The following is a 142,754-nucleotide window of genomic DNA, read 5'->3' as shown; positions in this document are numbered from 1 at the left end:
TGCAGGAATGACCCGTAAGCCTAGGGTTAGACGAGGTATGCGGACTTCAAAACCTAAACTCCAGCGCCATATAGACACCGGGATTGATTCTCACAGTGGGTTATAGGTCCCCCAAAGAAACTTAAAAGCACCAAACCAACAACAACAGCCAAACAAACAGGCGGGGGAGGAAAAGAAACTTGCAGGCAACTCGATCCAATTAATAAATGCTTAATTGAATTAGTGTCACCTCTGTCAGCCAATAGCAAAGTCCCCTAGCCGTGGGGCTGCGAAGCCCCTCCCTGGCAGCACGCATATAAGCAGCCAACGACAGCTTGTAAGTTTCCAAGCAGTCAAGTAGCCCTAGGGTTTAGCACCGCAGAGCCAACAGAGAGAAGCGGGCTGGTTGTTTAATAGGAACTCAGAGCTGAGTCCTCTTCCTTGGTGTGAGTGTAGGGGTCCTGGAAGCTAGACAAGGAAAGACGGAAGGAAAGGGAAACGCTGCTTGCTCAGTTTCCATCACCCACCTACAAGCCGGGGTTTGTTCCCTTGCAGAAAGGACGCTGGATTCGGGGCGCGCGCTGAAGCCGCCCCGCAGGTCCCCAGGTGGGTAGCCCGGGCGAGGGAGGAAGGGGACGTTACCTTCCCCTCGGAAGAGGGCGCTGGCTCCCCCAGCCGGCCTTTATAACCAGGCCGCGGGAGGCGAGGAGGCAGCCGGCTGCCGTCTGCGAATCGCAAAAGCATGCAGTTAGGAGAGCAGCTCCTGGTGAGCTCCGTGAACCTGCCTGGCGCGCACTTCTACTCGCTGGAGAGTGCGCGAGGTGGCGGAGGAGGCGGAGGAGGGGGAGGTGGCGGGAGCGTCAGCCTCCTCCCCGGTGCTGCTCCCTCGCCCCAGAGACTGGATTTAGACAAAGCGTCCAAGAAGTTTCCGGGCAATCTCCCGTGCCAGGCGGGGAGTGCAGAACCCACAGGCGCCGGCACGGGGGCCCCCGCGGCCATGCTCAGTGACGCAGACGCCGGGGACACCTTTGGCAGCACCTCGGCGGTGGTCAAGCCCGGTCCCCCGGACGGCCGCAAGGGCTCCCCGTGCGCCGAGGAGGAGCTGCCCTCCGCCGCCAGCGCGGCCGCCAGCGCGCGCTACTCCATGGACAGCCTGAGCTCCGAGCGCTACTACCTCCCGTCGCCGGGACCGCAGGGCTCCGAGCTCGCCGCGCCCTGCTCGCTCTTCCAGTACCAGGCGGCGGCCGGAGCAGCCCACGGATCCGTGTACCCCGCGTCCAATGGCGCGCGCTACCCCTACGGCTCCATGCTGCCCCCCGGTGGATTCCCCGCCTCCGTGTGCCCGCCTGCGAGGGCGCAGTTCGGCCCCGCCGCGGGCTCGGGGAGCAGCGCCAGTGGCAGCGGCGGCGGGGCTGGCGGTCCTGGCGCCTATCCCTATGGCCAGGGCTCTCCTCTTTACGGGCCGTACGCCGGAGCCGCAGCGGCCGGATCTTGCGGAGGATTGGGAGGCCTCGGGATGCCCGGTTCCGGCTTCCGCGCCCACGTCTACCTGTGCAACCGGCCCCTATGGCTCAAATTCCACCGTCACCAAACTGAGATGATCATCACCAAACAGGGCAGGTGAGCACAGTGTAGAGAGGCCCCTGGGCGCCGGGTTGAGGAAGTTATGCCCGCTCTCTGCGTTCTATGCTTGGAGTGTTTAAATGCACGCCGTAAAGGGGACACCGCATCTCCAAAGTCGCGCCCCTTTCCATTCGCACGCACACCTGTGGCTTGGGCCGGGTGCCAAAGTTACTCTCCCCTCTAATCACCCTCCGGGATTGACAGGGAGGAGGCGGAGATGGAAATTTGGGAATGGACCCTTGAGGGACCTACAGGAACCACTGGCTCCTGGGTTTGCAGTTTGCAGTTTCCAACTTGCGGGTGAGGACCCGAGGGTGGGGGGAGAGGGTTGGAGCTGAGCTGCGGCCTGAGCGCAAGTATTTGAAATGCAGTTGTTTCAAACTCCATGCTCTTTGTTGGGCGCTTCTGTGAGAAGAACAGAAGAAAGAAGTTGAGTTTGAGCTGGGTAGAATTTTTTGACGCCAGATGATTGGGGGGTTTGCGGGGAAGGTACAAGAAAATTCTGGTACACCTTCGAACTGCCAACAGCTACTTTTGGAGGAACGGAGGAATGGGTGCTGGGAGACAGGAACTCAAAACTCTGTGTGTGTGTGTGTGTGTGTGTGTGTGTGTGTGTGTGTGTGTGTGCGTGTGTGTGTGTGTTGTTGTGTAAATGGACAAGCGCCTGCTTAATGTTTTGTGTTACCTGTGTCTTTAAAAATAATTTTTTTGATATCCCAGTGAGAAAACGAGTAAGATACTGAAAGACCGGGGAGTTTGAGTAGATGGAGGTCTCAGAAGCATATGAATTAGGGAAAATACTAATTTGGAGGCTGTTTCAAAAATTGTTAATTCAAAACCCTTTTCGTAGTTTCCGGCCATAGCACCTATTCGTTGTTGTTGTTGTTGTTTTGTTTATTGCAGTCTTCTATTGTGTGTCCAGGGGTGGCAGGGCGTGTCCTGAACGTTCCTACTTAAATCATTTCCTCTGGTTCTGTTCTTGGCACACAGGCGCATGTTTCCTTTCTTGAGCTTCAACATAAACGGACTCAATCCCACCGCCCACTACAACGTGTTCGTGGAGGTGGTTCTGGCCGACCCTAACCACTGGCGCTTCCAAGGGGGCAAGTGGGTGACCTGTGGCAAAGCCGACAATAACATGCAGGGTGAGGAGAGAGGAGGCCTGGGCCGGGAAGGAATCAGAGCCCCAGTCCTGGACCAGTCACATTTCAATAACCAAGCACCTTACCCCGAGCCTGGGGCCTGGAGATGTTAGCATGAGTCGCCTTGTGTTGACGAAGAGAAATTTGCTGCGTCGTTTTTCTTGCTTCCTATTATACATCAAACCTTGACCCTACCGGGCTGTGTTTGAGAAATGACTAGTCCAATGAGGTTCTGAGTTTGGGGGGAAAGCTCCTGGTGTTTTCGTATTCTCTTGAGAAAGCCGAGGCCTCCTTTAACTTAACCTATGAAAGTAAATATTCAATGAGGCACATCCCCTCCGCTTTTGAAGACTTTGGATTAACATTCGGGAGCCATCTCTGTTTTCAATTTGGAGAGGCCGGTAATAGCAGTGCCTTGATTAAGAAAGGCTGGAAGCACCCTGGCCCTGGAGGGGGTGCCTGGAGTCCCGCTGTGATCCAGTGATTTCTGGAAGCAGGTCTCAGACCTGCTGCTGCAAACCCAGGCCTAACTAACAAACAGACTCCTGTTTGTGTACCTGCTTATGTTTCCTTTCGTTTTTCCTCTTAGGCAACAAAATGTACGTTCACCCGGAATCTCCTAACACTGGTTCCCACTGGATGAGGCAGGAGATTTCCTTTGGAAAGTTAAAACTCACTAATAACAAAGGAGCAAGCAGCAACAATACACAGGTAGAGACAGGAAGAGTGGGAGTCTTCCGCCTGGGGCCCCTTGAAGAGAGCCATACTTTTGTTACTGTGCTTAATTAAGTGTTTGCAGTTGTGGCTCCGGCTCATTTTTAATAAATTTATTTGCCTTTGTTACTTTATACTTTCTTACTAGTAGGCATAGAAAAATAATTTGGGGGGGGTCTTGGAACCAAGAGGAAAGAGTGTTTATTAAATACACATAAAGTCAGTTTTTGTTTCGAGTGGGTTTTTTGTTTGTTTGTTTTTTGTTTATTTTGGGGAGTGGGACCTGTATATGTAGCCCAGGCTAGCCTTGAACTACTGATCCTCCTACCTCCCAGGTCAGGTGTTGGGATTATCAGTGTATCCCATCACTCCAGTTTCAGAATTGGAACTTGAAGTTGCAAAAGTGTTAATGCCAAGAATCTTAAAAATGATAACAAAAAAACTCAGCTCTATTTCAAAAAGCAGAGGAGGACCTTGCTATTCACTGTTGTGAAAAAACACGTCCTTTGAGGTTTTCCCGCATATAACAAAAAAGGGGGGTGGGGAGTCTGCTAATGACGATTTCGGTAGAGGGCAAGCAGAAGTCCCATTTCACAATACACAGTTTGTTAAAATCGGCTTTTTAGACCTTTGAAAGTCTCTTTGGCTCCGTTTCCAGATGATAGTGCTGCAGTCTTTGCACAAATACCAACCACGACTGCACATTGTGGAGGTGACGGAGGATGGCGTAGAAGATCTGAATGAGCCTTCCAAGACCCAGACCTTCACCTTCTCAGAAACACAGTTCATTGCCGTGACTGCCTACCAAAACACCGATGTGAGTGTCCCGGGCTTGGCAGGAGCCTCTCCAGCCAGGGCTAGGCAGATAAAGCCCTCGGTTACTACCTTCCTTCTCCTCTCTCTAGATTACGCAGCTAAAGATTGACCACAACCCCTTCGCCAAAGGCTTCCGGGACAACTACGATTCGTAAGTACTGCTCTCCCCTGTGCTCACAAGGTCATCGCCTTTTAAAAGACAGACAGTCTCACATCCCAGGCTGCCTGCAACTTGCTGAGGAGTTAAGATGAATTTGAACCTATGATGGTCTTGCCTCCATCTCCCTGGTGCCGAGCTCACAAGCACAGGCTACCACGCCCAGGCTCCGAGTGCGCTAGACACCATTCTCTCAATCGAGCTTCATCTTCAGGCCCATTTCCTGCGTCATCTGTGAGCAGGAAATGACTCATCATTTTCCTGAGGACATATTTAGTGCGAAATTTTATAGTTGGAATTTTTTTTTTTTACCTATTTTCATGTGTGTTTTTGCTGATATACACAAACACACACACAGCACATACTGGGTATTAAACTCAGGTCTTTGTACATGCAAGGTAAGCATTCTACCATTGAGCTATATCCCCAGACCTATTTTTGCATATATTGGCCTTAAGCAATCTTGCTTTACTTATTTGTGTCCATTTTTTAATTTGATCCAACTATTTTTTTAAAGCATTATTTCTAATGAAGTGTGTTTGTGTCTGTGTGTGAGCATGTACTCATGAATTGGGGGCCAGCAGGCCAAAAGTGTCAGATCCCATAGAGCTGGAGTTACAGGTGGTTGTCAGCCCCTTGATGTGTGTGCTTCCAACCAAACTCAGCCTTCTGAAGAAGCCGTTCTTGACCCTTCAATTCCTGATCCAACTTCGAAAATCCTCCCTAGCAGAATTCCCCCCTCTTGTGTTCTATGAGGAAAAGTCTGGAAGGTCGCGGTTTTCACCACACAGAATAGCAAGGCCCTGCATTTGAAATAGCATTGAGTCGTGGGTCATTGCCTCATGGCTTCCTGTCCATCACATTGACAAGAGGGGGTGTACGATCGAGCACTTGTAAAACTAGATTTCCTCTATTTGTTTATCTGGCGGTAGAGACTCATGTAGCTCAGGCTGGCCTCAAACCCAAATTTGCTGTGTAGCTTCCATAGCCTTTTACTTCGGACTTCCTGTGCTGGGACTGCAGGCCTGGCACTAGCCCTGGAGTGTGTAGATCTGGCGCCGGAGCCCAGGCCTTCCTGTTGGCAAGGCCAGCCCTCTACAAGAGGATCTCTAGCCACACATCTTAATTTCCCATAGCAAACACCTGACCCCGAGGAGGAAATTTCCTGTTAGGGAGTGGGAGATCCACTGTAGTCTCTTGTGGAACACACCAGCCCGCTCAGCTCATGCAGCTGAGAGAGCCAGGCTCTAGTTTCTGGGAGATTGTTTGGGGATAACACGAGGGCTGTTTTTTTTTTTTTAAGTGTCTCTCTTTGTATTGTAGCATGTACACCGCTTCAGAAAATGACAGGTTAACTCCATCTCCCACGGATTCTCCTAGATCCCATCAGATTGTCCCTGGAGGTCGGTACGGCGTTCAAAACTTCTTCCCGGAGCCCTTTGTCAACACGTTACCTCAAGCCCGATATTATAACGGTGAGAGAACCGTTCCACAGACCAACGGCCTCCTTTCACCCCAACAGAGCGAAGAGGTGACCAACCCTCCCCAGCGGTGGCTTGTCACACCTGTCCAGCAACCTGTGACCAACAAGCTAGACATCAGTTCCTATGAGTCTGAATACACTTCCAGTACCTTGCTCCCATATGGTATTAAGTCCTTGCCTCTCCAGACATCTCATGCCCTGGGGTATTACCCTGACCCAACCTTCCCTGCAATGGCAGGGTGGGGAGGCCGAGGCGCTTATCAGAGGAAGATGGCAGCTGGCCTACCATGGACATCCAGAATGAGCCCCCCTGTGTTCCCAGAAGACCCGCTAGCCAAGGAAAAAGTCAAAGAAGAAATTGGCTCCTCCTGGATAGAAACCCCCCCTTCCATCAAGTCTCTGGATTCCAACGATTCGGGGGTGTACAGCAGCGCTTGCAAGAGGAAGCGCTTGTCTCCTACCACTTCCAGCAATGGAAACTCGCCCCCTGTAAAGTGTGAGGACGTGAACCCTGAAGAGTACAGTAAAGACGCCTCCAAAGGCATGGGGGCATATTACGCTTTCTACACAACTCCCTAAAGAGCGATTTTAACCCCCAGTGTTTCCCAGGGGGACCTGGTGGAGTTTCTGTTGTCCTTTTCTTTACCTAGGTTACCAAAAAGGCTTTTCCCCTCCACCTTTGCCGTCTCCTGTTTTGTGCAATTCTCTGAGAGAAGGTGCCAAAGCTTTGTCATGACTGCAGGTAACAAACTGAAGCAAACCTAGCATTTCTTTTTTTTTCTTAACCCTTTGTAAAATAAAGTTAATGGAGGACTCGAAAGTGTTTTAAAATTCAGAGGTTGTTCAAAGTGCTGGATTTATTTATGGGAAACAAACATCCAAGAAAAGGCTGTGAAATGCAGTGCCAGGTGCTATCCAGTGAGTCTCAAAAGCAAAAGGCAAGCAAAAGTCTTTAGCTCTCATTTCTACTTGTAAATCTTTAAGCAAACAGCAGCCCAGAGTGTTAAGGTATTTTTGCTTCAGGAAGAGAAGGGCTGAGCCTTGAGTTTCAAGTGGGCTCTTCATGACTGTCTTCTGCCAGTGGCTGGAGAGTCTGGGCTTGAGAGTCAAGGGAGAAAAAACAAAGAGCAAAACTAACAGGAAAGTGGCTAACTAGTCTTGGCTACCTGTAGTTCCTTACAGGATTTCGGGATAAACCATTTGCCATAGGGATGGCCCTGTGTTGCTGGGATGACCCGTAGAAACCAGAGGGATCAGAGAGAAAGGGAGAATTTAATTGTACAGTTGTGTGTTTAGGCACCGTAGAGTACTCTGGAATATATTGTACAAATTCAGCTGCCTAGGTATCAAAGATAAACTAATGTAAAACTGGTGCTTAGGCTTTGTAAAGAATTTGTAGAAACACAGCTGCAGGGTTGAGCGGAGCCTCGGTAGCTTGGCTATTCCGTCCACTTAGTTATGTACTTACTCAGCAGCCTCTGTACTCACTTCAACCACACTTTAGAAAAAAAAAACCTGTTTAATCCTCTTTCCTTGGTCATCCCTACTTTGCCCTTCAGTAAATGTGAAGAAATTACAGTCTGATGCCACAGTTCCTATAGGCTTTTTAGAGACTCTGAATTTTTATGTACAGTTGTAAGTCATTTTTAATAAATGTGGTTCAATGAGGGAACGGATACAGCTCTGTCTTCTGTGCTATGGATTTTATGTATCTAATTTTGTTTCCTTCTGCCCTTTTTCAGAGTGAACAGTCTCTTACACATTACACATACACACAAAACTAGTGTCTTTTAACTAGATACTGTGGTCCTGAGGAGTGGGCAGGAGGGGTGCTTCTTTGTATCCCCCCCCACACACACACTCCAAAGATAAATGGGATTTACTTCCTCGCCCCACTAGGAAGTGTGGACAATGGGTGTTGGCTGGGGAGGGGGTGGATCGGGGAGGGAGTGTTTGCCCTGGAAATGTAAGATTGCACTCTGCTGGCTTAATCCTAACTCCCCACCCTCCGCCCCTGACCTTAGTCATTTAGTTCTTTCCTGGGTTTACTTTAGGCTACGGGTTCCTAGACCCACACAAGCTCCCTGGGAACCCCCGCGGCCATTCGAGCGACTACGACTTCCGGGTCCTTTAGCACCGCAGGGCGCAATGTTCGCTCACCCCAAGCCTTGCGCCCATCTGCGGTTTTCCGCGGCTGGTGCAGCTGTTGTCCTCGGTTGCCTTACCCTCAGCTAAATTTCATCCTCAACTCAGGGCTGTACGCAGGCTAGCATTGGGTGCGGCGAACACAGAGTGTTCCACTTGTCTCGTGCTCTGCGGTTCTGCAAACAGCATCTGGACAGCGGCGCATCTCCTCGCTCGTAGCTCCGCTTTAGTTAGGAACTCCGGATGACCAAGCCCCCCCCCCCCATCCCCAGGCCCTCGCTGAACCCTAGATGTGCAGCAGACCAGGCCGTTAGGAAGAGAGGGCCCTCCCCGCCCCCTGCCAGACGTCCCACCGGGTTATCTGCAGACGGCTTAAAACCCAGCTTGCAAACCCTTGGAGCCCCCTTCTCACCCTGGGGTAAAGGTCTGGCTGGGAGGGTCATTCTAACTGCAGAGCGCGGAAATGCAGCTGCTAAGAGGATTAGCTGTGAGGAGGCAAGCAATCAGTCGGACCCTCCTCCCCTTCTGCGCCCAATTAAGGCGGCAAGAAGATGTACCTGACCTGTGGGTCTCTCATGTCCTCCCAACTTCTGGGGCCAGAGCCCTCCCTGCACCGCCATGAACTTGGGGACCTGCTAGCTCCGCATTCCCAAGACTGCCTGCTCAAGACTCTTTACCAGTGTCGCCCCGACTGTTACCGGAGTGTCAGGTGTGTGTATGTGTGTACTTTCTGGAGATTTTTTCTTAAATGTATCTCTATGGGCAGCAGATATGAGAGAGAGAGAGAGAGAGAGAGAGAGAGAGAGTCTCATAGTTGGCCCAACTTAGTCAGAACCAACGTCCAAGGGTTGGGTATCCGGAAGAATATCAAACGATGCTCTGCCGTTTCTGTCCTCTAGAAAAACCCGAAAATGCTAATCACACGCCGGGATAAAGAGACCTCTGGCCCTAGTCTATTTCAAGTCTTGTATATTTTCGCACCGTACAGTAAAAAGAATCTAGTACTTGTGAAAAGTCCCTCACAGTGTTTAATAGAAACGTAAATGGCTGAGTGGCCCCAATTAACACCTTGTGATAAGGCATTCCTAAGATGGAGTGTCAGACACCAAATTGTGAAGAGATGTATCTAATTAATCCTCCTAGGATGACACCGATAAACAAGACTCCATTTAAATAAAGATCAAGGGCTAGGAGCAGGGTCGGTTTGTTTACATTCCCAACCCGGGCCCTGCGCACCTTTGCGCTGGCGCAGACCGTTCCCCTCGCAAGGCGGAGACATAGGCGTAGAGGGGTCTGCTGACTCGCCCAAGTTCTCTTGACCTCAGCTCTTGCCCCAAACAAAACCGCTTAAACAAACTACAACGAAAGAGGAAAAATCGTCACAAAAGCAAAAAACGATTCGTGGTTGGAAATATCTCTTCATCACCAAACAGTCTGGTTTTCGAGATTAAAAAGGATAAAAAGCAAGCCAACAATCCCCGTATTAAATAGCTTTTTGCTTTGGAGGAAATTTGGAACAGGACCTCCCTCCGTCCAGGTGCGGGTTCCTTCTCAGTGGGTGCAGTTTTTCTCTACTGTGGTGCGAAAGCCAAGAATTGCTGGGATGGGGGGGGGGGGGGGAGCTGCCCTGAGCGTGGTAGGGAACTCCAATGCCTGGAAGGAAAACTGGGAAAGGCAGCAAAAACCCGAAAAGAATTTAGGGGCCGAGGGGAAAGCTGTTCCTTAGTTGGTCTTCGTCTTGACTGGTGTTAAGGCTGCGGTTAAAGCCGGGTTACTGCTGTAATTTATGCCTCAAATCCCAAGGGATGCCGAGGCCCCGAATTTCCTGTTCGTCCCCAGTTTCCCTCCTTTCTAATTAAGCTTAAAGCCCAAATAAAGAAGGCAAGCTCTCGGGCTTTCTCAAATTGGGGTGGGGGTGGGGTTTGAGAGAAGAGATCAGAGACAGAAGAGATGGAATTGTGGGGGGGGGGGCGGGGGGGAGATGAGTCCCTGCATGTGTCATGGAAATGCTGGCGAATGAAAACATTCCCGATATTCTGCCACCGGTAGGGACAAGAAAGCCCTGGCATTTTACGCGTTTGCACGTTTTCTTCCTGCTACTCCCCGGGACGAGTCACCAACTGTCCTCCACTCCGGCTGCGCCCGGATTTCAAAAATTACGCTTTCATACGGTAAAAATTTCTGAACAACCAGGGGACTTTTAAAATAGCAATTTAAAGAGGAGGAAGGGAAGGAGGGAGAGAAGAAGGGAAAGAAGGAAGAAGAAAAAGAAGAGGAGGAGGAGGAAGAGAAAGAAACGGGGAAAAAAATCCAACCTGTGTTGTTTGCATCCTAAGGCACCCTTCCGTAAGCCCATGACCACCCCCACCCCGAGGCCTCAAGTTTGGATTTTCAGACAAATTCGGCAGGTCAGCCTTGGGAGGATTCCAAGTCAAGAGACCGTTCCACCTGCTGCGGTCTGTGCGGGTAGCCGGATCCCTTCCCGCCTGCGCAGAGGCCTGCACCGCGCTCTCCGGGCTTGCACCTCGGCTCGCCTAAGCGAACCTCGGATGGGCTTCATTTCCCCACCGCTGAAGCTGGGGCGATTCCAGTCGGCAAGTGTGAAGTGGCGGGAACAGTCTCTTCACTTTGCTCTCTCCTTTTCTTTCTTTCGTTTTTTTCTTTCTTTCTATCTTTCTTTTTATTTTATTTTATTTTATTTTGGGGTCTTATTTTTTTGTGTTTGAGACAGGGCCTCAAGCAGCCCAGGTTACTCTTTAACTCAGCTGTGTAGCTGAGGATGACTTTGAACTCCTGATCGTCCTGCTTCTCCTGTCTCTCAGGTTTGGAGACAGGGTCTCACACTAGAAAACCGGCTGGCCTCAAACTCAGGGTAATCCTCCTGCCTCATTTCTCGAATGCTGGTGAGCCACAGGACTGAGCAATCTGGCGGGACACAACCCTTCGTCCTGGTCATCCTATGCATAGAGCGCGCACATGCAGCATTCAAAGGGAAGGAGTTGTCTCCCAGAGTGTTCCGCGTCAGATGGTGCTCTGCCGCGGTGTCCGCCCAGATCTCTCCTTATTTTAGGCAGAACCCTCACCTCCACGCCTTTCAATCACTCGTGCGTTTACAAAACCGGGTGTCCGGGTGTGGCTGACTTTGCCAAGCGCGCGGCCTGGGCTGCTCGGCTTCCAGCCGCGGGTGCCCTCCGCCATCTGGTGGCCGTCGCGAGTAACGCTCTCCCCGTGGAACAGGACTTCTTCCTGCTGGCCCAGGTCTGGGTCTGCTTCTCTCTCTATGTCATTAAGCAGCACGAGTGTAAGGTGTCTTTGTTCATCTCCACCTTTCAGTAGCTGCTTGGTGTAGAAGGAGCACAGGACTTTGACTCTGAGACCGGCTTTCCTGGCTGCACTCTCCGTTTCCTCACCTACAGACCCAAGTGAGGAGAAAAAAGAAGAGATTATAAAACTGTTTTATAAAATGGTATTGTTAATTATTAGCCTTTTGGGATTTTTTTTAGTTAGTTTTTTTTTTGTTATGATTTTTTTGAGACAGGGCTTCTTGTGTAGTCCTGGCTCTCCTGGAACTCCTCTGTAGACCAGGCTGACCTTGAACTCAGTGATTGCCCCTGCCTCTGCTTCCTGAATGCTGGGATCAAAGGCCAGGATTCATGCCCGGCTTTAATGACTAGTTTTATTTATAGCAGAAGTCATTACTGCAGGTTAACTGTAATGGGTTTCACTGTGACATTTCCATACATACGTCATATTCTAGGCTTTGGTCATACCCATGCTCCCACCCACACTTCCGTCCTCTCTCCTGCTCACACACAGTTCTTTCCCAAAGAACCCCTGGCCTGTCTTCAAGTCATTTTGCTTTGTTTTTATTCCTAGCTTCTGCATGTGAGAAAAAAACGAAAGAACATGTACCGTTTGTCTTTCTGTTTCTGGTTTATTTTCTTTCTTACAGCGACCTCTAGGCCCACCACATTCCTGTAAAGGGCATGCATGCTTCCTTCTTCATGACTGAACAGTTCCTCACCGTGTGAACACACCTGTCCAGGGGCACCCAGGCTGACACCAGGACGCGACCACTGTGAAGAGAGCAGCAACAGATGGAGATAGATAGACGGGTGTCTCTATTTTGAAAGAACAGATTATTTTTAGTTTTGTGTTTATATGTGTTTGCCTACATATACATACATGTACTGTGCATGCCCGTTGGCAACAGAGGCCAGAAGATGGTGTCAGATCCCTGGGAGCTGGAGTGACAAGTTGGTTGTGAGCCACCTGATGTGGCTTCTGGGAACTGTCACTGAGTAGTTAGTTGCTCCAGCTCCCCAGCCAATGTAACTTTTTATGAATGTAAGAGCACACACCATCAGGGGCCTTCAGGGTCTCCCTGCTTCAGAACTACTGTGATGGACATTAGAGAAGAATCCCATCCCGGTGCTTGAAAGCCTTGCTACCTCTCCACCCCCCACTTTAATGCATGCCTGTCACCAGAGGAGTCTCCACCTGCCTATGTTTCAGAATTGCTGTAAGAAGCGTTTTCATAATAGAGTGTATTTACAATTTAGGAGCACAGCGTCGGGAGTGATTGACAGAAACTGCATGGTAATTGGAAACCTTATCGTCCCAATGTTTTCCTTGAAAGCAATCTTCTCCCAGACTATGAATCCTTTGGGTGGCTGTGTTTAATAATTGTTCCCGTAAGCTTTCTTACAATTGCATGTATTTGGATCTCATGCTTATACAACAGGTAGTGGGAAATGAGACCGTGAGCCTGGTCCTTCGGAGCTTTAGCAATCCCGATTACTCTTACAGACTTGTATCTAACTCTGAGCATTGGTTCCACACAAGCAATATGGAGAACGTGGCAATGATGGCTGGCTTTCGTTATCAACTTGATCCAACCCAGAATTACCTGGGCAAAGAGTCTCCGTGAAGGCAAGAGGTGAGCTCTCTAGGAGGAAGGATGCACCATTTGCAAATGCTTTGAGGAAGGAAGGTTTATGTCACATTCATAGCCTTCTGCATAACTGCCGTTAAGGAGTGCACTCAAGGAGCTGGAGAGATGGCTCAGTAGTTAAAAGCACTGGCTGCTCTTCCAGAAGACCCAAGTTGGATTCCCAGCACCCACGTGGCAGCTCACAGCCATCTGTAACTCCAGTGTCAGGGGATCTGACAGCCTCTTTTGGCTTCCCCAGGCTCTAAGCAAGTACATGGCATGCATAGTCAAAGCACATGGAAAAATAAAAACACAACTCAACACAGGCATGGTAGGTCACACCTTTAATCCCAGCGCTCAGGAGACAGAAGCAGGTGGATCTCTGTGACTTGGACCAGCCTGGTGTACAGATCAGTTCCTGGATAGCCAGAAACACGCAGCGAGACCCTCTCTGGGTCGGGGGAGGGGAAATAAGCTCACTGTCTGGTGAGGTGGCCCTGTGGGTAAAGGCACCTGCTGTGCAAGCCTGGAAACCTGAGTCCTTAGTCTGTGGCTATTTTACTTTCAGGGTATGAAATCTAGGATTCCAGCTTGTCGCCTTTCATGGTTTATGCTGGGGGGGGGGGCAATGTTATTCTGGCAGGTTTGGCTTTAAGTAGGTTGGCTTTCTCCTCTTGCAGCTTTGGTACTGGTTCTGTTTGTTTGTTTGTTTTGTTTTTGTTTTTGTTTTTCGAGACAGGGTTTCTCTGTAGCTTTGGAGCCTGTCCTGGAACTAGCTCTGTAGACCAGGCTGGCCTCGAACTCACAGAGATCCACCTGCTTCTGCCTCCCAAGTGCTGGAATTAAAGGCGTGCGCCACCGCTGCCTGGCAGTACTGTTTTCTTTTCTTTGGGGGGGGGCTAGGTGATTTTGGCATTTTAAACTATAATATCAATTTCTTCTTCATTTTTTTAAAAGGCAGCGTCTCACTATGTAGACAAGTGTGGCGGTTTGAATGAAAATGGTCCCCAATGCACTATTAGGAGGTGTGGCCTTGTTGAAGTCACTAGGGGTGGGCTTTGAGTTTCAAAAGTTCAAGCTAGGCCCAGTGCAGCTCTTCCTGCTCTGCAGGGATCCAGATGAAGAACTCTCAGCTGCCTCACCAGCACCTGGTCCCTTTCCTCCCTTTAGGCATGGTAATGCATATCCTGTGCCATTACTGCTGAAGAATGCATCTGCTTTTTCACGTCATCTTTACAGGAGGTTACAGTTAAAAGACTGCATGAGTCTCAGAAGAGACTTGGGGCTTTTAAATGGTGCCGAGGCTATGGTAGATTATGGGGGCTTTTGAAGTTGGGCTATGATATGGCTACAAACCATGGGGGCCAGGGAGTAGACTGCAGTAGTTTGAATGCAAATGACCCTCTTAGGCCCATAGGGAGTGGCGCTATTAGGTGTGTGTGTGACCCTGTTAGAAGCAGTGTGGCCTTGTTGGAGGAAGTGTGTCACTGGGGGTGGGCTTTGAGGTTTCAGATGCTCAAGCCAGATCCAGTGTCTCTCTTGCTACTGCTTGCTGATCCGGATGTGAAACTTAGCTACCTCTCCAGCACTATGTCTGCCTGCAAGCGGCCATGTCCCGCCGTGCTGACATGGACTGAACCTCTGGCACTGTAAAACAGCTCCAATAAAATGCTTTCCTTTATAAGAAATGTTTTTCTTTTTTTATATAAAAAATGTTTTTCTTTTTCTATAATAAATGTTTTTCTTTTTTAAAAAAAATTTTTAAATGTTTTTTGAAGATGTTTTTCTTTTTAAAAAAATGTTTTTCTTATAAAAGAGTGGCCTTGGTCATGGTGTCTCTTTTTTTTAAAATATTTATTTTATTTATTATGTGTACAGTATTCTGTCTGTGTGTATGCCTGAAGGCCAGAAGAGGGCACCAGACCTCATTACAGATGGTTGTGAGCCTCCATGTGGTTGCTGAGAATTGAACTCAGGACCTCTGGAAGAGCAGGCAATGCTCTTAACCTCTGAGCCATCTCTCCAGCCCTCATGGTGTCTCTTCACAGCAGTAGAAGCCAACTGGGCTAGCCTGGATATTGCTGAGATCTACTGCCTCTGAGTGCTGGAACTAAAGGTGTGTACCAACACACCCAGTCAAACAGGCAGTTACAACATATCAAAGAGAAGCTCTTCTCTGATGTGTTTGTCTGAAGTTCTAAGTGTTTCTCTGCGTCTTTCCCTCAATATGGGAAATGTGTATTGAATCTCACTGAACAGTTTCTGACTTTAGCTTTTGTTCTTCTGCCCTGTTCATTTGTTTTTAAAGATTTATTTATTTATTCTGTATACAGTGTTCTGTCTGCATGTATGCCTGCACTCCAGAAGATCTCTTTCAAAATAGATGTGAACCACCAAGTGGTTGCTGGGAATCAAACTCGGGACCTCTTAAAAAGCAGTCAATGCTCCTAACCTCTGTTGGACTCTAGTGTCCAAACCGAGAAGGAGTCGCCCCCAGAGACCACCTCATATACCACAGCTGATGCAAAAGCATGAGGATTTTATTAATTCTGTCATGACAGGGTCCCTCAGCATTCGGGAAGCCGAGAGACCCCGACTAGCTGGTACAGTCTACTTTTAAAGGAGAAGGCCCCATAGAAACAAGAGGGGTTGTTCCTTGACCATTATGATTGGCTTATTCAAAAAGGGCTAATACCAATAATTGACTGGAAAACTATTGTCAGATCAGATGAGGTAAGAGGTTATTTTGACCCCGTTTCCCAGGGGACTGAGTCAAAACATACGTGGGTGGGTAATGAGTATGTGCATGTGTAGCTGTTAGGTCGTTGGTTCCCAGGGGAGGAGGGGAAGCACTAAGGCACAGAGGCTGAGAGGCAAAAATGGCTTCAGAATTGTTTTAAAGTCTTACATTCCCTCTTATTTGATCAAATATCTCAATCTTGAGATATTAGTAAATTTGGGGACTAATTGGATCTGTACACAGAAATTAACAAATCAGTGTTGTAGGTCCTCATAGATCAATAGAGGGCATCAGGTCATGTCATCCTAGGACTTGGGAGAGTTAGATTTGTCCCCAATTGCAGGACATATGAGAGCTGATATGGTTGAAACTGCCAGATGAGGCTATTTCCTCATAATAGGGAGATCCTGCTGACAGGCATAGCCAGCAAGATTGTATAAAGCTGGGGTCAGGACTATTTAGCAAAGAAAAAGGCTCCCATTATCAGACTAAACAGTCGCTGGCCTGTATTAGAGGTTGCCAGCAATGAAGCAGGGGTTGCAGAAGGGTTCTTAGCACTAGGAGTGGGGCCCAGGGTCCTGGCAAAGGGGGCTACCTCAGCAGGGGCTAGCTGGCCCTGGTCAGGTAATACTGGGTTGGGCCCTAGTACCATGGCCATGGGAGGTGTTACAACAATTCGCAGGGTGAGCAGAATTCCTATGTCTTTCCTTCCTGGATCATACAACTGTAAACCCCAAGTATTGCCTGTTAACCATTTCGTACTTTTTGCTAACCCCCAACCAGGAGACATTGACATTGGTTTTACATCATCAGACAGCATAACAAAATATTTTAGGCTCCCTGTACTACAGAGTTTGCTTTTTTCCCCAGACAAATATATCATTTAGAATATTTGCATGTAGGACAAGAGTTTCCAGGGGTTTGCTCAGTATCCTCCCAAGAGCCTTTTGCCAAAACACATAGGTCAAAAGTTAGCTGGGGGAACCAGGTATTCAGGGGATGAACTCCAGTGGCTAGCCTTAAGGCTTGCCCAGTCTCAAAGTTAGTCAGGATCCAGGTTAAGTCCTAAGGTATAAACATCAGGGCAAAGATCAGCAAGCCTGGCAGAATCAGGCCTTCTTGAGAGGATTTTGGGTACGCTGAAGCTTTCATTTGGAAGGTTCTGGGTCGTCCTGTGGAGGTGCAGGCTTGATGTGAGACACGTGGATTCAGGCTGCAATACCGTCCACTTTTGAGGGCAGTAGATGTCTTAAGCATGGTGTAGGGTCCCTTCCAGCGAGGTTCAAGGTTCTGGAACTGGTGTTTCCAAACGTACTTAGAATCACCAACCTGGAATGGATGTGAGATTTCCGGGTGCCCAGGCTGGATTTGGGAGGTTCCGACAGAGAAGCAGGGAGAGTAGCTTAGTCCAGCGGGCAACAGCAGGACTAATTAGGGCCCCTTTAGGAGGGGTCTAATCTGTCTGGCAGCAGCAGGCTCTGGTCAGATAGTACTTGGTTTTAAATATCATCTCATGCCCCAAGTCCTTCCCAATACCCATGGAGACAGTCCCATTGCTGGCCCCTGGGAGACAAGTTGGGGAGATGTCACATGTCCCTGTGCTCCACATGGAGCATTGTAATTTTATATTTTCAGGCATCATAGTATAAAAATCTAGCTTTCCCAAGTGGCATCTGTGTTCTGGACTCCTGCACCCAAATATTTCCTCCAGGGGAAAATCTTCTGCCAGCCTCCAGGGGCAGCTGTGGGGGATATGCATCTTGGATATTCCAGGAGGCTAGCCCTGCTACTAATTGACAGACATCAGGGGTGAGGGCAGGGGTATCAAAACAAGGGCTTGAGGAGACATGGATTGCAGGTATGAGCAGGCAGCTGCTGTTCTGACTGTGGGGTGCTGTGCTTTTTTCATGTCCCTCTGGATATACCCCAGGCATCAATTCTGGAACGAATGCGAGATTTCTGGGTGTCAGGGTGGCCAGGGGTCTTTATGCCTGGGCTTGGAGATCTGGAGAGCCTTCAGCCGTGCCTGCAGAATGGATTTGTGAGCAGATGGGTCATGAGGGGTCTTAGGAAGCCAAAGGGGGAGGTCCCCCATACTGGATCTACATAGAGCAGGGCTAGGGGGAGGAGCTGTGCTCAGTCTCCAATGCCAGTTCTAAGGCTTAGGGTCTTTATTATTCTTTTTACCTGTCTGAACTCTGGGGTCTGTATGCATAATGTAATTTTCCCCAGTCTTACCCATGTCCTGACTTTTCTGGGCAACAAGGCAGTTTTATCATAAATTCTGATTACCTTGAGCAGGCCAAACCTCGGGAAGATTTCTTCTTTGATCTTCTTAGTCATGGTGAGAAAAAGTTTCTCTGCCAGCCGTAGTTCATATCAAAAGGCCGATGTACCTTTAAGAAGACTGTTAGTTCCGTGTCCCCCGCCCCTCCTCACAGGGTTGGCACCAGTTGCTGCCTCTCGGAAGCCCACCTCCATTGACCAGGAGGCTTTCACTTATTTGGGCCGTGCAGGACTCCTACTGCTCAGTCCGGCGACAGAGGGGTCATTGCCCGCAGTGACAGTGGCAGCGCTGGGTGTGGGCTCCTCGGCCTTCTCCTGGCCAGGAACTCTGGCTGCTATTCCCTGCTCCTCTTTGCTGTGCGGCTCTGGTTAGCTCGCAGGCTCTGCTCCTTGCGGTTCCGCCTCATCGGCCACTGAATTTGCGCTGCTGGCCTTGGATCTGTTCCAAACTCTGGTGAGGGGGGCATCCGCCAGCCTGCCTGAGCCTCTCCTGCCTGCAGCGCCCTCAGCTCCCACTCTGCCTGCCTGCTTCCTTGGGGCTGCTCCCACCTGGCTCATTGCTGTCTGCAGGGGCCTTGCCCGAGGTGGCAAAGTCTGAGAGCAGCCTGCTTTTCCTGCAGGGGAAACAGCAGGGGGAGTAAAAACAAAAAGGTTTTTGATTCCAGATCTACAGTTCATAAGGTGGTTCATTGATAACATAGAGTACTCAGTCCTTGTGTCCATAGTCAAATGTTTTAGACGTAGCGAAGGGGAATCCCTCCCCTTCTCCCCCCACCCCCCGTACACCCCAGAATCAGACACCTGGGTGAACAGCGTAAGCAAGGGGGGGAATTTCAGTACTGTCATGGTGGCCGCTGCACAGGCCTCTCAGGTGGGCAGAGCACCCACTGCTTCAGTAGCTGGCTGCATTCGGCACTGTTCTCCGACTGCTTCTACTCAGCAGCTGCTTTGGGAAGTGTCTCGAGCCCAAAGCCCTGTACATTCCTCCTCATTTTTTTTTCTTTCATTTGACCCAGGTGGTGGCAGCTTAAGTCCGTATTCGGCCATTCAGGGGCTGCTCTGTCTGAGGTGCACAGTCTCTGCAGCTGCCGCCTTCTGTTGCCTCCCTATCTGTCTAATTTTTTTTCCTTTATTAAGTCCTGGAGGGAGCTTCTCTGCAATCCCTTCATTCTCTGCAACTTGCTACAAATGTCTGATGCTGACTGGCCTATAAAAGGAATCATTACATTGGCTTGGCGATCTGCCTGTAGGAGTACTATCAGACCTTTGTACTATTGCTCTTACCTTAGCCAAATTAGCAAATTAGCAAGGTGCTTTGCAAACCCCCCTTTTTTAGACCCGCCAATCAGAATCTGGCATTAAAGACGAAGCTGCTCCCTACCAGCTGGAGTATTGAAGTCCCATTTGGGTCAAGTCAGAGGGCAGGCGTCCCGTCCTCTATCATTCCGTGATTGGGTTGGTCTGCTGTCAGCTCCTGGGACATTCTTTTAAACTTCAAAGAGAACTCACTGTTTTTCCTCTGTGGTTAGGAGCACCTGTAAGAGCTGCTGGCAATCATCCAAGTGGGCTGATGATAACCAGAACAGGTTCTATAAGCCCAGTCATGGTCTGAGGGTCCCAAGAAAAGGAAGGGTTATACTGAGCGAAAGGGAAATGCTTGGGAGGACACTCTTTCCCTAGTGGACGTCCCTCCCCTGTCCCAGCGTAGATGCTGAGTGCTGAAGTTTTCAGGGCTAGGACCCGACCAGCGGGGCTCCTCAGGAATGAAGCGTTTCCTCCGGGGGGGAGGAAGAGGGAGAAGTCTGCCATGCTTGGCTGGATAACAGGAAGAACTGGAGGTGCCTGGATTCTGGGTTTCTTTTGCTCCTGTACAGGAAAGAGAGAAGACAAAGGGCTCAGGGAGGGGCAGTCACTGCATTGCCTCCGCTGGCCTCCTCCAGCAGCGGGGCTGTTTTCGGAATCAGGGGAACTGATGATGGCCAGGGGGCTGGTACCAGGTTCTGAATTCCTGCAGGTGGATTTTAACAAAGACAAACTGACATACAAAAACAAAAATACAAAGAGACAGACACAAACTCATAACCAGAAGCTGGTGCTCTCACCACCATTCTGGTGCAGAACTGAAAATACATAAGAACAAAAAGACAGACAAAGACTCAAAAACAGAAGCCGCGCGGCAGCAGATCCAAAAATACAGATGGAGGATCATGTCTCCCCTGGAGACTAGGGCGACCTGGTCATCCTTCCCTCCAGTAAATGCCCATGAAACGTCTTTCAGGGCTAGGGCAAGGGATCTCAGGACACGTCTGCCTCCTCCCTTTACCCCGTTTCAATACAGACCCTGCGCAAGTACAATTCTCACATTACTTATTCATAATTACACAGAAACAGAAACACAATACATAAACAGACAGACATAAAGATGAGCTCGTTTCTTTATACCTCCAACTGGGTCCAGAGTGTGTCTCTTAGCGACTCAATTCCCGGTCAGGGAACCATATGTTGGACTCTAGTGTCCAAACCGAGAAGGAGTCACCCCCAGACACCACCTCATATACCACAGCCAATGCAAAAGCATGAGGATTTTATTAATTCTGTCATGACAGGGTCCCTCAGCATTCGGGAAGCCGAGAGACCTCGACTAGCTGGTACAGTCTACTTTTAAAGGAGAAGGCCGCATAGAAACAAGAGGGGTTGTTCCTTGACCATTATGATTGGCTTATTTGAAAAGGGCTAATACCAATAATTGACTGGAAAACTATTGTCAGATCAGATGAGGTAAGAGGTCATTTTGACCCTGTTTCTCAGGGGACTGAGTCAAAACATATGTGTATGGGTAATTGTTCAGGAACTGAGTACGTGCATGTGTAGCTGTTAGGTCGTTGGTTCCCAGGGGAGGAGGGGAAGCACTAAGGCACAGAGGCTGAGAGGCAAAAATGGCTTCAGAATTGTCTTAAAGTCTTACAACCTCCAGCCCTACCCTGTTCATTTTTAGATTTGATTTCTTGATAAATATCAGAAGTCTTTAAAGTTGTGATCACACTTGATTTTTTTTTATTTTATTGTTACCATATCTGGTTATTCTGGTCTTTCAGAAATTTGTTATTTTATATATTTTTTTTAAGATTTATTTTCAAGCCAGGCAGTGGTAGCGCACGCCTTTAATCCCAGCACTCAGAAAGCAGAGACAGGCAGATCTCTGTGAGTTAGAGGCCAGAGTGAGCTCCAGGACAACCAGAGCTACACAGAGAAACCCTGTCTCAAAAAAAAAAAAAGATTTACCTTTATTTGATGTGTATTAATTGGTCTGCCTGTGGGTATGTGTGCCATTTTCATGCAGTACCTACAGAGGCCAGAAGAGGGTGTCATTCCCCCAGAACTGAAGTTACAGGCAATTGTGAACCACCATGTGCATGCTGGGAACTGGACTCAGGCCTCGGGAAGAGCAGCCCATGTTATTAACTGAGCCATCTCTCCAGCTCTCCGGCCAGTCTTTCTTTTGCTTGCTCTAGTCTGTCAGTAACAGTCCACTGTGGCTTTGACTGACTGACTTCCAGTTTCTGGTTTTGTTGTTTAGCTCCAAGCGATTTCCTCTGCACTGTCATCTATCACTCATTCTGCTCACGTTTTCTTGTGATTTCCTTACCGCAGCCGTAGTACGCTTGTTTGAACCGTCTTTGAAAACTGCTTGCTTTTTTTTTTTTTTTTTTTTGAGACAGGGTCTCTGTGTAGCCATGGCTGTCCTGGAATTCACTGTAGACAGACCAGGCTGGCCTCTCACTCGGCTGGGATCAAAGGTGTGTGCTGCCATGCCTAGCAACTGGTTCACAGTTTACAGTATAGATCTGAACTGTCTCTCCGTCATTTCAGTTAGTTTGTTATATTTGTTTTGATTTTTTGAGGGATTGTGAGCTGTGGCGTGCCCCTTGACCAGCAAGGAAGAACAACCACGAAGTCGAGGATTCTTCTCAAATCACACTTTATCGGAGCCTCTTGGTTGAAGGGAGAGCGGGAAGCGAGAGAGAGCAAGAAACAAAAGAGAACAAGAAGAGAGAGAGAAAGAGAGAGAGAGAGAGAGAGAGAGAAAGCGAGAGAGAGCGAGAGGGAGAGAGAGAGAGAGAGAGAGAGCAGGAAGAGAGAGAAAAGGCGAGAGAGAAAGAAAGCCAAGCGGCAGCTGCTTCTATAGTGAGGAGGGACTCGGATACTGTCCTGATTGGTGAATACCATTCTGCTGGTGTCTGGGGCCTCGGGATTGGCTAGGGACAAGGCTCAATTATGCAAATGTGGGCAAAGGGTGCTCAGCCCCACGCAGCAACATCAAAGAGATTTGTTTACCTCCAAGCTGCAGGACCACCTGCGCCATCTTATAATGGCGATTTCTCCAGGTGGCTCCCTACAGTTCCCCCTTTTAGTTTTTAAGAGCAATAAGGCAAAAAACTATTTCCCAATCAGATCCCCACGTCATGGTGTGTGGACTGATCGAGGGAAAGAAAAAGGCAAGATACACCCTCCCCGTGCAATGGGACAAATATTTCCGTGGGAGTGCAAGGGCTGTATCTACACACTCTCCGCCTATGCATACCTTCCTCTGTGCAATGGGACTATCGGGTCCCTAGAGGGTGCAAAGGCTATGCATGGCACATTGCCTATGAGCTCTTTAAGGCTAAAAGCCAGACTTGGGGTGAGGATCCACATTCCAAAGCAGCCAAGGCTTGTGTCACAATGACCTTGTCCCTCCTCATTTGGGCTTGCAGACGGTACACCAACCACAGACATACCGCACATCCACCTAGGCAGCATGCCAAAAATATCCCTACCCCCACCCATTCCTTAAAGAAGGAAAAGGCAGAAGAAAGCCAATCAGAAGAATTGCTGAAAGGTGAGAGGCTGCACACGGGTGCTGCTCAAGGTGATAATATAGGCATACAAGGTGCACTCATGTCACAGGAGGTGGAAAATAATGTGGGCAAATGGGATGAATTAACATGAACTGGTATTGATAAGGGCCATGCCCTTATCATTGCCCAGAGGATCATCCTTGCTGCTTCCGCACGGCATCAAGTTCTCCAGTCCAATTACCTAGAAGATAACTAGACAATTGCTTAGACAAATTTATAGCACGGTTCAGGTAATAATCAGTCACCGCATCTGGGATTGTAGGGGTGTAATCCTCCAGCTGCATCAAGAAGTCCACCAGAGGCGTGCTGGAAACTACGGGCTTTACTTTTCCCTTGGCCACACTTGGCAGGGCATAAACCCCGTTAGACATTGTCCCTTCAGGGAAGCCGTGCCGGCCGTTGCCACCAAGGCCGGTCCACACTGCTCCGCCGGATCCCAGCTTGCACAGCTATGGAGCCCATGCCCGTAGTGGCGGCTCCAGCCCCAGGCCCCCCTGCCTTCCCCGCAGGGCTAGCCTTGCTCTCCATGGCTATGTTGGTGGGGAATGTAGCGGGAGCTGACACCAGAGGTGCCAGACCGGTGACTGAGGCGGCACAGGCCGACAACACCTCAAGGTCCGCGCCGGAACTGCAGCTCACAGGGCTGATGGGAGAGGTGGCGAACAGGGCCGCTTCCTTATTAGCAAACTCTCAAAACCTGTGCCACAGTAAAAGAGGCTGCAAATTCTCACAGATTTAGCCAATGACCCAATCACCTTAAAAATCCAAGGCTTTTTGCATCCACCTCCCTGCAGATCCTGAAACATTAGATAAACCAAGCGTATATACAGCAATCTTTCAGGAGGATATGAATTCTCCTAAGTAGTTCTTAAAAACTTAAAGTCGCACTAGGTAGATGTAATACGGTACTGCCTGTTTACTGCGTCTAAACCTTAATTGCGCTTTTATTATGATAATTACGACCAGTCCTGCCTGAAGTCAGCATAGTTTAGCATAGCCAAGCAGAGCCGGAGCCACTCCAGCCTCAGAGCCCCTCAGTTCCAGGCACACTGCAGGTCTTCTGGTTTGACAGCTTGTGGCACTGTTCCCATTCTTGGCACTGCTGTGGCACCCGCCAGGCTAGGCACTGACCGGGCTGGCACAATGTGCCTTTCACCACAGCCACCTAGCGAAGCTCTGCTCCAGCTGCCTTCTAGCCGCAGCTGCATTCGTTTTGAGTCCAAACTGGTGCACGGAGTGGAGCGGAACTCAGAGAAGCAGGCTTGCTGCTCTGTAACCACTGGAAGGACCTCACTTAATCTTTTAGGGAATTTGGGCGTTGTCAGTCTGTCTGGCTACTTTCTGCTGAATAGGGACGTTGCATTCTTAGGGGTATTTACTACAACATTTCAGGAGGTCTCGGTGATTCAAACCACATCAATCTCGAATACATCCTTAGGCTCTCATTTTCTGTGGAGACGAAAACAGAATCTCTTTTCCAAAACATCATATCCTTAGGCCCATATTTTAGATTCAAAATACCTTTTTTTAGCAGTTCCTAAATTCAAATATCTTTCTCCTGTCCAGTACACAAAAGACAACACAAACAACATAACATACATCTGTACATATTTACATTAACCCTGCTTTTGTAGCAGTCATATTAACACCACTCTTGTGGTCATTAAACCCCACTTTTGTCGTGGTCATTAACCCCGCTCTTGAGGCGGACTTCCCCTTTACCTAGGAATTTTTTCAGTGCACTATCCTTATCCTCCTCTTTATACCTGGAGGATTTACCGACGTCGCCGCTCCGGTATGTCGAGTTCTGAATCCTCTGCCCTCTCGCTCGGTGACCGATACGTTGTCCTGCGTCCTGGATTCTTGGCACCAGTTGTGGCGCGCCCCTTGACCAGCAAGGAAGAACGACCACGAGTCGAGGATTCTTCTCAAATCACACTTTATTGGAGCCTCTTGGTTGAAGGGAGAGCGGGAAGTGAGAGAGAGCAAGAAACAAAAGAGAACAAGAAGAGAGAGAGAAAGCGAGAGAGAGAGAGAGAGAAAGCAAGAGAGAGAGAGAGAGAGAGAGAGAGAGAGAGAGCAGGAAGAGAGAGAAAAGGCGAGAGAGAAAGAAAGCCAAGCGGCAGCTGTTTCTATAGGGAGGAGGGACTTGGATACTGTCCTGATTGGTGAATACCATTCTGCTGGTGTCCAGGGCCTCGGGATTGGCTAGGGACAAGGCTCAATTATGCAAATGTGGGCAAAGGGTGCTCAGCCCCACGCGGCAACATCAAAGAGATTTGTTTACCTCCAAGCTGCAGGACCACCTGCACCATCTTATAATGGCGATTTCTCCAGGTGGCTCCCTACAGTGAGTGACCCATTTCATGCTGACTTGAGTTATCTTATTTGTTTCTCTAGGTAGCGACTTGAGCATTTGTTGGGTTGCATGTGTCTCCCCACCCCCCCTTTTTAACATTTAGAAAAATGTCAATGTATTGTATGTGTGTGGGCCTGCACCACGTTGCATGAATGGAGGTCAGAGTGCAACTTCTGGGAATCAAGCCCAGGTTTTCAGACTTGATGGCAAGGACCTTTTCCCACTGATTCATCTTGCTGGTCTTTGCCCATTGTTTTTGTTTGTTTTGTGTTATACAGGTCTTCCTTCTTACAATGTTTTACGTGTGTTGGTATTTTGCCTGCATGGATATCTGTGTACCACATGCATGCCTAGTGTGGAGGACAGAAGAGGGAGACAGATCTCTGGAGTTGGAGTTACAGATGGTTGGGAGCTGCCATGTGGAATTAAACCCAGGTCCTCTGGAAGAGCAGTCAGTGCTCTTAACTGCTGAGCCATCTCTCCGGCCCCCTAAGTGGGTTATTCGTGGGTGTTTTTAGCTTTGACTTACAATCCTCAGTACTCTCTGGAGAGGAGACGACAGCAGTAGCAGAATCAATGAGTTGGCATCAATCTGGGTATTAAAGCGCTGTAGGGCCTGAGAGTGGGTTCAGGAGGTGAAGGTGCTTGCCACGCAAGTCCGACTGCTTGAACTAAATCCCTGGAGCCCATAAGAAAAAATGGACACAGTGATGCGCATCTGCAAATTGCACATCTGCAATCCCAGAGGAGATGGCAGGTAGACACAAGAGAAACTTCCAGAATCTTGCAGACCAACTAGCCAGGGGTGAGCAGGAGCAGAGATGATGCCTCCACTAGGTGGAAGGCAAGAATCTCTGACCTTCACACAAAGCTCTGGGACCTACGTGCACCTCCTCCACACAATAAATGACTTCTAGAAAATGCACTAGAGAGCAATTGGGGCCTTTGTTATAGGTTGTCTTAGCTGGGCAGTGGTGGCGCATGTCTTTAATCCCAGCACTCTAGAGACAGAGGCAGGTGGATCTCTGTGAGTTCAAGGCCAGCCTTGTCTACAGAGCGAGTTCTAGGACAGGTAGGTCTGTTACACAGAGAAATCCTGTCTTGAAAAATCATTTAAAAAAAAAAAGAAAAAGAGAGAGAGAGAGAGAGAGAGAGAGAGAGAGAGAGAGAAAGAAAGGAAGGAAGGAAGGAAGAAAGAAAGAAAATGATGTTGTCTCATCACCCAGTTTGGACTTTTGGTTTTCCAAACACGTGGTTGATCCTGTCTAATGCACCAGAACAGGGGATAGGGAAAGAGAAGGCAACACTGGACCAGGGAGACTGGAGCAGTGGTAGTGTGTTAGTGTCTGCAGGCGCTTCCCTAGGCGTCATCCTGACAGCACTGTCTGTTCTTTCCTAGGACAGTGACCCTGCTCCCTAGGGCACAGGGTGAGAGGTGCTGTTCCCTAGGGCACAGGGTGAGAGGTGCTTATTGAAAAGTTTCTGCACCCCGATAAGCCTCTCTGCCGACGCAGCAATCTAAACCAAATCAGAAAAGGCCCAGGTTTAATGGGTAAAACACTCCTGAATGATCTCCTTACCACCACCACCACACCCAGAGAGGAGACAGGGAAAAGAGACCCAACACCACAGGTCTGTTTTCTGGGAGCAGTAAATTTAAATACCCCGAGAGAATGGTCTTGAGCATCTCTGGGGGAGGGGGGGTCATCACTGGATGCTTGCTGAGATGCGGCAGGGTTTGGAGAGAGATGGGGGAGGGGGCTTGGGGTGAAGCTTCCACGAGAACATTCCAGACTCTTTGGGTATATGGATGCCAGAGACTGGGGTGAAGCATCCACTAGAACACTTACCAGTAGGAAAAGGTGAGGGGGCAGAGGGAGATGGTCTCTTTGCCCAGAGGTGACATTCACTGGATCCAGTTATCTGTGGCGGGTGTGTGTGTGTGTGTGTGTGTGTGTGTGTGTGTGTGTGTGTGTCAGAATCAAAGGAGTTTCCCCCAACAGAAACATCTTTTTCTGGGAAGTGGTAGCAGACAATTTCTTTGACTGTACCCCTAACTGCTCTGGGGTAGGCCAACAGCTGAGTGGTTGGGCCCAGCCAGTGGCGGTTAGGGACTGTCGCAAAAGGTCCACATTTTCACAGTCATCCCACAGTGCTGTGCTGTGGCCTCTGCTCCTGGTCCCTTGGGAGGACAAACAAATCTCACACATAATAGGAAAAGATACAAGAGAGACTTTTTCTCTCAAAGACTGTTCCAGCCAGGAGCAGGTCAGGGCGCTCTGAATAATGGACTTTCAAAGGGAGAAGAATAGGATTCTCACTTTCAGAAACCTAAGACAGCAGCTCTAGAAGCCGCGATGGCCGTTGGTGCAGGTATCTCTCGGTGTCTCGGTGTCTCGGTGTCTCCGGGAACTGAATGTGGAGCTGAAGTCTTTGGGTGTGCCAACTTGGGATGCTGACACACTGGTGCATGCGAGTGGCCTACGCTGAGAGCTCTGCTTAGAGGAAGGAATGCTGAAGACAGCTTATCCTGGGTGTGGGAAGGGTGGGGCTTTTTGCTTTAGACTTCTAGGCCTTAGCTGCTTGCCTATCAGGAGAGCAGCGTGACCTCCGCTCACCCACCCCCACCCCAAGGGCCATTCTTATCCTGACAGGAGGACCCACCAGCCCCTTCTCTGACTTTTGCTGATTGCCTCGCTGTCTCCCTCCCGTTCACTGCAAGCCTGACTCTTACTAAAGCTGCATAGACTTGGATTTTCTCCACCCTTTAAAAAAAAAAACCAAAAACAAAAAACCCACTTATTTAAACTCGACAGTGGTGGCACAAGCCTTTAATCCCAGCACTCGGGAGGCAGAGGCAGGCGGATCTCTGTGAGTTGGAGGCCAGCCTGGTCTACAGGGCAAGTTCCAGGACAGGCCCTTAAGCTACACAGAGAAACCTGTCTCGAAAAATCAAAAAAAAAAAAAAAAAAGCAAAACTAACAACAACAAAAAAACCCTTATTTAATTGTGTACGTGTGTGTGTCCCTGCATTTGCGTGTGTGCACCCACATATGTGCTGCTGCCTTTGGACGTCAGAATAGGGCATTGGATTTCCTAAAACTGGAGTTACAGATGGCTGGGAGTCACCACGTGAATGCTGGGAACCAAACTCGGGTCCTCCGGAAGAGCAGCCAGTGGTTTTAGCTGCTGAGCCAGCTCTCCAGCCCCTCTCTCTTTACAAAAGTGTAGCACCTAAAATTCCCTCTTTAATATAAAGATCCTTAGTGTTGAAGAATTCTGTCCTATGATGAAGAAAAGTCAGTTTAGCTGTCTTTTTTTCTTTTCTTGCTATTTAGTGTTCCTAAGTTATAAGGGTGACCCTTTAAAAAATCGATGACAAAAATATGTCTTCCTTTTCTCCTTTGGAAATAATTCAGAAATCATTCCCGAAATTACTTGGCGCACGAGTAATAAACTGCTTAGGAGTTTATTAGAGGGGGCTTGCACAGGCCTGGGGAAGTCAGTGTGGAGAGGGAGGGGGTAGGGAGAGGGGGGGGGCTTCCAGCTTTTAAAAGCTGCCTAGTGCCTGCACACAGGGGATAGACGTGGTTACATCATACACAGAATGCAGGGCACACGCATGCGCATAAGGGCTTAGCTGAGTCATACGTGGATGCAATCTACACTTCATGTGGGTAGTGCGGGGGGGGGGGCTTTAACATGGGGGGCCTTAGGCAATTCTGCCTAAGGGTTTGCCTGCACCTGTATGGCCCCTAGAACCCAGAAGTATCAGCCTTATGTGGCTAAAATTACATTCCACCCTTTAGTTTATTATAAAAATTTGGGGAGTTTGTGATCTTTAGTGGGTGGGAATGGGGCCTCGTTAAGGTCTCTTGTGACTGCCTGCTGATTTTGTGGACATCAGAGAGTTGAGATGCTTGACCACGTCCTGGGGTGGCTGATGACTTTTGTGTTTTTTGCAGGTTCTGTGGAACTGGCTGTCTGGCAGCTTGGACCTGACAAGATGCTGGAAAGACAGAAAATTATGCCTGGAAAAAATTTTAGATCCTGGTGATTAAAGGAGGAGATGAAAGATAGAGGGTTTTTTTGTTTTTGTTTTTGGTTTTTGGTTTTTTGGTTTTTTTGAGGGGGCGGAGGAGGGAATTTCCCAGGGGTTCCCGAGACCAGGAATGATAAGGGAAGAATTAAATGATACTTACTCTGGGCGAGTCTGGTTCATTTAGATAGGTCCAATTGGCTCCCTGGAGCTTATGAAAAAGAATGTTTGAAAAGAAATAAATTTTAGACATATTAAAAGCTTATGATTACTATGATATAGTGTTAGAATGGAAGATAGTGGAGAGGAGGGAGGAAAAGAAGAAGGAATTATTGGAAAGGGGAATTATTAGAGCCCTTAATGTTTTACCTGAAGTAAATCTTAAGGCACTTGTTCTCTTTAGCATCATGGTGTTACCTAACATCCAGGAGACACTGCTGCAGTCAGGGATAAACCTGTTATGTTCAAGTCTGTTTTGTGAGGTTTTTGGAGTTTGGGGCTGCAAGCTTGTTATTGTTTCTTACCACCTGGGCTTTTTGACAGTCTTTGTACCTCTGGCTCTATGTTTAATGATGGTCCCTGTAATAACAGCTGAGTGGTTAACTGGAAATTTAAGTATGACATTGGAGGTATAGAGAAGTTGGTAAAGCAGACAGGAGGAAGAGGGAGAGGGAGAGGATATGGAGTTTTCGGCACAGGAGAATTGAGTACGGTGATGAGACTTTTATTTTTCTGGAACTGGAGAGAGTGGCCGATCTTGGTGCCCTCTGGAACTTAAGGGAGCAGGACCCTGTTTGAGTCACTGTATGCGAAGTAGTATCTTGAGCTGGATGAGTAAAAGGTTTAAGATGCGACAGGTGGGTCCAATGAGGAAGTCTCTCGAGCTTGGCAGCTGTGGGAGTTGTGAGAACTACTTTAAAGGGACCCTGCCATTTAGGGGAAAGGGGTGAGGGGCGTTGGTCTAAGGGAGAGAATAGTACCTGATCCCCTATTTTAATCGGCAGTGGGCATGAATTAGCACATGGTTGAGGTAATGAGTAGTTGGTAAAATCCCATAATAGGGAGCGTAGCTGGGATAACAGCGGAGTAAGCAGGTGATCAGGAAGGGGAGAGGTTTTGGGTGAGAGGCTGGGGGTTAAAACCGGCCACCCATACATGAGTTCAAAGGGTAAGATGCAACTGGGGTTTTGGGGAGAACCCTAAGCCTACGAAGGGCCAGAGGCAAAAGTTTTACCCAGTCGAGGTGAAGCTTCTCTGACATATTAACAAGAACATTTTTTAAGGAACAGTTAGTTCATTCTACCTTCCCTGAAGACTGAGGGTGGTAGGGGATATGAAAATGCCAGGGAATATTAAGAGCCTTAGACAAAGTTTGAGAAATCTGGGAAGTAAACTCTGGGCCATTATTAGACTGAAGAGAGGTTGGGATTTCAAACCAGGGGATGATTTCTCAGAGAAGAACATTAGAAACTGGCCCTCTTGTTAGTGGTGGGAAACACTTCAATCCACCCAGACATTGTGTCCACCAGAACCAGGAGATATTTAACTCATTTAACTGTAGGCATAAGAGAAAAATCAAGTTGCCAGTCAGTTCCTGGAAGGGAGCCCCTGGCCTAGTGGGTGGGAAAAGGGAAGCTACGATATTTGGTCTTGGGATCTGACTTTTGACAGATTTTACAATAGGCAGTGATAGCTTTTAAGAACTCTAAGTCCTCAGGGGTGGGTTGGAGGTGAACCTTGACAAAATGAAACAGAGCTTTGCTGTTAGGCTGAAAGAGCTGATGCAGGTAGGACAGAATTTGCTGGGTGTCGGGGGTGTCTGCGAGAATGTGGACTGTACTGTATGACCCCCCTGAGGTGACTGAGGTAGGTTTGGGCTCTGGAAGGCTGCTGCTCTAGTTGGTTGGTCAGCCTGGTTATTTCCCTTGGAGATAATGGAACTGTCAGTCTGATGAGACCGACAGTGAATAATTCCAGTAGCCCTGGGGAGATGAGAGGCTTTTAACAGGTCCATAGTGTATCCTGAGTTAGTTATAGATCCTCCTTTTGTCGTAAGAAACTCATGCTCCTTCTAGATAGCTGTGTGGGACAGGAAGATATAAAAGACATAATTTGGAGTCTGTGTAAACATTTAAATATTGTTCCTTTGCTAACTAGAAGGCAGGGGTAAGGGCTATTAACTCAGCCTGCTGATTAGTGGTATGGGCAGGGAGTGCCTTTGCTTCTAATACCCTAGTATCTGACACTATGGCATAGCCTGATCTATAGGTCCCCTCACATAAAAAGGAGCTGCCATCTGTGTACCAGGTATAAGTGGCCTGGGACAGTTTGCCCTCCTGTATATGTGAGGGGTGGGATAGTAGATCCTCTAAGGTTTCTATGCAGGAATGAGATGGGGAATAATTAATATTAGGTTGAGGTAGGAGATTTGAGACATTAAGGGGTGGGTAGCATTGGAAAGTGAGTGTGGCATCTTCTACTAGTGCTACCTGGAGGGAAAGAACTCAGGAAGGGGGTAAGGTTTGTAAGCCTTTGTAAGTTAAGAGATGGGACAGATTGTGGTGGGAGAAGACAGTGGTGGGTGACCCAAAGGTTAGTTTCTTTGACTCACTAATCAGAAGCTCAGCACCACTAAAGCACATATGCAGGGTGCCCAGCACTGAGTGGTGAGGTCCAGCTTCTTTGACAGGTATGCTACAGGTGCAAAGGAAGGTCCCAGCTAATGTCCTAGGACCCCAAGGGCATATTCCTCCTTCTCTGCTACATAGAAGGAGAAAGGATGAGTTAAATCTGGGAGATGAAGAGCTGGAGCCTGGATAGGGGTTTGCTGGAGTCTCTGGAAGAGTTTAGTAATGAGATGGGGAAGGGGCTCATGCAGAGAGCCAAGAGCTGCCTCATATAAGGGGCGGGCGAGGAGAGAAAAAGAGGGGATCCAGGAACACAGGAAGTCAGCTATTCCTAGGAAAAATAAAACCTCTTTTGCAGAAGGAACTGCAAGGGACTGAATTAGCTTTTTTCTGTCTAGGGTAATAACTTTTCAGGCTGGGGTAATAGTTAGAAGGTGAGATTCTATAGTCCTTTTTGGACAGGAAATTTAAAAGAGCAGAGGTATCAGTTTTGCCGATCTCCAATGATGGACTGCAAAGTAAAATATCATCTACATACTGTATGAGTTTAGACTTAGGGAGAGACAGTGAGAGGAGATCAGAAACTAAAGCCTGACCAAGTAGGTGTGGGCTGTCCCAGAATCCCTGGGGAAGGACGGTTCAGGTGAGCTATGTGGAGAGGTGTCAGGGTCAGTCCAGGTGAAGGCAAAGATATTTTGAGATTGAGAGTTGAGAGAAATAGAGAAAAAAAAAGCATCCTTGAGATCTAGAACTGAGAAGTGGGAGGTTTCTGGAGGAATGGTGGAGAGAAGTGTGTAAGGGTTGGGCTACAGGATGAAGAGGGACCACTGTGAAGTTAGTGAGCAGGAGGTCTTGAACCATTACAACTCCTTCAGCAGAGATGATTTTATTTTATTTTTTTATATTTATTTATTTATTTATTATGTATACAATATTTTATTTTATTTTTTATATTTATTTATTTATTTATTATGTATACAATATTTTGTTTGTGTGTATGCCTGAAGGCCAGAAGAGGGCGCCAGACCTCATTGCAGATGGTTGTGAGCCATCATGTGGTTGCTGGGAATTGAACTCAGGACCTTTGGAAGAGCAGTCAGTGTTCTTAACCACTGAGCCATATCTCCAGCCCCCGAGATGATTTTATTTAAAGAAAAAAAGAAAGAAAGAAAGAAAGAAAGAAAGAAAGAAAGAAAGAAAGAAAGAAAGAAAAGAAAAGAAAAGAAAGAAGAAAAGAATTTAGAGGTTCTTTTGTTTGCCAAGTGTAATAATTGCTTTTCTTGCATGAAGGGGCAAACAGAGATACAAGAAGGCTTGAGAAGTGGGGGAGGGGTCTGGTTTGGGAAAGAATGTCTGACTGGGGACAGAAGGCTGAGCCTAACAAGGAAGTCTACTGGAGAGGATTAGGTAGCGACTCAAAGGGTGTGGAGGGGTTGCGTGGGTTTAAAAAAAAAAAGCATTTTTAAAAAGACTTCTTTTTTATTTTAACTTATTTTTATATGTATGAACATTTTGCCTGCATGAATATATGTGCACTATGGTGCCTGAAGAAGAAGATGGAACCCCAAAACAGGAGTTTTTAACCAGTTGTGAACCGCCATGAGGGTGCTGGTAAATCAAACCCAGGTCCTCTAGAGAACAGTATATGTTCTTAACCTCTGAGCCATCTCTCTAGGCCTAAGACATTTTTTATTTGTTTTAACATCCCAATCAAAGTTTCCCCTCCCTCCTCTCCTCCCAGTTCCTCCCCCTCCCTCACTCCTCTGTATCTCTTCAGAAAAGGACAGGCTGTTATCATTTATAAATGCAGGTGACCAAGACTGGTCCCATGAGGGGCAGTGGCAGGTCACCTAGGCCTCTGCGGGTGGCCTGAGGCCATACAGGAGACAGACATGCCATGCAGAGAGAGCCTGAGTACAGAGTTTATTTAGTGTGTAAGGGGATTATGGAGTGGAGGGAAGAGAGAAAGGGAGCAAGATAGAGATGAGAGAGGGAGAGAGGGAGAGAGAGAGAGAGAATTACACATAGGCCACACTGGATATCAGCTAGCCATGGTATATCAAGTTGTAGGGAGACTAGACACCTCCTCTTCTACTAAGGCTGAATGAGGCAGTTTGGTAGGAGCAAAGGGTCCCAAAGGCAGGCAACAGAGTCAGATCCAGTCCTTGCCCCTATTGTAGGGAGGCTGCTAGTTAGTTCCCGGCTGCTTGGTTCCAAAATAACCACCCAGAAACTATGTTATTTAAATCACTGCTTGACCCATTAGCTCTAGTTTCCTATTTCTTAACTCTTGCATCTTAATTTAACCCATTTCTATTAATCTGTGTATCGCCACATGGCTGTGACTTATTGGCTAAAATTCCAGCATCTGTCTCCAGCAGGGCTACATGACTTCTCTCTCATCTGCCTCCTTTCTCCCAGCATTCAGTTTAGTTTTCCCTGCCTAGCTAAGTTCCGTCCTGCTATAAGTCCAAAGCAGTCCTTTATTAACCAATGGTATTCACAGCATACAGAGGGGAATCCCACATTATGTTCCCACTGTTAGGAGTCCCACAAGAAGACCAAGCTACACAACTGTAACATATGTGCAGAGTGCCTAGTTCAGTCCCATGCAGGCTCCCTTGTCAGTTTAGTCCCTGTGAGCCCCTAAGACCCAGGTTAGCTGATTCTGTGGGTTTTCTTGTGTTGTTCTTGACCCCTCTGGTTCCTAAAATCCTTTTTTTCCCTTGATCCTCAGGATTCCTTCAGCTCAGCCTAATGTTTGGCTGTAGATCTCTATCTGTTTCCATCAGTTGCTTAGTAAAATGTCTCTGATGACAATTGGGCTAGGCACCAATCTATGAGTATAGCAGACTATCATTAGGAATAATTTCACTGACCTTTCTTTTTGCCAGTTGTGTTTGGTTCTATCCTAGGTCACTGGGGTATCCCGTTTCTGAGTGCTGGCCCTTAGGGGTGGGCTCCTGCTTGTGAGACAATGGAGATTTGTCACTTGTATTGCTTTGATAAAACACTGATTGGCCAGTAGCTAGGCAGGAAGTATAGGCGGAGTGACCAGAACAGGAGAATTCTGGAAAGAGGAAAGACTCAGTCTGCAGTCATAACCCAGACACAGAGGAAGCAAGATGTGACTGCCTCGCTAATAAAACACCAAGCCATGTGGCTAACACAGACAAGAATTATGGGCTAATGCAAGTTATAAGAGTTAATAAGAAGCAGCCAGGTGGTGGCACATGCCTTTAATCCCAGCACTCGGGAGGCAGAGGCAGGTGGATCTTTATGAGTTCAAGGCCAGCCTGGTCTACAAGTGCTAGTTCCAGGACAGGCACCAAAGCTACAGAGAAATAAATAAATAAATCGGAGAGTTGATAAGAATCTTGAGGCCAACCCGTTTATAATTAATGTAGACCTCTGTGTGACAAAATGGCTGTGGGACCTGGCTGGACAGAAAACCTCTGTCAACAAATGGTGTCAATGCATCCACAAAACCTGAGAGAGCTTGGGAAGTAATTCTAGACACAAAAGAACAGAGTTAAGCTTGGCTTCTTCCCCCCCCCCCCCCCCCCCGAGACAAGGTTTCTCTGTAGCTTTGGTGCCTGTCCTGGAACTAGCTCTTGTAGACCAGGCTGACCTCGAACTCATAGAGATCTGCCTGCTTCTGCCTCCCAAGTGCTGGGATTAAAGGTGTGCACCACCACCACCCAGCAAGCTTCTTCTGCTTCTGCTGCTGCTGCTGCTGCTGCTGCTGCTTCTGAAGATTTATTTATTATGTGTACAACATTCCTTCCATGTGTGCCTGCATTTCCAGAAGGGTGCGCCAGGTCTTATTATAGATGACTATGAGCCACCATGTGGTTGCTGGGAATTGAACTCAGGACCTCTGGAAGAACAGTCAGTGCTCTTAACCACTGAGCCATCTCTCCAGCCCCAAGCTTGGCTTCTTGACGGTAGCATTTTCTCAGGTGGGCTGTTTGCTAGAGGTAAATGTGTCTCATTTAAGAGAGGTTTCCTGACTCGCTTTAGCTGAAAAAACCTCGCAGCCCTTTTAAGAGGCTCTGCAACAAAGCACTTAAATGGTGTTTATGAATAGCTGACAGCATGCTTTTTGGTGGTGGCAGGGACCTTGAAACTCCACAGAACTGTGTCAGTAAACATGGCTTCTGCCAGTACCTCTGCCATGAGGCTAGACTCGCAGAAAGCTAAGGAATGGGTGGATCCAGCCATCAAAGTCATGCCTTTAATCCTAGCCATATTGTTTAGCAAATTAAAGACTCATGGGGTCAGAAAAAGAGAGATATATAGTATAGATAGATTCAGGCAAAGAAAACCTCTAAACAGCTTACAATGCGTTTAAAAATATAGGTAGACTTGGAAGAGAAAAGAAAAAGGATAAAGTCCTTAAAAGAAAGAAAGAAAGAAAGAAAGTAGTTGGGTGTGGTGGCGCACACCTTTAATCCCAGCACTTTGGAGGCAAAGGATGGCACTGATCTCTGTGAGTTCAAGGACAAGCCTGGTCTACAGTGTGAGTTCCAGGACAGCCAGGGCTAAACAGAGAAACCCTGTCAAAAGAAACAAAAATTAAAAAGAAAAAGAAAAAAAATAGAGTTTAAAATAAAGCCATGTAAAGATGGAAAATACACAGAAAGTCTGGATACTGTATGTTATTGTGCTTCTTCGAATTGTTTGACTGCTGAGAAAGGAACAACAGCTACTGAAAGACCTCTTTAAGTGTGAGAGTCCATTACAGATCCATGACCCAGGAGACCACGGCTTCCCTTGTGATTCTTGAGGTTCCAGAGATCAGTCAGCCTTCCGCTGGGAGCTGCCAGGTGCCATTGTACTCTTCCGGGCTCACTCTTCGTCTTTATATGCTTTGTTTTTTGTTTGTTCACAGCTGACAAGGCCTTCTGAGTACATCATAGGAGGCTGAGATTTAAGGACAATTTTTTTTTGTTGCCTCTGGCAACAAATGGTTACAGGAGATGACAGCTCAGGCTCTATATCCCTCATTGCTAGTAGTCCTAGCTAGGGTCACCCTCCTGGCTGGGAGTTTCCATTGCTCTGGGGTACTAGCTCATCCCAGAGATATCCCCAGATTCCAGTTGTCTCTCCAAGTACCTCTCCTTCCATCTTCTTCCAACCTGATCCCTCTGCTCCCATGTTCCCCTTCTGTCCTCCCTCCTACCACTGGTAATGTTCATTCTAGATGGAAACTTCACCCCACCTGGCATCCATATATCCAAAGAGTCTGGAGTGTTTAGGTAGAGTCTCCACCCTAAGCCCCCTACCTCCCCACATTAGCCTCGGTCCAGACTCCACCCCTGAGAAAGCCCACTAAATGATGACCCCTCTCCAGAGATGCTCAAGACACCTCCACAGGGTATTTAAACCATCCCCCAGAAAATAAACACGTGGTTTTCTGGCCTTCCTTTCCTTTGTCCTCTCTGGGGTGTGAGGGGAGCCACCAGGGAGTGTGGTAACTATTAAACCTGGGCTTTTTCTAATTTGATCTGATCTGATTTGATTTGGATTTGCATTGGCAGATAGGCTTATCAGGGTGTAGAAACTTGTTTCACTCTTACCCCCACCAAGACATTTTTGATAGGAATATTTGGAGTGAAATCCTGTGTTAGTTAACTCTTCTCATTGCTCTGACAACGCAGCTTAGAGAAGAGTTTATTTTGGCTCCCAGTCCGAGGACACAAGTCCATCGGGGTTGTAGGCAGAAGCAGCTAGTCACAAGGTGTCCACACTCAGGAAGCAAAGAGAGACAAAAGTGGTGGAGCCCAGCCCGTGGGATGTCCACTCACATTCTTGGTGGGTCTCCAGAGGTGTGCTTCCCAGGTGGCTTCAAATCCCAGGGTGCTGGCAATCAATGACTGCACTGTATGTTTAGAAATTCTACATGCTACTGTAAAATATTTTGCATCTATTTCCTTTTGCAGATTCTGCAAAAGTTCTGAAACTCCCAATTCTGTTCCTATTCTGAGGAGGGAGGCACCTTTTTCCCTTGTTCGGTTCCACATTGGCAAAAGAAATATCCAAAGTATGCAGAAGCACACGAAATGGAAATTAGAAAAGCTTCTCTTCCCTGTTTAATTACACCATTCAAGGTTAACACGTCTGACACTAAGAGCACAAAGCTTCATGATTTTTCTCTAAGCATTATGGACACACACATGCATGCTATTTATTGGAAAATAATTTCCCTATTTTCTTCTTCAACATGTTAAAATAAATATTGGAGGAGGTAATGCATGCTTAGAGTGTAAATTTAAAATGTTTAAGGGATATAAAAGCAGTTATCACTTTTGACCCTTCCAGCTATCTAGTCCTTTTGCTGGGGACAAGCACCACTCCTGGTTTCTCAATCATCTTTTCAGATACATTCTGTAATATGTATGTTAAGCCATATAAAAGTAACCTTCTAAAGTAACAAATAAAATTCTTTGAGAATCATATATTTGTGTATATATACATTTTTATTTTCATAACAGTATCATACCATATAATATATATGTATATATAAATATATATCAATCAGTATGTGCATGTGTGTGTATATGTATGTGTACTGGCATTCCTAAGTATTAAACCTTGTGTGTGTGTGTGTGTGTGTGTACTGGCATAAATAAGTATTAAACCTTGTGTGTATATGTGTACTGGCATTCCTAAATATTAAACCTTGTGTGCATGTACTTGTGTGTATGCATGTGCGTGTATGTACTGGCATTCCTAAGTATTAAATCTTGTGTGTGTGTGCGTGTGTATGTGTGTGTGTATGTGTGTACTGGCATTCCTAAATGTTAACCTTGGGCCTTATACATGTTAGGCAAGTGTTCTATCACTGAGCTATAGTATAGTTTCATCTCATTTAAAATATTTTTTAAGTCAAGGTTTAGCTAAATTGCTCAAGATGACCTTGAATTGTAATCCTTGTGCTTCTGTTCCTAAGTAGCTGGGATTACAGGGCTTGATGTAGGAGGGTCATCTGTCTATGTGTTACTTTCATTGGTTAATAAAGAAACTGCCTTGACTTTTGATAGGACAACAGCTTAGATAGGCGGAGTAGACAGAACAGAATTGTGGGAGAAAGAAAGCAGAGACAGGCAGACACCATGGCTCTCCGACCCGAGATGGATGTAGGTTAGAATATTCCCAGTAAGCCACCATCTTGTGGTGATACACAGATTATTAGAAATGGGTTAATCAATATGTAAGAGTTAGCCAATAAGAGGCTACAGATAATGGGCCAGGCAGTGTTTAAAAGAATACTGTTTCTGTGTAATTATTTCAGGTAAAGCTAGCTGGGAGCTGGGTGGCAGGACGCAGCCCGCTGTTTCTTCTACAAGACCTGGATTCTAAAAAGTCTTTTAAGACTACTTTACATTTTTTCTGGAGTACTGCGGATTGAACCCAGGGCATAGAGCTGGTGAGATAAGAACTCTGTCCCATGCTACATCCTCAGCCTTCTGATACTTTCATGATTTCATTTGAGGAGTAGGGAAGGAATCTTCTAAGACAACTTATAATAATCCTTTTTGTTTCTCATAGGAACTTTGTGGTGGGTCACTTTTTTATTTTGTTTTATTTTATTTTATTTTATTTTATTTTATTTTATTTTATTGGTACCTGTCCTGAAACTAGCTCTTGTAGACCAGGCTGGCCTTGAACTCACAAAGATCCACCTGCTTCTGCCTCCTGGGTGCTGGGATTAAAGGCATGCACCACCACTGCCTGGCTGTGGTGTCACCGTTTTCATGTTAAAAAAAAAAAAAAAGCAAAGCCAGAAAGTCAGGTGAAGGAGTGTATATCTGGAGTCCCAGCTGTTCTGAAGGTTGGGCCCAGACTTTTGATACCAAGCTGGGCAATGGAGTGCAATTGCAAGTGCAATGGAATGTGTGTGTGTGTGTGTGCGTGTGTGCAGAAAGATGGAAAGAAAAGAAAGGGGGTTGAAGGTTGAGTGTGTTCTTTCCACTACAGGTAATAAGTAGCAAGCTTGTGGGTTCAGACCCATTCAGCTGACATTGCTGTCAATATGGTCATATTGAATAATATGACCCTCTCTGAATAATTATGTATGCAAGTATGTATGAACACAATGTCTGTGTACGTTTCTATACCTGAGGATACTTGTCTGAAGGCACAAGTTTAATACTGCAACCTAAAGACTTACTACACTGATGGGGAAAATGGAATGCCAATCAGTACATCATTTTGGAGCAAAGATGGAGAATTTAGAGAAGTCAGTGTCAGCGGGAGACTGTGGGACAGCGACAAAAGATACAGAGGTAATGTGAGTGGTGGTGTGGGCTTCACAGGCAGTGTGAGCAGTGGTGTGGGCTCCACAGGCAGTGTGAGCCATGGTGTGGGCTTCACAGGCAGTGTGAGCAGTGGTGTGGGCTTCACAGGCTTCACAGGCAGTGTGAGCCATGGTGTGGGCTTCACAGGCTTCACAGGTAGTGTGAGCAGTGGTGTGGGCTTCACAGGCAGTGTGAGCGGTGGTGTGGGCTTCACAGGCAGTGTGAGCAGTGGTGTGGGCACAGGCTTCACAGGCAGTGTGAGCCATGGTGTGGGCTTCACAGCCTTCACAGGTAGTGTGAGCAGTGGTGTGAGCTTCACAGGTAGTGTGAGCAGTGGTGTGAGATGTCCCACGCTACCGTCTCGCCAGCAAGAATGACGCGGCACACTTAGGATCCTTCTGCAAAAAAGCTTTAATGCGTCTTGAGAGAGAGAGCATAAGCTTCCAAAGCGGAGACCCAGAATGAGGTGAACCCATCCCTTATATAGGAAACAGTCCTCGCTTCGGACGTGTCACTCTTGGATTGGTCCGCTGCCCATCAACCCAGATGACGCCTCGGGAGTAGGCAGGGACACAGCAGTGGAAAGTTATTAAAGGCGTGTGCTACAACACCTTGAACTCACAGAGATCTGTCTCTGCCTCCCAGGCATTGGGATTAAAGGTGTGTACTGCCACACCTTGAGGTCACAGAAGTCAATCTGCCTCTGTCCCTTGAAGTCACAGAGGTCAATATGCCTCTGCCCCTTAAAGTAATGGAGAATGTGGTTGCGGCCCTCCGCAGTGAGCTTCACAGGTAGTGTGAGCCGTGGTGTGGGCTTCACAGGCAGTGTGAGCGGTGGTGTGAGCACAGACTTCACAGGCAGTGTGAACGGTGGCGTGAGCACAGGCTTCACAGGTAGTGTGAGTGGTGGTGTGGGCACAGGCTTCACAGGTGGTGTGAACAGTGGTGTGGGAGAGGCACGGAAACTCTCACATCCAGTTCCTGCCTCAATCATGTGCAAGCTGTGTTACCTTGGGCAAGACATTTAACTTTTCCCTGAGTCTTGGGCTTCACATTTTGGTTTTTTATTACATCTACATGTATATGTATCTTAAAAGATTTCTTATTTTTATTTTTAAATTTATATGTATGTATGTATGCTTGCCTGCATAATGTGTGTACCAACTATTTTCACAATATTAACTGTGCTGATCCATGGGGAGGAAGGGCTTGCTGTCTTCTAATGTCCTTTTCAATTTCTCTCTGCAGGGTTTTTAATTCTTGCAGGAGTATCTCACCTCTTTGATTAGCTATCCTCCAAGGTGGTCTGTCTGTTTTGTTTTGCTTGGTTACGGTGAAAGGAATTTTTTTCAGCTTTCTTCCTCTTAAAGTTCGTTACTGGCAAATAGAAAACTACTGATTTTTTGGTTAAGATTTATTGATTTTTTAAAAATTATGTATACAGCATTCTGTCTGCATGTATGACTGCAGGCCAGAAGAGGGCACCAGATCTCATTACAAATGATTGTGAACCAACATGGGGTTGCTGGGAATTGAACTCAGGACCTTTGGAGGAGCAGTCAGTGCTCTTAACCTCTGAGTCATCTCCCCAGTCCCCGAAAACTACTGATTTTTGATGTCCATTTTATTTAATTTGTTTTTAAAGATTTATTTATTTATTGTGTATACAGTGTTCTATCTGCATGCCAAAAGAGGGCACCAGATCCCATTATAGATGGTTATGAATCATCATGTGGTTGCTGGGAAACTCGGGACCTCTGGAAAAGCAGCCAGTGATCCTAACCTCTGAGCCCTCTCACTAGACCCTAGATGTTCATTTTATATCTAGCGACTTGGTTGGAAGTATTTCTTCAATTTGAGTTCAGATAGAGTCTTTAGGGTCTCAAGTACAGATCATATCGTCTGCAAATAAGGGAAATTTGACTTCTTCCTTTCCTGCCTGAATCCCTTTTATTTCTCTTCTCTTAGTGCCGTGCCACTTAGAAGTGGATGGAGAGAGCTCCCCCCATCGCATAGAAGTGGATGGAGAGAGCTCCCCCCATCGCATAGAAGTGGATGGAGAGTGCTCCCCCGGACCCAAGGCATAAAAGTGATTGGAGAGTGCCCCACCAGTATAGAAGTGGATGGCGAGCACCCCCCCCCCCGCAGCATAGAAATGGATGGAGAGCGCCCCCCACTGCATTGAAGTAGATGGAGAGAGCCCCCCCCCACTGCATAGAAGTGGATGGAGAGAGCCCCCCCCCACTGCATAGAAGTGGATGGAGAAAGCCCCCCCACTGCATAGAAGTGGATGGAGAGTGCTCCCCCCGCATAGAAGTGGATGGAGAGCCCCCCCTCCCGCGTAGAAGTGGATGAAGAGCGGCCCCCAGCATAGAAGTGGGGTGTGCTCCCCCCTCCACCCCCATAGAAGTTGCACTCCTGACTACAGATAACGTTTCTTGTTTTTCTCCATTTAGAGTAAGATTGTTTAGATGTTTGGTGTTTGTAGCATATAGCTTTTGCCTGCATTCCTGACTGTGAACCATGTGCATAACTGCTGTCCTCAGAGGTCATAAGAGGGCATTAGAGGCCCTGGAACTGGGGTTACAGAGGGTTGTGAATCAGCATGTGGGTGCTGGGAATCCATTTATATAGAAATGGTAAATGTAAGCAAAGCATTTCCTTAAGTTCTGTGTGCTGTTCCAATAAATCTATCAAACATCATCAGTAGGGGATCCCAGGAGCCTCCATAATAGCCAGTAGGTCAGAAACACAAGTCAAACCACCTGGGGACTGAGGCCTCAACTTGTGATATCTGGTATTCTCTCTTCTCTCTTCTCACCCCACCCCCACCCCCTTGTCTTTCTCTCTCTGCCTGAGTAAGGATCTCACTATGTAGTGGTGCCCTAGCTGGCTTGTCTGGAACTCACAGAGATCAAACATCTTCTGCTTTCCAAGCGCTGGGATTAAAGGTGTGTGTTGTCACCCTGCCCAGATCTTAATGTACTTTGCAGAGTATCAGAACCGATGGAAGACATTCAGGTAGTAGCTGGTGCAGAACCCAGAGTGTTGTTGCGAAATTTCACATGGGTCATGGCAAGCAGAGGTCACAGAGATACTTCGTGTTGTGCAAGCGTAGGAGTCTTAAGACGGCTCCTCTGGAGTGCAGTCACAAATAAATAAACACTAAAGGCTGATAATTCTGACCAGGTAGTAGAAAACTGTGTACCTGTGGGCCTCAGCTACTCTGGAGGTAGGAAAATCACCTTATGTCGTAAATTCAATATCGGTCTATTCAACAAGGTCAAATAGTTTATTTTTGAGGCAGCGCCTCTTTGTAGCTCAAACTGGCCTTAAAATTGTTAAATAGTCAAAAATGACCTTGAATTTACTGCCTCTACCCTGGATGCTGGGGTTACAGGTATACACTGTCACACCCAATTTGTGCGGCGCTGAGGATAGAACCAAGCTCTCCAGCATATGCCAGGCTATCTACATCGTCGGCTTCAGATCTTCTCTTAAAATCAACCAACCAACCAACCAACCAACCAACCAACCAACCAAAGCCCTTGAGAGAATTCTAGCAGTAATTGTGCCAACCGACACTGAACACACTCCTGGCTCCCTCCTCTCTCACCCCAGCCTTCTTCACTTTGTTGCCCTGTGGTGAGATGCTCCCCATTTGACTATACAGCGCCCCGATCCCGGCCGGCGTCAGTGCAGGATCCCATCACTGTGCGAGCGAGCGTGCACACGCGTCCACCCACACCGCTTCCATATTGTCCACCGCGGCGCCCCGTAGCAAGCTCTTGGCCAGCTCCACGTCGGCCGCGCAGGCGCCCTGGGCGCATTCACCTGCTGCTGCCGTTGTCGCCGCCGCCGCCGCCGCCGCCGCTGACGGGGCTGGATGGGGGGCCGAGGCCAGCCGGTGGCACCCAGAAAGAAGAGACGCGGCGGCGGCGACGCCGACACCCGCACGGCGAGCGCCCTGAGGTGCCCGCGAGCTCCACAGTCAGGCGGCGAGGCCCGGGCCCGGCCACCCCGCGGGTAAAGAGACGCCGACGCCGGCCCCTCGCCGCGCCATGTTCAAGAAGCTGAAGCAGAAGATCAGCGAGGAGCAGCAGCAGCTGCAGCAGGCGTCAGCCCCTGCCCAGGTACGCCGTCCCCCTGCGCCGGGCCCTGGAGGCGGGCGAAGGTTCCCTCGTGACCTCCGCTCTACCCGCAAGCCGGAGCCGGGCACGGGTTTCGGACCGCCCTGGTGCTCCAGGAACCCTGGACCTGGTTACTCCCGGACTCCGTCCCGGTGCCCGCTGGCGGGACCCACGATGACATCTGACCTCGTAGAGGATCGACCCGGCCTGAGGATGGGTGCGATGGGCGCGGGTCCTGTGGGGATCCCCTCCCCCGCCCTTGCGAGAGACCCTGACTCTGGAAGTGATGACAGGGGTGGGCGAACCAGGTCCTCTGCGACCTGGCCGAGGTCCCCTCTGTGTCCACTGGGCACCGAGCCTGGAATGGCCAGGATCCTGATCGAGAAACGAGGGCACAGGGTCGAGCCGTCCCGGGCCAGGCTGGCTGGCGGAGCCGGAGCCGAGGGCCGCGTTCCAGCGCCCAAGGCTGTCACGAGTTAGTCACTTCGCATAACTTGGGTGATGGCGGCCAGGGCGGAGGGGCAGACGCTGCGCAGGACGGGCACGGAGCCTGTCGGCCACCCTGCTCTTGCTTCTTTTCAGGAAGGTGGTTGCTTTTAAGGGAGTTTCCAGGACCAGGGGGGCGTGTTCGCGTGAGAAGCAGACTGGCGGCGTGGCGCTGCTGTGAATGAATGCCTTTCCGAGTCTCCGTGGCCTGAGCATGGATTTCTTCCTTCTTTTTAGGGTTCCTAGAAAGTTCGTGATCCAAGAAAGGCATTATGTCAATTTTCTCCCTGCTTTTCAAACTATTGTAAGCTTTGAAATAATACACATAAACTTTGTAAAAATTACAGGTGATTACCTGAAGGGTTCATTAACTGCCCTTTAGTGTACAAACCTAAATTTGGACATCAGTTTCTTTGTTTCTCAGAGGCCTTTGTGTACATGCTTTCTGGTGTTTAGCTTGCTTTCCATGGAGATGCTGTCTGATGTTTGTTGTTAGTAGAGTGCCTGTCAGTGATGGTGGTTCTGGGAAAATATTTGCAGAACAGCCATGCAGTACAACAGTGATACTGTCCTTCCTTCCTTCCTTCCTTCCTTCCTTCCTTCCTTCCTTCCGTCCGTCCGTCCATCCGTCCTTCCTTCTTTCGTTCAAAATAACATGATAGCCGTCTAATTCCTAATTCCTAGTCATATTTTTCATTTTTTAAAACTATGTAGGATGAACTTACTAAAAGAAAAATTAAACAGATGGGGCTATGAATGTAGCTCAGTGGTAGAGTGCTTGCCCAGCATTCACAAGACCCTGTGGTGTGTGTGTGTGTGTGTGTGTGTGTGTGTGTGTGCGCACACACACATGTGCATGTTACATAAGTAAAAACATTTTGGCATTTTTGTTCTCATATTAAATATTATTAAAACTTGCCTAATTATTATGAAAATGAAGATAGGAAAGACAAATATTTTGAGTCTACTTATATGAAATACATAAGGGTAATCAGATTCATCAGGCTAGAGAACAGAATCTGGCCCAGGGACTGTGGGTGGATGTTACTGTTTAATAGTTGGCAGCGTTTCAGTGGGTTGAGGAAGCTTTGGAGATAATGGAACGAATGATGATCTCGTGAACTGTGAATATGTTTCATGGTACTGTACACCTGCACATGTTCAAAATGGGAAACTACGGTGTGCATGGTTTATCACAATTAAAACATTTTTAAAAAGCAATGTATATGCCTTGCTTGAACCTACATGGCTGTTTATTGTTTTTAAGTAAGGCCCTGAAATAATAGTTAATGTAGTAGAAATTTAAAAAAACAAACCATAAAGTCCTAGCAAGATGTCTCACAGACGACAGAGGAGTCCTTTCCTGAAGGGACATAGCTTTATTGTAAATCTGAGTTTGCAGTGTGTCTCTGTCTTAAATTCCCAAAGAAGGCCCAGAGATGGGAAGAATCCGAGTTTATCCTGATTGTTTATTTTATTTTATTTTTGAGACAGGTCTCTCTGCATAGCCCTGGCTGTCCTGGAACTCGCTCTTTAGACCAGAGATCCCCCTACCTCTGCCTCCTGAGTGCTGGGATTAAAGGCGTGCGCCTGGCTGTCCTGATTGTTTATAATTTGCGTTCCTACCAAAGAGGACTCAGTGTCCATTGATAATGCTTTATATAGAATTATAGTGTTATATTTTTATTTTTTTAAATTTTATTTACTTATGTATTTGTTTTTAGATATGAGTGCTCTGTCTGCACTTATAACTACGTGCCAGAAGAGGGTATCAGATCCCACTATAGATGGTTGCAAGCTACCATGTGGTAGCTAGGAATTGAACTCAGAATCTCTAAGAGCAACCAGTGTTCTTATCCATTGAGCCATCTCTCCAGCCCCATTGTTATGTTTTGATAGAAGAATCTTTGTTTATGTGATTAAAACAAAAGTGTCTCGCATGCAGCTATCAGCAAAGAGGAGAGAGGAGATGGACAACTTCATATACCACCCTCCTAACCTGAGAAGTACTTCTAGACCAGTGGTTCTCAGCTCCCCTAATGCTGAGACCTTTGATAGTTCCTCATGTTGTGCTAACCCCCAACTGTAAAATTATTTTTGTTGCTTCTTCATAACTGTAATTTTGCTACTGTTATGAATCATAATATGAATATCTATGTTTTCCCCTGGTCTTAGGCGACTCCTGTGTAAGAATCCTTCGACCCCCAGGTTGAGAACTGCTGTCCTGGACCGTTAGGGACCTTGACTCAGACCAAACCAGGGTTTACAGCTTTGACACTGGGAAGAATCTTGGGAGTAGCCAGTTGAAAGCAGATTGTAGATTTTATTAACAATATTTTGATCCAGGCTTAAGTACGAGACTTAAGAAAAAGAGACCCCCCAAAGAAAGAGCTGCAGATGTTGAGATGTACCCCAGTGTGAGTATAGGCTCCTCAAGGGAGAGTGAGCGATGCTGTGTTTACCACTCTGCTGGCTTAGGCTGCATCTGGAAAGGCCGCTCAGAAACCTTTATTTTTCCTTCTCTCATTTGATAAGTGGAAGCATGAGGTGGCTCTGGAGAAGCCTCTGGTGGAGTTCTGATGAGGTGAAAGTAGGAGCCACAGGATTGCAGGGTCCAGTATGTGCCCTCTGCTGGCGAGATTCCTGGGAGCTGCAGGGTTCTGGCCGGGAAGGGAGAAAGGCCACAAGCAATTGTGGGAGTCTGTTCTGCCTCCAGCACATTCCTGGGGCACAGGTTCTTTCCCCATTTTGGCACCAAGATTTTTACTGTCTCAGAACCAGCCTTGGTGATACACATCTAGAATCTCAGCACATGGGAGGCTGAGACAGGAAGATCAAGAGTTTGAGGCCAGTCTGGACCCAGACTCAGAGAGAAAAGAAAAAGAAAATCTGTAATTTGAATGTTGGGGTCATAAAAGTTTTGAGAAACTGGGATGAACTACCCTGACTTGTGAAGTTATGAGATCCAGAGACATGAACAGGGGTGCACTTTGTGCACACCTCACTTCAGCTCTACACCCCAGGGAAAATGCAGACAAATTCAGTCTGTCTTCCTGAGCTGGTTGAGAAAAGAAGGTTACGAATGACTACAGCATCTCAACTTGTAAATGAAGGTCGGGATCTTACTAGCAGTTACACGTGCGTGCACACACACACACACACACACACACGTGCGCGCGCACACACACACACACACTCATGACCCTCCCTCCCCTCCAACAGGCACACATACACTATACATACACTTACACACATACATACACATGACCTTTCCACTCCCCTACAGGCACACACATACACACTCCTTTTCTTTTCTTTTTTTAATCCCTGCCTGTTTTATTTATTTATTCATTTATTTTTGGTTTTTCTTTTTTAATATTTATTTATTTATTATGTATACAATATTCTGTCTGCGTTATGCCTGCATGCCAGAAGAGGAGACCCCATTACAGATGGTTGTGAGCCATCATGTGGTTGCTGGGAATTGAACTCAGGACCTTTGGAAGAGCAGGCAATGCTCTTAACCTCTGAGCCATCTCTCCAGCCCCCCACACACTCCTTTTCTAGCGCGCGCGATCTCTCTCTCTCTCTCTCTCTCTCTCTCTCTCTCTCTCGTGCATGCGCGCGCATGCACACATACACACACAATAATCTTGGAAAGATTTACTTGCCTGGGTGTAGAACTCTAGTTGGAAAAATCACTTTTCCTTGAAACAATTTTTCTTTCTCTTTTTAAAAAAATCATGTCTTTGAGATTTATTAATGTAATTCCAAAAACCAGTTTAAAAACTTGGTAATTAATATGCTATTTTGAATTACCCCCCCGACTTTGGAAAATTACTAGTTTTCTTGTTTTTTTTTTTAAACTTTATTGTTTAATTACGTATGCAGTGTTCTGCCTGCTTGTATGCCTGTATGTCAGGAAAGGACACCAGATCTCATTTTAGATGTCTGTGAGCCATTTTAACTCCTGCTTTTGTCTTCTGCTTATGGTTGTTTTGTGGATTCACGAGCACAGCATTAAGACCCTAAGCATTACATTACCCACACACTGACATGTATGGACAACTGTATTTAGGTTAAATGCAAGCATGTAGATGTTTCTATTTTTTGATTTACTAGATTTTTCTGGGTCTTATGTTTATTTTGTTTTCGCTTGATTTTTCAAAACAGGATTTCTCTGTGTAGCCTTGGCTGTCCTGGAACTCACTCTCTAGAGCAGACTGGCCTGGAACTCACAGAGATCTGCCTGCCTCTGCCTCCCAAGTGCTGGGATTAAAGGCGACCACCACTACTTACTTGGCTTTGTTTTGTTTTTAAGAAAGAAGTCTCGTTCTTTTGGTGGTTTCTTTCTGTTCATGAAATCCTGGAGATTGATTTCCTTAGCTGACATGGGTTTTTTTCTACTGTTACCTGTTAATACTGTGTAGAGAGCTAGAAGATGTGTGTGTAGGGATGGGAGCTAGTCAAGCTAGGGCTCCTCATGGTACCCAAACAGATAGCTTCTGCTTGGAAAGGTGACTGCACGATTAGTGTGTCATTTAAATGTTCTCTCTCTCTCTCTCTCTCTCTCTCTCTCTCTGTGTGTGTGTGTGTGTGTGTGTGTGTGACTGGCCATCAAATCCATGAACTTGGAATACTAGGCACTGTGCTCCACACTGAGCTGGGCCTTCAAGATGGAGAGGAAACTGAACGGTTAAACTACTTACCTTGGAATTAGAACTGGAGTGTGCTAGGACAGAGATTGCCACAGGACACTGGGCAACATTGTTTTCCTGTGTCACTGCTCCACTAGTGACGCTCTTAGGAGGTCACTCATTGTACTGTTATCTCTGGGGATGTGCTGGCATCAGTGCTGCTAACACGAGGCACCTATTGTTGTATAAATCCCAAGTCTTCTGAAAGTGATGACAGGACGGGAGCCTTCCATCCTAGGACTCTCCCCTCCCCTCCGGGTGCTGTCCTAGAGAGTGCGAGCAGAGGGTTCCACTGTACAGTCAGGCTTTTGGCCTTGTCTGCGTACTTTGCCCTTCTCCCCATCTGCTTTGTTAGTGTCACCCAGTTTGAAGCCTCATTGCTCTAGAAAAGAAACCTGGTGTTCACTGGCTGTGTGAAGCGAGTCAGGAGACTCAGGAGCTTGTGAGCAAATCATCCTGCTTTTGATCCACCTCTTTACTTCTGTAGCTTATGCATACCTTTTCCTTTCAGTTCTAAAGCTCGCTAAGGTGCGGGGATGAACACTGCCTTACTTCTTTGTGTCAGCCTTCCCTTCTTTGGATCCTGGGATTGCGGCACCTCAGCTGTGGTGGGTCTCCAGCTGTTTCTTATTTACCTCCAGGCTCCTGAAAATTGCTTGAGATTTCAGAACTCTCTGGAAAGGCAGTGTATGTACCTCAGATGCCATGTTTAACTGGAGGTTGCCTTAAATCATTTTGATGAGTGAATTTCACGTATTAAAAGATTGTGTTTGAGAAGTTAAGCATTTATAGCATGAGACTGATGGCTCATTTCGAGAACTACACTTTAGATTGCAGACTGACAAAGGTGCTTGGTTAAGGGCATGCTGAGAAGCTCCAGCTAGGGACTGAAGTATGGTGTTTTGTGGAAACTAACCCCATGATAGATCCCTACTTAACTGGCTTGTCAAGTCGATTGGCAGTTACTGGAGCCATGTTGTAATGCTGAAGGTCCAGTGGCCCTGTCCCCACCCTCGGTGTGTGGGAGGAGTTAATGAGCAGGTGCTCTGTATGCTGGTGCAAGTCTAACATCATGTCTGCTTCTGATGTGGCATCTGCTTGGGGCAAATCTTGAGAGGCAGGAGCTAAGTAAGTCACAGGCCAAACATGCTAAAGATTCCATAGCTGATGTAAATCACTCATGAAAAGACATGAAAAACGCCTCATTTTGAGCTTTCATGCTTGTTTTGTCTTTCAGCACCAATCACTGGAGCAGTTCAGTTCCTAGTAGCAGTCATTAAACACAGTGCATTAGAGCTCATTGGGGGAGGTTCTCTCTAGGACCCGCGTGAGCAGCTATTGGTAGCTGACAGCTGCTGGGGAGGAGTGTCAGTGGCTGCTCTTACTCAGGTCAGTCTCTCATCCTCCATGCACATATGAGCAGCACTAGTTGAGCTTAGAGGGGACATGGGGGGTGGAGGAGGGAAATGGATGGTGAGTGGAATCATGTTTCGTTGTCTATGTATTACTCAAGAATAACAAAAAGAAAATATATCTCATAATGTAAAGTGTACATGCTGTACAGATGGGGTGTGCAGTTCAGCAGTGGGGTGATTAACTAGGTGGTGAAGACATGGGTTTGAGGCCTACCTGTTATACCCTGCGCTCATTAAAAGTTCTGTTGAAACTTTTGTTTTCGAGGTGTCTCCATGAAGTGAGCTGAAGTATGGTGGCATTATTATTACTTTTACTGTGAGTCCCAGAGAAATTGAAGAACTGGTCATCTAGAGAGAACTGGTGAGGGAGAAAGGGAGTTAGAGCCTGTGTGCTGACCTAGTTCTCACAGGTCTGACTTGAGCAAGCCACGTAAGCTTTCTGAGAATCTAGTCTTATCAGGAGACTGGGTACAGTATCACGTTCCTTTGTGCCTTTAGATTGATTGTGAGGACTCAAAGTGACAATTTACAAGAAGACATTTGTAGTTGTCAAGGATGTTTTTATTGAACAGTTCCTGCAAGGTGCAGTGCTGGGGCTCGCATCTGCCTTGTCCCTGCAGGGCCGAGAGACGAGGCTGTCGTGATGGCTGATGACGTGCACAAAGGTGTGTGTGTGTGTGTGTGTGTATGTGTGTGTGTGTAGAACAGTTTTATGAGGAGGGTGGGGCAGTACCCGAGGAGCCTCTGATGGGTAAGGAGTGGGTACAGGGATTAAAAGCTGGTCGTTGCCAAAGTTACTGTTGGTTTTTACACAGCATTCAGTGCTTCATAGCCTGGAGACTGCACAGTTCTGTGGTGAGCAGTCTGGGATGGCGGAACTGGTCTCTGTTTTACAGCTGTCAAGATGTCGTCAGGTTGATCTTACCTGCCAGGTCCATGTGGTTATGGTGGAGTTCAGACAGTGCTTGGAGGTCTTGGTCTCTTTCCCCAGGATGCCAGCACTTGTCAAGTGTTTCTCTGCCCTCTGCTTTCATTCAGTGTAGCACAGCTCCAGCCTCAGTCTCTGTCCTCTAGTCCCTGATTTGAAGGGCTTGTGTAAGTAGCTTAAACTTATCTGGGTAGTTGTTTTTTTGTTTTTATTTTATTTTATTTTTTAAATTTTGAGTAAACTCATTTTCAACTAGAATCATACTTCAGAATCCCCCTTCCATCTATGGTAACAGTCGTGAGAGTGAATGTCATTCACTGGCCAAGGGTCATGCGGGACCTACCACAGCACCAAGCTGGCTTCTCTTCTGTTTTTTTCTTTGTTTGTTTTGATTTGTTTTGTTTTTGTTTTTCCAGACCAGGCTGTGTAACTGCCCTGACTGTCCTGGAACTCACTTTGTAGACCAGAGTGGCCTTGAGCTCACAGACTTACACTTACCTCTTACTCCTCCGCCCCCAGGCGAGCGCCACCACTGCCCTGAGAGACTGGTTTTTCTTTTCTTTTTTTAAAAAAAGATTTATTTATTTATTATGTATACAGTATTCTGTCTGCGTGTATGCCTGCAAGCCAGAAGAGGGCACCAGATCTCCTTACAGATGGTTGTGAGCCACCATGTAGTTGCTGGGAACTAAACTCAGGACCTCTGGAAGAACAGGCAGTGAGTGCTCTTAACCACTGAGCCATCTCTCCAGCCCCCTAGACTGACTGATTTTTCTTATACTGAAGTTGAAGCCTCTGGTCAGCTAATAAAGAACTTGGCAGGCAATGAAATACAAACATGAGCCTGGATAGAATCAGTAATTTTCTTAGCAAATAGTGCCTGCACGCACGCGCACACTCACGCAGTCTCCAGTCTTTTAAATTCAGACCTCTTTAAGTATGAAAGTCCATTATAGATCCATGACCCAGGAGACCACGGCTTCTCTTGTGATTCTTGCAGCTCCAGAGAAGATCAGTCAGCCTTCAGCTGGGAGCTGCCAGGTACCATTGCACTCTTCCGGGCTCACTCTTCATCTTTATATGCTTTGTTTTTTGTTTGTTCACAGCTGACAAGGCCTTCTGAGTACATCATAGGAGGCTGAGATTTAAGGACAATTTTTTGTTGTTGCTGTTGTTTTTATTTTTCAAGATAGGATTTCTCTTGAATCCTGGCTGGCTTTGAACTCACAGAGATCCACTTGCTTCTTGCCTCCCTCTAGTGCTGGGATTAAAGGTGTGCGCCCGCCACCCCCCACCCCCGTCATAAGGGTGTTTTTAAATTCATATCGAGCTATTTTTGCAAGTGAGTACAAGTCTCTATGTAGGGTGTCCTTTCCTGTCACCTGGGTATTTGGAGACCTAAATTAATAACCCAAGATTTCTTAAACATTCTGGAATCACAACAGAGAATCATTTGGTCCAGAGGTATTTCCTCTAGTCAGTAGCTTCTAGCTGCTTTTCTAACATGTCTTCACCTCTGTTCCGCAGGGATTGCTTCCCTTCTTGTGGCGGTCTCTAATCTCAGCCTTTGAAGCTTGGTGTGGAAACTGGTTCTAGGTATAAGAAGGGTTGCAGATGTATACTGCTGTGCTCCACATTTTTACATGGGTGCCAAGCATCCAAAAACTCAGACTTCATGCTTGTACAGCAAGCACTTTGCCCAATATTCAGTTCCCTCAACTTCAAGGCCAGCTGTCTATGGAGTAAGCAGGGCTCAGTGAGTACCCCTTCCCCTTTCCAAAACACAGCACAGACTCAGTTATGTGCATTCAAGATGTTTAAGCCATTGATAAAGATTATGTCACATTCACCTATTTGCCTGTTTAAAATTTGAAGTCCCAGTTCATTCATCTTGTTTTGCCTTGGGTGGTAGAGGATATATATTAAAGTGACTTTTGAGCATAGCTGGTTTCAGAGAATCGTGTGCTGATTTTCAGGTCATTTTTAGAAGGAGCATATGGTGGAATTCTTTGTTGAAAGTAACAGAATTCAGTTTAGGCAAGAAGAAAAGGAATTTGTTAAAGGATGTTTGGTGGCTGACAGTTTCTAGGAGCTCTACATCATGAGCTCTTAAAAATGTTCAATTGCTCATGCCTGGCACCAGCCTGGCACCCCCCACTGCAGTGTGCTCCGTGGCTGTTTCCAGGTCTGTCCCTTTGCTTACCAAAGGGTGACCTTTAACTTTGCAGGTCTATTTTCTTTCTTGTGACTCAGTCTCACATGGGTGTGTCTGATTGGCAGATCTCAAGTTCCCTGTTGCAGCTGAAGGGAGGACTGGGCTAGTAAATTGTTAAGGCTTACTTTAGGGCCTCATAATAGCAGTTTATTGAAGAAGGTTATTGAGCTAAGGTATACAAATATGTCCTTGCTGTTAAACTCACTCCAAGGTCTGCTTCTGACATAAACATTGTTTCTGTTCAGAAGCTAGCTTTGGTTTCTCCACTGTGTACTAACGTCTGCCCGGATGTGAAGTGAAGCTCAAGCTGTTTGTTTGTCTTGCTGTATGTATGTGTGTGCCTGAGCTCCTGACCATGTGTTCACACATAGGTTAGAGTTCCATCTGTTCATGTGTTCTCTCATGTAGTTGGCAGGTGTTTACTACTGTAAGGAAGCAAGCGTGCAGGTGAGTTCACAGGTATTTTGTTAGAAGAACAGAGGAGTCTTTATAATTGGGTTCTATACTTTCAGGGCTGTTTTTAGCTCATGTTAGAGTAGACTTCAGACCCCAGGTTTAGTATTTGGGCTTTTTGTTCTGTATCCAGGATTCAAGTAGCCAGGCTGTTCTTAGTCTCTCAGTGTCCGGCTGTGCTGTGCATGAAAGGCTTCTGACTGGAGTGGTGGGACTTTAAAGTTAGAATGCACAACCTTTTTGTTTTTGGGTTTTCAAGACAGGGTTTCTCTGTGTAGTACTGGCTATCCTGGAACTCACTCTGTAGACCAGGCTAGCCTCTAACTAAAAGAGATCTACCTGCTTCTGCTTCCTGAGTGCTGGGATTAAAGGCATGCGCCACCACCGCCCAGCCACTTTTGTTTGGTTTACTTAAAAGTTTTGAATCATTTCGTTTTACAGAAAAGTGGCAAAGATAGTAGACTTTTTCATATACTCTCTCAGTTTCTCCAGTATTATCATCTTAAATATAATCACATCCTTATATATACTTTACTAAAATTTACTGTACCTAGTGGGTAGCTAAGTCTTGTAGTTGATTCCATTGTAATTATTCTTTCATGCTTTTTATATGTCCCTTTCCTTTCTTCAAGTTGCTGGGCATGGAATGAGAAAACCATCGCTCAGGGAATAATGGTCTAGTCGGTGCTGTCTTCTAACCTGTACAATAATTTTTATATGTAGGCTTCCTTGAGCTCTTCAACACCAACAAGGATTAGAAGCAGGACATCTTCATTTACGGACCAGCTTGATGACGTGACACCCAGCAGAGAGGTCAGTGTGACAGTCTCACATACTTCTCTTAGGAAATCAAATGCAGTGCTGATGATGGTGACAGTATGGGAATTCGTTTTGACAAGTCAGTTATTTAATTTCTGAGTATTATACTTATTAATAATTCAACTGATTCTTTTCTTTTTTAAATGCAAATAGCAGTTAATTCTTGTACCTGTTTCTTAGACAAAATAATTGAAGAGAATAAGAATGTTTATTTAATATTTGTAACTATTAGAATAATTCAGTAATGTTTTGTTCAAATATGGGGAAAGGCCCTATATTTTCAAGTTGATGAAAAGTAACAACCAATTGCATATAGCAACTGGCATGAAAATTCATTGTTTTTGTTCCTTTTTTTCTGTGAAGTATAACATAAATATAGGAAGATGTTAAGGGGACTGAAGAAATGGCTCAGTCAAGCGCATTTACTGCTTTTACATAGGACCCAGGTTCATTTCCAAGAAACCACATGGGATGCATACTGCGTATAACTCCAGTTCTGGGGGTTCTGACGCCCTAGGAGGTGCTATCAGAGGGTGATGGATCTGCTACATCTGTAGTTACAGGCAGTGGTGGGTGTTGGGAACTGAACCCAGGTCCTTTGGAAGAGTGACAGGCACACTTAACCACTGAGCCACTTTTCCAGCCCAAGAGATGTCCAATCCTTTTAAACAATTATTTTATTTTACATTTATGGTTTGTGTCTGTGTGCCACATGTATGCCTGGTACCAGTGTAAGCCAGAAGGCATCGGATCTCCAGAACTGGAGTTACAGATGATTGTGAGCTACCATGTGGGTGCCAGGGGTTGGACCTGGGTCTTCTGAAAGAGCAATCAGTGCTCCTCTGAGCCATGTCTCCATCCCCCTACCCTAAAATACTTATTTATTTTTATTTTATGTATATGAGTGTTTGCTTGCATGTATGTAAGTCTATCGTGTGGAAATTGCAGTTTGCCTGTTTGTTGGGATACTTGTCTCTCCTGTCTAATATAGGAATTGTTTTGTGAGCAGCTTTCTCTTGAGGGCGTTATGCCCAGTACCACTCTGAAATGAGAGAAGAAATTATGTTTTAGCAACAACTTGGAACCAAGCCAGATAAGAAAATGCAAAATCACCTAAAGACAGCTACTATATACCATTTGCACCCAGGATTTCTGAGACCATCCAGAGTATCAAAGACTCCCACCTCAAAAACAAACAAACCAAAATGAATGAATTTAAACACTTTCCCTCCAGAACAATAGAGCAGGTGTATAGTGATATTTCATTTGTATTTTAATAAATAAAGCGTGCCCTGAAGATCAGAGAGTAAAACAGCCTCACTGGTCACCCTTACAGACCAGGCAGTGGTGCACACCTTTAATCCCAGCCTAGAGAGAATTCAAGATGGGAGGAGACAGGTCTCAGACATAGTCTCCTTCTGAGAATTCCTGGAGGCACGTGTCACCATTTAGGACTGAGGTAGAGATAAGAGCCAGTATGGCTGGCCGTTTTGCTTTTCTGACCTTCAGGTAAGCTTTTCTTTGTAAAACACAAATGAAAAGTCACTGCACAGTGTGTGCTACTTGTCTTTGACATCCTGTCTGTGGGTGCTGGGCAGGACATGAACAAGAGGCTCAGGCTATCAGATCATGTCAGTCTGCAAAGGGTAGAAAATTGCAGGTTTAGTAAAAAATACAGAACCAACGAGTTCAGCTAATAAATGCAGATAAGATTAATTTATAAGCAATCATTTCGTTTCTATGAATAGTAGTTTTAAGAAGCCAAAAAGTGAATTAACACTCAGAGCTGTTTACAAAATCCAACTCTGCTCACGATAAGAACAAAGTAGGAGTGGAAGGGAACTTGCTCATATGGTAGAGGAGATTGATTAAATTAGCCGCAGCTAGAATCCAAAATGATTCAACATTTAAAAAGATATTACTTTATCTATTTTGTGGGTGTAATGTGTGTGGGTGTGTGCATCACTGTGATGTGGAAGTCAAGAGGACAGCTGGGGGCGGGGGTTAGGTCTCTCCTTCCACCATGTGGGTCTGGGGATCGAACTCAGGTCGTCAGGCCTGGTGGCCATTGTCTTGTTCAGTGAGCAATCTTGCCCCCAAAGACTAAAGCAGCCAAGTGTCACTCATCTATAGTCCCAGTAGTCTTTCTGTGTGTACTGAGGTAGACCAATGGCCTTATCTGTTATTCTTTAGACTGTGATACTTGTACTAATTGATGTTGAAATTAATTTACTTTGCTTCCCGCAGGAATCTCATTTGATCATGGTGTACCATTTTCTGGTGTGTGGCTGGATTTGCTTTTGTTAGTTTCATTGTTTTGAAGATTCTCATGTATTCATAAGAGATGTCCGTCAGCAGTTTCCTTTTTCATTTTGTGATTTCTGATTTTGGTATGAGGACACACTGACCTCATAGAACAAATTCATATTCTCCTTTTATATATTTTTTGGAGGAGTTTGTGAAGAATTTGATCTGGTGTTAGGCTGTTGTAATTCCCTTTATCCCTCCATTTTTTAAAATGTGTCAAAGTGTTTTGATTACTAATTTAGTCTCTATAGTTCTATTCAGATTTATTCAGTTTTTTGTTTCTTCCTAATTTTGAAAAATTGTTTCCATTTCATTTAAATTGAAATTTCATCTAAATGAAATTCCGTTTTATTATCTGATGTTGACAGTAAGTTTTCATTGTCTTATTTTTTTTCTTCTACCCCAGCTAATGGTTTGTTGATCTTTTGAAAAAGTTACCTTTTGATTACACTTTCTAGTTTAGTGATGAACATTTTCAGAGGTGGGGTGGCTGCTGGGTGTGGTGGCGCTCACCGTTAATCCCAGCACTCAGGAAGCAGAGGCAGGCGGATTTCTGTGAGTTTAAGACCCACCTGGTCTACAGAGCAAGTTCCAGGGCAGCCAAGGCTGTTAGATGGAGAAACCCTGTCTCAAGGGAACACAAAGAGAAGAAAAACCAGAATTGGAGTGGCAAGTTGATATTTGAAGTCTTTGTTCTGAAGTCTTAGGTACTTTGAGTGAAACCTCTTATAGTCTTCATTGTATCTTCATTCTCCATCTTTTTACATCCTTGATGTTTCGGCTGGAGCTAGGAGAGGTACATAAGCTTGGTTTTAAGACTGTTTGAAAAAGAGGTGGGCATAGACACAGTAGAACATAGCTGTGGCCATGAGCGTGACCGTCCTCACTCGTCCGTCTATACTGCGTCAGTTTCAGCTGCTGTTGTGCCGCAGATGCTCGCTAAGGTGCACAGTGCTGCAGCGACAACTATGGTGCCTTTAGTTGACCATTTGGATACTTGCATCCGAGTGAGGAAAGAGAATTCAAGCTTTTGAGACACCAGTCTCCTTAGCACGGCTCCTCCATTACTCTGTATGAGGGATGACAATCAAATTTGTGAATAAAAATGAAAACAGGAAAAAAGACTAAATAAAAAGAAATTAAAGTTACTTGGAATTAGCAATGGTTTCTCAAGGAATTTCAGAGATGCCCTTTAAAGAGCTGCAGGCTGTTAAAGCTGCTGTGCATGCAGCTTGCTGTGTGAGCCTTCGCCAGGAGGACCTGTGATCTGGTCTCCCTGTGAATCTACTCACTTCCAATGCACCCTTTCTGTGCCAGAGACACAGACATAGGAGATAAAATGTTTTCTCGTGTCGTTGAAGGTGTATCTGGGCCCACAAACATGAAACATCTCTAGGCAAGAGGGACTGAAGAGCTGTTTCTGAGAGTCTTGGAGTTGAGAGCAAAGGCAGCTGTTTTCAGCCTCAGCTCTGTGAGAGTGGAAGCCTCCTCGGGACTGCCCTGTCAGTCCTCCAGGGACAGCACAGGTGAACGCTGGGTGAGCGCAGTGCATGCTTTAGTGTAGGTGTTTATTTAGGTTTCTCTTTGGATGGACTGAGTGGAACTGAAGTGTGCCGTGTTGGTAAGTTAGAGTGTGTGCTGTTAGCAACAGCTGTAGCTAAGATGGTTCTCCTAGCTGCAGTTAGCTGCTGCTGCCTGCTGCCCAGGCTTTCTGTGATTTGTTATGGGAAATGTCTGCCCTTGGGGAGGCCTTGTGATCAAGACTAAATCACACCTCAGTTGGGCTTACTTTCTGCCATAGATTCTGCCCCAAGCTGGAGCCTTGGAATCAGATTAACTGGGTGAGAAGAGAAGGTCACAGAAGGAATGAGAAAGACAGTACCTTTCTCAAAATGAGCCTGTAAGTAGGGGTTCTCAACCTTTCTTGGGCTTCGACCCTTTAATACAGTTCCTCATGCTATGCTGACTCCCAGCCATAGAATAATTTTTTTACAACTTTATACCTGTAATTTTACTACTGTTATGAATCATAATGTCAATGTCTGTTTTTCTGATGGTTTTAGGTGACCCCTGTGAAGGGGTTATTCAAACCCTCAAAGGGGTTGTGACCCTCAGGTTGAGAACCACTGCTGTAAAGGAAATTCTAAAAGAAACAACAGGAAGTCAGCAGCAAAACTAGACACTAAGGGAGGAGTTTATAGGAGATGAGCGACAAACAGTAGAGTGGTCTACAGTAAGACTAGTGAAGAAGTAATTTTTTAAATCAACAGAATATTGTGAGAAAAACTTAGCCCAAACAAAATAAGACTATGTAGACATGAAGAACTAAATAGAAATTATGGAGAAGGAAAAAGAAGAAAGATGTAAATGTGTCGATTATAATAAGACTATGGAAAAATGAGTGAATTCGGGAAAAATTCTGACTACCTCACTGTAGAGAGACACAGATATGGAGGGTGGCATGCATGGGATTTGCAGGGTAGGTTGAAATCCTCCAAGATAGTCTAGAGGCTGCAGATGCTAGACATCACTCCACTCCGTGCTGGTGCCGTGGCCACTCCACTGTGGACCCCACGAAGAGGTGAGTTTGTTTTAGCAGTTTTACATTAGCGTTTGAGCAAATGTTGAGAAGTTGACTGACTGGAATCTTTTCGAGTGTTGGAGAAGAGCTGTTTGCTTTCTGTTTGTGTGGGGTTGGGATGGAACCAATGGCCTTGTACCTGCTGTGCCCTTTCTACCACTGAGCTGTACAGCCAGCCCAGAACTGGTGCTGGTGAGGCCCACAGGCACAGAGAAGGGCTCCTTAGGCTCCGAGGTGTGTGTCTGAGAAACTGACCTTAGGTTGTTTGGGTGAGGAAAAGGCTTGGAAATTTCTGTTCATTTCTTTTGAAATATTGGTCACCATTTCTTTTTTTTTTTTTTTAAAGATTTATTTATTTATTATGTATACAACATCCTTTCCATGTATCTCTGCATGCCAGAAGAGGGCACCAGATCTCATTACAGATGGTTGTGAGCCGCCATGTGGTTGCTGGGAATTGAACTCAGGACCTCTGGAAGAGCAGTCAGTGCTCTTAACCTCTGAGCTATCTCTCCAGCCCCCTGATCACCATTTCTTTATGATGAGCATCAAACTTGGCTAGGTGCTTTCTTGAAACTTCACTTATACTCCCTTTTAAACTTGCTTTTTTTTTTTCTGCTTGCATGGGTAATAGTGTTTTTTGTTTGTTTGTTTGTTTTTTAAATAACTTTGGAAGCCTAAGAGAAGTGAATCTGTATAGCTTTCAATTTAAAGTTAACATTTGTTCAAAGAATGACCTTTCTGAGGGCCCCAGAGTCCAGTTTTCAGTAAGTCTGGATGAGATTCTAGGAGCCAGTTGGACATTTAGCATAGTTTAATGTATAATTGGTAATAACATTTAGAATTCAGCATAGAAAGTTCTTGGATTCTATCCTAGGAGGGCTAGTCATCAATATTACAAAAAGAGCTTTGAGAAGATCTGTATCCTGGCTTTGGGAATGGCTCATTTGGTAAAATGCATGTTGTACAAGCATGAAGACTCAAGTTTGGATCCCCAGAACCCATGTAAGAAGCCAGGTGTGATGGTGTACACATGAAATTCTAGAGCTGGGGAAGCAGAAACTGGAGGATCCCTGGAGCTTGCTGGTTGGCCACTCTTGTAAGATTGGTAAATTTCAGTTTCAGTGAGAGACCCTGTCTCAAGAAAGTAAGGTTGGCGAGGCTGGATTGATTTCTCAGCAGTTAGGAGCACTGGCTGCTCATCGAGAGGACCTGGGTTCAACAGCAGCTCACAACTGTTTGTAACTCCAGTTGCAGAGAATCTGACACCCTTGCAGAGACATACATGCAGACAAAACACCATTGCACATAAAAATAAGTAAATTTTTTTTAAAAAGAAAAGGATGAGAGCAATAAAAAGAGACCCAACTTGAGTTTCTCGCTTCCACATTTACCCACACACTTCTATGCATTCATATACCTGTGCACATGCATCGTTTTAAAAAATTGTTTAATTCAGCTTTATTTTGTCTTAGTCTGTTGTCGTGACACTTAACTCATCCATTTAGGAGGAACAAAAGTCAGGAGAGTCATTGGTTCAAAGTCATCCTTACTACATAGGAATCTTGAGGCCAGCCTGCACTACATGAAGACCTGTTTTAAAACACCAACCAGACCAAATAAACCAAAACTTTATCTGTAATTAGGCTGTTTCTAGTAAAGTACTGGGTAAAGAATTAGTGAACACTTTAGTCAGTGTCTGTAGCCTTAAAGTCCAGAGGGAAAGTGTATGTTTTCAAACTTTTGCACATACTATTTTCAAGCATGTCCTTTATAGGATATATAGTTTATTGTATATTCTATATTGCTTTATATAGTGAATTATGTACCATACAGTATGTTGTACTTTATTATATACTTTTTCTTTAAACAACTACTGTCAATATTTCACTGGCTTAATTTTTTTTAGCATTTTTATTCTGTGATAATTATATATACATAGGAAATTATAAAGAACTAGGGGGCAGCTTTTATACCCTCTCCCCAAATTATACAATATCCTGTATAATTATACCATTGTAACCCAGAAAGCAGTTACCATTGAAAAATTCGTGCACCGTTGGATCTTTCCTGGCTTACATGTACTGATCTCTGTGCTTGCATATGTGTTGGTACTCTGTGCAGTTTCTTGCATGAATAAGCGTGCAATCTCTACCATTGAGGGGGTCAGGGGAAGCAGCTCAGTGGGGACAGCACTTTGCGTACAATTAGCAGACAAAGGTGGGATCCCTGTGACAAGCTGGCTAGCTGTAGACTAGCTGGAATTAGCATGCACTAAGTTCAGGGAGAGAACCAGCTGCGACAGGTAAAGTGGAGAGAAATCAAGAAAGTTAACTGATGTTAACATACACATGCAAGATACATCATTTTAAATAAAATTTGATATATATATATTTAATTCATAATTGTTTGTATTTTGGTATAACAGCTTCTGGAAGAAAAATAAGCACAAAATATGTAGCAAAAGAACAAATGTTATAGATTTTGTTTATTTCAGGTGTTTCTTGTGTATGTACTTTTTCGGGGGAGGATTTCAAGACAGGATTTCTTTGCACAACCCTGACTGTCCTGGAACTTGCTTCCAGCCTTTTAGAAATATTGAAGTATGCAGTCTTGTTAGCTCTGGGCATTATTCTCTTAGACCTTCAGAGTCTTCTTTGCTTGTTGCCAATACTTTGGACTTCTGGACCTTTATACCAAGTTGTCAGTTATACTGGGTGCTAGGATGCCTGCTGCAGACATATGTATGCCCGTTAACAAGTGGCTTCCAAGCTGGCCTTTAAAATCCTAAACTCACTAGTTCATTCCATTCCTGACCTTTCCCAGCAACTTACTACTTTTTTGGGAGGGGGGTGATCATCATGATGGTCGACTGTAGTATTGTGAGCATTGTAGTGTGTGCTGTGAGATCACTTTGGAACACACCATGATTTGTATTCACCTCTTGTTTTGTTTTTGTACCTCTGCTTATTACACGGACTGAGACAGATACTAGCCGGGATGGTAGCAGAACCTGCCTTTCTCTCTGAGTATACTATCTTTGCTTTGGATTCCTCCAAACAGCCTAAAACACAGATTGACAGTGTGGTGAGTCCTTCCACCGCTTTTTGCATTCCCATGTGGGGAAGCAAACATGTGGGTAGTTGTAGCAGCAAGTCTCATGTGGTTTGTCACTTACCTTCCCTCAGAGCGTCTTCAGTGTGGTGTTGCTAACCTCGCTCTAAACCTCAGAGAACAAGTTGCTGAGTCTGGCGGTCGCTGCTTCCTGGTACTCTAATCTAATAGCCTCACAGTAACACCCCCTCGCACTAATGGAGCCAAGGCAACCTTCACTTTTAGAACTAGTGCTTGCGTTTAATCTCTTGGAAATGTTTGCTTATGCTGAAAAAGCCAGTGTGCGTGATTAGAAATCTGTTTTCCTGTTAGGAGGATGCCAATGGTGTGTGAGATGCGACGGACTTTTTAAGGGAAGTAATGCATTGTAAGTCAGTAATTAGCAACATTGCATAGGTAGGTGGATTCTATTATAGCAGGTTCATATATTAATTTTGAAACTATAGTTAAGAAGTACATTGTATTTTGTAATTACTAGCTTTTGAATATGAAAGGAAACAGCTGTTTCATTTTTTAAAAAACGAATTCACTTAATTTTAACTTTATATATGATTTACTTGGGGAAAGTAGACATTTTTCTAATTGGAGTATATGGTAAAGTGATAATTTAGTAAACTAAAATGTAGCAGTGTTTGCTTACTAATAATTTTAACTTTATATATGATGTACTTGGGGAAAGTAGACATTTTTCTATTTGGAGTATATGGTAAAGTGATAATTTAATAAACTAAAATGTAGCAGTGTTTGCTTACTAAGGATAGCTTTTGATATTTCTTACCTTGGAGGATGGCTGAACTGGGTTTACAGTTTTTCTAAATGTTGAGACTTGGTTTAACTTTAGCTAGTGGTAGAAACATATCATTTATTCTTAATCCGGGTGTCCAGGGAAGGCGTGGTGTGCACACGGCTAGCGGTGGTCTTCATACTGCAAGTGTTGCAGAAGAAAATAAGCTGCATATAGAAGGAGTTGGGTCTGCAGGTGATCCAGATGGGATATCACAAAGCAGGGACAGCAAAAGCTGAAAATGGAACAAGGCAGAATGGAGGGCTCAGCAGATGGTGGCACAAGCCTCAAGCTTTGCTGCTGGAGAGCCTGGATTTAGAGTCACACAGTGTATTAGGCCAGTGCACACCCTAGCTATGTTGGACCCTAGAGTCCAATCACTGAGGAGGAGGAGTCGCCCCAAGAGACTATTTCTCACATCACAGCTGATATAAAAGCATGAGAATTTTATCAATTTTGTCATGACAGGGTCTTTCAGCATTAGGGATGCTAGAAAGACCCCAAATAGCTGGTACAGACTACTTTTAAAGGGAAAAACCACAGAAGGAAGGGGTGTTTGGGGTTGTTCTTTAACTATTATGATTGGCTTATTCAAAAGGGCTATTACCAATAATTGGCTGGAGAGTGGTTGCCAGTTCAGATGAGGTAAGGGGAAACTTCTGAGGGTCACTTTGCCCCTTTCCCAGGGACTAAGTCAAAACATCAGTAACTGAGTCAACACCTAAGGGTTATCTTGCCCCTATTCAGGGAGATGGAAAGTTCTCAACATCTCAGTACGTGCATGTGTAGCTGTTATGTCCTTGGTTCCCAGGGGAGGAGGGGAAGTACTGAGAGAGTTCAGAAATGGCTTCAGAATTGTCTTAAAGTTTTATAGCTATACTATACTTACTTGGCTAAGTAATACAATATTTACATTTAAAAATGTTTTCAAGACTGTTCATGCTTTGCATGCCTGTAATCTCAACACTCAGGAAGTGAAGGAGGGAAGATCAGGAGTTCAAGGCCAGCCTCAGCAACTTAGTGAATTTAAGACTTTAGGCAACGTGAGACCCTGTCTCAAAACAAACAAACAAATAAGAATTCTAAAGGAAAGAAAGTTTTAAGAATCATTTTAAGTATTGTATGCTGTGAGCTTGATTGGTATTGTTTAAATAGCTGTGGAGTGGCTTTCTCACGTGGACCACATGTGGGTCTTGCTTTCACGCTTTCTCCTGACCTATTTGATGGAGCCCTTTGAGACCTTTCTTCATAATTTAAAGTATATTTTGACATTACAGTATATTATTATGATGTTATGTAAATGATATGTCCTATTATTACCTTGTGATCAGGAAGATAGGTAATTCCTGTGTTTCCCCCAACCTTTTCCTATGTAACTTTAAAGAAATCTCTCCAACTGGTAAAGATTAGGAACTTATTTTAGAGGGAAGAAAAGGTGCTGAAGCCTGTTATGAATTAGAGATAGTGATAATGTGGCTGTTCCTCTCACCACATATCCATTACCCAGTGTTGGCCATTAGTAAGCAGCTCCTAGCCGTCCTGTGCTGGCGTCTGTTACCACCCTTCTCACACTTCCATGGCCACATTGTTTCCAGGCTCCACTCCACAGACACTCATCCCCCACTTTAGATCTCCAGGAAAGTAAATCCTAAAGCTAGGGTGTGCTGCACATTTGTAACCCAGGACTTGGATAGCCGAGGTGGGAGAGGATCCTCTGCACTTAAGGACTTTCAAACTAGCCTGGGCAAGTTAGTGAGACCCGTCTTCATAAAGCAAGAATGCCAAAGAAATCCTCTATTTGTAAATACTTTACCTTTTTTTTTCTAGAAAAATAAGACTAAATTATATACTTTATAATTAATAAATTTATTTATAAATTTATAATACCCAAAGATTACTTGTTATTATTAAATACCTAGTTTACCTTGAGAAACATGAGAATGCTTTTGATAAGCTCTCCATTTCTCCTTTGATCTCTCCTTGGGTACCTGTAAAGGCAGAGGAAGTATAGCACGGAGCTGCCGGACTACTGGACAGTGACCACTGCTGTATGTGGTGCCGTGCTGTTGTGTAAAGCAAGGAGGTGGTTTTCTCATGAGCTGCTTCTGTAGTGGTGGTGGATCGTAGCAGCAGTTTGCTGTGCATGCTGTACAGAATTCTGAATCTCAAAGTCCTAGCATTATCTCTGCAGTCCGTGTCATGAGGTGACCAGTGATTGCACTGGGCTCACCAACAGAAAAAACGAAAAAGCCAGTACGCGCAGAAGACGTGTTCAGTAGAATATTTTCTGAAAATGTTTACTCTAGTTTCATTTACATTGCTGGCTTAGAATGAATGAGGCATTTCAGTTTTTTATTATTAAATTTTTTAATAGCTTTGCCCAAATGATTTAAATTTGAATGTGATTTTACTGTAGGGAGCAGATGACGTGACTTCTTTTTGGATAGTTTTCTGTGAACTGTGCTGACCAACTCCTTGTTGTTGATTTTTGTCATGGGGCAAAATATGGGGTCTAAGGGGAAGGCGTTTGTGATTAGCGTGAAGTAAATTTGTTATACATTAATCTTTGCTATTTAACTTCATGTTTTGCAGCAAAATGATTTTTTTAAAATACTTAACCACACACCTCTCTTGCCTGCATGAAAATATTCTAATAAACCATTACTAATTTTGTTCACTAGATGAAAGTCTACTAGGTCTTATTGGTTTGTTTTAACAGTTTTAAAACTTTAGTTGCCTGTTCTCTTTTTTTATGATGTTCTTACTTGTTCTTAGAATGCATCAGCTCAAGCTACAAAGTCTCCAGATGGTGTTAATAGAAATGAAGCATCTCCTCCTCAGGTACGTTACTAATTTATTTAAAAATGTCAGTCCTCTCAGAGTGTTGGTCTGTCTGTTATCATTAATATGTGTCTGCCTTGAAAGAATGTGACTTTGCTAGGGTAAAGCTGATATTATTCTTATTTATAGATGAAGGCCGAGGGACCCTTCTCCCTATAACTTCTTGTCTCCTACTCTGACTACCACACCCTTGTCACTTTATGAATGCAGATTGGCCTTCAGGAAATCGCATCTCTGTTCTAGACTGATAGCTATACCAAAATGTCCCAGCCTGTGGGCTTTCATATTGTGTCTATTATCAGTGTTATTGAGTCTTAGATAAGCTAAATCAGAGGAATGTTAGTTGAAAATTAGCAGTATCAAACTTTAATATTTGTACAAAAGTAAACATATTCCTCCTACAGATACACCTTTGTAATCAGCACTCAGCCTGGTATGAGGGCAGACAAAGTGGCTGAGCAGGTAAAGGTGCTTGCCACTAAGCCTGATGACTGGATTTGATTCCTGGGACCTACTGGTGCAGGGAGGGAACTGACTCCTGCAAGTGGTCCTCTGATTTATGTGCTCTATCTCCTGATATGCACAAATAAATTAATAGATAAATAATAAAATAGATAGATATTTATTATAAATAATAAAATAGATAAAATAGATAGATAATAAATAGAAAACAATAATTTTTTATTATAATAAAAAATTAAAAACCAGAACCAGAAATAATTAGTAAATTCTGGCCCCTTCTCTTTTTGTCAGTGGTAATCAGCATTCTTGCTTCTAGTACTATAAATTAACTTTGTTATATTAAGCTTTATGCAAAAGTGTCTGGTTTCCTGCCTGCTTGCCTCCTTCCTCCTTCCTTCCATTTCTTCAGACCAGTGGTTCTCAACCTATGGATGGCAATCCTTTGGGGGTAAGGGGGTCAAATGATCCTTTCACAGCGGTCATATATCAGATATCTTCATGTTAGATACTTACATTATGTTTCATAAACTGTAACTCCAGAGGTTCCAACATTCTCACATAGCCATACATGTGGGAAAAATGCCAATGCAATAAAATAAATCATTAAAAACAGTACAATTCATAACAAAAGCAAAATTACAGTTATGAAATAGTAATGGAGATAATTTTGTGGTTGGGGTCACCACAGCATGAGGAACTGTATTAAAGGGCCGCAGCATGAGGAAGGTTGAGAACCCCTGCTCTAGACAGTTATCACATCTCGCCTTGGCTGATCTAGAACTTACTGTGTAAGCCAGGCTGGTTCAGACTAGTGAACGACCTCTGCCTCCGGAGAACCAAAGTTACAGTGGGAGCCACTACCCATGCCCAGCATGGCTGGCTGCTTTTGTTTCTTACTCCATGCAATTTATCTGTATTGTTGCTATGATCTCAAACCATTTTCATCACTTTCTAGTTTTCCAGTGGTGAACAGGATTGTTGCCTGATATGCCACGGTGAACAAGACATTCTTTTTTTAAAAAGAAATCCTAATTTGATTTGGGGTCGTTTTGAATAGTGTCTTTTTGTGCGTGTCTCTTGGTGCATGCGCGGGGATGAATGGCTGGTTCAGAGGGTGATTGTGTGTAGTGTCAATCACAGCTGGCAGTTCCTTCTCCATGAGCTGCTTCACATCTTCATGCTGTGAATACCATGGTATTCATGGACCGAGTGGGTGGTTTGCACTTCAGTGGGTTTTACTTTGTGTTTGAGAAGTTGAACATTTTAGCCTGGTTGTATTGTTACACTCAACAAAACCTGGCTGTGGTAGGGAGGAAGAAGGGAAGGTTGGAAGTCATGTGAAAGTAGTGACTGCGTAGGTGAGTCTAAGTGCTTAACACACAGCCACCTCATGGGAAGGCTGCTGCTGGGTCATCTTCTGTAGGTAGAGACAGGCAAAGCTAAGTCAGGTCCCATAGCAAATGCTTGTATTTAGTTCTTCTAACCAGGAGAGTGCACGCTCTGCCAGCGAGCTACACCCACCACCCTGATGATGCTCTTATTTCTACCTTTGCTTTTGTTTAAAGCTGTGTCTCTTTCACTCTCCTGTCTCTTCCTGCTAGTTGTTGCTGCATGCTTGTTAACTCATTCAGTCTTCACTGTCTCCATGCAGAGTGGATGGCATCATCGTCATCAGCATTGTCATCGAGCCTTCCACCCCCGTTTTATGGAGGAGGAAACAGGACCGTTGAGCTCAGTAACTTGCTCCAAGTCTTGTACAACAACAGATGAGTTGGGGCTGAGACTGACTGCAGCACTGGGGCTGAGTCACTCTGTTCAGAAGTGGGACTGGGCCTGAGACTGAGACAGTGCTACACACTTGCCGAGCGTGTGTGAGTCCTGAGGTCCTCCCCAGCTCCAAAATAAACAGTAGAAGTTACTCCCAGTCATAGTAGATGTGGCAGCTAAGCTGGTTAAAGTCTGCAAATACAGGCTTGGATGTCATTCATTAACTTCCTGAGACCCTGAGAAATCGCTGTTTTCAGTGTTTCTTCACGTGTTCACCATCTGTCTGTCCTAGGGGCTTTTGTAAGGTGTTGTGTGCTAGGAACTGGAGAGCATTTCTCACATGGCCCAGAAGGAGGCTGGGAATGGAATTGCCAGGAACAGCAGTTCTTACAGATTTTGTGCAGGAAGCAATTCCTTCTCTTCCTTCTAGCCCTCCCTCCATCAGGAGGATAAAACTTGACATTACTAAAACAAACTAAAAAGTGCAGAGTAATATAACACAAAAACTAAATCCACCTAAAATGTTACCACATGAAGATACTGCTTACCTTTCTGCATGTCTGTCCTTTGTGACTGTTCTGAAAACATACATAGAAAGTAAAAAGTGCTTATAGACAAGTCAGAGAGCTCATGTGTGCGTGCTGCTTTCCTTTCTGTCGTCTTTCTTCTTTTCTTTTTGTTTGTTTGTTTTCAAGACAGGCTTTCTCTGTGTAGCCCTGGCCATCTTGGAACTCTCGGTAGACCAGGCTGGCCTAGAGCTCAGAGGTTTGCCTACCTCTGCCTCCCAAGTGCTGGAGTTAAAGGTGTGCACCACCACTGCCTGGCTGCACCCTGTTTCCTAGCTTGGTCTTTTTTATTTATTTACTTTTTGATTATGTATATGTATACGTGTGTCAGGGGGATATGCACTGGGTATAGGTGTTTAAGGAGGTGGAGGCATCAGATTCCCTGAAGGTGGAGTTACAGGCGGTTGTGAGTAACTTGACATGGGTGCTGGCATTTGAACTCAGGTCCTCTGGAAGAGTAGTACATGCTCTTATCCACTGAGCCACATCTCCAGCCCCCCTTCTTGATCTTTTGGCAGTGCACTGTGAGCTTCTGTATGTACTCGGTAATGTACTCTCTGCTGTGGTTTCCAGGTTGAGTTCACAGGAAGGGCTGTGTGTCCCAGGTCCACTCCACTCCACTTCTAAACAGATCTAGCTCATTAGTGCATTCATTACCTTCTTCCTCAGCTCATTTCAGTGAAAGGAATGATCTAGAATCACTTAATTCTATGACGTCTCACCAGATAAAAGTGACTTGAATTGAGCCCCTCACCTCACACTTCACCATGGATGCCCACACTAACGTGTGCTGTTAAAGGGTCTACCAGGTAGGTAGATGAGACACACAGCCCTGTGGGGTCAGCCTGCTAAGCACGCTTCCCTTTGCACAGATGTACAAACTGGAGGGAAGTGACTCATCGAAGGCTTGTACTGCTGGGTGACAAGCACTAGTCCAGACTCTGCAGTGATTGGCCAGGGTCTTTTACTTTTCAGAAAACAGCGTTTTGTATTACTTATCTGGAATTTGTTCTGTTGAGTTTGTTAGAGCTTTTACTAGAGCACTGCCGTGACGGGGTAGTAGATGTCTGAAGTGTGTATTTAACTCTTGCTCTTTGGGCTTTGCTTACAGTCGGGCGACACACAGACCTTTGCGCAGAAGCTGCAGCTCCGAGTGCCTTCCGTGGAGTCTCTGTTTCGAAGTCCCATAAAGGAATCTCTGTTCTGGTCTTCTAAAGAGTCTATGGTACGAACATCCTCCAGAGACTCATTGAACCAACTTGACCTGGACTGTCCCGCTGCCACCTTTGATCCACCTTCTGACATGGAGAGCGAGGCTGAGGACGCACCAGGGAGTTCAGACGGTCTCACCAGGGAGCAGCTGCTGCAGCGGCTGCGGAGAATGGAACGAAGCTTAAGTAGCTACCGAGGGAAATACTCAGAGGTAGGAGCAAGCTTTGGCTCACACAGTCATATGCTCCCCTTGGGCTTGTTCTTTCTCGCATATTGTTCTTCACCTGAAGTCTGAGGCCACCTGACTCTGGTCCTGGTTCCTGAGGCAGGCGGTTTGTGGCAGGACCTAGTTAGTCTTCCTGTGGTACAGATGCCTTTTAGCAGACTGATATTTTGGGGATATAGTGTGTAGCCTGGTTTTCACATTCTCTGCAATGTCTATGGACACCTAGGGCAGAGGTCGTCCTCCTTCTCTTCTCTGTCTCTCATGTTACTCATCTCTGACTAGAGTAGCTTCAAAATGATCTTTTCTGACAGCCATGCTTCAGATCAGTGGTTCTCAACCTGTGGGTCGAGACCTCTTTGGGTCGCATATCAGATATTTTCATTACAATTCATAACAGTAGCAAAATTATAGTTATGAAATAGCAATAAAATAGTTTCATGGTTGAGGGGGTCACCACAGCATGAGGAACTGTATTAAAGGATCACAGCATTAGGGAGGTTGAGAACTGCTGGTTAGATAGCCCAATGACCTCAAAGATTTGGCTTATTCTCCTTGTACCAATATTTAAATTTAAAATTTTTATTATTCCATTTTGTATTTACATGTGCATGCATGAATGCATGCCATAACACATGAGAGGAAAGGTTAGAGACAATCTGTGGGAGGTGGTTCTTTCATTCTGCCATATGGATCCCAGTAGTCAGTGCCCTTGGCTACAAATGCCCTTCATCAATGAGCCATTTTGACAGGCTCAGTTTTTAGTTTTTGGACATTTAAAATTTTGTCTATCATGAATCTTTAAAAAAAAATAATTTTTTATGTGTATAGGTGTTTTGCTTGTGTGTATGTCTGTGTACCATGGGTATGTTTGGTGCACTTGGAGGCCTGGAGAGTATCTTAGAGCTCTGGGAACTGTAGTTATGATATGGACAGTTGGGAGCTGCCCTGTGGGTGCAGGGAATTGAGCCAGCGTTATCTGAAAACAGCAATGCTTTTAACCACTGAGCCATCTCTCTAGCCCTCTAACATGAATCTGCAAACTAAGTCCATGGTGATTCACTCTGTTTGATGTAAGGGAGGAAGTAAATAGTGCGCTTTCCTGATTGGTTTGTTTGTTTGGTACTTTGGGAACTGAAACTGCCTGCCTCCCTCGAGCCCTTCTCTGTCAGGTGCAGTAAGAAATTGTGCTTCAGGACAGCCTCATTGTCCGTGCTCTGGGTTCTCAGATCAGTGTCACATTCAGTTTTGATGAACAGTAAACTTCAGGGTTAGGGTGGAAAGCTGCCCAAGTTCCACTGTGCTGCTGGCTTACTACCCATACTGCTCAAAACAAAATGAAAATCTTGATGAAATACATAAATTACCTTTTTGTTAAAACTATAAAATAGTTTTATAGTTTATAGCTGGCAAAATAGAAAGGAGTTAATCTCATGGACCCTGGAAATGTAAATGGAACATTGAAACCAGGTATCTCTTTTGTAGCAATGGAACTAGGTAATTCTTTCTTCAAATATCTTAAACTATTATTATTTTATTTCTACTAATTTTAATAATGGTTTTAAATCTTTTTGTTTATCTTTATGCTACTTTTATAGATTTATCCATAGTTTTATGTCTGAGGCTGGGACAACAGTATCGTTATCATTTAAGTATGCCAGATACCGTTTACATTTATAGTGGCATTTAATTTTGTATTGTCCTTATGAAGCGAATGTGAGTTTGCTCATTTTTGTAGAAAAGGGATTAGGGAATCCATAGAGATGAAGTAACTTGCTTCAGGCCGTCTAGGTAGCAGCCGGTCGACTGTTTGGTTCTCAGTCACTCTGGTTGCTCTCCCATTCTAGGCTGTCTTAGAGTCAAGCAGCTGTTCAGGCCCAGACACCTCATAGCCTTTGCGTCTACTTTTCCTTGCTTTGCAGGTACCCAGGATGAAGTCATGCTGTAAGTGACATCTAACTCTTGAGCTGTTCTTCCTCCCACCCCACCTCAGTTTTGATTACCTTTCCAGTCTAGAGTTAATAAAGGGTCCTGTTCCTAAGCAGAAATTGTTTCCAGATTCTTAAGTCTATTCCCAGACTCACTTCCCTCACATCGCCAACTGCCTCTTGACTCAGACAGCAGCAGTGACCTTAGGGGCACACATGTTTCCAGGGAAAATGGAGACTCTTTTACTAGACCATGCTCCCTACAGCTGCACTGAGTTTGTCAGAGGCCATTGGCTCTGCTAATGTAGGTCCCCATTGTGCATTGAATGCAGCCGTCAGCTGTGTGAAACCTACATGGGTACAGGGATGTTACTCCATTGCTTCATCGAGTTGTGTTGAAATGTCTATTCTAATGTTTGGGTTAGGGCTTGGAGTACTCATTTCTCTCTGCTAGATATGCATTTCTTTCTTCAGACTTTTTTTTTTAAATTCTGTTTAATGTTGTAGTCTAAAACGCGAAGGTCACCTGGAGAACTTTAAAAACAGATTGCTGTCTCTCCAATAAAGCATCATTCTAATTATTCTTTATCAATAAAAATTCAGGAGTCAGATATCAGGGTAAGAACCTGAAGGATCAGAGAAGTAGAAAAGCCACCAGTCCTCTACTTCTTCCCATCCTTCTTCCAAAGAAGCCATGATCCCTGTCTATCCCACCTTACTACTTCCTGACCTATCTATCTGTCTACAGTCCTCCAAAACCTCTGTGGTTAATTTTGGTCAGATAGTGGTTAGCTCCACCCACTGACTCCAAGCAAGCTTTATTTGTCAGAACACAATCAAAATATCACACAACACTCCACTGTGTCCCTCCGTTCTCAGTGAGTCGGTTTTGGGTTAGGCCCTAGTATTTGTTTCTGGCAAACACTTGCACAGGGCTGCCTGTGGCAGATGTAGTCAGTCCATGACTACAGTTGGGTAGCCTCCCACCTGCAGGCAAGTTGCCTGCAATTCTGCGTGTTGAAATCTAAAGACATGCCCAGAGATTCACAGTAAACTTACAACTTACGTTTTAGAAATAGACTTGCCACCTTATGGATTGTATTAGGCTTAGTTATCGCTATAGGACTGTTGTGATTGGTTTTTGACTTTTATAAAGAGAAAATTTTAGCATCATTTAGAATAATGACTTGTATTTATTGAGAAATAGCTAATGTCATTTTGGTGGTTTGTTTTAGCTCGTCACAGCGTATCAGACTCTTCAGAGGGAGAAGAAAAAGTTACAAGTAAGTGCTTCATTGCTCATTGTGACTCTTACTTGATTTTAAAATTAGAAAGGGTCTTGTAGAGACGTTTACTCTCTTGTTGAAATAGTCTGTGTAGTTCCATATTTAGCCTGTTTTGCCATTACTAGAGGTTTGATGAAAAAGTGAGTGAAAGAGACCCCAGAGATGTTTCCCACGATAAAGACCACAAGTAGGTACAGCAATCCCAGCAGCTCAAATTCTGTTACTGAGCCTGCTGCAGCACCCAGGGCAGCACAGGAGGAGCCACACCGTGCACCTGTAAACGTAGAACGTGTGGTCATAGTGGCTGTGCCAGTCACTGCAGAGCTTCATGCAGAATTGTATTTGTACTAGTCCTGGCAAGCAAGGGACCATTACACCATCACAGCTGCTCATGAGAATAAAGGACCAGATGCTTTCTGCTGGGCCACTAGGGGGAAACGTTTTTCTTGATACAGGTGGCTACAGGTCGTTTACAGTTCACTAAGACTTGAAGGGGCCAAAAGTCTAGCACACTGAAGCCATCGTGGCTAGGACATGGACCTTCAGGAGCCACAGGATGCTTTGGTCCCAGGCTCCCGAGTATCTGCAAAAGGTTCAGAGTAGCTGGTACTGGCAGAGAGCTGTCTGACTAACCACTAGCCTGACACGGATCTGGATACCAGGGAATGGTCTAAAGCCGCCAATGAGGGAGTCCCATTGCTCCACCCACCAACATGCTAGCTTGTTTAAAAGAATAAATACTAGGGTGCTTATAGTAAAAGTCTGTCGTTAATCTTGACAGTAGTCTATCTACAACATTTAGCTTCTGCCCCAGAGCCTCAGAGAGAGGCGGAGAGGCGGATCCGTCTATATCAGTAAACAGGCATTTCACCTATGTTCTCTCTCTCTCTCTCTCTCTCTCTCTCTCTCTCTCTCTCTCTCTTTCTCTCTCTCTGTCGTTGTTACACAAATCTAGAAACTAAAAATTGTTTTATTTCTTTTGTTTTCCTGAGACAGGGTCTCTGTGTAGCCATCCTCCAGGCATATGCCATCACTCACCTTAGTTTTTACCTCTGATTGGTGATAGACAAGAGCACATGGTTACTCTGTTTCCATGGGCTGCCACTTGCCATTAATTCCTTGTACTAGTGAAAGCACCCTGCCCCCCTCCAAAGTGTGAGGCAAAGAAAATTACTCTTTTAACTTGATTAAAAAATTCTTAAAAGAATTTAATTATTGTTTTTTATGAGTGTGGTGTTTTGCCTGCGTGCCTGTCTGTGACCATGTGTGTGCCTGGTGCCAGCAGGGTCCAGTAGAAGGTGCCAGACCCCTAACTGAAGTTATGTATGGTTGTGAGCTGCAAACTGGGTGTTGGGAATTGAACCCGGGTCCTGTGGAAGAGCAGCCAACCACTGAGCCACCTCTCCAGCCCCACTTGATTTCTTTTTAATGAACAGTTACTATTTTAACCATCTGTAATGCTGTTCGTGAAAATTAGATTTGTTTTTTTGAGTCAGGATTTCTCTATGTTGTGCTGGCTGTCCTGGAACTCACTTTGTAGACCAGGCTAGCTTTGAACTCACAGAGATCCACCTGCCTCTGCCTCCCAAGTGCTGGGATTAAAGGCGTGTGCCACCACCACCCTGCCAAAAAATTAGATTTTTTTTTAAAAGAAATGTTATTTTACATAAATCTTTACAACATAATAACCATAATTAACATGATCTGTGAACTCCAGGTTATAGTGAAATCATTTGCTTCTGAAGTTTGCGTTTACTTTACAGATTTCCTGTTGCTAAAGTTAACTGTAGTTAAGTTTGTAGTCTGACTTCCATGTCAATGCATTTTGGCAAATGTAGCTATTCACATGACCAGAGAGGAATTCTGTGCTGTTACACTTTAACTGTTAGCATATTTCCTGCATTAACATAGCCTTGCTTTTCTGCATGAATATGCCATGTAGATCTTTAACCGCCCTTTTTTTTTTTTCCTTAAAGGGGATATTGAGTCAGAGTCAAGATAAATCACTTCGGAGGATTTCAGAATTGAGAGAGGTAAGTTTGGTAACTGATACTTTAGCAGTTTTAGAGCTATACTGCACATAGCAGACTGGTCTCACGTGCAGTGGAAAGGGAGGTGGGAAAGTGAGCCTGTGAGCTCACACATCCTCTCTGGGGTTTCATTTGTGTGCTTTTCTGTGGTCGTTGTTGTTGAAATTAATGAAATAAAAGGTCTAAGTCTGCATTGTGGCTCGCAGTGTCTGCTTGCAAAGCTACTTGTTCCACTGCTCCACATCCTAGGCTTCCTTTTGCCTTTCCTAGTCCATGTGGCTTGGCTGACATAAAAGAACTTGTCATTTGGAGAGGTCATTCTTCATAGGGTTAGATTGAGCTCCTTGATGTCCTTCGGGGCAGCGATTTACCTCTGCACTGAGCCCACACTGGGAGGGTTTTTCAGATGCCTCTTTGCCAGTCCCTGCTCCTCTCTACCTTGTCCTCCTGGAGCCCAGCAATAAGCAGACATTTACCGGAGTATTGGCCACATCTGCTTTAATATTGCTCAGAGAATATCTTGTTACATGGTTTTGTTGTGAATGTTGTTCATAGGTATCAGTTGCTACTTTTGTTATTATTTTAAGAGCTTTGAAGCAAATGATTTCAGGAAAAATAAGAGTAGTTTAGGATTTTATGTATTCTGAATAGAATTTTATTTATAGAATTTATCAGTCCAAGGTATGTGTTAAAAGTACCAATCTGTCTAGAAAGTAGCAGATTGATAAATTTACAAATAGCTGTTGCTCCTGTAAGACTGGGAGTGTAGGTCAATGGTGGAACAGTCTGGAGAAGGTAGAGAAAGGAGAGGGAGAGAGCTCTGTGTCTGTGAGAGGAGGAAGGAGAGGAAGAAAGCTCTGTGTCTGTGAGAGGAGCAGAAGAAAAGCAGTGGACTCTCCTCTGTCACCAAGAACAGCCCTGTTGTTCCTTAGAGTGGTTTTTTTGTTTGTTTTGGTTCTTCGAGAAAGGGTTTCTCTGTAGCTTTAGAGCCTGTCTTGGAACTAGCTCTGTACACCAGGCTGACCTCAAACTCACAGAGATCCTCCTGCCTCTGCCTCCTGAGTCTTGGGCTTAAAGGCGTGTGGTGTCACCACTCAGTGCATTTGTTATTTTTAATTACACATTGTGTTTAATTACTCATATATGAATTTCTTATTTTGTTTCATTTGTATTGGAATCGTGTTTACTTTCTAGTCTCTTGTTATATTTTGTATATGTCCCATTCTTATTGTTTTGCTCTTTAAAACATTCTAAACATGAAACCGGGCAGTGGTGGTGCCCAACACTCGGGAGGCAGAAACAGGTGGATCTCTGTGGGTTCGAGGCCAGCCTGGTCTACAAAAGCTAGTTCTAGGACAGGCTCCAAAGCTACAGAGAAACCCTGTCTTGAAAACAAAACATAAAAACAGACAAAACAAAAAATTCTAAACGTGACCTTGAAAACTAGTTTATTTTTGTTACTTCACCTAGAATTAACATTGCCCCTTATCATACAGTTAACAATATCATTCTTCCTTTGTGAGGTACGTTTTGAACTAATACCATGGAAGAATCACTTGTCCCTATGAAGTTATGGTGAAGGGACCGAGCCTCACCCCAGTCTTCCCAAGTCCACGTTGATGGTTTGACTTGGAAGATAGCTGTCTGAAGGGCGTGGGCTGAGAGTGTAGTGAGCAGGGTGGGGTGAGAAATCACCTTGATGCTTTTTTCAAGTTACAAGCACCTTTGCTTCTCTTGGAGACACAAATAATGTCTTTTTACTTAATGTATTGTTTGTTCATTTTCTTGCATTTTGAGAATAAATGAAGGTCATTAATTGACTCTGTTGGGTCGAGAAAATTCAGTTTTATGCATGTGATGATTAGATACATGTACCATGGAGTACAAACTTGTTTAAAATCTAGAGAATGTTTGTGAGAGGTGGGCACAAGTTTTGAGGATGTTCACAATGGTGTTTATGGAGAGACACAGAATACTTTTTTTTTTTTTGTCCTGCCGCATTCTGCTAAGGAGTCCCTCACTGAGGGAGCTATCCTCAAGAAAGTGGGTCGTGGACCTCTGCTTTATTAATAGATGGGTAAGCACATGCAATATTCCTTTTTGCTGCCTGTTAGTATCTTAGGTGCAGGGAAGAATACAGAGCACTCAGTACAAGATATGCCTCAGCGCTTTGAGAATTAATCAGTGTGAAACAGTGTGAAATCTGGGGAGATAAGCTCTTGGGATCCTATCCAAAGAGAGTTGCTGTTGCAGATCTGAGAAGGACGGATTGACTCAAAGGGGGCTGACCTAAGAAATCTCTTCCGAACCCTGCTGATAGAATTAAAAAATCAAGACTTGGCGACCGGGCCTTGTTCATAGCCGTAGAAGAGAAAACCTAGATATTAGAGAGCAGTTAGTAAGAGTTGGGTCCTATACATGTGTCAACAAAACAACAAAAATATAACTTTGGCTATTTTAAATTCAGGGATATTTTAAATTTAATTAGTGAGGTAACAATGCCAGAACAGTAAGGAGGCTTGGTGTCCTACCTAATGCTTTCCCATGTCCGTTCATCTCTAACGGTCTAAGGAAGGGAGAGTGACAGAGAACAGGAGGACGCAGAACTGCACCTAAGGATAGGTAGAGTCAGTGAGGACAGAGAAGACTGGAGCTGGGAGGCCATTCTAGTGCCTGGTGCAGCAGAGAGAAACATTGATTTCCGGTTAACCTTAAACATAGCATTTACAGTGATTTCAGGAACTGCAAGTTTTCTTCCTTGGTGGTCCAATGTTAATTCATCCTCTTGGCTCTGCAGATGGGAGTGATTTAGGCTGTATGGGGAGGACACTACTGGCGCTCTGTTTGCTGTGTTAACAGTTTAGCCCCACCTTGTACTTTTATCTCAAGCCCACTTTCCCTTTGTATATTACTGGTGATCATTGCAGGTCTTTACAAGAATACTGTTTCTTTGCAGACCTTCATATTGTTTAAGGAATGAAATTATTTACTAATATTAAGATTTTAAATACTAATGTCTTCCACACTGTGGATTCTCTAATTTTTCTGTATCTATTATCGTTAAGAGTGAGGCAAGTCTGAAACAATGATGCTGTGAACATGAAGTTTGTATCTGTTGTTTTATATTGGGAGCTACCTGTAATACCTTTTGTTTTTAAGGAGCTGCAAATGGACCAGCAAGCAAAGAGACATCTCCAGGAAGAGTTTGATGCTTGTCTGGAGGAGAAAGATCAGTACATCAGCGTTCTCCAGACACAGGTAAGAGTGAGCAAAGGCATGGAAGCCAGTGTTGGAAACAGGGCTATATTGGACAACTGGAAAGCTTCACATGTAGAGAGGAAAAGCTTGGTTTCAAAACCCTTCCTTTCTTCCATTTTAGTACTATATCTTATTTGTTGTACGTTTCTGACTGATTGTGGTATCATGCAACAATCAGCTGTACTCTGCTTGGTAGAATAAACATATTGTTCCCTTCCTTCCTTCCTTCCTTCCTTCCTTCCTCCCTCCCTCCCTCCCTCCCTCCCTCCCTCCCTCCCTCTCTTCCTTTCTTTCTTGTTTTTTGAGATGGTTTCTCCGTGTAGCCCTGGCTGTCCTGGAACTCCCTCTGTAGGTGCTGTCCTTGAACTCAGGGATTTGCCTGCTTCTCCCCAAGGGCTGGGATTAGAGATGTGCACTGCCACCAACCAGGCTTACTCTATTTCTTACAAATTGTAAATATTCTGCCAAACTTGTTTCTACTACTGTTTTTTTTTTAAGGTTTCTCTCCTAAAGCAACGTTTACAAAATGGCCCAATGAGTGTTGATATACCACAGCCACCGCCTCCAGTGGAGCTCCAGGCAGAAGTGGATACTGACAAAGAGAAGATAGAGGATGTCGGGGAGCCAGTGGGTAAGCTCTGTTGTTGTCAGGGTATTATTTAAAATCAGAGGAGAATGTTGAGAGAGTTTAGGATTTGAGCTGATAGAGCAGACTTAGGCAAAGGTAAGGTGTCCTTGTCCTTAATGTTTCTTCCTTTTTTTTTAGATTTATTTATTTATTTATTTATATTTATACAGTATTCCTTCCATGTAGGCCTGCATGCCACAAGAGGGCACCAGATCTCATTATAGATGACTGTGAGCCACCATGTGGTTGCTGGGAATTGAACCCGGGACCTCTGGAAGAGCAGTTAGTGCTCTTAACCTCTGAGCCCCTTCCTAATGTTTCTTCAAAGATTTAAGTTAGTTTTTTTAAAACCATATATTTATTTATTTATTTATTTTTAAGGGGAAAAAAACCCCCAACTGATTTAACACTTGAAAATCGCATAAACTTTAAGGAGACCACATTTTGAAATAATTGAAGTATATAAATTAAGTTACACTACTTTAATTTTTTGAGATAGGGTCTCAGTATGTAACCCAAATCACCCAAGTTGTGAATTTTTTCTGCTTTAGCTGGGACTTATAGGTTTGTGCCACCATACTTGCCTTATGGGTTTGTTCTCTTACAAAGAAAGAGACTCATGGTAGACTTTGGTCCAGTCAGTGAAGGAAAGCTGCTGAGCCTCAGGCATCTGAGCTGTTTCTCAGGTGTGATGCACTCATAAAAGCTGTAGTTACCAGAGCTCCTTCCAGGAAGAGATCAGACTGTGACCAGAAGGAATATTTAGGAACACTTCTGAGATGGAAACTAGTGGGACTTAGGAATGACAGCCTTGTAAGTAGGCTAGATCCGTTCCAGGGGAAGGCTGTACCACTAATGGTGTGAATTTACACTTGGCATCTCCATGTACACATCCTGCAGTAACTTGAGGATAAAAGTTTGGAAGAGTACTGTAGAGGAGGGGCTGCTTTTTGGTTCCTGGCCACCCAACTAGCTTAGACCCAAAATAATCACACAGAAACTATATGAGTTAAATCATGCTTAGCCCACTAGCTGTAGCTTCTTATTGGCTAACTCTTACATCTTAATTTAACCCATCTCCATTAATCTGTTCATCACCACGAGGTCGTGGCCTACCAGCAAAGTTTCAACACATCTGTGTCCTGCAGAGGCTCCATGGCATCTGTTCTGACTCTGCCTTCTTCCTCCCAGCATTCTGTTTAGTTTTCCCCACCTACCTAAGTTCTGCCCTATCAACAGGCCCAAAGCAGTTTCTTTATTCATTAATGGTAATCACAGCATACAGAGGAAAATCCCACATCAGAGTACTACTTGGATTATTGGAGTGTCCTTTCTCTTCTTGATTGTCTCAGAAGGTAGGTTTGGATAGAAGAGGACATTGCAGGGACTGAGCCTGTAGCTCAGTGGTAGAGTGTGTGTTTAGCTTGCAGAAGGCTAAACATAGCTTCCAGCATCCCTGCCACCCTCACTTCTAAAAAGATGAACTATTCCTGGGGCTGGAGAGATGGCTCAGTGGTTAAGAGCATTGCCTGCTCTTCCAAAGGTACTGAGTTCAATTCCCAGCAACCACATGGTGGCTCACAACCATCTGTAATGAGGTCTGGTGCCCTCTTCTGGCCTGCAGACATACACACTGACAGAATATTGTATACATAATAAATAAATATTTTTTTAAAAAATGAACTGTTCCCAGAGTTCTCTTGTATTCCTTAAAGATGTTTTTATTTCATTTTTTTTTCTTGATTTAGTGTCTGTGAGTGCTCATATGCTATGATGTACGTACAAAGATCAGAGGACAGCTAGGTCATGGAGGCTCTCCACCACATGGGTCCTGGGGACAAGCGCCTTTCCCACTGAGCCTGATCACTTGTGTTTTTACCTCTTTCCCTCGTTCATGCTGCTTTACCATTTGTAGGAGGTGGAGCTTCTGCTAAAACACTGGAAATGCTTCAACAAAGAGTGAAACGTCAGGAGAATCTGCTGCAGCGTTGTAAGGAAACAATTCGGTCCCATAAGGAGCAGTGCACACTGCTAGTCAGCGAAAAGGAAGCCCTGCAGGAGCAGCTGGAGGAAAGGTTGCAGGAACTGGAAAAGATAAAGGTGAGCGACCACTGAGTTCTGTTTAAATGAGTAAAACCAGATTGACAGGCTCCAGTGTGGCCCGAGCCTCCTCTGGGGAGCCGCCTTCACCCTCCTGCACTTAGACAGTGTGGAGAGGGTGTCCTTGTCTGAGCACCCACGTGCCCTGGGTCTGGAGCACTTACCATCCATTGGAGAGTCCTGTGTACTTCTCCCTATTACACGATAAGGTTTATCTAGGTTAGATAAGCTGCATAGAGTTCTCAAATGAGGCAAAGATTTATTAGAGATGGAAATGAATTTCTAAACTTTTTTAGGAGCTTCATATGGCTGAGAAGACTAAACTTATCACTCAGTTGCGTGATGCAAAGAACTTAATTGAACAGCTTGAACAAGATAAGGTAAAACTCCCAAATTTATGATACTGAGATTTGTTAGGGCCCCCAAATTTGCTTTGAAAGCAGCTAGAAAGCATTTATATGTACGTCTGCTTTTCTAAATTTTTGTAGCTGCTACCATGAAAACTATTTCTAATTTCTAGATTTATGTAGTTTTAGCATTAATAAGCCTGATTCTCTGATTTCTTAATGCCAATCAGCATTCTGTCTTAGAGACAACAGTAGTGACTACAAAGGAAATCTGTTTGTAATATATACCTATTTTGCAGAGAAAAATTATTTAAAGTTAAGATCTGCTGACTGCGAATGGTTTCAGTATTTTCTTTCACATTGTAGAAGTAGATTGATCATTTCAGTTGCCTGAAAAGTAAAGCATAAATGTAAAAGTAAAGTGATAATGTATACATTAGCATGAGACTTCCTACGTGTGGACGTTATGATGCTTAGTGTCCTGAGGAGTGAGGAAGGGCTGAGCTCACGGTAGGCAATGGAGTTAGAGCAGCAGCTGACACTTGACAGCGACAGCTGAGAGACTCAGAGGTGAATGAACAGCTCTGCCCTGCTTCATCCCAGGTTCTCCGGCCCTTTCGTAAGACATCTCCCTGTTCATTTCACGCCATCTATCATCTTGTTTAATGTGTTGGTTCATAACTATAGTATTTTAACCTAGCTTTGAAACAAGGTACTCTTTATTTCCACAGAACTAAAACCACCTGCTGATCACACCTAGCAGTTTAACAGCAGTTCATGAGCAGTTCATGACAGCTTCTGCTCTCTAGTCATTTTCTGATTTTTCTTAGTATCTCACACATTTTTCTTTTTACAAATTATGTAAACTCTTATTGTAATTGATAAGATTCTTAAGACTTCTTTTAATCTATGGATTTAGTTGTCATTTCTTTCTGTTGTTTTCTTTCCTTTGTGACATGGGTTTTGGAGACAGTGAAGGCCCACTACTCGGTTTTAATTTTCTTGACTACACTTTACTTCCCTGTTGTTAACATTAGCATTGACTGTTTGAGGAGTCATACTCCACAGCAGGGTCAGGAGGCCCTGCAGGTAAGGTCTGAGCGCTTCTTCAGGAGACTAGCTGAACTACCCAGATACTTTGTCTCGAATGACTGATTTTGTATGTGATGATTTGATTTCTTCCCACACCTTGACCTTTATTTCTATAGCGGGAAGAGAAGTCTCTAGCAGAGTGGAGGCATGGCAGGGCCTTCCTTGCTAGGCAAGGGTAGTGTGGAGCCAGAGGGAGTCACAGGAGAGAAGAGGACTAGGGACAGCTGGGTTCCAGCCTTGCTCCACCCAGCTGTGCAGCAGCTGCCCTACATAGCGGACCAGTCCTTGTCTTTTAGGCCAGCAGCCAGCTCTCAAGTCGTGACACAGAGACTTATTGTTAGTTATGAATGCTCGGCCTACCTTAGACTCGTTTCTGACTAACTCTTTTAACTTAAATTAACCTGTTTCTCTTTATCTCCCTTTTGCCTCGAGGCTTCTTAACCTTTCTTTCTGTGCATCTTGTTTTTCTGCCTCCTCCGGTGTCTGTCTGACTGATGACTGCCTGGTTTCTAGCCTTGGGCGTCTCTCTTTCTTTCTCGTTCTCTTCTTCTTTCTCTTCTCTCCTCTTCTTTATTCTCTCTGCCTGCCAGCCTCGCATATCCCTTTCCTCCCAAGCTATTGGCCGTTCTGCTTTTTATTAGACCAATCAGGTGCCTTAGCCAGGCAAGGTGAAACACATCTTTGCTAGTTAAGTAATATTCCACAGCAACATGATGTCTAGAATTATTTGTGTGTGAAAGTACAGTGTGAGCTGTGGCTGTTCTGACCCTGAGTCACATTCAGAGGCTAGTTTTGTTCATTACTATTTATTAATATGGGACTCACCGCATCTATAGCAAGACTGTAAAATAAACCTTGTAACTGAAACATGGGGTGCTTAAAGTACTAAACTCAGAGTTAAACATTTCCATATCGACACTCCTGGTCTGCTAAGGCACAGAGCAGAAACATAGGCTTCAGTTTGTGAGCTGCTGAAGAGTCTTCCACAGTCCTTAGTAAGAAATGCTTCTTCTGCCTCTCACATCATTTAAGCTATGCTGTGTGTTGGTGATGCAGTTTTGTTATGCAAATGCTTTAGAGTCTGTACTTCTGTTCAGGGAATGGTATTAACAGAGACAAAGCGGCAGATGCATGAGACCCTGGAACTGAAAGAAGAGGAAATTGCTCAGCTTCGTAGTCGTATCAAACAAATGACTACCCAAGGAGAGGAACTGCGGGAACAGAAAGAGAAGTCTGAAAGAGCTGGTAAGAACACAGGGGTGTATACTTTAGATCATCTCAGAATGCGCAGAGTATCTTAACAAATGAGTTAGTCGTTGATATAGTTAAGATGTTACAGTGCCTGTTAGGGAAGGCCTCTGTGGCCTGGGTGATTTTTCTTTATAATTTCTAAGTGATAGAAGAAATGTGACTGAGACCATATGTGAAGTATTAATATCTATCCATTGTAGAAAATGTTTTTTGATCTCCACCTTAGAATGTTAACATTTAGGCTTAATCAAACAAGTAATCACAGCATGGGTCATATTTAAAATAACTGTTTCTTTATAGATGATATAGAGTAAATAGAAAGCATACAGCATGTATCTGTTTCCACTGGTCTCAGCAAACAATTCGGCATTAAACATACTAGCTGACTAGAATATAGGCCAGTGTAGTGTCCATTGCACTGAGTACTGAGTAGTCCTAAGGAAGAAGAGGGTGAGCAGGTCATCAAAGACCTCAGCTAATGAGCAGAGTGTAACCAGGGAGAGGTGGACTGCATACATACCAGTCCCTGCAAGGCTGTGAGTCTGCAGAGGAGCACATACATGGGCATCAGCTGGAAACCTGTTTGCTAAAGTGGGAAATGAAGAGACTGGCTGTGGCCTTCAGACCTCTGTGTATAGGACAGACAATAGGAAGCAGTATAGGTGAGCATATGGAAACTCGTGTTGTATGTGGGAAGGAAGTGAAGTTGGAAGTAGAGCAGGAAGTTCAGGCTTAAGGAAGAGAATGCTTTGGCTGCCTAGGGTGGTGGCTCGGGGAGGAGGAAAGGGGAGAGGAACAGAAGAGAAGTAAGGATCTGAGATGGTCCAACATTTTAATCTAAAGACAATGCTGAATGGTAAGGGGCTCTAAATTGGGAAATTCGGACTTGACTACTAGAACGTTTGTTTAAGATATTTTGAATTTGAATTAGCCTTGGGATTGTCAGTGGAGTGATGTGTAGGCATATGGAGGTAAGAAACTGGAGCATCTTTTAAGAGTCGCAGCCTGTGGTTCAGTCTGTGGAGAGACTGGAGAGGTCACATTAGCTTTCATGGTGAGGTTTAAAGCTGCTTTAGTCTTTGTTGCTTGCTGGTGTTTGTTTACACTACTACAGTAATGGTTAAGCATAATAGCAAGGTGTGTGTTAGCACTTCTGTGGCAGTAGTTACACGTAATGACAAGGCTCTACTATTACACTTGTACCTACATTTAATCCTTATTTTCTATCAAACAATACTATCATCCTCATTTTACAAATAGGAAAACCCAAGACTAATTTGTCTCCATTTATGCACAGAAAGTAAATGTGTAGTCACGAATTTTTACTCAAGCATTGTGGCTTCAGGTTATATGTTGAGAAGTCTTGAGTTTGACTGATAGAAATAAGTGAGAAGTTCCTCCAGGTGGTCACAGGAACTGATAGGTTTTGTTTCATGAAGTGGGTGGTGGGGAGTGGATGAAGTTTTATAAAGGTCTTTGAATTTGATTTCTAGGACACACTTTTGAGAAATGGTCTTAGAAAACACATTGTAAGGTACCAGTGAGGGAAACAGAGCCATGTAGCAGAAACACTTTGATGAATGCCATCTGTGCCATCTGTGGTTGTCCATGCATCTCTGTCTCCTTTGTGTTGTTTGATGAAGAGATTTGGAGATTTTAGTTGATAAACTTGTTCTCATTAAACCTAAGAATATTTCTTGTCAGGAGGATACTAGCTCCTTGAAGAATATGAGCTCCTAAACACAAGTGTCATAAGATACGACAGGTAGGCTTGCCTCAAGTGAAGCCTGTGTGCAGCCACCATGCATAAGAGCCCATGTACAGCCGCTGTACATAGGAGCCCGTGTGTAGCCTCAGTGCATAGGAGCCTGTGTGCAGCTGCAGTGCATAGGAGCCTGTGTGCAGCTGCAGTGCATAGGAGCCTGTGTGCAGCGGCAGTGCATTGGAGCCTGTGTGCAGCCACCATGCATAAGAGCCCATGTACAGCCGCTGTACATAGGAGCCCATGTGTAGCCTCAGTGCATAGGAGCCTGTGTGCAGCGGCAGTGGATAGGAGCCCGTGTGCAGCCGCAGTGGATAGGAGCCCGTGTGCAGCCGCAGTGCATTGGAGCCCTGTGCAGCCGCAGTGGATAGGAGCCCGTGTGCAGCCGCAGTGGATAGGAGCCTGTGTGCAGCGGCAGTGCATTGGAGCCTGTGTGCAGCGGCAGTGCATTGGAGCCCATATGCAACCACAGCACCTGCCATCAGGCCTTCCAGCTCTATAACTTACTATTAACCACATAGCTAGTCAAGAAGAAATGATGGTCAGGGATTGAAATTTTCTTAAAATGAGTCATGCTTTGTGGTGAATATTAAGTTGAGAAGTATAAATAGGTAAATAAGCAGTTGATTAATGAATATTAAAATTCCCCAGAAAACTTTCAGTCAGATCGTAGTGGTGCAGCTTTCCTTCCTTGTTTCTCTAAAACACAGCTGATAGATGTGTTTTCTCTTTAGATGTAATTTTCACAATGCTTCATGGGCAGGAGAGGTGACTCAGTGGCTAAGAATGTGGACTGCTCTTGAGAGACCTGAGTTATGTTTCCAGGACCCGTGCTGGGCAGCTCACAACTGTCTAATCCAGCTTCAGGAGTTCCTAGGGTGCTAGAGATTGAACTTAGAGTCTCATGGAAGCCAGATATGTATTCTACTACTGAGCAGCAGCCTCACACCGAGAACTATGCTTTTGTAAATATTTTATCATCTGTATGTTGAAAAACTTTTCTGTTATGTCAGTTATCAAAAGAATGCAGATTAATAAATAATTATCAAAGGAGAGAATAGAGATTTAAATTATTTAATGGATCATTAATTTTGGAAAGCTTGTAGACAACACAGTTCACATGTTTCTGTTTGTAGTCCTAACTATTAAGTGCTGTGGTAGTGTCTGTAGAGGACTGACTGCACTCTGAAGACACTATAAGTTAAATCCACCACGAGAACCAGTTAGTAAACTACCTGTCCGTCAGCCCATGGCCTTAGCTGAGAAGGCCTGTCTAAACAAAAATTGTTTCCAGCGGAAAGTGTAGATATCAATCAAAAGAAAACTCTAGATGAGTGGCAGACATACGAAACAGCCAGTGTCCAGTAAGGAGAGCTTCTGTGAACGCTTTCCGGCTTCTGTAGAATTCAGTCGCTCTGTTAAACATCTGTCTTCTGTCTTTTGAGTAAAGTCTCTGGACATATAAAGGAAACAGTAATATCATAAAATCAGATGTGATCACATAAAATTGTTGCCAAAGAAGAGAAACTAACCTGATGCATTTTCCAGTGTCAAGAATGTGATTTTGGTAGTACATGAGGGTATCTATGACTGCTGTAGATAACTACTTCTGTTGACTCATTCTTTCCGGGTGTTTACCCTGACTAAAGAACATTCTCTGTTGCTCTTCTTACGGCACATTTCATTGCACTGCTTTTTATACAGGCTAATTATACAAGCTAATGCAAGTCCACCTCTCATTTATAGAGAAGAATTCAGTTTCAAATACTAAGGCCTGAGCTGGGGACATTCTGAGTGAGTAAGCACTTGCCACAGAAACCCAGGAACCATAGAAATTCAGATCCCCTGGAACCCACGCAGAAGCTGGGACTGGAACCTATAATCCCAGTGCGCAAGAGACAGACGAGATTCCAAGGGTAAGCTGGCTGGACTAGCTGCAGTTAGCAAGCCCCAGACTCAGTGTAAGACTCTGCCTCAGTAAATAAAGTGGATGGGAATTGAGGAACATTTGATGCCATCTTCAGGCTTCAGTACAAACAGGCACATGCTTACACACACTCATATACACATGTGTGCCCAAACACATGAGCACACACATACCACATACACATGTGTAGAACTACTAACACATGAGTGTCATGAATGCTTCCACCAGGACACTGCAGTCTACTTCCAGCACTTTGACATCTCCTGGAGGCCAGAGGCTTCTGAAGTCTTGCAGCACAGCACTCTTGCTTTCTTCAAAACCAGAATGCCTGTTAGAAGCGCTGTGCACAACTGTGATTTCACACCTTTCTAGGTATCACCTGAGATGATCTGATTGAAAATGTGGAGGAATGTCATTATTGAGCTTTAGACATGCTGCTAGGAACTATTGAGAATTGTCTTGGAAAGTATATACTTATCAATGTGGAAAGTTAAGGGTATTCTGGAAAGAGTAAAAGTAAAAATAAAAGTGCATCCCTGTTTGAGTATACTTTCTTTAAGTCCTTAGATAATCCAGAGTTTTATATTAGAATAGTATTGTACATTTAACTTTGTATGTTTTTATGCCACTATTTAGCATAATATTGAGAATCCTAGTACATATAGCTAAGGTACTAACACGTTTGTGCCATAGGTATGTACATCATGTCCTTGGTAACCATTTCTCTGTTGATAATTAGTAGCTTCTTTTTAAACTTTTGCTCTTGAAAATACTGTAACAGTTCTGTAATACAGATTAATTTACATCTTTGATGCTTTTTCTTCTCTCATGAATTTTTTACCCATGAAACTTGTTTTCTTTGTTAGTTACGGTTAGGTGATTAAAATGTAGCTAGCTATTGCAAAAAAGAAACCATAAATCATAGCATTAACTCTGTTCCCAAGTAAAAGGAAATAAGATAACTCAGGCAGTGATGTACCTGTGCTTGCCACACAAGAAAGGTGAGAAGTTCTGATCCCGGTACCCAGAGAAGCAGCTGATCTGGTGGAACGCACCTATTAATCCCAGTGCTGGGTAGGGGAAATAGGCAGATCTCTGAGGTCTGTTTGCCAACCACTTCAGCCTGCTTGATGGCCAGTGTTAGAGGCCCTCCTTTTCAAAAAAGCAAGACGATGGCTTCTGAGGATCAAAACCTGAGGTTGATCTCTGACTTCTACATGTATATGAAGAAGTGCCCCCCCCACACTCTTTTTCCTCTCCCCACATTATGCAAATGTGTAAAATATTTTGCATGGACTCATATGTTTCTCAGAGTGCACTAACTTTCATGAGCCTTTTTTCACACTCCACCGTTGCTGAATTTATGTGTTTTAAGTGATTGACTGCATGTAAAAATTTGGGTAAAGTCATGACATTCTTTGCTTTGTTACTGTCATGTGTTCTCTTTTGTATGGTGCAGCCTGATAAGCCAGACAGAAGTAGAAAATGTGCATTTGAAGTCTGGGGAGCCTCTGAAATAAGACTGTCTTTAATGTGTCAGATTTATGCATACATAACCAACCTAAACCACTGTGTGTGAGTTAGCCTTGATGCTGGGTAACAGTCTCCTTGAGTCTCAAGTCTTACTGAACATCTTATTTTTGTGCATCCACACATGCCAATAAGTGAATCCGGTGCCTTTCCCAAGCCTTGTATGAGCAGGACTGGGGTAAGGCTGGCTTTCTTTCTGTTTTTTTCTTATCATGGGTACTTAGAATGAGCCTTTAAAAGAAAATTCCATGTTTCTCAGGCAAAAAAAAAAAAATGCGAATTGAAGTAAACTTTATGCTATGTTTGGAAGTTATATTTTAATACTAAATGAATATTTGTTAGCAAGACTTATTGTTTTAAATAGATTGTTTTATTTATGCCCCAAACACAATCATTATTGCTGGGAAGCCTCAGCATCTTAAAAAACAAATTTGTGACTAACAGTGAAATTTGCTTAGCTTTGCTGTAATGTAATATTTCCAGGATTAGAGACTTCTTAAGGTAGTGTTAGAAAGCACATGCCATATCTGATAGACCTGCAGGTGTTTAAGACACGGGGATTAGAACAAGCCTTGGTGCATGTTTGGGAAGTGGCTTAAGAAGTAGTTTGCTTGTTTGCTTGCTTGTTTGCTTTCTTTTTTTTTTTTTTTACTTCTTTTCCTTTCCTTTTTTTTCTTTTCTTTCTTTCTTTCTTTCTTTCTTTCTTTCTTTCTTCCTTTCTTTCTTTTTTTTGACTTATAAGACAGGGTTTCTCTGTGTAATCCCGGCTGACCAGAAACTGGCTATATTATATAGACCAGAGCTGACCTCGAACTCTCAAGGTCAAGAGTGCTGACTCCCAAGTGCAAGAAGTGGCTTTAGATTGGAGATGCTCTGTTAATGTCGGAAGGCCTGGGTTCACATGTGAATGCTGCACCACTTGCTTCTGCCACTGGGTGGCACTATTTTATTTTCATTTACATAAACCATAGTGCTATCTTTAAGCTTTTTAGTCCCAGAGAGGGACCTCTTTAAACATTCAAACTCAGAGCAGTTCCAGGGATGCTGTACTCCTGGTGCTTATGCTAGTAATTTAAACTAAAAAGTTTTTAAATTCTTTATTTATTTTCAAAATAAAAATTATGTTTATTACTTATTCTCAGATTTTTATGAAATGTAACTACTTTTCAAAATAAAATCTTGTGTGTGTTGATGTACTCCGTTACTTGGCATAATGGAACACAGCTGGTTTTCTGTGCCTCTTCTCGTCTGCAGTCTGTTGGCGTGTAATCCATTAAGAAAGCCTGCTTCATACAGATAGCTGTTTGAAAGGAGAGTGCCTCCCGTGTCCTCTGGAGGGCCTTGCTCCTGGACACCGCTGCTCTGGGTGCTGTTCTGAGGTAGACTAGGTCTGTGGGCTGGGTGGGATGCTAATAGAAGCCTTGTTGCTTTTAGTATTGTTTTCATCTCATTTACTTTGTAGTTGTTTTTTTCTTTTCCTCATGACACATGCATTTTTCCCTCCCCAGAAATAGAGACGTAGACCCAGCTTACTCATTTTGATATCATTAGCCAATGTCTTAGGGTCAACATTTAATCCAGAGGTTGCCATCTTTGTTTACTCCCTGAAATGGCAGCACTGGTCCTGTGAGCCTTTTATGGAGTGCTATCTAGGACGGGAACAAAACAGTGATCCTCTGGAACTCCAGAACGCTGCTATTTGCTTTAATGATTGATTAGGATGCTTCAGGGAGGAGAGGGACAGGAGGTGGACTGTTGAAAACAATGGTTTCTCCGAGTGTTTGTTTTTATTTCCTTTGTCTACTTGGTCAGCTATCTTTGTGAAGTATTTTCTGTATGTTAGTCCCTAACATACAGTCGGCATGTGGTAAACATCCAGTCAGAATTTGATGGGTAAGTGGTGAGATTATTGAACTGTATACAGGCTGCCTCTCCTGCTCACCTAACTCCTGTAGTACGCAGGCATCCATTTTTGTAATCTCACAGATAGGATGGACCTTATCTAAAGTGGAAAGTGAAGAACTTGCAATAACATCGCAGCCTTGCATCTCGTTTAGCTCGTAGACAATTATGCAGTCCTACTTTGTTGGTTACATTTTTGCCCATTAAGTTTTAAAAGTATATTCAGAGTGTTATTTTTGCCTTTCTTTTTTAAAACTAAAAATTGCCTGAGGTACATTGAATTTTGTTTTGGAAGACCACAGTGTGTGTTTCCAATATCGCGGCTGTTCGTGCTTAGCCTTCCTGCCCTGTATGTGCCTTGACTGTGGTCTTCTGCACCCTGCATGGTAGTGAGGTGACTCATCGGCTGTGGCTCACGCACGCTTTTCGTCTCACTCACTTATCCTTTGTTACAGTGAACAGTAAAGGACGTAGGCATCCAGAACAAACTGCTGTAGTACTTTGAAATTCTAGCCTATTGTCACTTAGGGAAGAATAGGGAACTCACTTTTCCAGTATTATAGGATATGACCACCACTTTGTTATGGCGGTGTTTACAGGGTCACACGTACAGGTCTGGTTCCTCAGTAAACTCCCATTATCTCCTGTTTAGATGTTAAATGGGATTGATTCACTGTTGGAAGCAGAATGTCTGTGAAAAAGTGGTGTACACTGTGGTATAGTGTAGGATTCATGGTAGGTTTGAATGTTTCATCTGTTCATATGTGGATATTTGAAATTTATTTTATTATTAATGCTCTGGGAAGAATACTTAATAGTTCTTCAAAGCAGGAAGGAACTAACAGTCAGTGAGTTTTGTGTCTGTTAGCACATGGCACAGTCTGACCTGCTAAGGCCTGGGAGCCTATGGTGGGTGACTGGTTAAGAAATCCTGGCTAGGAGATTTCTACTCAACCAAGCTTGGTCAATATCAGCACCTTTAGATTTCAGAATACTGCAGAGCAGGGTGATTTCTCTCTTTCTCAGTTCTCCCATCGAGCCCATATGTTAAAGTTGATTTACCATCTCATGGGAAGATTGGGATGCTCCATTACTGCATTTGACTGTGGATATTTGATTAGAAGATTAGAAAACATTTTTCTAGCTGTGAAATCATTTAGTTCTCTGATCTAAGAGAAGAGTAAATTTAATTAAAGAATCATGGAATCACGTCTGTTCTCCTGTTTTCATTTCATCTAAATTCTGAGTGAGGGTCAAAGCATCATCAGGTTCTGCAGAGTTAGCTTTAGAGATTTCTGGGATGCAGACTAGAAGGATGCTGGACGGTTTCCTGAGAAACAACAGTGGAAATGTGCTGGTGATTTCTGCAGTCATCCCTGTCCCGTTCCCCCCACTTTCTCAGTCTTTGTATCTACAGTACAGACTAGCAAGTGAGCACTTAGAGAATCTCCCATCCTTAAGCTGAGTTTTAAGAGAGGAAACTGATGTTTAGGGAGTAGCAATACTTGAGTGTTGCTGTATACCTGGCTAGAATTTATAGTAAAAACATAGTTAAATAAAGCTAAGATACTGTTTTTCTTAAGTATTTTACTTTCCAGCATCTTGATGTCTTAAGAATTACCTTGGTATTTCCAGGCAAATGTATAATTAAACTAAGATTCTTGAAAAATGATTTCAGCCAATTTCTTGTTCCTTTGAAATACAGAGTTTATATGAGCCTCGTTTTTATGCTTTTACATATACAAGATGAATAAATTGGCATTTTTTTCAAGATAGGGTTTCTTTGTATATCTTTGGCTGTCCTGAAACTTGCTCTGTAGACCAAGCCGGCCTTGAACTCAAAGAGATCTGCCTGTCCCTGCTTCTTCAGAGCTGGGATTAAAGGCATGTGCCACCATACCTGGTTGGCAGATTTGCATTTTATATCAAAGACTTAGTAGTTGTCAGAAAGATTAACTTTGTAATGCTGTTGAGCACTGACCTATGCTTCCAGAGTTCAGCCATACCCCTTCTGTACCTAATGCTGTTTCCTGTTAAGAAATTGCTTTAGAATAGGTGTTTGTGCTCAGGTATTCCTGTGCCTACTATTGCCTGAAACCAACCTGGGTCAGTGCCTTAAGTTAAAGCCCCTGTATTTCTTAAACAACTTCATTAGTTATACAAGATACATATGTTGGTGAACTGTCTCCTGTGGACTGTTTCTTGATAGATTTGAAACCCTTCTGACCAATGAATGTGTAGTGGGAAGTCTCAGGACTTCTGTAGGGCTAAAGGAGATGACCTAGGACAATAGCAATAGGGTTTTCACAGGGTATTTGTTCATGGTGTGTGTGTATCTGCACACACACGCATATCCATCCATCCATTTATCCACAAGAATACACACACACACACTTTGGCACCAAGTTACCCAGCTGTTGTGCTCGTTGTATGATTTGGTTGGATGCTGAATGAGCGGTTTTGCTCCCTTATAGACTTAGAGGTGATTATGTCTACAGGGCCTGAACTTATCTTACCTGTGAACTGTTGGTAGAGCCCTTCTGTATGCCATTGAATTAAGTAGTTTTCTTTCTAGTCAACGGAAAAGAGCCCTAGTTTGAAACTTAGGCATGTAGTATGCTTTGTTTCAGAAGTACATTGTCTAGGTATGTGATTTACCCAGTAAATGTTTAAAAAGAAACAAAACCCCTGTGTTGTAGGGAGAAGGTGCCTTGTTTTTCCCAGCCACCCAACTAGCTTACACCTGAAATAACCACACAGAAACTGTATTAATTAAAACACTGCTTGGCCATTAGCTCTAGTTTCTTATTGGCTAACTCTTACATATTAGTTTAACCCATCTCCATTAATCTGTGTATTGCCACGTGGCAGTGGCTTACCGGAGATTCTAACCGGCATCCATCTCAGGTAGAGGATCTATGACTTCTCTCTGATTCTGCTTTCTTCCTCCCAGCATTCAGTTCTGTCTTCTCCACATACCTAAGTTCTACCCTGTCAGGCCCAAAGCAATTTCTTTATTCATTAACCAGTGAAAGCAACACATGGACAGAAGAACCTCCTACACCACCCCTGCTCTTTTATATTATGGTTAAAAAGTCTGAAAATAAGATTTGCCAAAGAACTGTTTTTCTTAAATATGTTCTAGTCAGGCATAGTGGCACATGCCTGTAACCCCAGCTCTCAGAAAGAGGAAGCAGAAGGACTGTGAGTTCAAATCCAGCTGGGCTATATCATGAGACCCTGACTCAAAAAAAAAAACAAAAAAGAAAAAGAGTCCTAGTGAGTACACAATGGCATGACCCAGTTGTTGATGAGAGTCCTAGTGAGTACACAATGGCATGACCCAGTTGTTGATGAGAGACCTAGTGAGTACACAATGGCATGACCCAGTTGTTGATGAGAGAGCCATCAGAATGCAGTTGAAGTGCGTAGTGCAGAGTAGTGATCTGACCCTTTTTTTTCCTCATTATTTTATTTTATTTTTTTTTCAGTTAGACTTGTTTATTCAAGTATCCGAGAACACTCTTTCCACTTCCTCCCCTCCTCCCAATACCCTCCCGCTCCCCCCACTCCCTCTCCTCCTCCCTCACCATTCCCAAGAGCAGTCAGGGTTTCCTTCCCTGTGGGAAATCCAAGTTCCTCCCCCCTCCCTCCAGGTCCAGGAAGGTGAGCATCCAAACAGGCCAGGATCCCAAAAAGCCAGTCCATGCAGACGAAACAAGACCCAGTGCCATTGTCAATGGCTTCTCAGTCTTCATTTGGACCTTGGGGGCTCAGTCGGCCCCCATGTCAGCCACATTCAGAGAATACGGTTTGATCACATGCTCGTTCAGTCCCAGTCCAGCTGGCCTTGGTGAGCTCTCATTCGATCAGTCCCCTTGTATCAGTGGGTGAACGCACCCTTCGCGGTCCTGACTTCCAGTGCTCCAATGTGGGTCTCCGTCTCTATCTCCATCCATCGTCGGATGAAGGCCCCCTCTGATTTTGCTTTCCATGCTCACGATCTCCCTCCCTCTGCTTCTCATTTGGGCCTAGGGAATTAAGTCCAGTGTTCCAATATGTGTCTCTGTCTCTATCTCCATCCATCGCCATATGAAGGTTCTGTGGTGACATGCAAAATATTCATCAGTATGGTTATGGGCCAAGGCCAGTTCAGGCACCCTCTCCTCTGCTGCCCAGAGTACAATCTGGGGACCTCTCCTTGCTGACCCTTTTCTTGAATTTGTCAGCCAAAGCCTACTTGGTGGGGAGAGGATGAATGTTAATGATTTACTGTGTTTTCAGAGTCTGACTTTAGGCTCATAGAAGCAGCTGTAACATTCTAATTCAGAACTCACCAGCCACAACACTTGGACTCTAGTGATGGGACACTTGGTAAAAGCCTTGTTGAATAGCCCGGAAATATCTCTTAGAACAGTGGTGCATCTTCTAACCTGTCCTGCTGCTACAGCTGCTCATAGATCCTGTGAATTGATTGTGAAACACTGAGCTCAATGATAATATTTCTTGAGATACTTGTTTTCTGCTCTTTTCATTATAGCTTTTGAAGAACTTGAAAAAGCCTTGAGTACAGCCCAAAAAACTGAAGAAGCACAGAGAAAACTGAAGGCAGAAATGGACGAACAGATAAAGGCTGTTGAGAGAGCAAGCGAGGAAGAGCGCCTCCGTCTTCAGCATGAACTGGGTCGGGTGAGACAGGAGGCCGTCAGCATGATGAAGGTAAGGGTGACTCTGATTAGAGTGTTCCAGTCCCATGTTGATTCCCCAGATCTTTAATTGTAAGAAAGAGTCCATTTGTATTTTACCCTTAAATGATGTTCAGATGCAGAGAAAGCACTTTGGTAGAGAGGCTCATGTTTAGACAGTTACCTGGGTCCCTCAAAGCCTTGCTTCCTCCCCAGCTCCAGCGCTCCTTACTGGCTCCCTGACCTGAGCCTCTTGAAGGCAGATTGCTTAGCTGCTTCCATGCATAGCCTCGGAACTCAGTCATTAAGGTTGCTTGTCTAATGTGTGAGTTTAAGGGAACTTGGGAGTATGTGACTAGGGTTGGGTATTTAAATGTTTTAAAGGGTAATTGCTGGTTTATTGGGTTTTATGCACTGGTGGAGATCAAACCTTTGATTTTTACATATGGGCAAATACTTATTTACCATTTTGCTATAGTCCCAGCCCTAAAAAGATAGTTATCTGTGTTTTCTGTACTCTTAAAAATATATAGATATTTTCAAAATGAATAATCTTTATAAAAAGTTGTCTTTTTAGAACTTAAACCATTGCATTTGTTTATGTGAATGAATAAGTCGCATATCATGTGTGGAGGTCAGTACAGCTTGAGAGAGTTGGTTCTTCTTCTACCATGTGGGTTCTGCAGACTGAATTCAAACACCTGCTCGTTGTAAGGAGGTTTGTTTGTTCCGGGCTGCTTGGCAGCTTAGACCTGAAATAATCACACAGAAACTGTGTTATTTAAATCACTGCTTGGCCCATTAGCTCTAACTTATCAGCTAGCTCTTACATTTTAATTTAACCCATTTAATTTTAATCTGTTTATTCCTACGTGGCTGTGGCTTACTCGGTAAACTTCCGGCATCTATCTACGGGGCTACATGACTTCTCACTGACTCCACCTTCTTTCTCCTAGCATTCAGTTTAGTTTTCCCTGCCTACCTCTATTCCCTGAGCAGGCCCAAGACAGTTTCTTTATTAACCAGTGGTATTCACAGCATACAGAAGGGACTCCCACATCATCTGCTTTACCTGCTGAGCCATCTTTCAGGCCCGTAAAGTTGTGGGCTTTTGTTTTTTTCTTTTTCTTTTTTTATTGGCTTTTTGAGTTTGGATTTCTCTGTGTAGTTCTGGCTGTTCTGGAACTTGCTCTGTAGACCAGGCTGACCTCAAACTCACAGAGATCCACCTGCTTCTGCCTCCAAAGTGAGTGTTGGGATTAAAGACATGTGCCACCACCTCATGGCTTTTAGAATTGTCTTTTAAGAATAAGGAGCCCGAGTCTGAAGTGATCAGCAGGTGAGGGTGCTTGCTACAAACTATGGCGAGACAGTTTAGACTTTTACAGCAGGTATTAGAAGTTATTCCTCTCTCACAAAATTCTGTTGTTTTCTTCTGACATTTAGATACTTTCATTTGTTTATGCTCACATCTTTGTTCTGACTGAATTTATTTGATATGAGGAATAAGGTTGAAATCCAATTTAGTTTTTCCCAGGACACTGTTAGCAACCTCTAAACCATGTATTTAGTAATGTGCCCCCAGGGGACTGGCATCAGACTTCAAACTATGTATGTAGTAATGTGCCTTTTGCCCTCAGCATGCTGTTATATCTATTACATAATAAATGTAAGATATTGAACACATGTCATTTTTCTCTGTACACTGCTACTCCACTGCTGTACTCACTGTGTCTGAGGAGCTGCCCTGCCTGGGAGCCTCCCCACCACCGTTTCCCTTGGTAATGGCGATGGGACATTGTTGGCTCTTCTAACATGTAAATTTTGTCTCCTGAGCAGCCTCCCTCATTCTTTTGGTGTTTGATTACATTAACTTTTTACATTTATATAGGGAAACTTGATAGTTTTATAAAGTTGAGTTTTCCTTTCCAAGAAAGAACAAAGTCAGTAACTCTTTAATAAATAACACCTTCCTCAAAAGCTTGGAGCAACCTGACCGCAGTGAAGGGTCTGTTCTGAGTGCAGGATGTCTCCTGCCTTCCTCCCTTGCCTTGCTCTGCCCTGACTAGCGGGGCATTCACTGCAGATTATGGAAGTGGAGCTTCAGCCCCACAGGGTCCCGTGCAGCCCCCAGTCTTCACTGGGCTTTCCTCTTTCCTGTTCGCACTTTGGAGTGTGTTCTCTGTTTCCTCTTAACAAGTCACTATCGTAATTTGTTTCAGGAAAGGGCTACTTAGTTGTGGCGTTTCATGACTTTTTCTGGGTTTTTTTTTTTTTGCACTTACCTTTTGGTTTCTTTTCAGAAGACCTCAGAAGAACAAATTGCTGAACTTCAGAAGTTGCATGCAGAGGAGCTGGCCAGCAAAGAGCAGGAACTGGCAAGGAAGCTCCAGACCCGAGAAAGGGAGCTGCATGAGCAGATGAAAATAGCCCTTGTAAGTGCTGTTTAGTCAGAGGAGAGCCTCAGAGCTGCCATCCACTCCAGTGAGGCGGAGATGTATGGGAGGAGGAGGCAAGCACAGAGGGCTTGTAGCCTAGCATTTATGGCGGAGTCCGTGTCTGACGTATCCAGCTTTCATCAGTCAGTTGCTTGATGCCTCTTTCCATCCTAGCCATAGGCAGTAATTAGGAGGGGGAAAGGAAAAGACAGTCAGTTGTCTCAGAGCTCAGCACACTGGCTGTACACAGGTTGTTCTGAACTGAAGCTTAAAGAGCAGAACTTGGAACTCATACGGTGTTTAGAAAGTAGAGATAAATAGAAAAAAAAATAACAAACTATCGAATGAACAGAATAATAGTCCAAAAGTCAAGATTCAGATTTTCACTGAAAATGTGATTTGAAAATCTAAAATGAAAAGTAATTTTTTTTAGTTGTGAAAACCTTTTATATGAGCCACTATAAAAAATGCCAATGCCAAAATGTAGTTTGTTTTGATATGAGATTCTCCAGAAAATATGTGAAATTATCATCCATCAAATAATGTGTGTGATTTTTAAACATGTTCAGTGCAGGATTGGAAACGCTGGCTGGAGTTATAGTTCCCCTGCCTCCCCCTCTTTCTGTGTCTTCTGGACTCTTGAGTGTCTGAGTTTCTCAGGATTTCCAGCAGCATTGATTCTTGATGAGATAACAAAATTTTTTAATCTCTGGAAAGGAAATAGGCATTTGGATTTAGAGTACACTTATGCAAGGCTAGGAAAATAATGTGGTTGAAATTGCACCCATGTGTGGTGGTGCACACCTTTAATTCCAGCACTCGAGAGGCAGAGGCAGGCGGATCTCTGAGCTCCAAGCCAGCCCAGTCTACACAGTGAGTTTCAGGACAGGTAGGACAACACAGAGAAACCGTCTCAAAAAAACCAAAACGGAAAAAAAATTTTTTTTTTTTGCTCCAGTAAGGTAGCTTATAAGAACATTTAAAGTTTGTTAGAAGAACATAAAATAAAAATAGGGACATGGGAATTTTAAGGAACGAAGTGGGGCATAAATGAGGCTGGGGTGGTGCTAAAAGGGCCTGCTGTGGGCCTTGAACACTGGCGTGAGTACTGTCTTCTAGGAGCTGACACTCAGGTCTATTTCAAGTAGAGGAAGACAAACACATGTCCACACAGAGGGGTTAACCCCTTCGTAATTCAACAGATTTGAACATTTACTCTATGCAGTATACTCAAAAATACTGACATCAATGTTGTGGATAATTCTGTCTTATTAGTGTATTTTGTAGTATGAAATCATTTTGTAAACACGTGTGTCACCGTTGTATCTTGATGTGTAAATACTGTGTCAATATTTAACTCTTTAAGCAGCAGTATAAATAAGCATACTTAAAGTTGGAATGCAATCAAGAAATTACAGTTTACTTTGTTAATTTAATGTTAAATGTGCTCTTAACCTTTGCTGAGGATGTCTTGTACTAAGAAGAATGGAAGATTTTCAGAGCGGGTACCCTGGAAAGCCTCAGGACCTGGGTTGTTGCTCACCTCACAGAGCTGGATGCAGAACAAGTGGAAAACATGATTCTGTTGAAGTGCTTTGGGACTGCTGAGATTTACGTGGGATTGAGATGTATTAATTGTTTTTGGCACAGGAAAAGAGTCGATCAGAATATTTGAAGCTTACCCAAGAAAAAGAGCAGCAAGAATCATTGGCTCTAGAAGAGTTAGAGCTGCAGAAAAAAGCAATACTTTCAGAGAGTGAAAATAAACTCCAGGAACTTGGGCGGGAAGCAGAGGCTTACCGAACTGTAAGTTCATGTGCTGTGTGGGCTCCAGAGCTGGGGACAATGGTGTCCATGGGGACTGTCCCTGGAGCTGGGGAAGCAGGTGTCTATGGGGCTGTCCTCTCCAGGCAGCGTCAGGCTCTGATAAGCTGCTGGCTCGTGGATTGGGTGTTTTTGCACATGCCTTTATCTTTAGTGAGAAGTGTTCATGGGTGTACTTGTTGACTTTGAACTCTTTTTGCCACATTGTCCTTGGTTTGCTCCAAGCTCCCCGTGTTTCTGGCAGGCCTTCACTCTGCCTTGTAGCACACAGACTCTGCAATGTCTCCACTCTACTGCTTATCGACTGGATCTCTAGGGAGTGGCCTTGTGTTGTAGGCAGCATGTGAGCTGACACCTCCCTGCTCGTCCAGCTTCATCAGACACTGTGCCCTATGTATAACCCATGCTCTGCTTTTGTCATAGTTTACTTACCCTAATGCCTTACTTTCACACTTAAAATTACCCATTTTTTATATTAAATATGATGTTGGGATGAAGTATTTGTTTCTATGTCTCAGTGTGCATAGTGTTAAGGCTTTCTGGCCCTGTTGCCTATAGTAAGATTGTGCTCTCTTTAAACAGTCACGCTCTGCACTTTGTCAATCTCTGTGCTCTTCCTTTACCCACTCGCTGCCTTTGCGTGCACGCACCTCACTTTCTTTGCCAGCTTCCGAGAGATTGGACTTTTCCAGCTCTGACATTCAAATGAAGGTTAATATTCTGTGAGGTGACAGCAACATTTGGTAAAATATGTTTAAGAAACTTTTTAAAAAACTAGCCATGCCAGGCTAATGAGTTGGCTGAGGGCACAGTGCTTGCTGCACAGCCTGGCAGTCTGAGTCTGATTCTGAACTCACAGTGGAGGAAGAGAACCAAAATCACAGCTGCTGCCTGCCCTCCTCTCTGTCTCTCTGTCTCTCTTACTCACACACACACACACACACACACACACACACACAAATAATAAAAATTTTTAAAAGTTTTTAAGTATATGCCTTTTGGGATAGAAAATGAGATACTTTTTTCTCCAAAATTAAATTATGAAAGCAATGAAATACTATTGTAACGTAAAAGCTTGGAGTGTGGAGGACCATCTTCCTACTAAACTCACTGCCATTATTATTTGTTTTGTGATTTAATTTCTTTTTGATTTTCCCATTACAACAGTTTTTGAAAATAGAGATAATTGAAATGCTTACCCGAGTAAATAGAACAAATACAGAACTGAGTTTGTGCTCAAGATTCCGTTAGTGACTGAGAACAGCATAGTGTTTCCTTGTCTTCTGTTTGGTCTGGTACGTGAAGTGTTCAAATTCCAGCCTCTGTGTAGGCCCACACAATCTGTGTGTCGTTGCCGATAAACAGCTATGGGCATTAGTAAAAATACATTCATTTTCATTGACAGAGAATTCTTGAATTGGAAACCTCTTTGGAAAAAAGCTTACAAGAAAGCAAAACCCAATCAGAGCGTTTAGCTGTCCATCTGGAAGCCGAGAAGAATAAACACAATGAAGAACTCACAGCCATGGCCGAGAAGCACAGGACAGAGCTGGAGTGCTTCCAACAGCAGCAGACCAGCCTGTGGACCAAGAGACTCCAGGACCTCACGCAGCAGCAGCAGGCTACAGTGGAGGAGCTCAGAGAGAAGTACGAACAAGAAAAAGATGCCTTATTAAAGGAGAAGGAGAGTCTTTTTCAGGCCCACATACAAGACATGAATGAAAAGACCTTGGAGAAACTGGACGTGAAGCAGACAGAACTGGAATCCCTGTCTTCTGAGCTGTCGGAAGCACTGAAAGCCCGTGAGCGGCTCACAGAGGAGCTTTCTGTCCTGAGGTGTGATGCAGACAAAATGAAGCAGGCCTTAGAGGCTGAGTTGGAGGAGCAGAGACGTTACCACCAGCGTGAGGTTGACAGCATCAGTAAGGAACAAGAAATAACTGTGCAGAGGACTGAGAAGGCCCTAAAAGATGAAGTCAACCAGCTGGGGCTTCTCCTGAAGGAGAGAGACGAGCACCTGAAAGAGCAGCAGGCTCGGATAGAGGATCTCGAAGCTCGTCTTGAAAAGTCTGCCGGGGAGCTCCAGCAGGCCTTGGCTAAGCTGGAGCATCTCCATTCACAGCAGAGCGCTACACACGAGCAGACGGGCGCGTACGAGGAGCAGCTGGCCCAAATGCAGCAGAAGGTGCTGGGTCTGGAAACAGAGAAGAACCTTCTTACCCAGCAGGTAGCTGAAATAGAAACACAGAAAGAGCACGTGTGTGTGGAATTAGACACTTGGAGAGCGCAGGTGCAGCAGCTTGAGGACCAGAAGCGTGAGCTGGAGGAGAGAGGCAGGTCGTTAGCCCAGCTGCACGAGTCACACCTCAAGGACAGTAACATGGAGAAGGAGCAGACAAGGCAAATCCTGTTGGAAAAGGAAAATGTCATTTTACAAATGAGAGAAGAACAGACCAAAGAAATTGAGGTCCTCAAACAGAAATTGTCTTCTAAAGAAGAGAGTATTAGTGTTTTGCGTGAGGAATATGAAACCAAATTTAAAAACCAGGAAAAAAGGATGGAAAAAATTAAGCAGAAAGCAAAAGAAATGCAAGAAACAAAGAAAAAGTTGTTGGACCAGGAAGCCAAACTTAAAAAAGAGCTTGAAAATAGCGCCCTAGAGCTCGGTCAGAAAGAGAGGCAGTTCAGTGCCCAGATCCTGGAGATGGCACAGGCCAACTCAGCTGGGATCAGTGACGCCGTGTCAAGACTGGAGGCCGACCACAGGCAGCGGCTAGAGAACCTGACGGGCGCGCACCAGCGGGAGCTTGATGACGTCACAGAGTCCTGGGAGAGGAGACTCAGTCAGCAAGCTGAGGAACTGCGGGACGAGCATGAGAGCCGGATAGAGGAGAAGGAACGGGAGCTGGCAGAGCTGAAGCAGAAGCTCCTCACAGTCGCATCTGAAAAAGAGGAGGTGAACAAGGAAGTGCTGGGGCTGAAGGAGGCGGTGAGCAGGCGGGAGGCGGCGCTAGCCGACCTGCAGGAGCACTTCCAGCAGAAGGCTGCTCAGGTCACCTCACTCTCACAGAACCAATCTCAGCTGAAGTCACAGGTCGAAAAGCTGGAAGTCGATTTGGGTCGTTGTCTGACTGAGAAGGTTTCTCTTCAAGAGGAGCTAACTGAGCTGAAGATGCTGACAGAGAAGGGGAAGCTCAGGGTTTCTGAGCTCACAGGCAAGGTGCAGGCTGCGGAGGAGGAGCTCCGAAGCTGCAGGGCTTTACAGGAAAGCAGTAGGAAGAGCCTAGAGGACAAAAGCTTGACCCTCAAAACCCTGCTCGGAGAACTAGCGTCTCAGCTAGACAGTCGCTGTGAGCAAACCAAAGCTTTGTTAGAAGCTAAAACAAATGAATTACTCAGTGTCAGCGGCGACAAAACGGACACCATTCTCTCCAGACTTTCCCGCTGTCAGCAGCACACGGCCACAGTTAGGGAGACTCTGCTCATGAAGATGGGCCAAGTTTCTGAATTAGAAGCACAACTTACACAGTTGAGAGACGAGCAGCACACACTAAAGAGCTCTTTCCAACAGGCTACCCATCAGCTGGAAGAAAAAGAGAATCAGATTAAAGCCATGAAGGCTGATATCGAAGGTCTCATCACAGAAAAGGAAGCCTTACAGAAGGAAGGAGGGCAGCAGCAGCAGGCAGCCTGCGAAAAGGAGTCGTGCATCACACGGCTGAAGAAAGAGTTATCGGAGAACATCAATGCAGTCACACTGCTGAGAGGAGAGCTTTCGGAGAAGACGGCTGAGATCGACAGCCTTCGCAAGCAGCTGAGTGAGGTCCGTGCTCAGCTGGAGAACAGCGTCAGCCTAAGTGACAAAGCAGCAGCCATTTCCTCACTGAGCAAGCAGCATGAGGAGCGACAGATGGAACTGCAAGGTCAAGTGCAAGACCTGTCTTTGAAAGTCGATGCTCTGAGTAAAGAGAAAACGGCTGCTCTTGAGCAGGTCGCTCATTGGTCCAACAAGTTCTCAGAGTGGAAGAAAAAAGCCCAGCCCAGATTTGCACAGTACCAGAGCACTATTAAAGACCTACAGACACAGCTGGACATAAAAGCCAAAGAAGCCAGTGAAAAGGATGAGCAGATACATTTACTGAAGGAAGACCTTGATCAGCAGAGTAAAAGATTTGAATGTTTAAAGGGTGAGATGGAAGACAGGAAGAGCAAGATGGAGAAGAAGGAGTGTGACTTAGAGACTGAATTGAAGGTGCAGACAGCAAGGGTTGCTGAGTTAGAGGACTCTCTTACTCAGAGGAAAAAAGAAATTGAGTCCCTAAATGAAACACTTAGAAATTACAACCAACAGAAGGACACTGAGCAGAATGAACTGGTCCAGAAACTTCAACACTTTGAAGAGATGGGAGAGGAGAAGGACAACAAGGTCAGGGAGGCTGAGGAAAAGGTCCTGAGACTAGAAAAGCAAGTGTCCTCCCTAGAAGCTGAGCTTGGAATTATGAAGAAAGAGCTAGAACACGTGACTTGCAGTGTGAAAAACAGAGATGGGGAGCTGAAGGCTCTGGAAGACAAGCTGGAGCTAGAAAGTGCTGCCAAAGTGGAGCTGAAGAGGAAGGCGGAGCAGAAGATCGCTGCCATCAGGAAGCAGTTAGTGTCTCAGATGGAAGAGAAGAGACAGCAGTATGAGAAAGATGCAGAAAGCCAGTTGAGCGAGCTGAATGCTAAGTTACAAGACAGAGAAAAGCAAATTCACATTCTGGAAGAAAAACTTAAAAACCTAGAAAGTTCTTCCCAATCAGAGATGCCGGTCGTGTCCAGATCCGTACAAAGTGTGGCAGCATCTTCCGAACAAGACACAGTAGATTCCCAAGGCTGCACACACAAGGCGTGCGAGGAAAGGATCTGCACACTACAAAGAAGATTAGCTGAAAGGGAGAAGTTGCTGCACAGGCTGGAGCAGGGAGAGGGTGAGTCGGTGTTGTCTCCGTCTGGAATGCAGCTCTCCATGACCTTAGACCACACCCGAGCCAAACAACCCAACCATCAGATTTCTGTAGGATGTCTTCAAAAAGAACTTGAAGAAAAGAAGATGAACTGTTCCTTCATTGAGTCCCAGCCCACGGAAGAAGAGATGGGTAAAAACAATCCAGGGAAGCAGAACTGGGCAAGTGTGGTTGAGAGTGTTCAGAAAACCCTCCAGGAAAAGGAGCTGACCTGCCAGACCCTGGAGCAGAAGATAAAAGAGCTGGAGGCAGACTTAGTAAGAGAGAGGGACTCACACAGACTTGAAATGGACAAGTTGGCCTTAAGATACGAGAACTCGCAAGCCTCACAGCAAGAAATGGATGGGGAAAATAAACCTGTCGAAATTTTAAAAAATAGTTCTGAGGAAAATTCCAAGTCACATGTGATCCAACCGAAATTGGGGAATAACATGGACACCCAGCACAATGACCTGGAGTTGAAGTTAGCAGGGGCGGAGCGGGAGAAGCAGAAGCTGAGCAGGGAGGTGGCTAGACTGCAGAAAGATCTTCGGGTGCTGAGGAAGGAGCATCAGCAGGAGCTGGACATCCTGAAGAAAGAGTGTGTGCAGGAAGCGGAGGACAAACTCAAGTAAGTGTTATTCCCACCTTGTGGGCATGAGTGTGTGTGTAGTGTGTAATGCAGACACTGACCTGCCCAAAGTGGTACATAAATCCAGTAAGTTAGATACTGATGAGAAATGAAGACCTGGGGCAGCAGGCAGTGTTAGTCCATGTTCATTTAGGGGACATGCCTTTTCATGCAGGTAAGATCTTGCCAGCTGCTGGCCGCATGTTTTGAGTAATGAGCTCATTGCTGGTTGTCTTTAGTAGTAGCCCTATGTCTGTCCTGTGCATGTGTAATGGAGAAGTTTAAAGTGGGAAGAACTGGTCTCCAGGCCCCAGTGTTAGTTGGCGAAGGTAGTTGTGATTTCTGTATCTCTAGTTTTCTCCACCTGGACACACGCACAACTCACACTGCCTCCGAAACAGCGAGAGCACATTGTGCAAACTCTTCTGAAACCTCTTTGTCACGTGCTCTGTGGAGGCAGCCGTCATTGCTGTCCACTCTTGTTCCTCAGACAGGAGCAAGAGGATCTTGAGTTGAAGCACACTTCCATACTGAAGCAGCTGATGAGGGAGTTTAACACCCAGCTGGCCCAGAAGGAGCAGGAACTAGAGAGGACCATCCAGGAGACCATCCGTGAGTACAGCTTTAAACCCAAGTCTGCAGCCGAAGCCTGTTCCCTGTTTGCCCTTGTGCCAGGTGCTGTGTGCCATTATCTAGAGGGGAAATGAGAAATGGTCGTTCCTTATCTAAGAAAGTGCTCTCCCAGGGTCTCTAGAAGCTTCTTCAATCTGCCTCGTTCCTTGCCTTGTCTGTTCTGCTGAATTTCATGAACATCAGTTTGAAATGAGAATTCCTATTACTGTTGGCATATAGATAGTCCCAACCATGTTTTCTTATGTGTGTCCCTCATCCTTAATTAGACAAGGCCCAAGAGGTGGAAGCTGAACTTCTAGAGACCCACCAAGAAGAGACTCAGCAGTTGCATAGAAAGATCGCGGAGAAAGACGATGACCTGAAGAGGACAGCCAGGACGTACGAGGAGATCCTTGACGTACTGTATCTTCATTCTCTTCTGAAGTGCTCTGTGTTTTATTCCTGTGACAGAAACTAGACTAGAGTGAGGCTTTGTGCTTGGGTGAGGTCTGGGAACTAGAGCAGGCCATTGTCTAAGGCTGCTCAACCGGCTGGAGTCTTCCCAGGAAGACCAGCCAACCTCGTTCCTTCTCTCATTTTCAGCATGTGGATGGTCCACGTTGGGGTGGGGAAAGGGGGCTCCTCAGCAAGGGTGTTACCACTAGTGGGCGGCATCTCACCGTACTCCCTCTAGTGGTGCTGCGCTAGCAGAGTGGAACAAACCATAAATGCCGGTGAGAACTTTGACCCCCAACAATGCTTTCAGATATAAAATAATGTCAGTTGTTCTCTGTTGGCTTATTATTCTCTGTAAGGCTACTCCAAGCCTTACTTTATCATACACCAAGAAGCATTTGTTGTTCCAGAAGAGCCATAACCTCAGCTGACTCTGTCAGCAGTACATTTGTGAGCTAGGAACGGATTGTCATAATCCATTATTTTAAATGTAATTGAGTTGAGTGAAATTATGGAATATGGAATGCCATCTTTGTGTAATTTGTTAGCTGTAAGTCTCACTAGGAAACTTTAAAAATAATTGTACATTTTCTTGTACTTTCAGAGTGAATTTATGCCAGTGTACATATATTTCAAGGATACAGCCAGGGGTTTGGAGATGGGTCAGTAGCTAAGAGCTCTACTGCTCTTGCAGAGGATCCAGGTTCTATTCCTAGCACCTACGTGGTGGTTCACAGCTAACTGTACTTCTAGTTCCGTAGGATCCAGTGCCCTCTTCTTTCCTCTGTGGCACTACACATTCATTGTACACATAAATTCATAGGCACTTGCATGTACATGGTATATGTAATCTCATGTAGGCACATACACATAAATAATAAATGCATTTTTAAAAATCTGTTGAGGTGTTGGTTGTACATGCCTGTAGTCCTAGCACTTGAGAACCTGAGTTAGGCCAGTCTGGGCTATATAACAAGTTCAAGGCCAGCTTGGGCTATATGAGACCTTGTCTCAAAATAAATAAATCCGGTCACTTCTTGACTCCTTATTGAATCTGACCATGCAGTGTACCTAGTAACTTAAGGTACCGTCTAGTTTATCCTCTTTTTGTTTTTGTTTTTATCTCTTTGTGCTTTTGTTTTGTTTTTATACAGAAGGGAAGGCAACCGTAGTGCAGTTATTGTTTGAGTTCTAGAGCAGAGAGTCATCATTCCGTCACCTATTTCATAAACAAAGATGTCTTCCCAAGGAAGGAACCTTAGCAGGGTAATGGCTGCTGATTGTGATAGTCAAGCCTGGGAGCTCCAGGGAGGGGATGAGCTCTGTTTTGTTTTGTCATCCTTCTCTGTATGTGGACGTATGGGTCATTACTGTCTGCCTTTTGTTGTTTGTTTGTTTGTTTTGGGACCACCAGCCCCCAAATAGTGACATGGAAACTGATTATTAATTATGAAAGCTTGGCTTTTAGCTTAGGCTTGTTCCCAATCCACTCTAGTTCTATTAATCTGTGTTCTGCTATGTGGTTCTTTATCTTTCCTCCATTCCATAGGTCCATCTCCTCCTGAGTTTCTCTCTCTGCCCAGAAGTCCTACCTAACCTCTCCTGCTTAGCTATTGGACATTCAGCTTTTCATTAAACCAATCATAGTGACTCATCTTCACACAGTGTAAACAAATATCCTACGACAGGTCATCAGAGTTCACCATGACGAACCTCCGTGGGTCCAGGGCTGAGGGACAGAAGACAGGGAGCTGTAGCACTCTTGCAGCTGTGTAAAGGGAACTGGGGACAGACCCCCAAGCTGCAGGTGTGGGACAGCTGGCTCTGCCTTTACACATCTAATGCAAACCACACGACAGCCTCGTTTAATCATTGAACGTGTTCTAGTAGCTACATTTTTAGAAAGGGGGCTTTAATAGTATGTGTCAGCTGGCTCAACCCAGTCACAGTGTGAGTTCTTCCCTGTTAAGTCAGCGTATGAGCAGGCTCCGGGCTTTGAGGACTCTCCTCTCCTCCTCTCTCCCTCCCCTCTCCCTTCTGGAAAGTTCGTCTCACATTGACCGTACAGTGCTGCGCTTTCTCACTTATCATTCTTCTGTGGTGTGTTAGAGAAAACTTAAGCACAAAGCATTTCAGTTTTCCTTCCCAATCTTTGATAGCATTTCTTGTTGTTGGTTTGGTTTGGTTTGGTTTTTTGAGACAGGCTCCCATGTAGCCCAGGCTGTCCTGAACTTACTGTATATCTGAAAATGACTTTGAACTTTTTATCTTCCAGCTTCTACCTTCCAAGTGCCAGGGTTGATGGTGCTTTAGATAGTGTTCCTATCTTTCACATCTGAAGACCTGAGAAACTTGTTTTTGAATCATGTGTCCCTAAGCCCTTCACATAAGCGCATCTCTCCAGTTAGGGTAAGAGATCTGCTTATATCCCCAGCATGGTATCCAGCATACGCTGGACTCTCAAGATGTGCTTTGTCATTGAGTCATAGTGTAGTAAGGAGGCCGTTAGTTTGTTCCTGGCTGCTTGGTAGCTCAGATCTGAACTAACCACACAGACACTGTGTTGATTAAATCACTGCTTGACTTAGCTCTAGCTTCTTATTGGCTAACTCTTACATATTAATTTAACCCATTTCTATTAATCTGTGTATCACCACGTGACTGTGGCTTACCAGCTAAAGTTCTGTCTGGCCCCACTAATGTTCTGTCTGGTTCTGGTGGGGGGTACATGACTTCTTGATTCAAGACTGCTGCCTGAAATGATTGAGACTCACAGGATACTCCAGTCAGGACTTGATTATAACTCTAAATTTTCTTTAGGTCTCCATAAGATTATCAGTGCCCCCAACCAGCAGGAAGTAGCCTGAAATACTACGCCCACATTCCCAACAAATGGACTATGGGTATTTTCCTTTGTTTAAAAAAAAAAAAAGAGGGAAATGATGCGGGAGAATTGTCTGTATTTTGTCAATCATATTTTAATAAAACGCTGATTGGCCAGACAGGCAGTACAGGCGGGAAATCCAGACAGGAAGTAGAGGTGGAGCAAAGAGACTGGGAGTATTCTGGAAAGCAGGAAGCTCCCTCTCCACTCCTGCGCAGACCACCAAAGAGGCAGCATGTAACTTGCCCAGCTGAGAAAGGTACGGAGCTATGTGGCTAATGTAGATAAGGATAATGGGGTAGCATAAGTTATAAGAGCTAATAAGAAGCCTGACCTAATGGGCCAATCAGTTTATAACCTAATGTAGACTATGTGTGATTTTCTTTGGGACTTGCCGGCTGTGGGGTACTGGGCGGGACGGAAACCCCAACAAGCCGGCCCTCATGTTGCAGCTTCTCCCTGACTAGCTCTGTTTTTTGCCCTATCACAGGCCAAGACAGTTTCTTTATTCATTAACCAATGAATAAACCAAAAGCAACACAGAGACAGAAGGACCCCCCACAGCAGTCATAGTTTTTGTTCCTCTTCCCTCTGCACCACTGCTACTACTGTATGTTGCTGTCTCATCTGGTCCAGTCTGCTGCTTGAACTGGACAGCTGGTCTCCTTGCTACTGGGCTGCTGTCCTCTCCCAGCGTATCTGCTCCTGTCAGGATTATCTTCTGTGTGAGGACCGTGAAGGTGCCCAGTGCTGCTCCAGTCTCCCAGGGGACTCGGGTTGAACTTTCTTCACTCATTTTACCTCTGCTCATGTTTTGAGTCCTCAGACTTCATGAGTCGTTGTTACCACCTCTGTTGTGCTTGTGTGTAGGTGGGTGTGCTGGTTTGAGTGAGAATGGTCTCTATAGGCTCCTATTTGAATGTCTAACCCCTAGTTCGTGGATTAGGAGGTATGGCTTTGTTGGACAAGGTGGGTCACTGGGAGTGGGCCTTGAGGTTTTAAAAGCTCATGCCAGACACAGTCACTAGATCTGTGCTGCTGCCTGATGTGTCTCAGCTATTGATTGAGTGCCGTGTGTGTTGCCATGCTTCTGCCATGATGATAATGGACTAACCCTCAGAAACTGTAAGCAAAGCCCCGGTTAAATGCTCCTAAGAGTTGCTGGAGTCTGGTGACTTATTCACAACTATAGAATAGCCCCTCAGGCAGTGGAGATGCCAAGTCAGTTGTCTTCCTCAGCTGCTTCCGTCTTGTTTTCCCTGGCATGGCCACCCACTGAACCTGGAGCTCCCGTGACGGATTGACCCCAGGGTCTTCCCACTAGCACTGGAGGTATAGACTTGTGCCATCAAACCTGGCCTTTTACATGGGTGTTGGGAGTCTGACCCTGAGTCTTGACGATTGTGTGGCAGGTATTTACCCACTGAGTTGGGTCCCCAACTTCTCTGTGCTGTGTCTTTAAAAGTTTGAAATTTAATTTTTATTTAGAAAAACTTGAATCAAATGTATTCACATGTATTTTTTGAGAATCGTGTACAGTGAAATCACTTTCATTCCGTTTGTTTTTAAAGAATAGTCAGGAAAGTTATAGTTCTCCATTCCTCTTTCTTCCTCCTCTTTCTTCCTCTTCTTCCTCCCTCCCTCCCTTCCTTCCTTTATGAACTAGGAATTTACGCAGGACCTAGTGCCTTGCTGGAAGCCCCCTACCACTGAGTTGTCCAGTCCAAATCCAGACTATTTTCTTAAGTCAGAGATAATTCATTAGGGATTCTTTTCTAATTCTTAAAAGACTTGCCTTAGCTTAGTAGTTTGCAGCTATCAAAGAATGTGTCAGACATAGCTGACTGTCACAGTGTGCCTGAGGAAGTAGCTGTGGAAACTCAGGCACATTGACTTGGGTAAGCATAGGGATGTGCAATGGTAGACTCAAGACAGCCATGACCAAGGACAGTAGTAGCCCAGTTCCAGGTTGACGGTGTTGGAGGTGGGGCTCAGTGAGGAGGCATCTGAGCATTGGCCAACATAGAACAAAGTCGTGCGGTTTTGTTTCCCATTAGCCTTCTTCATGAGAAGTGATATTTAAAATCAGGCTTTCTACATTGTCTGTGCCTAACCATCCGTCTGTTGTTGAGAATGGTGTTCCTCATGTTTCTGACAGTTGGTGTCTGTTAAATGACACCTGTTGGTGCTTGTTTTCCTGTTTGTCTCACTCAGCACACATGGATCTTCATTACTCAATTCAGATTGATATTCCAGCTCTAAATGTTCTTTAGCACAAAGCTCTTGCCGGATTGATGACCGAGGAGAGCTGAGTGTCCTTGGGACAGAACAGAGGTGACTTGTGTGTCAGGATTTCTGAGTAGTACCATGGGGACAAAAATTGCCTAAAAGATCTTTTTTTTCTAGTTCAGCCTTTTCTATTTTTGCTTTTGTTTTTGTTTTTTGTTTTTGCACTGTTTTGGGGGAAATGAAGATTGCACTGGTCACCACCATGTTAGACTGGTCGTATTGTTACTTAACTTTCAACTCCACATGGAGATGGCTGAAATGTGTGAGAAATGTGTGAGCTAGTAGACAAGGCTCAGACCAACTCCTGAGTTACACAGCTGCTCCATAGCTGGTGAAGAAAAGGAAACCAAAGCATTCATAGCTTCTTGTGATCAGTTGTGTGTAAAAATACTACTTTAGGCTGGGCGGTGGTGGCGCACGCCTTTAATCCCAGTACTTGGAAGGTAGAGGCAGGCGGATCTCTGTGAGTTCGAGGCCAGCCTGGTCTATAAGAGCTAGTTCCAGGACAGGCTCCAAAGCTACAGAGAAACCCTTTCTCAAAAAACAAAAAACAAAAACAAAACAAAACAAAAATCCTACTTTATTTCCTGAATGTCTTTAGGCACCCACTGTAGAAAGTACCCTAACCTTAGAGCACGAGATCTGTGACCCTGTTAGACCTGATGAGCCCAGGGTGAGAGGATGGCAGCGTCTTGATAACCTCGGGTGATGGACGGGCATGTAGGTGGCGCCATGGCAGCCCAGGACGAGCGAGCAGCACTGCAGCGGAGTTCACTAGGGTCGGAAAGGTGGCTCGGAGAGTGTTCTACACCGCTCCCTCTCTGCATGGTTGTAATGTTATTACCACGTTGCTATTTCCATCCTAAAGGCTCGTGAAGAAGAAATGACTGCAAAAGTAAATGACCTCCAGACTCAACTTGAGGAACTGCAGAAGAAGTATGAGCACAGGCTGGATCCAGAGAACAGCGTGGAGGACAATGTGAGAGAACTTTGATGTTCTTCTCGTGGTTCTTGAAAACATCACCATTTCCCCAATTTGTGGCATATATTAGTCTCATTTAATCCCGAGGAACCCTTTAAGGCCTCTTGCTTTATTTTTTTCAGTAAATACAACTAAAACCCAAAGAGGTTAACAGAATGTTCAGACCTCATGATGTGTTGTGAAAAAAAAAAATTGAAATGTATACCCTGGCAATGCTGACGCGTGCATGGGCAGCCCGTATATGGCGGTTCTCTTGAAGTTGTCCATGGTCTAAGCTGATGAAGATGACTGACCAGGTCTCTTCCTCAGATAAGTGTAGTGGAATTTAAATCCAGGCTTCCCATTCAAAGCCTGGACTTCCTGTTTGCCAGGGCATTCTGGTCTTCCACAGACCATGTAGCAGAGCAGACTGAGCCGTACACCCTTGGGCCAGTCCAGAAACCGTCCACAGCAAATGTGACATCCTGAGATGGCTTCTTAAAAATGTCTGCTTTTTACTTTTTTCTTTTACTGTTTATTCTTTGACAATTATATACATGCATATATTTTTATCATACTCACCCCCCCATCCTCTTAACTCTTCCTGCTCCCACGAGCCCTCCCTTTTCCTCCTAACAAGTCCCCCTCCCACTTCATGTGATTTTGTTTTGTGACCCTTGATTTTAACCTGGGCTATTGCGTGTGTGTGCATGTGACGCTGGCCATTGAAGTGTGGGTAACCTAGCAATGGTTGCACCACTCAAGTTGTGAGTGACTCCCCGCCCCCAGCTGCCTTCTTTGGACATTAATCTGCACTCTACCTTATAGCGTATCCTGGCTTGTAGTGCACAAACATGATGGCTTTTCAGTCATTCTGTGCTGGTTCCGCTTTCCTTGGCTACTGGACCAGATTCAAACACAGTGAGATGACTGGCGTGATAGAGCTGGCAAACACTGTCTGTGACTCCACCCTTGAGAAGATTTCGTACAGATTATCAGTCACAGTTACCGCAGTCTCCTTACTGGAAGGCAGAGATGAAGCCTCACTCCTTATAGATAGAGTTGTACGAACATTGAGAAAGCAGAAAGGTCTTTCCTGTAAGGAAGCCATTCCTGTAGTTCTGTTTGTTTGTTTAGTGTGTGATCGTGGCTGTGGGCATCCTTGTTATTAAATATTACTTCCATGAAAACACATGTATTTTACTAATGAACTTCCCCTAGTGTTAGAGTATTAGTGTTGCATCCGGACTACCATAGAGTGTTGATGCATTGCGAAATTGATATTAATGCTGAGTCCTTTACCTTGTTGTAAAAGAAAGCAGAAAATAATAACTATAAACAGATTTGTTCTTTTGTAGTCTCCTAATTCTCCTTGAGTATGCTTTAGTGCTTCTCAATATTTTGATTTTGTTTTTTTACTTGAGATAGTAACCCTGGCATGTTTCCAAGGCTAGTTTGAATCTTCTATTTAAATAGTTTTCTTGTCTCAACCTCCCAAACAGTCAGCATCACACTAATGCAGTATTCCTTCTGCATTCTAGATGGTCCTCAGTCACATGGACCTGTGCTGAGCCCCATGAGAAACAGTTTGTAATCAGAGCCCAGCATGAGCGTTGGGGGTTGTGCTTAGAAATGCACTGAAGGATTTTGAAAGATCTGACCATTTACTCACAGAGTTCCCCGAGTGACACATGACCATATTCTCATGTCCAGTAACCCTGGGGATAAAGAATCCTCTGTTGCTGGAGCTTCACTTCCCAGCCTTACAGTCCTCTCTGCCTATGGATGTTTGTGTGTGACAGTATGTCACAAAAATAGAAGAGGTTCAGAAACAGAGATTTGAAATTGCTTTATTTTAGACCTGCTCACTCTCTTACGATGGGAAAGTTGGCTTCGTACTTTGTTGTCATTTCATAGTGCTGTTTGTTTTGTTGTTTCCTCTCCTTGTCAGTTTTATTGTTCACATTCTTTGTTTGTTTGTTTTGTTTTTCTTTTCCATCTCCAGGTAACAATTATGGAGCTACAGGTAAGATTAGTTCTTCATTGAAGTTTACCGAAGCTAGTACATTTTAGAAACATATCCCCCAACCCTAACCATTTCTTTTCTTTTCTTTTCTTTTCTTTCTTTTTTTTTTTTTTTTAACAAGTTAGAACATAAAGATACTTTCTACAAAGAATGTTTTTTGCAAGTACTACAGAAACATGTCCAGGAGTCAATGGGACACACTCATTTCAGTCTGGCTTTTGTTCTTTCAGGCACAGCTAGCTCAGAAGACCACTCTGATCAGCGATTCCAAGTTAAAGGAGCAGGAGCTGAGAGAGCAGGTACTGGCCAGTGCAGTGTCTGTTGGTGTGTGCTTGGGTCTTGGCCAGTAGCAAAATAATTGAGTTAATGATTTAATAGTTGCTTTGAAATTCTTTCAGTCTTTTTTGTTTTGTTTTGAGACAGGATTTCACTGTAGTTTTAAAGCCTGTTATGGAGCTGGTCTTATAGACCAGGCTGGCCTCATACTTACAGAGATCCACCTGCCTCTGCCTCCTAAGTGTGTGCCACCATTGCCTGGCATTTCTTTTGTTGTTGTTGATGGGTTTTTCTTTGGTTTGGTTTGGTGTTTTTGAAACAGGGTTTCTCTGTGTTGCCCTGACTGTCCTGGAACTTGCTCTGTAGACCAGGCTGGCCTCACACTCACAGAGATCCGCCTGCCTCTGCCTCCTGAGTACCAGAATTAAGGGTGTGTCCCACCACCACCCAGTGAAATTATTTTCGTCTTAAGCAGGAAATTTTATTTCTAAATCCACAAGTTCTTTGAGACAGTCTTTACATTTATGATTGTATATATTTAAACTAGAGCATTTGTTATTTTTTAAAAAAGATTTATTTTATATGTATGGGTACTTTGCATTCATGCATATGTCAGTGTACAATGTGCATGCCTGTTGGCATGGTCCCCTGAAACAAGTTACAGTTGTGAGCACTAGGAATTGAACCTGGCTCCTTTAGAGGAGCAGCTAGAGGTCACAATTGCTGAGTCATTTCTCCAGCCCCAAACTAGAACATTGTATCCTGCTATTTCTAGTGTTTAACATTTTGAATGTTTTGCATTTTTATCATTGTAATAGGAATTATTTTTCTGGTTTCTCAAAGGAAAAATATGAAAATCATTCCTTAGTGCTTTTCCCTAGTGATTGAGTTAATGTTACATGATTTTTACACATAGTATCCATGTACAGTATCTGTCACTCAGTTTCAGTGCTCTTCAGGGACTTAGCCTAAGCACGTGACAGTGTGTGTTTATGTGCAGTATGTGATGCCTAGTGATGATTGTCCCCATGCTGTGGAGAACACTGGCTTGTGTCAGTAGGCCACCCTAAGAGACTAAATCTCCCAACTTTTCCAGTTTTCTTAAAATACACATAACCAAGACCTGACAGTTGCTGAAATGGGACATTAATATACTTTACATTGAGTATGCTCAACATGGTTTGTATTTTTGAAGTTCATAAAGACAGCACTAAGTTAAAGTCACCTTGCCTCTCCTCTCCCAGAGTAAAGCCACCGTTCTCAAGCTTACTGCCGTAGCAGTCCCTGCCTAAGTGTCTTTAAATCTTCAGAACTGTCAGCACAGCAGTTTTGTATTGCTCATTTTGATTATGATAAAGTTCTCATAACAGAAACTCATCATTGTGCATTTCCTGTTTATATTTAAACTTTATACTTACTTAACCATCAATCCTTGTTACTCTCTCCCTTCAGCCTCTTGCAACCATTACTGTTTTCTGTTTCTGTGGATTTTTATGCTGTGTGCATAAAAATTCATCTTGTGGGCCCATACAGTACACAGCCTGTGATGTTAGCTTCAACAGTGAAACGGTGTATATTCTGTCTGTCCATCCATGTTGTCTGTCAGTTGTCCTGGCTGGGAAAAGAGGCCTGTGCTACCATGCCCAGCTACTTCTTACTTTCTTCTGTGAGCAGTGTGTGAATCAAATCCCATTGTATGGACCGCACAGCTTATAGCCACTCACCAGTTTACACACACAGTTGGATTGTTTCCTCCTTTTGCCCGTAGCAAGTAGTGCTGTTAAGAACATTTGTGTTTCCATTTTTTGTTTACTATTTTTATTTTATTTTTTTTTTTGAGACAGGGTCTTTCTGTATATCCCTAGCTGTAGACCAGGCTGGCACAAAGATCCTCTTGCCTGAGTGGTGGGACTAAAGGAATACCCACGTCTGAACTTGTGTACCCCTTCTTGCTTCAGTATTTACAGTTCTTTCAGGTATATGTGTAGGAAGGAGTGGGTTGTTTCCCATAGCAGCTGCTCCGTACTGCAGCAGTGGTTTATAAGGGCTCCCTTTTCACATACTTACTGTAGTCACTCAAGAAGGTAGGAAGGAGCTTCATTGTGGTGGTGTTCACATTTGTCGAATGATTACTGACTCCAGCCATCTTTGCATCAGCTTTTTGGCCCTTTGTATCTCTTCTTTGGGACAATGTCATATTTATTAATGTCTTGTGGTTGTTCTGGGTTGTGTTTTCTTTTTGTTGCTGAGGTGTAAGGGCTTATTATGTATTCTGGATACAAATTTGTTATCAGGTGTTTGATTTGCAAATATTTTCTCCCATTTTGTAATTTGTCTTTTCATATTTTTGATGTAATTTTTTAATACAAAAAGGTTTTTATTTTAATAAAATTCAAATTTTATATTTTTCTCTCATTGAGCATGCGTTTAGTTTCTGCCAAAGAAACTATTTCTTTTAATTTTATCTGCATATATTGTTCCTTCAGCATTGAAAAGCATCCAGTAGCTCTTCTCCTATAGCTATTCTTTTCCTTACATGTGATTTTCATATTAACTTTGTGGTATGGTTTGAATATTGTCTCTAGGTTCATAATTTAGAAGACCGTTTGAAAAGATATGAAAAGCCTGTGTGCGCGACAGCCGTGGGGACACCTTACCAAGGTGAGCGGGCTGCTGCCAGGCGCCTGTGTGTGTCTCTTCTGCCAGATTTATGTGTGTGCTGATTCATATTCTTTTCTTATTTTTATTTTGAATCATTTTTTTAGTAGTTGACAAGTATAAGCTATATATACGTGCTTCAGCATGCTGCTTTTAAAATACTTGTTCATGGTAGAGTGCACAGGTTGAGCTCGTTGGCACCTGTCACCTCCCACACATAACCTTCTGTGGTGGTTCTCTTAGTCTCTGCTCTGCTGTGCAGAGTCACCATGGCCATCATGTCTGGGAGCATGGTAGCAGGCAGACAGGCAGGCTTGGTGCTGGAGCAGTAACTGACAGCAGGCAGAGAGGTGAACACTGGGCTTGGTGTGGTTTTTGAAATTTAAATGCTCACTCCCCAGTGACACACCACCTCCAACAAGGCCACACCTCCTCCTGTTCTCACAAAACACTTCCACCAGCTAGGAACCAGACATTCAAATATATGAGTCTGTGCGGGCCATTTTCATTCAGACCAGTACATTGTGAGAACACGTTAATCTAGACCTGCTGGTTTCCCAGCACGGCAGCTGTCTTGAAGGTGTTTCTGCTATGATGCTGACATTTTGTCTCCTTTGGACAATGACACCCCCACTACACCTGATCTCCCAGCTGGTGGTAACTACCGTCTTATTCTGCTCTTTGTATCTAGCTTGTGTAGATTTTGTTTGTATGAGTTGAGATCCTACAGTACTTGTCATTCTGTGTCTGGCTTGCTTTGTTTCATGTAGTGTCGTATAGCCTCATTTTTTACATGCATACTAAATTCGAGTGCCAAACTTTATTCTGTACGCAGTGCATATATCAGTACTTCTAAACGATGAAAAGAATCTGAGCAGTCTGGTGGACTGACTGTGCACACTGACCTACATGCTGTGGCTTTTAAGATTTGAATGATCACCCTCCTATAGGGAGAAATAAAGTGTTTCCTCTCGTACAAGCCCCTGTGTGTACTTCTGTAATCTGTAATCAGCACCTCCATGGTGCTGAACCCTCTGACACTGTGCTGCTTATTCTTCTGCCATATATTTAACATCTATGTATAAATTTCCAGCACCATTTTGTTTAGATTTTCCCAGTTGCGGATTTACGTGGTCTTTTTCTTCGTTTTGTTTAGTGTAAGTTTGAGAGTCATCTAAGTTGTATATTTTATTCCATTAGTTTGTTGCATACTTGTCCCTGTCTCCTGTAGTTTACACGTAGAAGACTTTCTGTAGAATACGGAACTAAGAATAGAATTGGCACACCACGGGATGTAAAATTTTTCGACCCACTGATGTCTACTTTCCTTAACACCACTGTGGCCTCAAGTTAGGTTGTCATTTTCTTTTTCATAAGATGTTAAATTTCCTCTTATTTTGTTTTTATTAGCATATATAAATTATACAAATTAATAAACTCTCAGGACATTTACATATTTGCATATAATTACATTTATCGTATCCACATCCTCTTTTACTCTTTCTTACTCTGCTTTCTGTTTTCTTCCTTCACACAGTCTTGAGCCTTCTTGAGCCCCCAAGTAGCTGGGATTTCAGGCTTGTGCCACTGAACACAGTTTACATAAAAATGTTTGAAAATCACTATAACACTATACTTTGCACACTTTCAGATTTTTTATTTATCTTGTGTTTCAAAACATTTTTTTAAAATTTGATTTGAACTGAGTACTCTAATATTAGAATGCTGAAACGTCTGAGATACTATATCACTGATAAAATAATGGTGGTGTCAGTCAGCAGGTATCTGACGTCATCCACAGGCTGTTAGCAGAGACACCAATGTTAAGGAGCTTTACACTGGCCTGGTCTTGTAAGAGAAGGATACGGGAAATAAAAATCCTACAACAGTTCCTATTTTCGCTTCTACAAAATGGCTGGGATGTTCCCAGTGTGGACGTGTGGACAGCACAGCACAGCGGAGGGAAACAGCGCCTCTTTCTGTTCCCTTCCTTGTGTCCTGATGTCTCTTTTCTGAGTGGCAAGTTATCTGGGTTTGCTTTTCTTTCTCAACAGGTGGCAATCTACACCACACTGATGTCTCACTCTTTGGAGAACCTACTGAGTTCGAATATTTGCGAAAAGTCCTGTTTGAATATATGATGGGTCGGGAGACCAAGGTATGGATCCTGCCTCGTAACTTGGTGTCGGGCTTTTTTTAACACACACATTAGATCATTACGCTCAGACAGTGTTCACAAAAATGAACTGACTGGCAGTCCTGTGTGTTTTAAGATGTTATTTAAATTTAAAAATGATATTAGCTGTTACTGAATACTGCTACAATGAAAATCTCATAAACAATAAGGTGTTTTTAAAAAGTGAAGTATATGGCTAGTTTTTGTTTTTGTGTGTGTGTGTGAGACTGCAGATCTTAAAAGCAGGAGAAGTGATTTTATTTTAAGGAGGTTTTGTTTTTGTTTTTTCTCCCGAGACAGGGTTTCTCTGGAACTTGCTCTGTCTTGAACTCACAGAGATCTGCCTGCCTCTGCCTCCCGAGCGCTAGGATTAAAGGTGTGCGCCGCCACCGCCCGGTTTTAAGGATATTTTTAATGCACTGTAGATAACACTGAATCACTGTGCTGTCACCATGACAGTAACTGCTAAGGAACATCCAGAGGTAGTTTAGTCTGTTACAAGTTTGTTTTCTAGAATGTAGCTCCTACATCAGGCCCTTGATATAGACTATTTACTTATTTGTGTCCTCCACAGTTTGTTTAATACCTTATATTAGACATTTGGCAAATATATCTTGAATGGAATTGAATGTTGTTAGGGAATTTCATGAACTTTCTATCAATAAAAGTTTTGTTGTAATCATTGTGTGTTTTTGACACTTGTAGGCTCTTCTCGGGATTTGCATTATCTGTGTCCTGACTGGGAATGGCACAGTGACCTTTTCTGTCCCTGGAAACAGTCGCTGTTTTACTGTATGGATGTGTGCTGAGTCACAGAGATGCTGGCCAGTTCAGACAGTGATCTGGAAAGTGGATATAAAGCCGAAAGGAGCAAGGCATAGATAAGGACCTTAAATCATATTCCAAATTTGTAGGGAGACACAGAGAAGCACCAGGAGCCAGAGTTCATATGAATCCTTAGTATTTGTAGAAATTATGTTTTGTTTACATCAAGCAGATTTAGGGAGTATTTTTTGTTGCTTGGTTTTGGTTTTGAATTTTGAAGCATGGTCTTGCTGTGTTACCTGATTTGCCTCCCAGGAGCTGGGATTACAGGCATATACTACCATGTCTGACCATCAAATCCTTTCAAATAAAAATTAGGTTACAGTAATGTGATCTTGAGAGGGATGTATTAGTCCCCAGTGGTCCAGTGTCCCCTTTCCTTCAGGACTTTACTAGTTTTCCCCTTGTCTTAAGGTAACACCGATGAACGACTGCTTCCCTTTACTGTGCTCTTAATGCAACTAAAGCAGCAGCCCTGGCAGCTTGGGAGGTGGCTAACATTGTGTGCATGCGCAGGAGGTGGGAGACTGAGCTTTGAGATCCTTTCAGGACGGTAGCCACTTGGACTCTACTGTTGGAGTGCAATTGGGCTGGCTAACACACCGTGGCCTTCCTGAGTCTAACACACTAGCTGCCGCTGCCTGTTGTTCCTGGGGAGTTGTAGTGCTTGTGAAATGTCGTTTCCAAGTTGAAAACTTTGGAAAAGAGACACAGCCCAAGCCAAATGTAATCCTGTGCTTTCTGAGCCCGTGGTTCCCTTCAGCTTACAGTGTGGAAGGCGGCGAGAGCGCCGCTCCAGCCGCCTCAGAGGCACAGGTTCTTCATGGCCTTTGCATTTGTTGTGATTTTCTAACTGATGATGAGCAGCCTATAATTCTTCCCTCATTTTACATGTGCGCGTTGAAGCTGGTGGTAGGTGTAGTCTACTGTTCGTTCATACATGGACGTGGAAGCTGACACCACTCCTGACTGTAGTTGTTCTCAGTTACTACACTGTGGAGCAGAATGCAGTTAAGGGTGGTAAGAGCTTCCCTTGTGGGACTTTAAACTGGAGAGGCTTAGGTTCTGTTCAGGGCTCTCAGCACTCATTCAGGATGGGCAGCAGCTGAGAGAGAAGGCCCAAGAGAATGATGTGTGAGTTCCCTGAGTCACAGTAATCTGGTCCAGCTGAGCACTGTATCTGTGAAGTGCAGTTGTCTCCAGCTGCGACCAGACAGTCTTGAAGGCTAGATGATTTAAAATAGTTTCAGAATTTTATGTGTCTATATCACAGAGAAGATGACCCTGAATGCTACCAACAAGAATGAAGCTGGTTTTTGACACAACTTTTGCTGATTTGCTTGGTTTCTCTATATATTAACAAGGAATTCATAGTGGAGAGCAGGTTGTATTTTAGGACGAGCCAGCCTGTGGAGGACCTGGTGGTGTGTCGTCTGCACCTAGCAGTCTCCGTGTGTCATTCTACCTGTTTTTCTTCACCTGCTTTGGCTACAGCATTCTTCGTGAGGCAGGTGCTTAAAGAACACTCATGTAGTACACATAGGCTTGTAGCATGGAGCCCCCCAGCCTGCTTTTCCCGCTGGGTTTTGGTCCTCCACTCTGCTGTTGACACTACATCCAGTCCACCTTCCGTTTTGTTCCGTAAGCTTAATTGAAGAGGCGTTCCCCGAGGAAGCAGTGGCTGAAGAGCTTGCCTGTGAGTCAGCTGGCCCATTTGATTGCCTCCATACTCCTCAGGGTCTGCGGATGTGCTTTGGAGGGCAGACAGTCTGATTTCTCTGCAGGTATAGCGAGAGTCCTGGCTGCTCCATGAAAGCTTTTTTGGCGAGCTGGAGGCTTTACTGGTTGTCAGCTGTAGATTCTGGGTCACTGGTGAATTCTAGAAGTGTGAAGAGGCAACTAGTCACAGGTCCTGGTTGTATCATTATAAACGTGTTTGGACGTACGTGTGTGTGGGTTCAGAGTGAGTTGGACTTGTTAGTTTGTATGATACTGAAATTAAGGAAATGGTCCATATAACTGAATTTTAGACTTTTGGTACCTGGGGGGAAAGTTTTTATAAATGGGACACAGGAAGTTGCCTCTCTGTTAACAAAAAGAAAACCCTGAAATAGTTCTTATTTCCTTTAGCCAGTTCATGATGTATATGCTTGACCTCCTTACTCAAGTTTTGCACACTAGTTTGTGTTCTGTGTACTTGGTATGAAATCCTTCAAGAGCCTGATTGTTTTAAATGGCATTTTTAGTTTTGCTATTTTAAAGCTATTAAAATGGCAGAGGCAAAGGCAAGAAAGATACTTGAAACTAATGTCATTGTGTGTGGGGTCTGCAGTCTAGTAAGTTATTAGGAATGTCTTGCCTTGGCTCTACAGGTAATAGTTTTAAAACATTAGTTTCTTTCCTTTCTGGTAGTAATTTAATTTTCCTAGTGATATGAATGAAGTTTCAAAACTTTGGGTTGATAATGTGCTGATTTTTTCCCTACAACTTTTCCCAGAAACTCACACAGGCTGCCAGCACACACACAGGCCTATACACAGAGCACAGGTAGCCATGAGCACTGGTCCTCTTGTCTGGGATGCTCTACCATGCACTGTAGGAATCCCCAGGGGAGTGTACCACCTGACTTGATGTAAGCGCTGAACTCCTTATCCTTCTTACTTCCTAAGTGACATCTTCTTCCCTCTCTGTCTCCCTCACAACATCTCAGCTTGATACACAATAGGGAGTTTCAACCTTTGAGGAGATTTCCAGGAGCTTATGAGTGACAGTCTGACTCACGGTATATTTATTCTGATCTGCACAGTTTATGATCTTGTTTTGCAAACCTCCATGTGTAATGTTTTGATTCATCTTGTGTTCTACCAAACAAAACATTGTGTTCCTTTTATATGTAATTTCTACTAGGCCAATGTGCTGCATGTCCTGAAAAGTAACTACTAAGCATGTTCATGTCCATGCAGTAGCCCATGTTTATGAGATATATGATGTGATTTAGTTAGAGCCGAACCCTGGGGGCTTCTAATCCTTGTTATTTAGAGCATATATTTTACAATGCATCACTGTAGGTTACTGCAAATATGAGGCTTTTCGGATGAATCCATGATGATGTTTCATCTTAAGCCAAAAGATCAAGAGCTAGATCTTTATGTAGCTTCATGCTATTGGAGATGCATCGTCTAAAGTAATTCAAACGCGGACCTTGTAAGGAACCTTCTTGAATTGAAATGCTAGTGCTTCCTTGACTGATAATCTTCACATCATACTTCTTTGTTCGTGACTTCCATTGAGAGCACTAAAGAACCCCTCAGCAGAACATGTCAGACAGTGTGAGAATGCATTACTTCGTGTCTGCTAATGATCTCTTTCCTGTCGCTTCTAGACCATGGCGAAAGTTATAACCACTGTCTTGAAATTCCCTGATGATCAGGCTCAGAAAATTTTGGAAAGAGAAGATACCCGGCTGATGGTAAGTTCCAGAAGAAAGATGTAGAGAGGCAGCTTTCTTACAGTTTTTACTCTACCTCATTTATAAAAAGAAATTGAAATTTTTTCAATGTCTTTTGTACTACAACTTAAAAAGTGGTGGTTGATCAACATTAAGAAAGTTTAAGCTGGATGTGGTGGGGACTCTGAAGGGAGAGAGTGGTCTTTCTCAGGAGCACAGACATTGGTGCCAGGTGTGTAGTGTGCAGTTCCCAGAGCTTGAGCTGTTGATGGAGGATGGAGGAGAGTTTGTCCTTCTGCTGCATAGAGCGCAGCTTCTCAACAGCACCATGTCCTGTCTTCTATTGTAAAGTGTTTTCATGGGCATTCATTTGAAAGACTTTAATCATCTTTGGGGCCAATAAGATGACTTAGCAGACAAAGGCAGGTAGTGAGCAATGCCAAACAACACAACTCAAGGCAGACCAAAAAAATATTTAAGCATATCTAAAAGGAAAACATTAGATCGTTTATCCTTGAGTAAAGCGGTTTTCATTCTAGAAAGGGATGGACTGGGGCTGGTTCTTGAGTTAATCTTCCCTTGCTCCTGAGGCTGACCTGCCCAGGCTTTAAACAAAGCCTCATGTCTCTTGACACTTTACTTGCTGAATAAATTCAGTCTTCAGCCACCTACTACTCCAGCTGTTACAGAGAATATAGGAAAGTGGAAACTTTGAAGGACACAGAATGGTTACTTTTGTCCAATCATATGTAATGAGAATTGGCCTTATAGATCATTCGAGTGATAAAAATAAGTAGAAATACGAAGTAATTTATGGGCATGAAGTGGGAGAGATCCTAAAATATAAACTGAAGATTAATCAAATTGATTGACCTTTTTTGGGGGAGTTCAGCCTGAAGGGGTTGTTGGTGTTTGTAGAGTGATTCACGGTCATTTCCTCTATCTCTAAGAGAGCTTCATTAATAAAATATAGTGTAGTTGGCTGAAATTGGAACCAGGAGATTCTGTTGTTATAAAGAAGTCTCTTTTTGAGTTTTCAAAAGAACAGTTTTCTCAGTGAAGTGCTCCAGACCCCGAAGACATAAATCTACGTGTCAGTTTCCCTAATGGCTGCGCTGCCAGGATATTTCCTTTCCTTGGTCTCTGAGGGTTTGTCTTCTTCCTCACTCACTCGCTTGTGCTTGGCTCTCACACTCATCCTCCATGTTGCCTGCTTACTCTGCTTTCTGGTTTTAGAGCCTCATGCATGCTGGAGCCCTGCACCAGTGAGCCACATCCACAGCCTTATGTGTAGTTCTGAATTTAGTTCTCGATCATTCTTGTACTGTTGATCGCTCCCGTTTCCATTTGAGTCAATTTTTTAAGTCTCTTAAGTTAATAAATCATCCTTATAACGTTTTAGGTGGCATCTCCCATACATGCCAGGAGTTTGAAAATAAATTCAAATAAAAATGGCACATAAGGAAAAATAATGTAAATGTGTGTTTGACTGAGAAAGTCGTTTTGACTGACGCTGTTAGAATAAGACTCTGTCAGATCACTTTTTAAAATGTAAACAATTCAGAAAAATTACTTGAAAAATCTTTTATAATCTTAAACATCCAGAATGTTTGCCCCATGCCAAGATCATGTCTATTAATAGTGTGGCAAACCCGGGAACATGCCAAGAATCCCAGCACTTAGGAGGTGAAGCAGAAGAATCTCAAGTTCAAAGCCATCGTGGGCCACAAAGTGGGAGACTCTCTCAAAATAAAACATTAAATAGCTCCGCTAGATTTTTCTTTGTTTGATTTACTAAGCGGTTTTCAGTTCTTACAAGCCTAGACAGGATATCCACAAACTTTATCTTGCGTGCTTCTGCAGATTTTCCTACAGAATACTAACATACTATGTTGTGTGTACTGAAAAACATTTTTCTATTTCATTGTGCTATTTTTTTTTACTAACTTCATATTAAATATGTATGTTCTTCAGAAGCTTGTCACTCCATCCAAAAATAGACTCAGGTTTGGCAAACAGACTTTGTTGTCATACTGCCTTCTCAAAGCAGACCATAAATCTAGTTAATGATGATGTCACCTGACATTAGGGCGTGGAACTTATTTAAAAGGTTTGCTGCAGTAAAAATGAGCCGAGATCAAGTTCTTTTACCTTGAAGTTGCAACATGGTGTTTCATTCCTGCAAACACTCTTTTTTTTTCTTTTTTTCTTATTTTTCTATTTTTTTTTTTTTTTTTTTTTTTTTTTTTTTTTTTTTTGGTTTTTCGAGACAGGGTTTCTCTGTAGCTTTTGGAACCTGTTCTGGAACTAACTCTTGTAGTCCAGGCTGGCCTCGAACTCACAGAGATCGACCTGCTTCTGCCTCCTGAGTGCTGGGATTAAAGGCCTGTATCACCACTGCCCAGCCCTGCAAACACTCTTGATACTCTGTTGAATTATAAGGGAATTACTCAGTGATAAAGTTGATACTTTTTAGGAATGAGAGTTCAATATACAGTTGTACTGTGTTTCAAATTAATCAACTTCCAAAAGTTTGTGGGTATAAACTAAAATTAGGTAAATCAAATTTTAATTTATACTATAAAGGACTTAGGAAAAAATTGCTTAATAGTATAACCTCCTCTAATTTACCTGGCAGTTAAAGGCACTCTTAGCATGAAGTACATCTTTCAGCATTTAAACTTTTAAATGAAAATTGAAAGTAAAAATCTAGGATGGGTGAAGTATTACATAGTCCTTATGCTTGCCTGGTGACCCTCAATTTGAAAACAATTAAGTACTATCTGTAATTCTCCACTTCATATTCACAATATAACCTGTGCACTGTTGTCTGAAAACTAACCCAACAAGCTTTTCCTCTTGGCTTTGTAGTTTCCTTCACCTCGCAGTGGCATCTTCTGATACCTGAGTCTGTGCTTAGTAAGCGTGTGGTGAGTGGAGAGTCATATGTCTTGTAACTTTGGTACTGAAATCACAGATATTGCATGCGATTAACCATTTCACTGGGATTATTTTATTCTTTTTAATGAGCATGATTATGACATTGGGTTAATGTAATTGCTTTCTGTTGTTTATGTTCAGTGGACTGTTATATAGACTAAAAACCAACAAAAATGGCATTTGAAGTTACTACAGATTATGATAGAGAAATGAAAAATAATTTTTCAATGTGAAGTGATGAAATACAGTATGTACTGTGTTTCAGACTCAAATGAAGAGATGTATTTCACACACCCGGACCCTAAATTGCTACAAAGCTTAATTAGAATGCTAGTTTAGACACAATGAAAACTAATAAAGCTGATTAAAATAAAGAGTTTCGTTGCATCCTAGGTTTGCACAGCTCGGTTCAAGATAGCACATGGGCTCTGTAGATGCCCCTAGCAGCTGCTTTAATTGAGTACGGCTGTTTCTGATGAGCATTTTATTACAACGAAATGTAATTTTCTAAATGTTTCCCATGATTTACTGTCTTTAAGGATTCTGAGTTTCACACAGTATTCATGTCTTTAGCTTGATTTAATATTGCCACAAACATTTAGGGTCCACACAGACCTCAAACTTGGCTGCAATTTTCACGGATAAATTGAATCACAGTCGCTAAAACCTGATTATACTTCATGATGATGGTTTGTTCCAGCCATGAACAAATGTAGCAGGATCTTTTAAAGAATGTTTTAATTTAAAAATGTTCATTTTTAAAAGATTTATTTACTTTTATTTTATGTGTCTGTGTGTTTGTCTATGTGCATGTGCACCACAGAGGCCAGAAGAGGGCATTGGATCCCCTGGAACTGGAGATACAAGGTGGTTTAGCCGTCTTGTGGGTGTTGGGACCTGAGCAGGAGTAGCCAGTGCTCTTACTCTGTGGAGAATGTCTCCAGCCCCTCTGTTTTTTAAGGTTTTTTTTTTTTTTCAAACTGCCTGCATCAAGTCTCCTTTTGATCGTCCTATCATGTCATCTAACTTGCTTGCATGATTACCTAGAGCCGTCTTATTCCTGCCTCCATTACAGTGGTCAGCAGTACAGAGGATGGTTATTAGGAGGTTGTAATAAGCCTAGGTACAGCTTATGGAACACCTTCAGAGTCAGACAGAAATATGGCAGGGGACAGAAGCACTTCTCCCTTCTATTTAGAACAGCAGGTCTTGTCCTTCCCACAGTCTCCCTGCCTCCTCTTAAGTGATGCTGCAGAAACAAGGTTTTAATGCTTCTGGGACTGGCATAGGCAAGAATGGGAGTAGATTATCCTGCTTGTCTCCTGGGAGTAGGGACGTCAGACATTGACCAGCAATAACCTCTGACTTTATCTATCTATCTGTCTGTCTGTCTGTCCGTCCGTCCGTCCGTCCGTCCGTCCATCCATCCATCCATCCATCCATCCATCTATCTATCTATGAAAGGGTTTTTCTTTGTAGCCCAGGCTGGGATTTTCCTGCCCCAACCTCCCTAATGACTGGATTGCAGGCATATGCCACAGGGCCTGGCTAGAATGACCTTCATTTTGCCAAGTGGCCTTTATTCTGATGTCAGAGATTAGGGCTAAATAGAGTGGATCTAGCCATACAATTTTTGGGAGACAGTTTTCTAAGTGAGTCTTCTGAAATCTTTTAAGTGGAAGTGTCAGTGAGTTCCTGTAGGGACACAGATGGCTCCAGCATTAACTAGACACTGATGAAAGAACACAGGAGACAGGATTGCAGATAACCTCACGGACATTTGAATGTAATTTTTTTACTTCAGATATTAAAAATATGCTGGTAACTTTAGTAAAAAAATAATAATAATGAACAACAAGTTGATGAGCCTTGAGTGGCTGTGAGTCGGATGTCTCCCTAGCTAGTCGCTGTGTCAGCTACACAGGGCTGCAGACAGCTGTTCTCACACTGGAAACACCTGCCTCGGCATTTCTGTTCAGTGACTGCTTGTCCATTCAGCATTCAGGGTGAAACATTTCAGACCCAAGCTTTGCAAAACCGAGTGAATGCCCACGTCTGCTGTCACTCTCCAGGTTCTAACGTTCTGTGAGACTCTCCCAGTTCTCACGCTCGCTTTCTCTCCATCTATTTCTGCCTTTTGTCACGTTTGGTCGTGACCTGTAGACATCATGCTTGCAAGCATTTCACAGTGCAGGTACAAGCGAATAAATTGTTTTTAAGAAGAAAATTAACCTACCAGTATGATTATCACGCTTAGTAAATGAAATACCAAGATATTACTAATGTTATCTAATATTATATATAATATTCAATTTTTCCATTTTTTGAATGAGATCCTTCATAAATGTTTAAGCCCCAGGATCCACAAAGTGCATACATTGCAAACTGTGTTTTCTGAGGTCTCCTTTAAACTAGAGGACTTGGCCTTTTTGCTTTCATAACATCAAGGTTGTGCCACTTTATTGAATGAGTTTTGTTTCCTAGAAGTGTTTGAACCAAGGTTTCAGAGTACTAACTGAAAAGGAGAACCCTCAGCAGGGGTCTCACAGCTCTCTTCCAGGTTCTCGGGGGGCCAGCGTGATGGTGGAGCTAGCTTTATAAAAAAACACTGTTTGTTTTTACTACTTGACCTTACTTGGAAATTTATTTCTCTAACATTCTAAATAACATTCTCAATCTGAGCACTAGCATGTAGCATTTTAATCTAGGAAACCCTTAGGGAGATCCTGGGGTTGTGTCTCATTTTAATGAATTTAGGATGAAGCTTAGCCTTTTACACCACAATGCCAATGCCATTTGTCTTTTTTCTGCCATGCATATCATGCTGAGAGAATTGCAGGACTGAGGAAATCTACACCCTGGGAAAGTGGAACCACCTACTTCCCTGAAGTGCAGTTTGAAGAGCTGTGGTGGAGGAGAGCTCTCCACACAGTGTGGGTCGGGCTTAGGAATGGCTTTCCTCAGGGTTCAGTCAAGCAGCCCTGGATTCATGATCCGGGTCTCAGCCTCAAAATCCACACCTAAGTACTGCTCTCTGGGACTGCTCAATCAGCTTAAATTACTCTGAAAGTAGGTTCTAGAAGATTCCATTAGGAGTCAATATTTGAAATGGTTTTACTTTTTTATGTGATCCTTAGAGTGTAAGTTATTTTACCTGAAAAAAAAAAAAACAATTCTCACATAAAGTTGGCTATAAAAGCTTGTTTGTTTGTTTTTCACCCTAATTTCCTTTTTGTTTTTCAGTCATGGCTCCGAACTTCATCTTGAAGAAATGGGGAGAATGAGGTTGGGCAGCCGCTGCTTGGCAAACTGCCCATGCTTGCTGTCTTTCCGGCCCCTGTGTCATGCAGACAGGTCTTACCTGGTCCGCAGGCACTGCTTGTAAAGCGGGTGTTCTGGGTGGAGAAAGGGGGATGGTTTTGTTCTTTTCCTTCAGTTTGTCCTTGGGAAGTTTTCTGTGGTTGTGGCTGTTCTGACTGGCTTGCCCCGGTCACTCAGTGTCCCTGTCATCTTTTCTTTCCCCCTTTAAAGAACTGCCTGTCTTCCTTATTTATTTTAGGGTGATTTCTTTTTCTTCTTCAAGACTTGTGCAATATATTTTGAGGTGAAACTTAGTGGATTTTTTTCTGATAAATTAGAGAAAATTCTCTATTTCCCAGATTGATTTTTTTGACTATTTGCTAAAGCCTAATTCTTTAAGCTATAAGTCCCAAATGGCAGCACCTCATGTTTACCTAGCTTTTATACTTATATTATTTTTCAGAGGAAAAAATACTACTGTAAATTGTAAATAGTGAATACATAATCCTATTGTATGCACATCAGTGACTGTTGGCCATGTCATCTCAGAAGATCAGATAAATAAAGTTTATTTCCTTTATAATATTTCTCATTGTGCTTCTTCTTACGTTGAAATCACTTCCAGCTGATTAAGCATCCATATTTCAGTGAAGTGAATGTAGAGAGGTTGCGGGGAGAGCTAAAAGGGGACACTAGGAAAGATTTGTGTGTGTTCGGCTTCATATGAGCAATGGGAAGGACGTGGACCCCTCCTCTGTTGTTCCAAGAGGGCTTCTGTAGGCTCTGGAGGTCACTGGTTCTCTTAGGCCTAATGAGAGAGAAGCTCCCAGACACCAGGCCGTGGGAACTGCTAAGAAGGGTTCACACACCCTTCATGTTCCGGGGACAGCGGTACTCGAACTTGTAGATCTGTAGAACTTCTGCCTGAGATTGAACTTCAGTTATCCAGCCAGTTGGCTAGCTTTGCTGGGGTTTCTGACAGTAAAATGACTTATCTTTTCTTATTTTGTTGTTTTGGTTTTTTGAGACAGGGTTTTTCTGTAGCTTTGGAGCCTGTCCTGGAACTAGCTCTTGTAGTCCAGGCTGGCCTCGAACTCACAGAGATCCACCTACTTCTGCCTCCTGAGTGCTGAGGTTATGACTTACCTTTTTATGCCTCTTCTGGGTCAGAAGTGGTGGTCTCTTCTGTGCCGTCAGTGCAGCTTCTGTAATTTCCCTTTTACCCATCTGTGAAGGCGCCCAAATATATAAGAGCAGGGGTCAGTGTTGATCCTGGAGTTCACCAGAAAAATCAGTTCCATCATTTTGGCCGAGTTTAAGCAAGCTTTTATTAAAATATTAAATACTGACCAAGATGGGATTTTTCTGATAAATTAGAGAAAATTCTCTATTTCCCAGATTGATGGAATTTGTTCAGGGCCACCACCTCAAAACTTTCCAGCTGTAGCCTCGAACATGTGCTGCCAGGGCGTCCATGGGCAAAGCCTATAGGCTCCTGTAATTTTCCATGAGGCTTTGCTATTTTCTAAGAACTCCAGCTCCTAGAATCCCAGAAAGTTATATCATCTTTGGGCAGTGGGGCTTACAAGGTTACCTTCAGGTCTAACATCAGTTGGCCAAAATTTTCTGGGATAGAGCCAAACAGTGAGCATATTGGCCATGTGCTTTTTTGTGTTGCAACTTCATAACTCTTTTGTTGAGTCAGAAGCAGCCATAGACAAGTTTTAAATCAGCATTTCAATAAAACTTCATTTTTATTAAATAGCGAAGGTTCATGCATATATGTGTTTGGCTGTTTCACTTCCCCATTCCCTTTCCCTCCCGACATCATGTGCTCTCGCTCTCTTTAAAATTATTAAACTTAATACCCACTGAGTCCATTAGTGCTGCCTGCATGTGCATGGGTACGGTACCCTCTTCTGGACCATGGGTAGCCTCAGGACCCACATCCCTGAAGAAAACCACCTCCCTTTTCCAGCCCTCAACTGCCAGTTAGAGGTGGAACTTCATGACCCCCTCCCAGTCCATGCTGGGATCTGTGTTTACCTAAATTGTTCTGTTATCAGAGAAACTCAGCTGACCCTTTCTCCATGCCTCCCAGGTCAAAAGACCCTCCCTACTCTTTCCTGTACCTCTCTGTCATATTGTATCCTGAGTCCTCCAAAATCTCTATGTCTATTTCCTGTCAGCTAGTTGTTGACTGGGTCCCTGATTCCAGGTTAGCTCTATTAACAGTCTGAGAGTCACAGTGTGGTCAAATAACCCCTGACGGTCTTGGTCTTGTGCAAGTCTTGTGCTGTCATGTCCGGCAAATACTGTTTAAAATGCTATTTTCAAGGTAGGTATCTGGAAGTGGGAAGATAGCTCAGATAGATAGTTAGGAGTATTTTCTGCTCTTCTCAGAGGACATGGGTTCAGTTCCCAACACCTGCTTAGTGGCTCACGACCATCCGAAACTAGTTCCAGGGGATCTGATACCCTCTTCTGACCTCCATGGGTGCCAGGTATACGTGTGGTGTGCAGATACATACATGCAGACAAAACATTCATACACAAAAATAAATCCTAAAAAAAAAAATCTTTTAAGCGGGATTTGGTTGTGGGGTAGTTCCCCAGCTCCCAGGAAAGCAGTCAGCAGGACTTGAAGCCTGGAGGCAGAAGCATAATAGCATTTGATCTGTAGAGGGTGCTCCCTCCCAGGAGTGGGCCTTAGCTTGCTCATCCAAGCGGGAAGCAAGCATTCAGCTGTGCTTGGGCTTAGCACCTTGGGCCCAGATGAGAACTTTCAGCAAGTGTTTCTGATTTGAAATTGGGGATGCCAGACTTTTCTCAGTGGTAGTTACAGGACGTGATGACATCACAGGTGGTAGAGACTGGGTACTTTGTCTTCCATTCTCTGATACTTGAGAAACAAGTTTGTAATGGCTGCAGGTCAGCTCCAAATCACAGAGAAAACCTGTCACCTCAGCGTTCATTCCTGACCCTACTTAAGCCCGGCTGTCTCCAAGACATTGTGATTGTGGTGTGCAGAACAACAGTCTGATGCCAAGAAATTAGTGGTTAATGTTGGAAGGTTTTAGAAACCATTCAGTTGACACTTTGGCAGAACTTTTACTTGCAAATCGTGGCAGTTTGTGGTTACTTTGTTTACGCTGCATGTGAATCTTGGTTGCTGTTAGGAATTGTTGAATTCAGCATTTCTAAATTGAAGGATGGAAACATTTTTATTTTATGGCATATATATGTTAGTCTTTTAAAAACAGTTTTTAATATTTTATGTGTGTACATGCTTCATGATAATGAAGTAGGGTGCTTGTTTTGGCTTGAAAATGGATGCTAAAAACAAATCCCACACTAGCTCAGAATTGAGTATAATAAGGGGTTATTTATTTAGGGGTAGACTCACAGATCACAGTCCTACATGAACAGGGAACAGGAATCAAATCCAACAGCCGGAAGAGAGAGGGAATGCACGCTTTACATTGTCATTTATAATAGAAGAGCCACACCCAAGTGGGAGGGTAGCTTAAAGGCTATTGGCTGTAGGATTTTCTACAGCACCTCCCCTTTTTGTTTAAATGAGAGCGTTCTAAGCTTAATACAAAATTATATACAATAAGAACAAATAACAGGTATAAAAATTAGAATTACAACCAGCATAAAAAATATTAAGCAAGAAATGTGATAAATATTTCAATAATTATTCTATCCTAAGGAGTTTAAGTCTTGTATTATAAATAACTTGGCCAAGTCATGAGAGGAAAGTAACTATGACTATCTAGTCTTCAACCCCATCGAAGACCTAAGAAGGGAAATAATATTACTTGAGTAAGCAGGAAGTGCAATCAAGCAACTTCAAAAATGTGCAACAAATGACAGAGACAACTGTTTCATTGTACATGGGCATTTTCAAAGATTAACAAAACAAGCAGCCTGAAGTGCAGAATCTCATCTTTTCGCAGTTAGTTGATGGACTGGAGAGCTGGCTCGGTGACTAAGAACAGTTACTGCTTTTGGAGAGGACTGGAGTTTGATTCCCAACACCCACACAAGGCAGCTTATAGCTGCCTCTAATTCCAGCTCTGGGGATCCAACACCCCCTTGTTGGTACCACACACAAGTCCATATGTGCACACACAGACACATAAAGAAATTCTTTCAAAAAGGGTTTGAGGTTGTTCACCTTGCTGTAGCAGGAAAGTGTAAGGAGCCACCTGGAGAAATCGCCATTACGAGATGGCGCAGGTGATCCTACAGCTTGGAGGTAAACAAGTCCATATTTGGCATAGCCACATGGGGTTGAGTGCCCTTGCCTGCACATGCGCAACTGAGCCTTGGTTCCCTAGCCTATCCCGAACCCCTGGGCACCAGCAAAATGGTATTCACCAATCAGGACAGTTTCCAAGTCCCTCCACACTTTAAAAGCAGCTGCCTCTGGGCCTTTCACTCTCTCTCGCTTTTTCCCTCTCTCGTCCCCCATTCCCCCTTCAACCGAGTGCTCCAATAAAGTTGTGATTTGGGAAGGATTCTCGATTTCGTGGTCGTCCCCGCTTGCTGGTCAAGGGGTGCGTCTCACAGGAAAGCATCTGTTGACCTCTACCAGATGGAGCTGCTCTTGCCTTTAAAGAAGGAATGTGCAGTGCGTTCCCTCTCTGTCCCCATTCTCCCACCTCTGTGTCAGCAGTGGGCAAGGCAGCATAAGTCTCTGATTTGGATTGCGAGTTTTAAAATTGTGGTTATTATATCTTTTATGTTCAGAATTCTGACTTGGTCCTTTACATCTTCTCCTGCTTTGCAGAGATAATACTTTTGCTCCAGGCCTGTCTGGAGCTACTCACTGAAGCATCTGTGAATATCTGTCAGATCCCTCTAACATCTGCCGTGTGTGTTTCATTAGTCCCAGGTACATGGATTTTAGGGTACTGGTTCTTACCCTGTGTTCACTGCCTCTTTTGATGCTGCTTTGGCAGAGAAGGGGCTGGATGAGGGTTCATTGTAAACGGAGACTCCATGCACATTTCCCTGCTGCTCAGACTCAATAATCACACAGAAACTATATTAATTACAACACTGTTTGGCCAGTGACTCAGGCATATTCCTAGCTAGCTCTTACATCTTAAATTAACCCATTTCTATTAATCTATATATCACCACGAGGCTGTGACCTACCAGTAAGGTTCTGGCATCTTTCTCCTTTGGCAGCTACATGGTATCTACCTGACTCCACCTTTCCTCCTCTATCTCTGATGGGTTTCCTCCCTTTCTGTATTCTGCCCTGCCATCGGCCAAAGCAGCTTCTTTATTAACCAACGGTAATAAAGTATATTCACAGCACATAGAGGGGAATCCTGACCGTCAGATGTGAGTGGGAGCTCAGGCTCTCCACTCAGCCTCTGTTGGTGCCCAGGACAGGGGAGGCTGGGTGTAGAACTGGGTTCTTTAAGGCTGTCACGGAACTGGCTGGAAGGAATAGGGGTGCCTTTTTACTGCTCCTCAAATAGTTTACAGCGATCCATATGAAGGTGGTTTTTAACCTCTGGGTAGTGACAATAGACTTCAGTCAGTATACTTCATCTTATACCACCTCAGCAGTGGGTAAGAGGGGCACCTGTTTGTTGCCAGAGATTAATAGAAATTCAGGATTCTCGTTTGATAGTGTGGGAAGGTCTCTGTCACTCACCAGGGATATTTCAGACTGCCTTCTCTGATAGCCACCCCAACACAGATGGGTTGTCTCACAGCTTGGTGAATGTTAGATGTTAATGTGGATTCCCCATTCTACAAGTGTGGAATCAGTGGGTCCAGGACCACTATTTTTGGTGATACTAGTCTGGTGTAGAACAGTTAATTTGAAATTTACTGTCCTCCTAGGCTGCTCTTCTGATTGGTCCTTTGGCTGGAGAGTGAAGGCTCTCATTGGAAGTTTTTGTTTGTCTGTATCGTTTTTTGCTTTATCTCCATTATTTCTCATTAACTGCCCTTTCCAGCTCTATGTCTGGGGTCTGTGAGGCAAAGAGTTTCCATTGCCATGCACTCCACAGGTCCCGAGCTTCCTAGCAGCTCTGCCTTCTCCCCATCCACATCCACAGGTCCCGAGCTTCCTAGCAGCTCTGCCTTCTCCCCATCCACATCCACAGGTTCCGAGCTTCCTAGCAACTCTGCCTTCTCCCCATCCACATCCACAGGTCCCGAGCTTCCTAGCAACTCTGCCTTCTCCCCATCCACAGGTCCCGAGCTTCCTAGCAACTCTGTCTTCTCCCTATCTTTCAGCCATGCTCAATCTATAACACCAGAGATTTTAGTTATACTTAGTGGGAGGAAGAGGCAAAGTGTACCCTGTTTTCTCAGAGGCAGGGTCTCCTATAGAGACTGCTGTGTTTCAGGGAGTCATCTTGGAATCTAGCCAGTACAGACCATGAGTCCTATTAGGGCATTAATAGAGCTGGTACTGGGGCCTCACATGTCTCTTTTGGGGATGATACTGTTGATAAGGAATGACACTATATGGTACTGTACCCCAGTCATAGCTCACTCAGAGGTGATGCCAGGAGAACAGAATGGAGCCAGGATGTGTCTGCTGCTCCTGTCCACAGTGGGATGAGGCATTAGACATGAACTTTTGTATAAACTCAGGGGCCATTGCAGACCCTCCATCCATTCAGCCCACAGTAAGACTTACCCTGCATGAGGAAGAAGCTGGATTTTGACCATGTGAGTAGGTTGCCCATAGGTGGTTCAAATCAGATATTGCATGTAAATCTGTGGTGATCAGATTCATTCTACTTGAATGATTGAAGGACACGGCCTACAGGAGCCCCATGTAACCATACAACACACACACCATTCTCCAACCCCTAGAAACCTAGTGTGAGCAAGAAAGAATCATCTTGGGAGACAGGGAGAGGGGCTAGAACCCCTTTAGAGAGGCATCCTGCCAAAGATGAGCCAGCAGGAGAAAAGCAAAAAAGCAAACCTGTAAAGAGGACTAGCAGTAGATGCACAAATAGGATTTCCCCCGCAGCAGGAGAAAAGACCACCTGGGGTGATGTCAGTGTAGGTGTGTGGAGGGAGATGAGGAGGAGCACCACACTGAGTCGGGAGGATGGGAAGGTGTCCTTGGTACAGCAAATGAGGACTGGTGGCCTAGGAGATGGGAAGGAAATGTGGGAGTTAAGGCCGGAAGTAGACAGATGATCAATGCCATTTTCCTTGCTGCCTTCTGAGGTATTTTTTTAAAAGATTTATTTATTAGTTATGTACAGTGTTTTGCCTGCATGTTTGCTGCAGGCCAGAAGAAGGCACCCGATCTCATTACATTTGGTTGTGAGCCACCATGTAGTTGCTGGGAATTGAACTCAGGACCTCTGGAAGAGCAGTTAGTGCTCTTAATCTCTGAGCCATCTCTCCAGCCCCGAGAAATCATCTTAAACTGCAAGAAGAGATTACTTTAACACAATGATGGCTAGTATCAGCCTAGAGCCTTGAAATTTTGGGACCAGTGTTGCAGGTAGAATCTTCCGGCAGCAGCTTTTGCCAGTGTGGACTCTGGAAACTGAAACACACACACAACATTCCATTGCTCAAGTTGAAGTCAGTGACTAGCCACCTGGGACCATATTGATGCCCAAGCGCCATGCTGCAGCTGGGGCCACGCAGATGTGACTCGGTACCATGGTGACATCCAGGCCAGGGCAGCAACTGAGGGCTACATCTGGGTCCACGGCCCTGTTGCAACCAGGATCGGTGTTGATGTCCGAGGCTCCTGTTGCCATCGAAGGCCATGTGGGTGTCTGAGGTCTGGGTCCATGCTAATGTCAAAGGGTCACGCTGCAGCTGGGGCTGTGATGATCTGAGTGACCTGACTGTGACCTGGAACAGTGGTGACATCCAGACCTGGCTGCTTCTAAGGACTATGGGTCTGTGGTTCTTTCATAGCTGGGGTTTTGAAGGGGTGTTGAAGTCCAAAGCCTGTGTTTCTACCAAAGGTCACAGGAAGCCTAGGGTTGAGGTGGCAACCTGTGGCCTTGATGGTGTCAGGGGGCCATGCCACCACCAGAGCCATCCTGATCTGAGTGGCTAGTACTTCCACCCAGAGCCAGGGCATTGTCTGGGCCCGAGCTGCTGCTGCTGAGGGCCATGTTTGGGTGTGTGGTCCAGCTGCAATTGGATCCTGTGTTGATGTCTATGGCCTGTGTCACCTTAGTAGGTCATAGACATCATTCATGATGGAATCAGAGGGTCATGCTGAGCCAGCCCCACCCTTTGCTGGCCCCAACCCCCATGGGAGAGATGGTCCCTATACTCGGGAGAGATAGCCCCACCCTTTACCATGGGAGAGAAAGAACTGACCCTGATGGCATGGCATAGGGGAACTGGCTCCACCCCCTTGCCTGAGTTGAGGTGGAGGAGCCAGTGGCCTGGACTAATCAGCTTAGCTATCACCTAGGACCACAGCCAGGTCTTGGGTTGGCCCACCCTAACATCTGTCCCATCTAGAACCTGCTGGAGCTCCTGAAGGGACTGGTCCTGTGGAATGATACCCACAGGCTCTCCATGATTCAGAGTGGCGGTGGGGTATCTCAGAGGAGTTTCAGTGAGGATCCCATGATGAAGGTTTACCAGAAACCAGAGGCCTTGAGCGAGACTAATGTCTCATTACAATGAGCATTTGCTAGTAAAGCCGATTAGACAAAAGGGTGTGCTGTGTGACACACTATCCCAGTGCCACCAGGACAAGTGGAGAGGTGTTGGAGAGGCAGGAAAGGTGGAGAAGAGAAAAGGGGTTTGTTGTTGTTGTTGTTCTTGTTTTGCTTGTTTGCTAGCTTTGTTTTGGTTTGATGTGTTTAAAAATCACTTTTGAGGAACACTGCTGGGTTGAGGAGAGAATATAGAGGAACTGGGAGGTGAGTGGAATTGGTGTGCTTGATGTAGAGGGAAGTTCCTGTCCTGCCTGGTCCCACAGCCATTCAGTGCCTAAGAAATACACAGAGGCTTATATTAATTATAAATGTTTGGCCTATTAGCTCAGGCTTATTATTTACTAGCTCTTACAACTTAAATTAACCCATAATTCTTGTCTATGTTTAGCCGCATGGCTTGGTATCTTTTCTCAGTGCAGCATTCTCATCTTCCTCTATGTCTGGGTGGCGACTGCAGACTGAGCCTTTTCTCTTCCCAGAATTCTCCTAGTCTGATCAGCCCACCTATACTTCCTGTCTGGCTACTGGCCAATCAGCGTTTTATTAATCAATATGAGTGACAAATATTTTTATTTATTTTTGGTTTTTGAGGCAGAGTTTTTCTGTGTAACAGCTCTGGCTGTCTTGGAACTTGCTTTGTAGACCAGGCTGGCCTTGATCTCACAGAGATCCACCTGAATCTGCGACCCAGGTGCTGGGATTAAAGGTGTATGCCACCACCACATGTAACATGAGGGCCGGCTTGTTGGTGTTTCTGTCCCACCCGGTACCCCAACAAGCCCACAAGCCCCAAAGAAAACCACACGGAGTCTACATTAGGTTATAAACTGATTGGCCCATTAGGTCAGGCTTCTTATTAGCTCTTGTAACTTATATTAGCCCATTATTTTTATCTATGTTAGTCACACAGCTCAGTACCTTTCTCAGTGGTGCGTCTTACATCTTGCCTCTCCGGTGGTCTAGGCAGAACTGGGAGGAATGGCTTTCTCCTTCCCGGAATACTCCTGTTCTCATTCCCCCACCTCTACTTCCTGTCTGGTTTACCCTCCTATACTTCCTGCCTGGCCAATCAGCGTTTATTCAAAATAAACAGATAGACAGACTATAGACAATTCTCCCGCACCAACCACCTGAGCCATGGAGAATAGGGACAGTATGTCTGTCCTCCCCACTACTGAAGCCTGATGTTTGTCTAAGTCGTCTTCACAGACCATATGAGTCTGCTTGTGGGTAACCACCCAGATCACATGGACCAGCTTGATTCCTATCACACCCAAGAGGAGATATTTGCAATCTTAAACACTATCTTGTGATGTAGGAGGTCCTTCTGTATTTCTATTGCTTTCATTGGTTAAATAAAGAGACTGCCTTGGTCTTTTAATAGGGCAGAAAATTAGGAGAGTGGAGTAGACAAAACAGAATGCTAGGAGAAAGAAAGCAGAGTCAGGTGGACGCCATGGCTCTCCTCTCCGAGATGGACGCTGGTTAAACTCATACTGGTAAGCCACAGTCAAGTGGTGATACAGATTATTAGAAATGGGTTAAAAGAATATGTAAGAGTTAGCCAATAAGGGGCTAGAACTAATGGACCAGGCAGTGTTTAAATGAATACAATTTGTGAGTTGTTATTTCAGGTAAAGCTAGGCAGAGCAGGTCAGTGGGAAGCCACTCTTTTACAACAGTCTTGTACAGTCTAAGAACCTTCTACATCCCTGGAGAAGTCGCCAGAGTACGGGGACCCCAGGATTTCAACACCCTTCCTCCTCTGTCCTCTTCAAGTCGTCATTCCACCATCAAAGACGAGTCCAGCCCCAACCTTTGAAAGGGTCAGGAATCAGTTCAGAGGCTGGCACTCTGTCCAGGAGGTGAGAAGAATGTCCTCTAGAAGGTTTGCACAGTGTCCGTATCAGCTTTGTGCAGTGAGATCCATTGCGACTCCAGATACATCTCCATGTGATGATAAATGGATGAGCTTTGTTTTGTTTACTGAGATCAAACCCAGGGCCTCACACGTGGCAAGCATAGCCACTGAGTTACGTTCCCAGTCCTTCCCTTTCTTACTTAATCTAGAGACAGTCACTGAGTTGCCAAGCTTGAACTTGCCTTCAGCCTTGGCCTCCCAAGTAGCTATGTTTTACAGATGTGCACTGTGACACGGTAAGGGGTGGGTGGAGGAGAGACTGGAGTTCAGCAGCACCTAGGAGGTGAGTTACAGAGACATGGGCTGACCACGACTCAGATGTCAAAGTCAGAGGGAAAGGGGAGCTGAAAAACACTTTGATGAATATCAAGAAGAACCAACTGACGGCTGGAAGTTGGTTACTTGAGATGGTACCAAGGCCAAGGCACAATGGCACAG

At 44.4% G+C, this 142,754-nt stretch overlaps 2 protein-coding genes and 1 long non-coding RNA gene across 14 annotated transcripts; 2 read left to right on the top strand and 1 right to left on the bottom strand.

The window, feature by feature from the left end:
* The first annotated feature begins 304 nt into the window (after positions 1–304).
* Positions 305–7,590, top strand: Eomes (eomesodermin). Of its 2 annotated transcripts, none has more exons than XM_048423870.3 (6): positions 305–1,599; positions 2,593–2,747; positions 3,334–3,455; positions 4,117–4,275; positions 4,364–4,425; positions 5,812–7,590. In XM_048423870.3, the coding sequence occupies exons 1-6, from the start codon at positions 722–724 to the stop codon at positions 6,491–6,493; spliced, it is 2,058 nt and encodes a 685-aa protein (XP_048279827.2). In that variant the 5' UTR covers positions 305–721; the 3' UTR covers positions 6,494–7,590. The 2 variants fall into 2 exon arrangements, with proteins under 2 accessions (XP_048279827.2, XP_048279826.2); XM_048423869.3 differs by having other exon boundaries at positions 306–1,599; positions 5,755–7,590.
* A 7,924-nt stretch (positions 7,591–15,514) lies between these two features.
* Positions 15,515–18,743, bottom strand: LOC148122195 (uncharacterized). Its single transcript, XR_015737608.1, has 2 exons — positions 18,025–18,743; positions 15,515–17,758 (listed from the first exon to the last, which is right to left on the bottom strand). It is a non-coding gene; the product is annotated as an uncharacterized LOC148122195 (long non-coding RNA).
* A 25,366-nt stretch (positions 18,744–44,109) lies between these two features.
* Positions 44,110–132,281, top strand: Golga4 (golgin A4). 11 transcript variants are annotated; one of them, XM_048423777.3, is made up of 26 exons: positions 44,110–44,377; positions 55,292–55,381; positions 63,264–63,362; positions 66,949–67,014; positions 70,921–71,232; positions 74,408–74,455; positions 76,435–76,491; positions 79,648–79,746; positions 80,245–80,377; positions 82,290–82,474; positions 82,771–82,854; positions 85,011–85,158; positions 96,826–97,004; positions 99,277–99,405; positions 101,059–101,214; positions 102,638–106,845; positions 107,336–107,457; positions 107,745–107,875; positions 113,955–114,065; positions 116,053–116,073; positions 116,304–116,372; positions 118,935–119,010; positions 121,062–121,165; positions 125,391–125,477; positions 128,328–128,386; positions 131,640–132,281. In XM_048423777.3, exons 1-25 carry the CDS (start codon positions 44,306–44,308, stop codon positions 128,355–128,357), a joined length of 6,816 nt encoding a protein of 2,271 aa, XP_048279734.3. In that variant the 5' UTR covers positions 44,110–44,305; the 3' UTR covers positions 128,358–128,386; positions 131,640–132,281. The 11 variants fall into 11 exon arrangements, with proteins under 11 accessions (XP_048279734.3, XP_048279733.3, XP_048279739.3 ...); XM_048423776.3 differs by having other exon boundaries at positions 99,274–99,405; XM_048423782.3 differs by lacking the exon at positions 63,264–63,362 and having other exon boundaries at positions 99,274–99,405.
* The last annotated feature ends 10,473 nt before the right edge of the window (positions 132,282–142,754 follow it).

The sequence above is a fragment of the Myodes glareolus genome, chromosome 4, assembly GCF_982192425.1.
Source record: "Myodes glareolus chromosome 4, mMyoGla1.1, whole genome shotgun sequence".
NCBI classification, from domain to species: domain Eukaryota; kingdom Metazoa; phylum Chordata; class Mammalia; order Rodentia; family Cricetidae; genus Myodes; species Myodes glareolus.
This window is presented reverse-complemented; position numbering and strand designations above follow the sequence as displayed.

Excerpts from the sequence above, each read along its gene's own strand:
- Eomes (XM_048423869.3), top strand. The coding sequence starts at position 722 with ATGCAGTTAGGAGAGCAGCTCCTGGTGAGCTCCGTGAACCTGCCTGGC. Across the intron at positions 3,456-4,116 it reads CAAGCAGCAACAATACACAG|ATGATAGTGCTGCAGTCTTT; the intron begins GTAGAGACAGGA and ends CTCCGTTTCCAG. Across the intron at positions 4,426-5,754 it reads TTCCGGGACAACTACGATTC|CATGTACACCGCTTCAGAAA; the intron begins GTAAGTACTGCT and ends TTTGTATTGTAG.
- Golga4 (XM_048423776.3), top strand. The coding sequence starts at position 44,306 with ATGTTCAAGAAGCTGAAGCAGAAGATCAGCGAGGAGCAGCAGCAGCTG. Across the intron at positions 97,005-99,273 it reads AGGCCGTCAGCATGATGAAG|AAGACCTCAGAAGAACAAAT; the intron begins GTAAGGGTGACT and ends GTTTCTTTTCAG. Across the intron at positions 114,066-116,052 it reads AGAACAGCGTGGAGGACAAT|GTAACAATTATGGAGCTACA; the intron begins GTGAGAGAACTT and ends TTCCATCTCCAG.